Raw genomic sequence first — 144179 nt, 5'->3', positions numbered from 1 at the left:
CAATCACACCGTACAACTTGTGATACAAAACCCAGTTAACAGCATGATAACAGAGGAGCCTCTGAATAGATGGCTCACAACAAGAACCCGATTAGTTAACAATAACTATGTACAAGTATTGCAGACAATCCGCACTTGGGATGGGCGCCCAGCATCCACTACGGACTACGAGAAATAGAATTATCGGTAAGTAAATTCTTATTTTCTCTGACGTCCTAGTGGATGCTGGGAACTCCGTAAGGACCATGGGGATTATACCAAAGCTCCCAAACGGGCGGGAGAGTGCGGATGACTCTGCAGCACCGAATGAGAAAACTCAAGGTCCTCCTTAGCCAGAGTGTCAAATTTGTAAAATTTTACAAAGGTATTTGACCCTGACCAAGTAGCAGCTCGGCAAAGTTGTAAAGCCGAGACCCCTCGGGCAGCCGCCCAGGATGAGCCCACCTTCCTTGTGGAGTGGGCTTTTACAGATTTTGGCTGTGGCAGGCCTGCCACAGAATGCGCAAGCTGAATTGTATTACAAATCCAGCGAGCAATAGTCTGCTTAGAAGCAGGAGCACCCAGCTTGTTGGGTGCATACAGGATAAACAGCGAGTCAGATTTTCTGACTCCAGTCGTCCTGGAAATATATATTTTCAGGGCCCTGACAACGTCTAGCAACTTGGAGTCCTCCAAGTCCCTAGTAGCCGCAGGCACCACAATAGGCTGGTTCAGGTGAAACGCTGACACCACCTTAGGGAGAAACTGAGGACGAGTCCTCAATTCCGCCCTGTCCGAATGGAAAATCAGATAAGGGCTTTTACAGGATAAAGCCGCCAATTCCGACACGCGCCTGGCCGAAGCCAGGGCCAACAGCATGACCACTTTCCACGTGAGATATTTTAAATCCACAGATTTAAGTGGTTCAAACCAATGTGATTTTAGGAACCCCAAAACTACATTGAGATCCCAAGGTGCCACTGGAGGCACAAAAGGAGGCTGTATATGCAGCACCCCCTTGACAAACGTCTGAACTTCAGGAACTGAAGCCAGTTCTTTCTGGAAGAAAATCGACAGGGCCGAAATCTGAACCTTAATGGATCCCAATTTGAGGCCCATAGACACTCCTGTTTGCAGGAAATGCAGGAATCGACCCAGTTGAAATTCCTCCGTCGGGGCCTTCCTGGCCTCGCACCACGCAACATATTTTCGCCAAATGCGGTGATAATGCTTTGCGGTTACATCCTTTCTGGCTTTTATCAAAGTAGGGATGACTTCTTCTGGAATGCCTTTTTCCTTCAGGATCCGGCGTTCAACCGCCATGCCGTCAAACGCAGCCACGGTAAGTCTTGGAACAGACAGGGTCCCTGCTGGAGCAGGTCCCTTCTTAGAGGTAGAGGCCACGGGTCCTCTGTGAGCATCTCTTGAAGTTCCGGGTACCAAGTCCTTCTTGGCCAATCCGGAGCCACGAGTATAGTTCTTACTCCTCTCCGTCTTATAAATCTCAGTACCTTGGGTATGAGCGGCAGAGGAGGGAACACATAAACCGACTGGTACACCCACGGCGTTACCAGGGCGTCCACAGCTATCGCCTGAGGGTCCCTTGACCTGGCGCAATAACTTTTTAGTTTTTTTGTTGAGGCGGGACGCCACTGTCAAAGTCAGAAAAATATCTCTATGCACACTGCCATATTTGCACCTCACACAGTTCTGCGCTGCGCATGCGTGCGCTCTCCCGTGCGTGCGCATACTCGCTGTTGCGGGCACCCGCGGGCGCGCGGTATGTGCATTTACGGTAGAGTTCATGTGTTCGTAGCGTGCGACTCAATCGTTACATATTTTCACTATATAATGTATTTTGTAGACCATGGTCCCTTTGATAGATTCTGAAAGTTTGGTTAATGTAGAATGTTCATGAACAGAGAAATCCCCCTTTGTTTGATACGAAGGGTCAGACAGGAGTAATACAGTGGTGTTTAGTATCCATCGGAAGAGTATTTAATTAGCAATATTCCGGTGTTGGTTTGAAGCGGATTAATCGCTCGTGCGAATAGTTATGGACATAAGAAGTTTATGAACATTTACTGTATTTGCACTTACTTATCCATGCGGCGGGAAACCCAGTTTCCCTCCCACCTGAGCTGTTGGAAATAGTCACAGCCCACCTGTATGAATCAACCTATGACCTTTTGTTATAATGCGAGGAGGAATTCCTGTGTCCAATGAACAATGAGATTGTAGGGACCATTGAATTGTATTGTGTGTGGGGCATAAATAGACAAGCCGATCACATCCAGCTCTCACTCTTCAACGGTTATCATTGCTGAAAATCGGGAGCTGGATGTCCAGAGGCGCATGCGATCGTTTCCTTTGTGCGTAAGTTTTCTCCGCAATCATATTGTCTTTCCTTGTTGTTATGGGCCATATCTCTCTCTCTCTCTCTTCTCCTCTTTCCCTCGTAATCCCTTAAACGTAATAGTATTGTATTGTATTTCATGTGTAGTTATCTGGTTAGGTAGTCTATGTTATATTGTAGTGTATGACTTGTATTGTATTAATTCTTTTGCAAGTATAACATTCATAATATATATATATTAGGCGTTGGACCCTAAGCACGGTATCTGTGTATTTCTTATAGTGTTAAGTATTCTCAGAGCGTCGGTGACGCTCAAACAGCTTTTAAGTTAATAAGGTTACACTGTGTTGCATCTACACCCTATCTCTACACTAAGGTTTTACAGCATATTTCATTGTTTATGGTTTAGATATAAAGGTTTAACATTGTGAGCGTCTGCGCCGCTGGTGATCTCCTCGTGGTCCCGAGCGTCCGCTACGCTATAGCGAATCATTACGTTAGTCGGCAGCCAATAGCGTGCCTGCCTGTGATCTCTTGGCCGTGAGCGAACGTGACGCTTGAGCGTCTCGACCACGGCTAAGCGATCGTTACGCAACGAGCGTACCCTTACGGTACTCCATACGTAAATAGCGTACAGTGTTCTTAGACCTCACAAAGGGTTTTATATAAGATAAATATTTAGCTTTATCAATTGGCGGCTCGTCCTGTCCTTCCCATATCTCTGCTAGGTAATTTCAGCAGACATTATCCATCAGCAAAGGGCGGGAGATCATATTCTTCGCAGTGCTGACGGGATAAGCGTCTGCTTCGCTTAGTAAAGGGTGCTGAAGGAATCCGGAACCGGAGGTAAGAACAACACGCTAGTGTCTTTTAAAACTGTTTATTTCTGTCTTGCGTACACACGCACATATCTGCATTTCTTTTTTTCATTCGTGTATTTTCATATATCACTCTCCTGTTTGCCATTTTATAATTGATAAAACGTGCTAAGAGAGATTTGTCGCTATTTCATAGTTAAAGTGTAAAACCCACACGCAACTCTACCTAAGGTAAAAGGAGAGATTGGTGTGTTGCGCGGTAGACGATCGAGGATCATCTACATTGATAAAACGTGTTAGTTGTGTTACGGTGGACATTGGTTTTGTGTACACGTGTCTCTAACAAAGGGCTGAGACTCGCGTACGCAAAGGCCGACGCACGCAGCGTAAATTACGCAACGGAGCGTCTGGGTACGCCCACGTAACTCAAGTCACACGACAGTGTTGATTTTTAAGTAGCGCAACAGGCGATAAATAGTGCAACAGGCGATAAGTAGCGCATCAGGGATAAATAGCGCAAATCTATTTTAGTGTCCGAAATTTAGATTAACAGATCCTTCTCCAAATTCACAACACATCTGGTCTAAAGAAAAATTTCTGCGCAGAAATAGAAATAGAAGCAAAAGTGTACGTGTGGTGAGTGAGTGTTTTGTATATATAAGTTTATACAATTTTACAGGTTGAACCACAAGAAGTCGAGTTCTCGCAGAGGTACATACGTGTAAGTGACATACATGGTGGCTAGGGAGGCATCTCTGGTTAAACATAAAATTTGAGCAGTAGAGTATAGTAGACCAGGAGGTCATACTACAGACCGGGAGGTCCAGGTACAGCAGACTAAGAAGTCTGCCATAAAAGAGAAAAAGGGCACAACCCAGGGGGTTGGTGCAAAACCCATATAGGCCAATAAAGCTCTGGCTGAAGGAATTCGCAGCCGAAATTTTCGATTCCACTGGTCGCTCAGCACATAAGATTAGTTGCTTATGTGCTGAACGATTGTACCGCACGTAATTGTGTACATTAGTTAATCTGACCAGTACCATTTGTGTACAAACCCGGTCGTAAAACTATTTGTACACTCTGATGTGATTTGTGTAATTTTTTATTTTCTGAAGGGAAGTTCGCTGGTCACTCAGGAATTGTCCAACAACCAATAGTTACTGGAAAGAGTAAGTGTTCTGCGGATATCCCTCGCATGTTCCAGTAAATAGAGGTTCATAGGGGCCCTGGGTCGAGTACGCCAGCACTAAGGCAGTGTGTGGGTCGTATTGGTCGGCGTGGGCGAGTGAGTGGGGTACTCGGTAAACCGCCACCGTCAGCCTATCGTGAACATTTTGGTTTTTGTAAGGGTTCGCTGAAGACCCTGAAATAAGGTCAGAGGTGGTGAAAGCAACGCCTGCAAGTTATGGGGGCCAATTGTTCAGGAAGGGGGCGATCAACCTCGGTTCGGGTTGATTCAGTAAACCGACCAGTCGGGTCGGCAAGGTACGTAATGTGTGAAAAATATGGTTCACATACAGAGGTTTTATGTGATGAATGGGAGAGAATGACAGTGCATGACGGGGAGAAATTCCCAAGAGTAGGTAGCTTTAGCCCAGAAGTGTTGCAAAATTTAAGGAGGATGATATGTCTCATTAAATCAACAAAGAGACGAATCCAACATTATGATTATCTGCAGTTATGGCAACAGGAAGGTGAAATACAGAGAGGATTGGCTTTGGCGGCAGGATCTAATCCTATCAAGAAATTGATAGCGACGGCCCCGCCGCCACCATACATATCAGGAGAGAAATTGGTTGCGGAGAATGACGCATTAGGGTGTAACAAACAAACACTTAGCAACTGTGTAAATGTTAATAAGTTAACCAATGCAAGTATTAACCCGTGCAAGTTGTACCCTGTTTTGAACTTTCCCCAGGAGTGTGATCAAGAAGACGAATCGGCAACAATATCGGCACTCTCTCTAGCAGCCACCATAGCAGAGACAACAGTAGGCACGGCTCCACCCACGAGATTAGTAACAAAAGCCCCTAGCGGAGGGATAGGTGAGGTCGTATCTACAGGTAAGTACGGCACCATACACTATGCTGAAACCATTTCACCACAGGCTGTAGAACCTACACAGAGTGATGTTAGTAGACTTAATCCTGTTAGGGTAATAGCAGTGCCAAATGGGAAAACTGACACGACAGGAATCACTCCTGTTAGGAACATTGCCATGTACAGCCCATTTTCCCGAATGGAATTAAGAACCATAGTGTCTGAATTCCCTGACCCTAGGAAAGACTTAGTTGCCAGCCAGAAATACATCAGAGACCTAGGGAACACTTTAGAGCCCAATAACAAAGACTGGCAGGTATTGCTGAGGGCATGTTTACCCTCAAATGTCGACGCAGCTCAATTTTTGGCTGACTGTGGATTAGATCAGGATGTACCTCTTACAGATGTGTACAACAAAGATAACGTAAAAAGAATAAGTTTACAGTTAAAGGAGTATTTCCCAGGGGTAGTTAAGTGGAACAAGATTTTCTCCATTAGACAGAAAGAGTCAGAAACTGCTGCAGAATATTTTCACAGGGCATTACTAGAAATGGCAAAGTACACAGGTATAGAGGACATTAAAACAAACATAAACCATCGAGAAGTAGCAGTATCTGTACTAATGGATGGTTTAAAAGAGACGTTAAAGACAAGAGTACAGACCACGCAACCATGTTGGCGAGGTCTGTCGGTGGCTACTTTGAGAGAGGCTGCTATTGATCACGACCGGAATATCACCCGACACAGGGAGTCACAAGGTGATAAGTTAATGGCCGTAAGTATACAGGCCCTGACCACAAGGCAGCCTTTGTATAAATCACCAAACCCTGTGGGTAAGTCAAATGTGGTAACTTGTTTTTCTTGTCATAGACAGGGACACATGGCACGAGACTGTAGAGTGAAAAATTCACAAAACTCATATCAATCCCCTAGACAACGACACGACACACGACATTGGGAGCAGGGTCCGCAGAGACGGAGTTATGAGCCACATACAGGGGAAACAAAAAGATACCCCCCGAACAGAGACTGGCAAGCCACTGGTAGTTCCCATTTAACCCCTTCACAAGTAGTTACTGCCAGCGGGATTCAGGGAGGTCACCATACCCAATAGGGGTGTGGCCATACCTGTAATCTGCAGCCAGTAAAATTGATTGCAAGTCTTGGGAGTGAACCAGAAATTGCAATCAATGTAGCTGGTAAATCATTAAACTTTCTTGTAGACACAGGGGCGGCCAAATCAGTGATAAATTCGACAGTGGGCATGAGAACCACTGGTAAGACAATTCCAGCCATAGGAGTAACAGGAGTAGTCCAGCACTACCCTGTTAGCAAACCAGCCGAGATTACAGTAGGGCCGTTACATACCAAGCATTCCTTTTTGCTGGCTGCATCGGCACCGACTAATCTCCTGGGAAGAGACTTATTGTGCAAAATGGGGTGCGTCATTTATTGTACTCCTGAAGGTGTATTCTTGGACATACCTGAGAATCACGCTCAGGAAGTGCGAGACATGTTAGACTCCCCGTCAAAATTAATGTCACATACCATTATGACAAATAGGACTCCATCCCAAGTAGAGGAAATGACATCCCAGATACCAGAGTCACTTTGGACTAAAGATGGACAGGACACTGGATTAATGGCAAACGTAGCTCCGGTAATTGTACAAGTAAAAGATGGTAGGATAGCTCCAAAAATCCCACAGTACCCTCTGAAGCCAGAGGTGGAGTTAGGAGTGTATCCCGTAATAGAGCGCTTGCTACAACAGGGCATTCTGGTAAGAACGTCCAGCACTGCCAATAGTCCCATCTTCCCTGTTAAAAAGAGTGGGGGGAGCGGCTACAGGCTAGTGCAGGACCTAAGGGGGATTAACAAAATAGTTGAGAGTCAGTTCCCCGTAGTGCCAAATCCAGCTGTCATCCTTATGCAAATCCCTCCCACTGCGAAATTTTTCACTGTTATTGACCTCTGCTCCGCTTTCTTTTCGGTACCTCTGCACCCTGACAGTCAATATTTGTTTGCATTTACATACAGAGGAGTCCAATACACATGGACTCGATTACCACAAGGTTTCATAGACAGTCCAAGTATCTTTTCCCAGGCTTTGCATGATTGTTTACAGTCTTTCCAACCAGAGAGTGGATCAGTATTAATACAGTACGTGGATGATCTACTACTGTGTTCTGATTCATTGGAAGCATCCCTGAAGGATACGAAACAGCTCCTGTTTCATCTTTCAGACACAGGACACAAGGTTTCCAAAGACAAGTTGCAATTATGTCAAACTAAGGTAAAATATTTGGGACACTGTCTAACACAAGGACTGAGACATCTGACCGCTGATAGAATCCAAGCAATTAGAGACATGACTCTGCCACAAACCCAGCAACAGATCAGAACATTTTTAGGAATGTGTGGGTATTGCCGTAACTGGATCCCAGGGTTTTCCATTCTAGCGTTACCTTTGCAGGAGATGGTCTCCTCAAACAAACCTGATCGGATTTCGCATACAGACGAGTCCGAGATGGCATTTGAGAGACTTAAACAGTGCCTAACGCAGGCACCAGCATTAGGTATGCCAGACTATGGGAAACCCTTTGAGCTGTACGGAACAGAAAGTGCTGGTTGCGCGGCAGGCGTCTTAACCCAAAAGCACGGTGGTGCCAGCAGGCCAGTAGCATACTACAGCGCTCAGCTAGACACTGTAGCGCGATCCCTCCCCACATGCTTGCGAAGCTGCGATAGCATTGCTAGTAACGAAAAGCGAAGATGTAGTGCTAGGTCACAACCTCACAATTCATACACCACATGCAGTGTCAGCCTTGCTAAATTCTGCCCAAACCAGGCACGTCTCATCAGCGCGGTTTACAAGATGGAAATTGGCACTAATGGCCCCCGTAAACATCACCATAAGGAGATGCAGTGCATTAAATCCTGCAACATATCTCCCAGGTGTGCCTGGACAGGCACAAAGGGTGGAGGATGAGAGTGGTGGGGAAGGAGAATTTAACACAAAGGAAGACACACATGATTGTATGGAATATTTGACCCAAAATTTTACCGCAAGGCCTGACATCAGTGACAATCCACTGGAAGATGTAGATCTAACTTTCTACACGGACGGTAGTTGTCACAGACAGTCAGACTCGGGAGACTTGTGTACTGGATACGCAGTCGTAGATGACCAAGGCACCACAGAAGCGGAACCGCTAGGCCCACCTCACTCAGCCCAGGTTGCTGAACTGGTTGCCCTAACCAGAGCATGTGAATTGGCTAAGGGCAAATCAGCCAATATCTACACCGACTCTAGATACGCATTCGGGGTAGTCCATGATTTCGGAGCCCTATGGCGCCTCAGAAATTTCATGACGGCAGCTGGTACACTGATAGAAGCCTTTTGATGTGAGCTGCATGCGCTAACAGCGATACAGGAACCCGACAGAGTGGCTGTTATCAAGTGTAAAGCACACACATATAGCCAGGACCCAGTATCACTTGGTAACAGCCGAGCAGACGAAGCAGCTAAGTTAGCAGATGGTACCCCCAGACAGACAGACACCACACAACTGATGGTATTTAATACCATCAACACACAGAAGTTGTGTGAGATGCAAAATTTGTGTTCCACACAGGAAAAGGCAGTCTGGAAGGCAAAGGGATATGGCCAGGAGTCCTCAGGACTCTGGACGGATGGACAAGGTAAACCGGTGGCCCCCAGAGCATATCTTCCATGTTTAGCTGAGGCAGCTCACGGGCTGACTCATCTGGGCAAGGAGGGAATGTGCAAGTTGGTAAGAGCATATTGGTGCGCCCCAGGATTTTCATCTCATGCAGGTAAGAGAGCAATGTCATGCCTTACCTGTTGAAGAACATCGGAAAAGCAATACCAACAGAACCATCTCATATCCCACCTGCAGGCGGCCCTTTCCAGGTAATACAGATTGACTTCATTCAATTACCCCCTTGTCGAAATTTGAAATATGTACTTGTTTGTATAGATGTTTTTTCAAATTGGGTCGAAGCATTTCCTGCGGCCACAAATACCGCTATGTTTACTGCTAAGAAAATTGTGCAGGAATTTGTATGTAGATATGGTATCCCTAGAATAATTGAAAGTGATAGGGGTACCCATTTTACAGGTGATGTCTTTCAAGGAATGTGTAAGTTGATGGGAATTGATAGCAAGCTGCACACTCCATACCGTCCACAGGCGAGTGCAAAGGTGGAAAGAGTGAACAGCACTATTAAAAATAAACTGAGCAAAGTTATGGCAGAGACAGGATTGACATGGCCAGAAGCTTTACCCATTGTACTGTACAGCATCAGAACCACTCCCAGATCCCCTCTTAATCTGTCTCCCTTTGAAATCTTGTTTGGTCGACAACCGCATGTTATGATTAACCCTCAGGATGATTTGAAGTGTAACAATGAAGTGACTGTAAAATACTTGATTAACATGAGTAAACAGCTAAGGAATCAAAATGATAATTTGAAGTTAGTGATTCCTGATTTACCAGATAGTAATTGTCATGACATTGAACCTGGGGATTATGTAATGATACAGAATTTTCTACGCTCAGGTTGCCTTATTGACAGATGGGAAGGACCATACCAAGTCTTATTGACTAGCACTACAGCATTGAAGGTTGCCGAGAGAGAGACTTGGGTTCATTCGTCCCACTGTAAGAAGGTTGCTGATCCAGAGAGGTCCCGTGATAAGGAACAGACGGTAGAGGAAGTTGTATCACTAGAGTGTCTGTTCCAGGAGGACTGAGGCGGCACCTGAGCATCGAGAATCACAAGATCAAAAGCAGTTGTCGATCCCCCGTTTCCCTTTTATTGTTTTTCTCCACTTCCCATCCCCCTCAAATTATTTTTTCCCCCTTCTCATTCTTCTTCGTTTCCTCCTAAGATGGACTTGCCTCAAGAGACTGTGATCCGGATTTTCCTGTTGACCATGATGTTGACCAGAGCAGTCTGTTCCGGCGAGAGTACCATGGAGTTCGAGAGAGGTTCTGGAATGGGTTCTGATGACAGAGATGGAGGCGTAGTTTTCCGAGAACAACATAATCAACAAGCAAAGGCGAGTATCAGAAAACGATCCGATAGCATTGACCATAGAAGGAATTGTGAAGGATTGTTGGCTGAAGAAAACTGTATCTGTAGGCTCTGTGACAACGTAGTCGAGGATGGGTGCATCAAGAAATGCCAATACAGTTTTAATATCCACATGGACCGGCATCCCTTGAGTGACTATCACTCCTTAGTGGGTAGTGTGTTAAATCAAACAGATTGTTGGGTATGCTCTCAAGTACCTCAAGGGCATAGCAAATCAGGACTAGTACCATTTCCTTTAACAATAGGGGAGGTACTTGAGCTAAGTGGTGGGAGGCCGGTGGACAGGAGGTTTAATATCTCCAGTCCTCCTAGTTTGAAGCTCCACCAATATCATGTGGATAGATCCCTCATATGTTTTAACATTTCCAATCCCCGAAAGCCGGGAAATTGGGAAGTGTCATGGAGTAACCAAACCATGACCTTTTCATATAGAGCAGATAGAATGCCGACAGATACAGAACTTATACGCCACATAGCCAGTAGAGGAAAATCTTTCCGATATAGGTATACCCTAGGAAGTAAGATTACGAGAGTTGGAGAGGTATCACCAGGATACTGTGCACATATCGTACAAGCTGATACGTGTACTAGACAGATGGGAGAATTAGGGTTAGGAGATTTCACATGGAAGATGTGTAATATGGTTATGTCCTACTCCGTCCCATATGTTCTCCCCGATGATGCATATTTCATATGCGGGAGGAAGGCGTATAAGTGGCTTGCCCCAAACTCTGAAGGATTGTGTTATATTGGAAAAGTACTGCCTGAAGTAATGACTGTATCACATGCCAAAATGAAAGATATACACCGTGTTGCCCAAGCTCCTTATACTCACACCCATTACGAGCACGTAGTTAAACGGCACCTGATAGAAAGAACAGAGCATCCGGCCTCTGACATGATCCATGAATCCACCGGGATTCAGGTTCTAATCGCGTTAGATTTCACTCGCACCGCCAGAGGAGTGTTGAATTATAAATACATATCTGCGCTCGCAAATTTGTTAGACAATATCACAGAAATGTATGATGACACGTTTAGGTATACTGGAAGAGAACTTCAAGCTTACAAAACAGAACTAGTTCAGCATAGAATGATTCTTAATTATCTCACAGCAGTAACAGGTGGATATTGTGTCACACTGGCAACGCAGTACGGTGTGAAATGTTGCACATATATTACAAATAGTACCGAGGACCCGGTCGAGGTCATAGACCAAAAGATGGACGATATTCTCCAACTGAAGTGGGAATTTCGCAGGAGACACAATCTCACCCTTGCTGCTGTGAGTAATGAGCTGACTGGTTGGGTGTCATGGTTGAACCCGCGAAATTGGTTCTCCGGTTTAGGAGAATGGGCTCAAGGAGTCATAATGGATGTTGGGAAGTTTCTCCTATGTATCTTAGGTGTTATCATAACGATTGGCTTGATATTTAGATGCGGTCAGGCTTTAACGAAGTGCAAACGAAGTACCAGGGTGATGAGTTTAAGGAGTGAGGAAACTGTAATTCCAATGGATTTGATTTATGACCCAAATGTAGAAACAATGATGTGATGAAAATGCAATTTCTACGGTCCGTTTCTTTCACCTGTTTTTCCGTTTTCCTCCAAGGTAAAAAAAAAGACCCACTTGGACGAGGAATTTGATGAGCCGATATACAGACAACGGATGGATTAAAGAAGAAGTTTTGACAACCTGATACACAGATTCTTGATGAACTTTGCCATAGATCCCCAGTTTCCCTAGAAATTTTAAAATTACGCTAGCCCAACACTTTTGTAAATCTATGGACATTGACAAAGCTTTTGCTCGCACCTTATGGGCAAAAGCACAAAGAAGACTGCAACCAACAGACACCGAACAAGACTACAACCGACAAATGTTCATTTACCTGACATAGAATACCACTGCATTTACCGTAATTATGTCTTTTCATCATCTCTACAACCTTCAGGTAATTACACACATAAGTATAGGGAATACAGGCACAAATATCAGCAATCACATATTCCCCCATTCATGTATCATCAACTAAAATGTGCTCCCCATTTTGTTGCAACCAAAATCCGAAAAGAGCTCGGTAAAGTTTGACAGCCCATCCACAGACCCGTACCACGGGATAAGGAATTCAAATGTATACTTCGCAATACCTCGAAGCTTGATTTAAAACACGTACGGCACGATGATACATGACCCCCAAGCACGGATTCATACACACATGCTTCTGCTATCTCACTAGGTCATACCTTTTTCCTACCTTCTCCTCTCCTCCCCTACCCAACCATGTAAATGTATTAACCCCTGACATATATTTTTCTCTTTTTGAAATGTTTTAGGAAGTGGCAGTTATTGTTGACTGCCAAAGGGTGGACTGTCAAAGTCAGAAAAATATCTCTATGTACACTGCCATATTTGCACCTCACACAGTTCTGCGCTGCGCATGCGTGCGCTCTCCCGTGCGTGCGCATACTCGCTGTTGCGGGCACCCGCGGGCGCGCGGTATGTGCATTTACGGTAGAGTTCATGTGTTCGTAGCGTGCGACTCAATCGTTACATATTTTCACTATATAATGTATTTTGTAGACCATGGTCCCTTTGATAGATTCTGAAAGTTTGGTTAATGTAGAATGTTCATGAACAGAGAAATCCCCCTTTGTTTGATACGAAGGGTCAGACAGGAGTAATACAGTGGTGTTTAGTATCCATCGGAAGAGTATTTAATTAGCAATATTCCGGTGTTGGTTTGAAGCGGATTAATCGCTCGTGCGAATAGTTATGGACATAAGAAGTTTATGAACATTTACTGTATTTGCACTTACTTATCCATGCGGCGGGAAACCCAGTTTCCCTCCCACCTGAGCTGTTGGAAATAGTCACAGCCCACCTGTATGAATCAACCTATGACCTTTTGTTATAATGCGAGGAGGAATTCCTGTGTCCAATGAACAATGAGATTGTAGGGACCATTGAATTGTATTGTGTGTGGGGCATAAATAGACAAGCCGATCACATCCAGCTCTCACTCTTCAACGGTTATCATTGCTGAAAATCGGGAGCTGGATGTCCAGAGGCGCATGCGATCGTTTCCTTTGTGCGTAAGTTTTCTCCGCAATCATATTGTCTTTCCTTGTTGTTATGGGCCATATCTCTCTCTCTCTCTCTTCTCCTCTTTCTCTCGTAATCCCTTAAACGTAATAGTATTGTATTGTATTTCATGTGTAGTTATCTGGTTAGGTAGTCTATGTTATATTGTAGTGTATGACTTGTATTGTATTAATTCTTTTGCAAGTATAACATTCATAATATATATATATTAGGCGTTGGACCCTAAGCACGGTATCTGTGTATTTCTTATAGTGTTAAGTATTCTCAGAGCGTCGGTGACGCTCAAACAGCTTTTAAGTTAATAAGGTTACACTGTGTTGCATCTACACCCTATCTCTACACTAAGGTTTTACAGCATATTTCATTGTTTATGGTTTAGATATAAAGGTTTAACATTGTGAGCGTCTGCGCCGCTGGTGATCTCCTCGTGGTCCCGAGCATCCGCTACGCTATAGCGAATCATTACGTTAGTCGGCAGCCAATAGCGTGCCTGCCTGTGATCTCTTGGCCGTGAGCGAACGTAACGCTTGAGCGTCTCGACCACGGCTAAGCGATCGTTACGCAACGAGCGTACCCTTACGGTACTCCATACGTAAATAGCGTACAGTGTTCTTAGACCTCACAAAGGGTTTTATATAAGATAAATATTTAGCTTTATCACCATCATGTCCACCTTTGGTTTTTCCCAACGGCTTACAATCATGTGGAAAACCTCCGGGTGAAGTCCCCACTCTCCCGGGTGGAGGTCGTGTCTGCTGAGGAAGTCTGCTTCCCAGTTGTCCACTCCCGGAATAAACACTGCTGACAGTGCTATCACATGATTTTCCGCCCATCGGAGAATCCTTGCAGCTTCTGCCATTGCCCTCCTGCTTCTTGTGCCGCCCTGTCTGTTTACGTGGGCGACCGCCGTGATGTTGTCCGACTGGATCAACACCGGCTGGTCCTGAAGCAGAGGTCTCGCTTGGCTTAGGGCATTGTAAATGGCCCTTAGCTCCAGGATATTTATGTGAAGTGAGGTCTCCAGGTTTGACCACACTCCCTGGAAATTTCTTCCCTGTGTGACTGCTCCCCAGCCTCGAAGGCTGGCATCCGTGGTCACCAGGACCCAGTCCTGAATGCCGAATCTGCGGCCCTCTAAAAGATGGGTACTCTGCAACCACCACAGGAGAGACACCCTTGTCCTTGGTGACAGGGTTATCCTCTGATGCATCTGAAGATGCGATCCGGACCATTTGTCCAGCAGGTCCCACTGGAAAGTTCTTGCGTGGAATCTGCCGAATGGAATTGCTTCGTAAGAAGCCACCATTTTTCCCAGGACCCTTGTGCATTGATGCACCGATACTTGACCTGGTTTTAGGAGGTTTCTGACTAGATCGGATAACTCCCTGGCTTTCTCCTCCGGGAGAAATACCTTTTTCTGGACTGTGTCCAGAATCATCCCTAGGAACAGAAGACGTGTCGTCGGGATCAGCTGCGATTTTGGAATATTGAGAATCCAACCGTGCTGTCGTAACACTTCTTGAGATAGTGCTACCCCGACTACCAACTGTTCCCTGGATCTCGCCCTTATCAGGAGATCGTCCAAGTATGGGATAATTAAAACTCCCTTCCTTCGAAGGAGTATCATCATTTCGGCCATTACCTTGGTAAAGACCCGCGGTGCCGTGGACAATCCAAACGGCAGCGTTTGGAACTGATAGTGGCAGTTTTGTACCACAAACCTGAGGTACCCTTGGTGAGAAGGGTAAATTGGGACATGCAGGTAAGCATCCTTGATGTCCAGAGACACCATATAATCCCCTTCCTCCAGGCTCGAGATAACCGCTCTGAGTGACTCCATCTTGAATTTGAACTTCTTTATGTAAGTGTTCAATGACTTTAGATTTAAAATGGGTCTCACCGAGCCGTCCGGCTTCGGTACCACAAACATTGTGGAATAATACCCCTTTCCTTGTTGCAGGATGGGTACCTTGATTATCACCTGCTGGGAATACAGCTTGTGCTGCAGCCTTTTTCCTCTCCCTCTGCCACGGGGCAGAAAAGAGGAGCCTTTTGCCCGCTTGCCCTTATGGGGCCGAAAGGACTGCGCATGATAATACGATGTCTTCTTTTGCTGAGAGGCGACCTGGGGTAAAAACGTGGATTTCCCAGCAGTTGCCGTGGAAACCAGGTCCGACAGACCTACCCCAAATAACTCCTCCCCTTTATAAGGCAATACTTCCATATGCCTTTTAGAATCAGCATCACCTGACCACTGCCGAGTCCATAACCCCCTTCTGGCGGAAATGGACATAGCACTTACTCGTGATGCCAGTCGGCAAATATCCCTCTGTGCATCACGCATGTATAAAAATGCATCTTTTAAATGCTCTACAGTCAGTAATATACTGTCCCTATCCAGGGTATCAATATTGTCTGTCAGGGAGTCTGACCAAGCCACCCCAGCACTGCACATCCAGGCTGAGGCGATTGCTGGTCGCAGTATAACACCAGTGTGTGGTGTATATACACTTCAGGATAGTCTCCTGCTTTCTGTCAGCAGGATCCTTAAGGGCGGCCGTATCCGGAGACGGTAGTGCCACCTGTTTGGACAAGCGTGTGAGCGCTTTATCTACCCTAGGGGGAGTTTCCCAACGCGCCCTATCCTCTGGCGGGAAAGGGTACATTGCCAATAACTTCCTAGGAATTATTTGTTTTTTATCAGGAGAAACCCACGCTTCATCACACACTTCATTTAATTCCTCAGATGCAGGAAAAACTACAGGTAGTTTTTTCTCACCAAACATAATACCCTTTTTAGTGGTACCTGTGGTATTATCAGAAATGTGTAAAACATTTTTCATTGCCTCAATCATGTAACGTGTGGCCCTACTGGAAGTTACATTTGTCTCCTCGTCGTCGACACTGGAGTCAGTATCCGTGTCGACGTCTGTATCTGCCATCTGAGGTAGCGGGCGTTTTAGAGCCCCTGATGGCCTTTGAGACGCCTGGACAGGCACAAGCTGAGAAGCCGGCTGTCCCATGTCATCAAACTTCTTATGTAAAGAGTTGACACTTTCACGTAATTCCTTCCATAAGCCCATCCACTCAGGTGTCGACCCCCTAGGGGGTGACATCTCCACTACAGGCAATTGCTCCGCCTCCACATCATTTTCCTCTACATACATGTCGACACAGCCGTACCGACACACAGCACACACACCGGGAATGCTCTGATAGAGGACAGGACCCCACTAGCCCTTTGGGGAGACAGAGGGAGAGTATGCCAGCACACACCAGAGCGCTATATATACACAGGGATATCACTATATAGAGTGTTTTCCCTTATAGCTGCTGTTATCTGTAATACTGCGCCTAATTAGTGCCCCCCCTCTCTTTGTTACCCTTTTCTGTAGTGCAGGACTGCAGGGGAGAGTCAGGGAGACGTCCTTCCAGCGGAGCTGTGAGGGAAAATGGCGCCAGTGTGCTGAGAGAGATAGCTCCGCCCCCTTTTCGGCGGACTTTTCTCCCGCTTTTTTGTAAAATCTGGCAGGGGTTAATGTACATCCATATAGCCCTGGGGGCTATATGTGATGTATTTTTGCCAGCCAAGGTGTTAATATTGCTGCTCAGGGCGCCCCCCCCAGCGCCCTGCACCCATCAGTGACCGCAGTGTGAGGTGTGCATGAGGAGCAATGGCGCACAGCTGCAGTGCTGTGCTCTACCTTGATGAAGACTGATGTCTTCTGCCGCCGATTTTCCGGACCTCTTCTTGCTTCTTGCTCTGTAAGGGGGCCGGCGGCGCGGCTCTGGGACCGGACTCCGAGGCTGGGCCTGTGTTCGATCCCTCTGGAGCTAATGGTGTCCAGTAGCCTAAGAAGCCCAAGCTGGCTGCAAGCAGGCAGGTTCGCTTCTTCTCCCCTTAGTCCCTCGATGCAGTGAGCCTGTTGCCAGCAGGTCTCACTGAAAATAAAAAACCTAAAACTAACTTTTTTCTAAGAAGCTCAGGAGAGCCCCCTAGATTGCACCCTGCTCGGTCGGGCATAAAAATCTAACTGAGGCTTGGAGGAGGGTCATAGGGGGAGGAGCCAGTGCACACCAGGAAGTCCTAAAGCTTTCTTTTTGTGCCCAGTCTCCTGCGGAGCCGCTATTCCCCATGGTCCTTACGGAGTTCCCAGCATCCACTAGGACGTCAGAGAAATTATGTATGTTAGAACAGAAAAGATATTACAGTGATACAAGATATGGGTTAGGTGGTAAAAAATGAAGAAATATTGTTAAGGGCAACAACTTCCAGACCTTTTAAAGATCTGTCCGTTGTGCCGATGGTCCGCTTTACAGAGTCTTACCTGTTAATCCTGCTCTGTGGGGCGTGGCTTGGCTGGCAACTGGAGAAGACGTGTAGTGCCTCAGCTCTCCCCAAACGGCACCCACAAAGCCTCCTAATACCCTATTCCCACACCCCCAACCAACCAAAAGCAGCTTTAGAGATCGCTCTTACCCTGCTGCCGGCGTCTGGGGAACCCGCAGAGTCGGGGAGCGCTTTTAAGCGCCCCTGCGGATTGCAGCCTACCTCTCCAGACGGAAGCCGGGACTTGGAGTGAAGCGGACACCGGACGGCACCTACCCGCTGCATACGGGCCTCCCGTCGGGAACTGGCTGCTTCCCCTGCACCCATCGAGACCTGCCGGCGGGACGAGGAAGCGGATCCCATCTCAGCAGTGAGTTCGCTCCATAGCCGGAGCCCGGCCTGCGACCGCTACGCTGCCCGACCTTACTGAGCCGCTAAGACACACGCGGGCGGGCTGCCTCCCGCCCGCGGCTCCAGGACGCGGTGGCTTCCCCCCGCCCGGACCGCCTCAGAGAGGAGACACACTGACCTCCCACCTTGCGCGCCGCACAGTCCCCGGGACACGCTGCACCTCCGGACGCACGGCCTTGAAGGGTCCCGGCCGGAGATAGCTGACCCGCCTGACGCAGTGCCCCCCCGCATGGGAACACCACCCCCTCCCATCACCAGACCCTCACCTATTATATTAAAGAGGTTTAACTACCCCTCTGCTGACAACTACAGAGCCAGAGGAGACCCCTGCCGCCTTCCTGCGGGCCGAGGCCTAGCCCCCCTCCAGAATCCGGGGACTCTATTTTTACACGATTCCTGGCAGACATTGGGACTCACCAGGCCACAGGCTCCACAGTATAGCCCATGCCAACGGCTCCCCCTGGTGGTTACTCTGGGGTAATTTACAGAAGAAACATAACTCTGCTTACACAAGAAAGATTAAACGACCACATCTCAATCACCCAGAGCCCGTAATGCTATAAGTAATGCTCCTACACCGGCTGCTGCGACCATTGATGCCGTAATGTGCTGCTGAAGCCAACCCATGGGGAGCCACGCAGCTGAAGGCACTCACATGCTGAATATGTAATCATATCCCACCTCGTCAACCTGATTCAGGGGAATTAAGCTTAACGCCGCTGACCGAGCGATGTCCAGGAACAAGAGATCTTCTCAGAAGACAGGCAAACCGACTCCACGAGGGAACATGTCACAATCTGCAATGAGGCCCTTCCTACAACCTACCTCACCCGCTCCAACTGACAACCCCCCCGCAGCAACTTCCCCCACTCTCCCGCCAGCCCCTCGCCCATCTCCCCCGAGCACAGATATATCGCATGCTCTCTCCTCGGGTGGCAAAGATCTGCAAGACATATTAGCATATATGAAGACCCTACCCACTAAACAAGATCTACAAGACACAGTGAGACGTGAGCTGACTGCCATGAGACAGGATATTTCACACATCTCTGACCGGGTATCGAGTCTAGAAGACCACCAAACTTCCTCCGATACAATTCTAAAATCTTTAACGACCGTCATCGAAACTCAATCATCGGAGATCCGCTCCCTACAACTGCGGCTGACAGATTTGGACAACAGAGGGAGAAGAAACAATATTCGCGTGCGAGGCCTACCGGAAGCAGTTCCTCCGACAGGCCTGATCGATGCCCTTACGAAGATCTTCAACGAGATTCTGGGTAACGACCCCAATGATACCATCACCTTCGATAGGGCACATCGCGCCTTGAAGCCAAGAGGCCTCTCCGCGGATAGACCACGTGACGTCATATGTAGACTGCATTACTTCTCCCAAAAGGAAGACATCATGCGCAAAGTCCGCCAACTTGATGGAATAGATTTCAATGGTTCCGTGATACAAATTTAGCAAGATTTGTCCTGGCACACACTACAACAACGAAAAGCCCTCAAGCCCCTAACGGAAGAACTCCGCAAACGTCAGTTGAAGTACCGGTGGGGCTTCCCTTTCAGCCTCCAGGTCTCTTCATCTGGAAAAACCCACACCCTCAATTCCTACTCGGACCTTCCAGAGTTCTGCACGGGTCTTGGCATACCAAAACCTAATCTACATGACTGGGACTTCTCTACTCCAGAGATACCGTCTTTCCAGCCCCTGAACATAGGACCACCCTGGCAGGTGGTGCGGAAAGGTGGAGGAAGAGGCACTAATGGTTCTCTCCCCAATAAGAATCCACCTGTTACCTGACTGATTTCTAAGACCCATTGATTGTCCAAGTTCTACTTTAGATATTTCCACAGGTCACAATGTGATACTGTTCTCAGAACACTGCGTGACACTGCTTCATGCCAATGAAGAACCGCCATGTGGACTCTCGTTGTTATAGAGGCTCCGGCCTCACCTTCCCCATACGTTTTGGGCCGTTGATTGTTATTGCTATTTCTTTTTCTAATACCACGTGATTTCCTACATTTTTCACTATTCGAAGATTTCCCCCTGTTGATGAGGTTTAAGATTTACAGATTATTGTTTATACTCAGCTCAGCTTCTACGTACATATTGTTTAGTGTATTGTTAACTCTCATTACCACTATGCCTTTGGCGGTGGCTCCCTTATCCGCCCCACACCCGCCCCTGGCTGTTTGGCCTCTTGGGTGCCCGATCCCTAGACGGATTGGCTACCCCAATGCGGGTTTTTTTGAATGTTTCTTAAATGTTATTATAGTTTTTTTTTCTCCATGCTCTGTCCCTCTCTTTTTCCTCCCTGCTCCCCTTACTCCGCTTTCACTGACCATTCTGAACTCAACGCATTTCATCATAACACATAACCCCTATGATGTCCACCGGCAAAAGTAAAGTTGCTTCAATTAACGCGAAGGGTCTCAATGTTCCGGAGAAAAGATCATCCCTTTTGAGGTCCCTTTGGGCTGACAGAGTAGATGTTGCAATGGTCCAGGAGACGCATTTCAAAATCTCAGCTAAGAATCCTCCCCTGACCAACCATCGCTACCCCCAGGCCTTTTACAATAACAACCCAGACTCTAAATCGAAGGGCGTAGCGATAGTGTTCTCCAAGACCCTCCAGCTGTCTGACATATCAGTCCATAAATTGATTCCGGGCCGTCTTCTGATGGTGCGTTGCAAAATATGCACTTGCCCATACACATTTATCGCACTTTACGCCCCAAATAAAGATCAGGTCCCATTCTTCCGTACTGCACTCTCCCAAATAGAACCACTCCTTTCAGGAGTGATTGTCCTTGGTGGTGACCTGAACTGGATAATGAATCCAATATTGGATTCATCCTCTAACGCTCCCCGGACCTCTCAATGTCAGTACCGACGGGTCAAACGACTGTTCCACGACCTCCAATTAGCTGACTCCTGGCGGGTTCTTCACCCCTCAACTAGAGACTATTCCTTCTACTCCCCTCCACACAATGCATACTCCCGCCTAGATTACTTATTCCTAAGGCACAGACATCTCCCCTTACTAATAGACTCCTCCATCGGCCCGATAACCTGGTCTGACCATGCTCCTGTACACATGACACTCTCGACCCCGCAGAATACCCCAGGTCAATGGATCTGGCGTCTCAACGAGTCACTGTTGCAAGACCAGTACTGCAGAGGTGAAATAGAAAAAGCTCTGGCTGAGTTCTTCTCCATAAATGACACCAAAGACGTCTCAAAGATTACCCTGTGGGAAGCACACAAATGCACTGTATGGGGTAGACTCATACAGTTGGGGACATTCGTGAAGAAGCAGAAGTCAGCACTAATCACTAAATTATTAGACCAACTACATCACCTCGAGTCCCGGCACAAATCAACCCTATCGGAGACTGATTACTTGGCTCTACTAGATACACGAGCCCAATTAAAGAAAACCCTTACTGATAGTATCCAACTCTCTGTTCGGAAATGTAACTCTAAATATTACCAGTGGGGTAATAAACCTGGTCGCCTCCTGGCCCAGGCCCTCAAAGCCCAACGCTCCTCGTATATAAACCAAGTAAACGACCTCGGGAATACCCTTCGGTTCAAAACCCCAGAAATTGCGGCAAGCTTCAAACAGTACTACTCCCTTTTATATAATCTAGAAAATAGACCGGACGACACCGTCCCCCCATACGATTTTTTGCAGGCGAAGGCGTACCTAGAAAAAGTGTCCTATCCTGTCCTATCACCTTTAGATAGGGAAGCACTGGAACTACCCTTTACCCAACAAGAACTGGAGAATGCCCTGGCTAAGACCCCGTCTGGCAAGAGCCCAGGACCAGATGGCTTCACCCTCACCTACTACAAGCAATTCAAGGACCTTATATCTCCTTATCTTCTCCAGGCCTTTAATTCAATATCTGCAAACACTCATTTTTCTAGCCAATCCTTAGAGGCTCATATCACCGTTCTGCCCAAGCCCGGCAAGGACCCCTCGGTGTGCTCCAGCTATAGACCCATATCTCTCCTAAACGCCAATGTCAAGCTCTTCGCTAAATTAATGGCAAACAGATTGAACGCATTCCTGCCTTCTTTAATCCACAGCGACCAGGTGGGGTTTGTCCTGGGCCGCGAGGCCAAGGATAATACCACTAAGGTGCTGAGCCTGATCCATATTGCGTCCCGGGACGGTCCTCCCACAGTGTTGTTATCCACTGATGCTGAAAAGGCTTTCGATAGGGTCAGTTGGGGCTTTATGAGGTCCGTGCTGGAGCATATTGGACTGGGTCCCCAGATGCTTGATAGGATAATGAGCCTTTATAGATCCCCCACAGCTCGGGTCCGAGTGAACGGATCATTGTCCGACTCCTTCCCTATAGGTAATGGGACACGACAAGGTTGCCCACTATCTCCTCTACTCTTTGTCCTCTGTATTGAAGCCCTCGCCAGAGCTATTAGGGCTAATGACGGCATCACAGGCTTGACGATTGGTGATACGGAGCACAAACTCTCCCTGTTTGCGGACGACCTACTAGCCACAATAACACACCCGATCTCCTCCCTCCCCCACTTTATGAGAGAGCTGTCCCACTTCGGTTCACTCTCCAACTTTAAAATCAATATGTCCAAATCATGCGCCTTAAACATCTCCTCCTCTCCCGACACCGTAGCTAAACTTAAGCGAGCCTTCCCCTTTAATTGGAATGCCTCTTATCTGACCTACCTAGGAATACAGTTGCCAAACGACCTATCCCACTTATACACTCTAAACTTTACCCCCCTTCTTCGAACACTCAGGGCTGACTATAGCAGATGGTACCTCAAGCCACTCTCCTGGCTGGGGAGGGTGAATGTTGTGAAGATGAATACTCTCCCCAAACTGCTCTACAAACTACAGACCCTCCCCATACAGATCCCAGACTCCTGGTTCAGATCCATCCAACTGTTAATACAACAGTTCATCTGGTCTCGGAGACGGCCAAGAATTAGCCGATCCATTATGATCCGCTCTACCCGAAGTGGTGGTTTTCAATTGCCGGACATCAGAGGCTACTATTGGGCAATAATGCTTAATAGGGTTCTGGACTGGACGAGGAGTCGAGAAACAAAGCAATGGGTGGCCATAGAGGGATTATACATGCAGCAATTCCCAGAGATCTTTCCCTGGCTCCCCTCCTTGCCCAAACCCCCCTCACCCCACCCAACTATTACAGCGACCCTATCCTTTTGGAAAAAGGCGCGTCGCTGGCCCTTCCTCTCTTCCGATTTTGGCCCACTGACCTCTTTTCTAGCAAACCCCGACTTTCAGCCCGGTTTGACTCCAGCCCACTTTCGTGACTGGGCCCTCGAAGGCCTCTTTAGAGTAGGCCAGGTGACAGTCTTCTCAGGAGTCAAACAATTTTCAGAAATAAGGTCAAAATGGGAAGTCCCACAACGTGACTTTTGGAAGTACCTACAGCTTAGACATTTCTTGCACTCTGAGCGTAGATATCTCCGGGCCTCACGTGAGTTAACACAGTTCGAGAGGATGTGCGTCGCCACGTGCCCCCCTCAGCACACCATCTCCTCACTTTATAGGCTACTACAGTCCCCAGACGCCCATGCCCTTTAAGCGGGCCTGGGAGAGAGATCTTGGGATCCTCCTGACAGATAAAGACTGGCAGATGATATTCCTCAAATCCCACAAAAGCTCAGTCTGCATACAAGTTAGGGAAACTCAATATAAGCTTCTAATGAGATGGTACAGGCACCCCTCTCTCCTCCACTTCATGTACCCTGGAGTGACGGATAGATGTTGGAGATGTCTCGGCGCCACAGGATCCCTGATGCATATCTGGTGGAACTGTCCCCTACTAAAACCGTTCTGGAAGGCTGTTATATACACCTCTCAAGACATACTTCACACTCCCGTTCCCACAGACCCAGCCTTCTGGCTACTTTCTCACTCCTCTATCTCACTAACCCAGCATAACACGTCGTTACTTCGACACCTGTCCAATGCAGCGAGAGCTGTCGTCCCCACATTATGGAGATCTCAGCTCCCACCCACTAGGAAACTATGGTTTAACAGAATCAATCACTATATGAATATGGAAAACATCCTCCTGGTTTCCAGAGATAAACTCTCGGAGTTTATGATTATGTGGATGCCCTGGATAGAGTATACGTCCTCCAAAGACTATAAGGATTATGTTTATACCGTTAAATGATTTCAACGCATAGTCTAACGAACAGATAGACTACATTACACTTCCCCCCCTATTCGACAACTTTCCCCCCAGTTTGGTCACACCATGTTTTCTCTCTACTATCCCTCTCATTTCTTTCCTCCCTCTTTTCTACAGCTTCTCTACAATGTCATCTAAGATTGCGAATACATTATAGTATAGATACATGGCGAAAAGATATCAGATGGGTGTCACAGAAACACCTACTAACACTAGTGCCTTTACCAACCCCCAGCGACGGGGATGATACGCTACCCTACTTTTTAAGGCTATGATGTATTAGACCTCCATTTGTGTCTTGATCATTTTCTTCTTCTTTTGTTAAAATGTGAAGCAATCCTTATTCTGTTATACCGTCCTAAATAAAAACAGATTATACAAAAAAAATCCTGTTCTGTGTGCCAGCGTCCGCTCCCGTCTGTCTTCACCGCACTCGTCCAGCGGCTGTGGTCCGTATACGCTGTCCCCCTCTGCTTCCTGCTTTCGATCTAGTTGGTCACGTGATTGGGTTGCTTCACCTGTCCAGACTGGCTGCTCTTCTTCATCTTACAGACACTACTAAGGGGGCGATGTTCCAAACCTTTGAGAGAGATAAAGGGGTAGATATCAATTCTATCTAACTGTATAACTGAATGGCAACAATCAAACTAAAATATGACAGCAATAAAGATACATTTTGTATACATTGTGAGAATGCCAAATTGTTTCCTCACAAATATTTAAAATGCCCGCTCTAATATACATTGTAAACGCCAGGCGCATCTTAATACCATATACGATAAAATAAGAATTTACTTACCGATAATTCTATTTCTCATAGTCCGTAGTGGATGCTGGGGACTCCGTAAGGACCATGGGGGATAGCGGCTCCGCAGGAGACTGGGCACATCTAAAGAAAGCTTTAGGACTATCTGGTGTGCACTGGCTCCTCCCCCTATGACCCTCCTCCAAGCCTCAGTTAGGATACTGTGCCCGGACGAGCGTACACAATAAGGAAGGATTTTGAATCCCGGGTAAGACTCATACCAGCCACACCAATCACACCGTATAACCTGTGATCTGAACCCAGTTAACAGCATGATAACAGAGGAGCCTCTGAAAGATGGCTCACAACAATAATAACCCGATTTTTGTAACAATAACTATGTACAAGTATTGCAGACAATCCGCACTTGGGATGGGCGCCCAGCATCCACTACGGACTATGAGAAATAGAATTATCGGTAAGTAAATTCTTATTTTCTCTAACGTCCTAAGTGGATGCTGGGGACTCCGTAAGGACCATGGGGATTATACCAAAGCTCCCAAACGGGCGGGAGAGTGCGGATGACTCTGCAGCACCAAATGAGAGAACTCCAGGTCCTCCTCAGCCAGGATATCAATTTTGTAGAATTTTACAAACGTATTTGCTCCTGACCAAGTAGCTGCTCGGCAAAGTTGTAAAGCCGAGACCCCTCGGGCAGCCGCCCAAGATGAGCCCACCTTCCTTGTGGAGTGGGCATTTACAGATTTTTGGCTGTGGCAGGCCTGCCACAGAATGTGCAAGCTGAATTGTACTACAAATCCAACGAGCAATAGTCTGCTTAGAAGCAGGAGCACCCAGCTTGTTGGGTGCATACAGGATAAACAGCGAGTCAGATTTCCTGACTCCAGCCGTCCTGGAAACATATATTTTCAGGGCACTGACAACGTCTAGCAACTTGGAGGCCTCCAAGTCCCTAGTAGCCGCAGGCACCACCAATAGGTTGGTTCAGGTGAAACGCTGAAACCACCTTGGGGAGAAACTGAGGACGAGTCCTCAATTCCGCCCTGTCCGAATGGAAAATCAGATAAGGGCTTTTTCAGGATAAAGCCGCCCATTCTGACACGCGCCTGGTCCAGGCCAGGGCCAACAGCATGACCACTTTTCATGTGAGATATTTTAACTCCACAGATTTAAGTGGTTCAAACCAATGTGACTTTTGGAACCCAAAACTACATTGAGATCTCAAAGTGCCACTGGAGGCACAAAAGGAGGCTGTATATGCAGTACCCCTTTTACAAACGTCTAAACTTCAGGGACTGAAGCTAGTTCTTTTTTGGAAGAAAATTGACAGGGCCAAAATTTGAACCTTAATGGACCCCAATTTCAGGCCCATAGACACTCCTGTTTGCAGGAAATGTAGGAATCGACCCAGTTGAATTTCCTCCGTCGGGCCTTACTGGCCTCGCACCACGCAACATATTTTCGCCAATTGCGGTGATAATGTTTTTGCTGTTACATCCTTCCTGGCTTTGATCAGGATAGGGATGACTTCATCTGGAATGCCTTTTTTCCTTCAGGATCCGGCGTTCAACCGCCATGCCGTCAAACGCAGCCGCGGTAAGTCTTGGAACAGACAGGGTCCTTGCTGGAGCAGGTCCCTTCTTAGAGGTAGAGGCCACGGATCTTCCGTGAGCATCTCTTGAAGTTCCGGTTACCAAGTTCTTCTTGGCCAATCCGGAACCACGAATATAGAGCTTACTCCTCTCCATCTTATCAATCTCAGTGAGAAAAGGGTTGTATAGTTGGCTGCGCTGTGATATGAAGCTGCTCAGGTTATTTAGAGGTGAGTTATTTGGATTTTTTCTTGGACCGAGCGCTGTCTGTTCTAATGTTCTATGTGATGTGTAGCAACTAAAAAGTTTCAATGTGTATCAATTAACAAATAATGGTGAAAAATAAAAAATAATAAAAAACAATAATGAAAAAATAATAATAAAGGAAAAAAATGAAAATAAAAATAACAATAAAAATAAAATAAGAGGTTCCGGTTCCGGCAGCGGGATGAACGGCTGCTGATCACCTCAGCTCCGCTGACCGGGTCTCCTCACACCAGATTTCACGGCGCTAGTCGCCTCCAAACCACTACCAGCCACCACCGATTAAAGGGGAAAGTGTCCATTACATGGACAAATATCTCACTGCCATGCCGTCATATAAAAGCCGCGGTAATAAAGAAAAAGAGAAACGCCGGGCAGATCCCAAGATGGCGCCGGACGCCAACAGAGTCACTACAGGCTCCCCCCCTGCTATCTTGCCTCAGCATGTCAACTCTCCAGGGAGCAGAGCACAGAACACATCAGAGGGTGAGTCTCCCCCCTGCTCCCCCACACTAATTGACACAGCAGACAGGGTTATCCCACATATGGATAGCCCTGTTACATATGGAGATATGGTGCAGGCAGTTAGAATGGCCATGGATCCCCTCCTGAAGACCCAGACTGCTCAGATTAACCAACAACTGGCATCACTTTCACAGAGGGTTCTGAATACAGAGCACAGGCTGGGGGAAACATTTGCAGACGTCAGTACTTTAAAACAACAAGTTTCTGCTCAGGCTAATGAAATACACCAGCTACACAACAAGGTGCAGGATTTGGAGAACCGTTCACGTAGGCAGAATTTAAGAATTGTAGGTCTACCTGAAGAGGTCAAAGGTCAAGCGCTCTTTGATTTTATCCGAAACACCCTGCCGTCCTTGCTCAAAATATCCGACAGGTGCCAAGATTTAATAATAGAACGAGCACACAGACTTGGGCCGCAGCGACAACATGAGGGAGCACGCCCACGCGCTGTTATATTTAAAAGCCTCAACTATTTACACAAGGAATTGCTTTGGGCAGCATCACGCAGATGCAGAAACCTGACATGGAATGGAAACAAGATCCTCATTTTCCAGGACTACTCCGCGGAGTTATCCAGGGCAAGAAAGGACTTTGCTCCTATTTGTTCACAATTAGTGCAAGACGGATGTAAATTCGCTCTCCTATACCCGGCACGCCTGCGTATATATGATGGAACTTCCTTCCTAGATTTCCTGAATCCCGCTGACGCAAAAGCTTATCTCCAAGAATATGCTGACAATGCTCGCTCAGGATCACACATGTCTGATTGTGAATGATTTATGCAACACCAAGCTGCTTTTCGGTTAATGCTATATACAGGAATGTTTGATATTTAGGCATTTATCAGATCTTACTATGCTGTGATGTAATGTCAGATATACATCCCTAAACCCCTCCCACCCCCCCCACCCCCCTGACCTATGAATATGGAGCTGTTTACATTAGGCTGGTAGCTCTCACATGGCTCACATGGCTTTCACGTGAGGAGCCCCGGCTTAGGAGTACACACTTTACATTGCGTTGTGTACACGATCACGGACTTCATCTTCTAACAGTTAAGAATGATTAAATGTCAGTTTGTTAGTAAATTTTCTCTTTCCCAGTTAACCCTTCCTCCCCTCTCCCACGCCCCTCCTTACTTCCTATATTACCTGAGTATTCTTCTAGCATACTACCTGATGGGTTGCTTTACGCCATTTCTTATTCTAGATGGCACAGCTACTTAAAGTGGGCTGTTGGAATGTAGGGGGCATAAACTCACCCCAAAAACGTAAACGCCTTCTAATATATCTACGTAAATTGCATATAGACCTAGTATATTTACAAGAAACCCACCTGACACCCCCTGAAACTCTGAAACTTAATATGCTAGGCTGGGTGGTGCTTGCTTCGGCATCTTACAACTCTAAAGCAAGAGGGGTGGCTATACTGACGAGACGCCAATTCCCAGCGGAAGTGTCTGACGTAATTTCAGACCCCCATGGTAGATATGTCGCATGTACTCTAAAGATCGAGCAACAAATATTTTACTGCATGAATGTTTATGCACCTAATATTTATGAAAGAGAATTCTTTGTTAAGATCATAACCATTCTCACACCACGAATTCACATGTATGTTCTACTAGGAGGTGATTTTAACTTGATTTCAGACACACACCTGGATAGACAACGAACGCAACCAGGCAGGAGAAAATTACCAACATTAGGAATCCCAGAATTAGCAAAACAATTGCAGCTGTTAGATTTATGGCGCATACTACACCCTACAGATAGAAATTTCTCCTGCTTATCTGCTGCCAAACACACAATGTCCCGCATTGATTATCTCTTAGTATCCACCAAATTGTTACCAAAAACGCTCCTGGCAGACATGGAGCCAATTCATTTATCAGATCACGCGTTGATTTGGGTACAAATTCAACTGTCCCGAGATAGAGGCAGCTATATTAACTGGAGATGCCCAGCTACTTTGGCTACCTCATCCAAACTGAAGCAGGCAGTCTTAGATGCATGGGTCATATATGATACAAACAACGAAGACACTAAACAAACACACCCCATCCTTTTCTGGCAGGCTTCCAAAGCCACTATAAGGGGCGAGATTATCTCGCACTCCTCTACTCTCAAAAAGCAGCTAACCAAGCAATATTTGGAAGCACATGATCTAGTCTCTAAGACATTCCGGTCCTTTGCCGCCAATCCCACGCCACAACATAGGTCTGCTTATCAAAAGGCCAAATTGACTCATGAGCAAATATTTATTAAAATGGAGATGTCTTACTCCTTTTCCAGAGATGCCAGATTCCACAAATTTGGGAATAAGTCAAGCAAGCTCCTGTCAAATATGCTCCAGGGCACCCGTCCCCCCTCTACGATCCACCCTCTAAAAACAGCAAATGGGAAGCTTACCACTGATAATGCACAGATAGCACAAGTGCTGCTAGATTATTACCAAAACCTATACTCGGCCCCGCACTCTGATAAGGACCAGGAGACTGAGTTCTGGGAAAACCTCTCATTACCCCAGTTACCCATAGACAAGGGCCTAACTTTAATATCTGAGATATCCCAACAAGAAGTGAGGGATGGTATAGCGCATCTTAAAAAGGGAAAAGCGCCGGGCCCAGATGGTCTCACGGCAGATTATTACAAAATACTAGCAGACTATATTGTACCAATCCTAACTAAAGTATACAACAAAATCCTTTTTACTAATGCACTTCCTAGTTATTTTAACAGAGCACTTTTAAGACTCCTGCCGAAACCGGGAAGGGACCTCTCTGATCCAGGCTCCTACCGCCCCATCTCTCTGCTCAACCTAGACTACAAAATCATGACCAAGATCTTAGCAGATAGATTGAAACTCCTTCTGCCGACCTTAATACACACTGACCAGACGGGCTTTATCCAAGGTAGGAACCCAGTTACAAATATTCGGAAGGTTCTGGCGGCGGTGAGTGACTCCCAGTGTGCCATGTCAAACTCAGGGAGAGCAATACTATCTCTTGATGCAGAAAAAGCCTTTGACATGGTACACTGGGATCACCTATTTTGTTCCCTATCCAAATTTGGCTTCCCAACACAATTCACACATTTTCTTCAAACACTATACACAGACTCTGCATCCAATATTTTATGTAACGGCACGTTGTCTGACCCTTTCCCTATTCTGAGAGGCACTAGACAGGGATGCCCTTTATCCCATTACTCTTTGCAATCGCACTAGAACCCTTGGCAATAGCCCTAAGACAATCCCCCCTATACCAGGGCATTCCAATAGGCGCAAATGACCTTAGACTTTCATTATTTGCTGACGATATGCTGCTTTTCTTGTCCCACCCTGAACATTCAATCCCAACGGCCATCTCGATTATATCAAAATTTAGCTCCTTTTCTGGATACAAAATAAACATTAGCAAATCGGAATTACTAATACTTAAAGGCCCTCCACCTATTTTATCCCAAACAGATGATGTGGCGGCGATCAAACTAGCTGTCCCTCATATAAAATACCTAGGCGTCCAGATCCCCCATACCCTTGCAGATCTGTATAAACTAAATTTCCGGCCGATTTTATCATCACTGGAAAAATATCTTAAACAATGGCATGATCTACCCCTATCCCTACTGGGCAGGGTGGAAGTCATAAAATCCATCCTTCTTCCTAAATTAACCTACATTATGCAACTTTTACCTATTAAAATAAATAAAGCAGACGTTAAGTCCCTCAATAGTGCCTGCACGAAATTCATCTGGCAATCTAAAAAAACAAGAATAGCTCTCAAAAAATTATATTTACCAAAAAAAGATGGCGGTTTAGGTTTCCCTGATCTATTACTATACACACAAGCCATACACTTACGATATGCCATGGACTGGCTGCTGGAACGCAGCCAGTACACCAATTATGAAGTGGAATGTGCTCTATTCTCTCCATTTTCTCCAGGGGCCCTACTACATACTCCCAAATCGGCCATAGACAAACGGATATATAATAATATCTTTCTCAGAGATACTCATATGGCCTGGCGTTATCTACACATTTCGCTGGATAGAGACCCCCGCTACTCCCAATGGTTACCAATATGGGGCAATCCCATGTTTAGCCCAGGCATTGAAAATGCGGCACTCCATCGCTTTAGACAAAAGGGCCTAAAAGCTATGTCCCAGGTTTTCGACCCAGGGGGCCACATTATCCCATTTAATCGATTACAGACCACATACGGCCTCCCAGACTCGGGTTATTATGCCTATGCCCAACTGGTACATTATGCTCTCACACTTCCTAACTTACCAAACCAATGCATACCTCTAGACCCAATAGAACACATTTTTCATAAATATACACAAAACAAATACAAACCAAGGATCACTTATGAAATCTTATTACAACCCAATAGGGAACCTACGTGGAATCAAATCATGAGACCATGGACATCAGACATCCCCATACTTATACAGAATGACACCATATTTAAATACTACCACTCAGTGCTAAAGATAGTACGTTCCTCGGTACTTCAAGAGGTGCACGTGAAAACCACACACAGAGCATACATTTCTCAGGGACAACGGAGCCACTATGTACAAGAGGAAGATGGTAGTTGCCCCAAATGTAGGATGTCATCTGCGACATTCATACACAACATCTGGTCCTGTGGTCACGTGAAAAATTTTTGGAATAAAGTGTTATATCATCTTACCACCACTTTTAACATTCAATTGATATTACACCCTCTTCCATTTTTATTTGCAAATTTTGATGTTTGGGACCTCGGAGAAAAAAGACGACACCTCACCCCGATATTAACTATGATAGTCACGGTAGGCAAAAAAGTCATCTTAAACTCCTGGATCAAACATAGATCCCCCACATTAAGAGAAGTGATCACTCTTCTAGAAAAATATATGGCTTTTGATAAATATGATGTAATGTCTGAATATTGTAATGGGTCTGTAAGATTTTATAAAAAATGGGGCGCATACATAGAATCTAACCAGAAATGACTCCTGGGAATGGTAAGGGAGAGCTAGAAAGCTGAATCCCAAACACATCTCTCCAAGGTGAATTAACCTTATTGATACGGTATCAAGGCTCAGTTTTGTCCTATACATTACAGAAAGTCACTCAAATCCCTGCGTTCCAGACATAACGCATGTTTAAGAATGGTATTTAGGAGCTACAACCATTAGGCATATAGGAATCCTCCCAGTTAATCCCCCCCCCCCCCTCTCTTTCCTGTCCTCCTCTTCCCACTTTTTAGTTTATATATGTTCAAATTGATTTTAAGTTAGATCATACTGCTTGAAAGTATATCATATAACATCAGCTCCAGGGATCCGGATATATTTTACCTCCGAAAGAGGTTTTCAAAAGGTTACCTAACTAAATATCGCCCTGGTGGACTACACACCTTCTTTTAAGACAAGACGAATGTATGATCAAAATTGTATTATTACTCTAAGCATACCACAAGCAATGTCGTTAAAAGTATGTCTTTTGTTTAAATGTATGTTATTTGAAAATTTAATGAAAACTGAATAAATACATTTGAAAAAATAAAATAAAAAATAAAATTAAAATTAAAAAAATAATAAGAAGGGGTTAGGGAAGGAGAACAGTGCAATGTTTACAGCTCCTTTGGAGCTTTTTGGAGTTTTTTGACACTAATTCAGGAAAGGAAAAAACAGTCTCTTAATAGAAGACTATCCCTATCTTACCCTGTTGTTTTCTTCTTTTTTTGCGGAGGTCGTAACCGGGAGTGGCTTCCGGTAAAGTTGGTGGTGTTTGTTCCTCACAGCTTGGTAAGTCAGTCTTGCCTTGTTGCTGGGCTTTGGCTGCTTTTCACTTACTGTGCTTTAGCCGCTGTTTGAAGCCGATCTGCCGCGACCGGAAGTTCGGATCTACACTTCCGGTAGTTCGGATGTTAGCGGCGGAGGTGGCGAGATGCAGTGTCCTTTGTGTCTACTCCTTATCGTTCCAACGCGTTTCGAATCCAAAGGTGGATTCTTTCTCAAGGAAGTGATAGAGTTCTTGTGATTGTGCTCCTTTTTATATGTGATAACTTTATTTAAAAAACGGGAAGTGGCCGGAACCGGAAGTGAGGTTCCCGGCGGCAACCTCATGGTAAAAAGGGAATATCTAATCAGATATTCCCTAGGCTTAAAAATAATTGCACTTCTTGGGAGAGAGATAAAGTGGGGAATAAAAGGGGAGAGAGGTAATAAAACATCAAAATAAGAATAAAAAATAAATAATGAAATAAAATAAAAATAAAAATAAAAATAAAATAAAATAGAATAAAAATGAAAGAAAATAAAAGATAATAAAGATAAAAGTAAAAATAAAAAAGTTAAAATATGAATGTATAGGTATGTGTATGTGATGGAAATTGTGGATAGACCATATATTTCTGCTATCTTTGTTTTTATTTTTGTTATGGACCCATTTGGTTGAGGAATAAGGATTGGTTATAGGAAGACGTTCAGCTCTATATCGATATTTAGACCGTATGGTTCTAGGGTCTTCATTTTGTATATCCATTCGGTTTCTTTCTTTTTTAATGTTTTTACAATGTCTTCTCCTCTCCAATGGGCTGTAATGTTCTGAATCCCAATGAATTTTAACCCAGCAGGGTCTTGGTTGTGTTTTTCAAGGAAATGAGCTGACACACTGTGTGTTTTTAAGCCCCTTTTTATATTATAGACATGCTCTGCTATCCTTATTTTTAGTTTTCGTTTGGTTTGTCCTACGTACTGTTTTCCGCATGTACATTCCAGGATATAGATGACCCCTTCTGTTTGGCAGGTCACTTGATCTCTAATTTTGAATTCTTCTTTTGTAATATTTGATTTGAATGTGATTCTTGGTTTGGTGGAAGTTTGTTGATTCCTACAGCCGGCACAAGTTGTGCAGTGATGAAATCCTTTACTTTTTTCAGAGTTCTTTTGTTCTTGTGTGGTTGTTAAAAAGCTGTGAGTGAGCTGTTGTTTTAGATTATTAGCTTTTTTATAGATTACTTTAGGTTTGTTTGGGATGGATTCTTTCAGTTCTTCGTCAAGGGAGAGGATATGCCAGTGTTTTTCTAAAATTCGTTCCATGTCTTTGTGATTACTGTTGAACTGTGTTATAAATGTTACAGGTAGTACTTTTTTGTCTTTTTGTTTGAAAGTGAGCAGTTCTTTTCTTTCTAGATTTTTTATTTCTTCTAATTGCTGTGTCAGGTGGTTATCTTTATATCCTTTTTGAAGGAATTTATTCTTCATTTCGTGTGCTTGCTGTTCAAATATCTTCACATCTGTGCAGTTCCTCTTTAGTCGACGGAATTGGCCTCCTGGGATGTTTTCTATCCATTGTCTATGGTGGTTACTATTGTGTGAAAGCATATTGTTCCCGTTCACTTTTTTGAAGTGCGTTTTTGTCAGAATTTTGTTGTCTTCAATGTAGATTTCTAAGTCGAGGAAAACTGCTGTTTTGACACTGTGTGTGGTAGTGAATTTCAGGTTCATATTGTTGTTATTTATGTGTTCTTTGAATTTTGATAGGGTGTCTTGAGTTCCATTCCAGATAAAGAATACGTCATCTATATACCGATGCCAGCTTACGATGTTATGTGAAAAGGGGTTGTTGTCCCAGATGTTCAGGTCCTCCCAGTATGAGACAAAAAGGTTCGCATAGCTGGGTGCGAAAGACGTGCCCATGGCTGTGCCACACTGCTGTAGAAAGAAGTCGCCTTTGTACCAGAAATAATTGTTGTGAAGAATGTATTCGATGCTGTCCATGATGAAATTTATTTGTGTATTTGAGATGGTTGTTTGAGTGCATAGGAAGTGGCGGGTTGCTTCACATCCTGTTTGATGGTTAATTACAGTGTACAAGGATTTTATGTCACTTGTACATAGTATGTACCCCTCCTGCCATTTGGTGCTGTGTAGAACTTGTAATATGCTTGTGGTGTCTTTGAGAAAACTTTTCTGTTTTCCTACGATGTCCTGAAGGAAGAAGTCGATGTATTTTGACAGATTTGAAGAGATTGAACAGATACCAGATATTATTGGCCTCCCTGGTGGATTTTCCAGATTTTTATGAATTTTGGGGAGATAATAAAAAGTTGGAATTCTTGGATCTTTAGTACAGATATAGTCATATTCTTTTTTGTTGATGACTCCGAGTTCTAGACCTTCCTCCATCTGCGCTTTTAATTTTGCTGTAAATTCATGTGTAGGATCTTTTTTAAGTTTCTTGTATGTTACTGTATCTGAAAGTAATCTTTCTGCTTCTTGTTCATATGTATTCAAATCAAGGATGACCACTCCTCCCCCTTTATCTGCCGGTTTTATGACTATAGTCTTGTCTTCCTTTAGGTTTTTTAAGGCATTCCTTTCTTCTTTTGTGAAGTTGAATCCCTGCTTTGGTCTTGTTGATAAATTTTCTATTTCCTTCTCCACTAAATGCTGGAATGTGGTGATGTGGGGGCCCTTTATATGGTTAGGGAAGAAAGTTGATGGGGGTTTGAAATCTGTATGTAAAAACTCGGTGTCTGTTGTGTTTTCTTTTGGACGTTCTTGAGTTTTTGCGAAAAATTTCTTTATACACAGTTTCCTTATAAACTTTTGTGTGTCTATGAAAAGGTTGAATTTGTTGGTACCTGAATGTGGCGCGAATTTGAGGCCTTTTCGTAAGACATTCTTCTCGTTAGGTGATAGTACTCTTTTACTAAGGTTGAATATTGTCTCTGTAGTCGGGGTTGTGTCCATTGTTACTTTCATTGTAGTCTTCTTCCTATTTCTCTGTCCTCCTCTTGTCCCTCTGTTTCTTGGGTAATATTTCTTCTCTTTTTCGTTGCAGATAGGACATAATCGGGCGGTTTCTCGGTGCCCCAAACTGTGTCTAAAAAATCTTGGTCATCGTCTTCTTCTTCACTCGATTGATCATGTTCAAGATATCTTTTCTTCTGGTTGTTTCTTCCTTTTAGATCTTCTTTTCTCTCGATTTTCTTTATTAAGTCGTCGAGGTCTTTGGCTTCTTCTTTTTTTGCTTGGTCTGCTCCATTTCTGTAAGATTGTTTTATCAGTTGATAAGGGTTATTGGGCCGATGACTAACAGTTTGTTCTTGCTCCCATGTTGGTCTTGTCCATGGTTTTTTGAATGGTGCTCTTCTTGGGGTGTATTGTCTCTGTGGTTTTGGTCTGGATATTTGTTGATCCTTGTAGTAAGGTTTCTTCTGTTCCCAGTTCTTTTCGGGCTGTTTGTAGACTTGTCTTTTAATATTGAGTTGATGTTGGTAATGTTTCTTTTCTTCCTGATCTCTCTAATACTTTTTTTGTTTTTGTATTATAATGGTGTCTTCCAGTTTCTCCATTTTCTTATTCGTTAGATTCATTAAAGTGACGTAATCTTCCATTGTAGTAAGTGGTTCAAACTTCTTTTCAATTTCGGTAATTGAATCTGTGATATTTTTCAGAGATATTTTGCGTTCTTCTATAATGACGTTTATTAGTTGTTTTGAACAGTTATCAAGGATATTGTTCCATTTACTGTAAAAGTTTGAATCCGCTGGGTCAAATGTACATTGTTTTTGTATCCGTAATCCTTTAGGGATCATTTCCTGTTCCATATATTTTGTTAGGGTGGTTAATTCCCACCACTGTTTGATCTCTTTTGTATAGAGTTTTTCCAATTTCAGAAATAGGCTGCAGAAGCGTTCATCTTCTATACTTGTGTCAACTATTGGTAAAGTGTTAGTTGTAGAGAAAATGTCGTCCAGGTTCTGACGCCTCTGGTTATATGTTTTGTATGCCATGTTCGTAGCTGCAGCTGCTATAAATAGAGTTTGTGAGAAAAGGGTTGTATAGTTGGCTGCGCTGTGATATGAAGCTGCTCAGGTTATTTAGAGGTGAGTTATTTGGATTTTTTCTTGGACCGAGCGCTGTCTGTTCTAATGTTCTATGTGATGTGTAGCAACTAAAAAGTTTCAATGTGTATCAATTAACGAATAATGGTGAAAAATAAAAAATAATAAAAAACAATAATGAAAAAATAATAATAAATGAAAAAAATGAAAATAAAAATAACAATAAAAATAAAATAAAAATAAAAATTAAAAAAATAATAAGAAGGGGTTAGGGAAGGAGAACAGTGCAATGTTTACAGCTCCTTTGGAGCTTTTTGGAGTTTTTTGACACTAATTCAGGAAAGGAAAAAACAGTCTCTTAATAGAAGACTATCCCTATCTTACCCTGTTGTTTTCTTCTTTTTTTGCGGAGGTCGTAACCGGGAGTGGCTTCCGGTAAAGTTGGTGGTGTTTGTTCCTCACAGCTTGGTAAGTCAGTCTTGCCTTGTTGCTGGGCTTTGGCTGCTTTTCACTTACTGTGCTTTAGCCGCTGTTTGAAGCCGATCTGCCGCGACCGGAAGTTCGGATCTACACTTCCGGTAGTTCGGATGTTAGCGGCGGAGGTGGCGAGATGCAGTGTCCTTTGTGTCTACTCCTTATCGTTCCAACGCGTTTCGAATCCAAAGGTGGATTCTTTCTCAAGGAAGTGATACAGTTCTTGTGATTGTGCTCCTTTTTATATGTGATAACTTTATTTAAAAAACGGGAAGTGGCCGGAACCGGAAGTGAGGTTCCCGGCGGCAACCTCATGGTAAAAAGGGAATATCTAATCAGATATTCCCTAGGCTTAAAAATAATTGCACTTCTTGGGAGAGAGATAAAGTGGGGAATAAAAGGGGAGAGAGGTAATAAAACATCAAAATAAGAATAAAAAATAAATAATGAAATAAAATAAAATAAAATAGAATAAAAATGAAAGAAAATAAGATAATAAAGATAAAAGTAAAAATAAAAAAGTTAAAATATGAATGTATAGGTATGTGTATGTGATGGAAATTGTGGATAGACCATATATTTCTGCTATCTTTGTTTTTATTTTTGTTATGGACCCATTTGGTTGAGGAATAAGGATTGGTTATAGGAAGACGTTCAGCTCTATATCGATATTTAGACCGTATGGTTCTAGGGTCTTCATTTTGTATATCCATTCGGTTTCTTTCTTTTTTAATGTTTTTACAATGTCTTCTCCTCTCCAATGGGCTGTAATGTTCTGAATCCCAATGAATTTTAACCCAGCAGGGTCTTGGTTGTGTTTTTCAAGGAAATGAGCTGACACACTGTGTGTTTTTAAGCCCCTTTTTATATTATAGACATGCTCTGCTATCCTTATTTTTAGTTTTCGTTTGGTTTGTCCTACGTACTGTTTTCCGCATGTACATTCCAGGATATAGATGACCCCTTCTGTTTGGCAGGTCACTTGATCTCTAATTTTGAATTCTTCTTTTGTAATATTTGATTTGAATGTGATTCTTGGTTTGGTGGAAGTTTGTTGATTCCTACAGCCGGCACAAGTTGTGCAGTGATGAAATCCTTTACTTTTTTCAGAGTTCTTTTGTTCTTGTGTGGTTGTTAAAAAGCTGTGAGTGAGCTGTTGTTTTAGATTATTAGCTTTTTTATAGATTACTTTAGGTTTGTTTGGGATGGATTCTTTCAGTTCTTCGTCAAGGGAGAGGATATGCCAGTGTTTTTCTAAAATTCGTTCCATGTCTTTGTGATTACTGTTGAACTGTGTTATAAATGTTACAGGTAGTACTTTTTTGTCTTTTTGTTTGAAAGTGAGCAGTTCTTTTCTTTCTCCCTTGACGAAGAACTGAAAGAATCCATCCCAAACAAACCTAAAGTAATCTATAAAAAAGCTAATAATCTAAAACAACAGCTCACTCACAGCTTTTTAACAACCACACAAGAACAAAAGAACTCTGAAAAAAGTAAAGGATTTCATCACTGCACAACTTGTGCCGGCTGTAGGAATCAACAAACTTCCACCAAACCAAGAATCACATTCAAATCAAATATTACAAAAGAAGAATTCAAAATTAGAGATCAAGTGACCTGCCAAACAGAAGGGGTCATCTATATCCTGGAATGTACATGCGGAAAACAGTACGTAGGACAAACCAAACGAAAACTAAAAATAAGGATAGCAGAGCATGTCTATAATATAAAAAGGGGCTTAAAAACACACAGTGTGTCAGCTCATTTCCTTGAAAAACACAACCAAGACCCTGCTGGGTTAAAATTCATTGGGATTCAGAACATTACAGCCCATTGGAGAGGAGAAGACATTGTAAAAACATTAAAAAAGAAAGAAACCGAATGGATATACAAAATGAAGACCCTAGAACCATACGGTCTAAATATCGATATAGAGCTGAACGTCTTCCTATAACCAATCCTTATTCCTCAACCAAATGGGTCCATAACAAAAATAAAAACAAAGATAGCAGAAATATATGGTCTATCCACAATTTCCATCACATACACATACCTATACATTCATATTTTAACTTTTTTATTTTTACTTTTATCTTTATTATCTTTTATTTTCTTTCATTTTTATTCTATTTTATTTTATTTTATTTCATTATTTATTTTTTATTCTTATTTTGATGTTTTATTACCTCTCTCCCCTTTTATTCCCCACTTTATCTCTCTCCCAAGAAGTGCAATTATTTTTAAGCCTAGGGAATATCTGATTAGATATTCCCTTTTTACCATGAGGTTGCCGCCGGGAACCTCACTTCCGGTTCCGGCCACTTCCCGTTTTTTAAATAAAGTTATCACATATAAAAAGGAGCACAATCACAAGAACTCTATCACTTCCTTGAGAAAGAATCCACCTTTGGATTCGAAACGCGTTGGAACGATAAGGAGTAGACACAAAGGACACTGCATCTCGCCACCTCCGCCGCTAACATCCGAACTACCGGAAGTGTAGATCCGAACTTCCGGTCGCGGCAGATCGGCTTCAAACAGCGGCTAAAGCACAGTAAGTGAAAAGCAGCCAAAGCCCAGCAACAAGGCAAGACTGACTTACCAAGCTGTGAGGAACAAACACCACCAACTTTACCGGAAGCCACTCCCGGTTACGACCTCCGCAAAAAAAGAAGAAAACAACAGGGTAAGATAGGGATAGTCTTCTATTAAGAGACTGTTTTTTCCTTTCCTGAATTAGTGTCAAAAAACTCCAAAAAGCTCCAAAGGAGCTGTAAACATTGCACTGTTCTCCTTCCCTAACCCCTTCTTATTATTTTTTTAATTTTTATTTTTATTTTATTTTTATTGTTATTTTTATTTTCATTTTTTTCATTTATTATTATTTTTTCATTATTGTTTTTTATTATTTTTTATTTTTCACCATTATTCGTTAATTGATACACATTGAAACTTTTTAGTTGCTACACATCACATAGAACATTAGAACAGACAGCGCTCGGTCCAAGAAAAAATCCAAATAACTCACCTCTAAATAACCTGAGCAGCTTCATATCACAGCGCAGCCAACTATACAACCCTTTTCTCGCAAACTCTATTTATAGCAGCTGCAGCTACGAACATGGCATACAAAACATATAACCAGAGGCGTCAGAACCTGGACGACATTTTCTCTACAACTAACACTTTACCAATAGTTGACACAAGTATAGAAGATGAACGCTTCTGCAGCCTATTTCTGAAATTGGAAAAACTCTATACAAAAGAGATCAAACAGTGGTGGGAATTAACCACCCTAACAAAATATATGGAACAGGAAATGATCCCTAAAGGATTACGGATACAAAAACAATGTACATTTGACCCAGCGGATTCAAACTTTTACAGTAAATGGAACAATATCCTTGATAACTGTTCAAAACAACTAATAAACGTCATTATAGAAGAACGCAAAATATCTCTGAAAAATATCACAGATTCAATTACCGAAATTGAAAAGAAGTTTGAACCACTTACTACAATGGAAGATTACGTCACTTTAATGAATCTAACGAATAAGAAAATGGAGAAACTGGAAGACACCATTATAATACAAAAACAAAAAAAGTATAAGAGAGATCAGGAAGAAAAGAAACATTACCAACATCAACTCAATATTAAAAGACAAGTCTACAAACAGCCCGAAAAGAACTGGGAACAGAAGAAACCTTACTACAAGGATCAACAAATATCCAGACCAAAACCACAGAGACAATACACCCCAAGAAGAGCACCATTCAAAAAACCATGGACAAGACCAACATGGGAGCAAGAACAAACTGTTAGTCATCGGCCCAATAACCCTTATCAACTGATAAAACAATCTTACAGAAATGGAGCAGACCAAGCAAAAAAAGAAGAAGCCAAAGACCTCGACGACTTAATAAAGAAAATCGAGAGAAAAGAAGATCTAAAAGGAAGAAACAACCAGAAGAAAAGATATCTTGAACATGATCAATCGAGTGAAGAAGAAGACGATGACCAAGATTTTTTAGACACAGTTTGGGGCACCGAGAAACCGCCCGATTATGTCCTATCTGCAACGAAAAAGAGAAGAAATATTACCCAAGAAAAAGAGGGACAAGAGGAGGACAGAGAAATAGGAAGAAGACTACAACGAAAGTAACAATGGACACAACCCCGACTACAGAGACAATATTCAACCTTAGTAAAAGAGTACTATCACCTAACGAGAAGAATGTCTTACGAAAAGGCCTCAAATTCGCGCCACATTCAGGTACCAACAAATTCAACCTTTTCATAGACACACAAAAGTTTATAAGGAAACTGTGTATAAAGAAATTTTTCGCAAAAACTCAAGAACGTCCAAAAGAAAACACAACAGACACCGAGTTTTTACATACAGATTTCAAACCCCCATCAACTTTCTTCCCTAACCATATAAAGGGCCCCCACATCACCACATTCCAGCATTTAGTGGAGAAGGAAATAGAAAATTTATCAACAAGACCAAAGCAGGGATTCAACTTCACAAAAGAAGAAAGGAATGCCTTAAAAAACCTAAAGGAAGACAAGACTATAGTCATAAAACCGGCAGATAAAGGGGGAGGAGTGGTCATCCTTGATTTGAATACATATGAACAAGAAGCAGAAAGATTACTTTCAGATACAGTAACATACAAGAAACTTAAAAAAGATCCTACACATGAATTTACAGCAAAATTAAAAGCGCAGATGGAGGAAGGTCTAGAACTCGGAGTCATCAACAAAAAAGAATATGACTATATCTGTACTAAAGATCCAAGAATTCCAACTTTTTATTATCTCCCCAAAATTCATAAAAATCTGGAAAATCCACCAGGGAGGCCAATAATATCTGGTATCTGTTCAATCTCTTCAAATCTGTCAAAATACATCGACTTCTTCCTTCAGGACATCGTAGGAAAACAGAAAAGTTTTCTCAAAGACACCACAAGCATATTACAAGTTCTACACAGCACCAAATGGCAGGAGGGGTACATACTATGTACAAGTGACATAAAATCCTTGTACACTGTAATTAACCATCAAACAGGATGTGAAGCAACCCGCCACTTCCTATGCACTCAAACAACCATCTCAAATACACAAATAAATTTCATCATGGACAGCATCGAATACATTCTTCACAACAATTATTTCTGGTACAAAGGCGACTTCTTTCTACAGCAATGTGGCACAGCCATGGGCACGTCTTTCGCACCCAGCTATGCGAACCTTTTTGTCTCATACTGGGAGGACCTGAACATCTGGGACAACAACCCCTTTTCACATAACATCGTAAGCTGGCATCGGTATATAGATGACGTATTCTTTATCTGGAATGGAACTCAAGACACCCTATCAAAATTCAAAGAACACATAAATAACAACAATATGAACCTGGAATTCACTACCACACACAGTGTCAAAACAGCAGTTTTCCTCGACTTAGAAATCTACATTGAAGACAACAAAATTCTGACAAAAACGCACTTCAAAAAAGTGAACGGGAACAATATGCTTTCACACAATAGTAACCACCATAGACAATGGATAGAAAACATCCCAGGAGGCCAATTCCGTCGACTAAAGAGGAACTGCACAGATGTGAAGATATTTGAACAGCAAGCACACGAAATGAAGAATAAATTCCTTCAAAAAGGATATAAAGATAACCACCTGACACAGCAATTAGAAGAAATAAAAAATCTAGAAAGAAAAGAACTGCTCACTTTCAAACAAAAAGACAAAAAAGTACTACCTGTAACATTTATAACACAGTTCAACAGTAATCACAAAGACATGGAACGAATTTTAGAAAAACACTGGCATATCCTCTCCCTTGACGAAGAACTGAAAGAATCCATCCCAAACAAACCTAAAGTAATCTATAAAAAAGCTAATAATCTAAAACAACAGCTCACTCACAGCTTTTTAACAACCACACAAGAACAAAAGAACTCTGAAAAAAGTAAAGGATTTCATCACTGCACAACTTGTGCCGGCTGTAGGAATCAACAAACTTCCACCAAACCAAGAATCACATTCAAATCAAATATTACAAAAGAAGAATTCAAAATTAGAGATCAAGTGACCTGCCAAACAGAAGGGGTCATCTATATCCTGGAATGTACATGCGGAAAACAGTACGTAGGACAAACCAAACGAAAACTAAAAATAAGGATAGCAGAGCATGTCTATAATATAAAAAGGGGCTTAAAAACACACAGTGTGTCAGCTCATTTCCTTGAAAAACACAACCAAGACCCTGCTGGGTTAAAATTCATTGGGATTCAGAACATTACAGCCCATTGGAGAGGAGAAGACATTGTAAAAACATTAAAAAAGAAAGAAACCGAATGGATATACAAAATGAAGACCCTAGAACCATACGGTCTAAATATCGATATAGAGCTGAACGTCTTCCTATAACCAATCCTTATTCCTCAACCAAATGGGTCCATAACAAAAATAAAAACAAAGATAGCAGAAATATATGGTCTATCCACAATTTCCATCACATACACATACCTATACATTCATATTTTAACTTTTTTATTTTTACTTTTATCTTTATTATCTTTTATTTTCTTTCATTTTTATTCTATTTTATTTTATTTTTATTTTATTTCATTATTTATTTTTTATTCTTATTTTGATGTTTTATTACCTCTCTCCCCTTTTATTCCCCACTTTATCTCTCTCCCAAGAAGTGCAATTATTTTTAAGCCTAGGGAATATCTGATTAGATATTCCCTTTTTACCATGAGGTTGCCGCCGGGAACCTCACTTCCGGTTCCGGCCACTTCCCGTTTTTTAAATAAAGTTATCACATATAAAAAGGAGCACAATCACAAGAACTCTATCACTTCCTTGAGAAAGAATCCACCTTTGGATTCGAAACGCGTTGGAACGATAAGGAGTAGACACAAAGGACACTGCATCTCGCCACCTCCGCCGCTAACATCCGAACTACCGGAAGTGTAGATCCGAACTTCCGGTCGCGGCAGATCGGCTTCAAACAGCGGCTAAAGCACAGCAAGTGAAAAGCAGCCAAAGCCCAGCAACAAGGCAAGACTGACTTACCAAGCTGTGAGGAACAAACACCACCAACTTTACCGGAAGCCACTCCCGGTTACGACCTCCGCAAAAAAAGAAGAAAACAACAGGGTAAGATAGGGATAGTCTTCTATTAAGAGACTGTTTTTTCCTTTCCTGAATTAGTGTCAAAAAACTCCAAAAAGCTCCAAAGGAGCTGTAAACATTGCACTGTTCTCCTTCCCTAACCCCTTCTTATTATTTTTTTAATTTTTATTTTTATTTTATTTTTATTGTTATTTTTATTTTCATTTTTTTCATTTATTATTATTTTTTCATTATTGTTTTTTATTATTTTTTATTTTTCACCATTATTCGTTAATTGATACACATTGAAACTTTTTAGTTGCTACACATCACATAGAACATTAGAACAGCCAGCGCTCGGTCCAAGAAAAAATCCAAATTATCAATCTCAGTACCTTGGGTATGAGAGGCAGAGGAGGGAACACATACCCTGACTGGTACACCCACGGTGTTACCAGAGCGTCTACAGCTTATTGCCTGAGGGTCCCTGGACCTGGCGCAATACCTGTCGAGTTTTTAATCATGTGGAAGACTTCTGGGTGAAGTCCCCACTCTCCCGGGTGGAGGTCGTGCTGAGGAAGTCTGCTTCCCAGTTGTCCACTCCCGGAATGAATACTGCTGACAGTGCTATCACATGATTTTCCGCCCAGCGAAGAATCCTTGCAGCTTCTGCCATTGCCCTCCTGCTTCTTGTGCCACCCTGTCTGTTTACGTGGGTGACTGCCGTGATGTTGTCCGACTGGATCAACACCGGCTGACCTTGAAGCAGAGGTCTTGCTAAGCTTAGAGCATTGTAAATGTCCCTTAGCTTCAGGATATTTATGTGAAGTGATGTCTCCAGGCTTGACCATAAGCCCTGGATATTCCTTCCCTGTGTGACTGCTCCCCAGCCTCGCAGGCTGGCATCCGTGGTCACCAGCACCCAGTCCTGAATGCCTAATCTGCGGCCCTCTAGAAGATGAGCACTCTGCAACCACCACAGGAGGGACACCCTTGTCCTTGGTGACAGGGTTATCCGCTGATGCATCTGAAGATGCGACCGGACCATTTGTCCAGCAGGTCCCACTGGTGCGTGGAATCTGTCGAATGGGATTGCTTCGTAGGAAGCCACCATTTTACCCAGAACCCTTGTGCATTGATGCACTGAGACTTGGCTCGGTTTTAGGAGGTTCCTGACTAGCTCGGATAACTCCCTGGCTTTCTCCTCCGGGAGAAACACCTTTTTCTGGACTGTGTCCAGGATCATCCCTAGGAACAGAAGACACGTCGTCGGAACCAGGTGCGATTTTGGAATATTGAGAATCCAATCGTGCTGCCGCAACACTACCTGAGATAGTGCTACACTGACCTCCAACTGTTCCCTGGATCTTACCCTTATCAGGGAATTGTCCAAGTAAGGGATAACTAAAATTCACTTCCTTCGAAGGAATATCATCATTTTGGCCATTACCTTGGTAAAGACCCGGGGTGCCGTGGACCATCCATACGGCAGCGTCTGAACTGATAGTGACAGTTCTGTACCATAAACCTGAGGTACCCTTGGTGAGAAGGGTAAATTTTGACATGAAGGTAAGCATCCTTGATGTCCCGAGACATCATGTAGTCCCCTTCTTCCAGGTTCGCAATCACTGCTCTGAGTGACTCAATCTTGAATTTGAACCTCTGTATGTAAGTGTTCAAAGATTTTAGATTTAGAATCGGTCTCACCGAGCCGTCCGGCTTCGGTACCACAACAGTGTGGAATAATACCCCGTTCCCTGTTGCAGGAGGGGTATCTTGATTATCACCTGCTGGGAATACAGCTTGTGAATGGCTTCCAAAACTGTCTCCCTGTCAGAAGGAGACATCGGTAAAGCCGACTTTAGGAAACGGCGAGGGGGTGACGTCTCGAATTCTAATTTGTACCCCTGAGATATCACCTGAAGGATCCAGGGGTCTACTTGCGAGTGAGCCCACTGCGCGCTGAAATTCATTGAGACGGGCCCCCCACCGTGCCTGATTCTGCTTGTAAAGCCCCAGCGTATACTGAGGGCTTGGCAGAGGCGGGAGAGGGTTTCTGTTCCTGGGAACTGGCTGATTTCTGCAGCCTTTTTCCTCTCCCTCTGTCACGGGGCAGAAATGAGGAACCTTTTGCCCGCTTGTCCACGAAAAGACTGCGCCTGATAATACGGCGTCTTCTCATGTTGAGAGGCGACCTGGGGTACAAACGTGGAATTCCCAGCTGTTGCCGTGGCCACCAGGTCTGAAAGACCGACCCCAAATAACTCCTCCCTTAATAAAGCAATACTTCCAAATGCCGTTTGGAATACGCATCACCTGACCACTGACGTGTCCATAACCCTCTACTGGTAGAAATGGACAACGCGCTTAGACTTGATGCCAGTCGGCAAATATTCCGCTGTGCATCACGCATATATAAAAATGCATCTTTTAAATGCTCTATAGGCAAAAATATACTGTCCCTATCTAGGGTATCAATATTTTCAGTCAGGGAATCCGACCACGCCAACCCAGCACTGCACATCCAGGCTGAGGCGATTGCTGGTCGCAGTATAACACCAGTATGTTGTGTAAATACCTTTTAGGATACCCTCCTGCTTTCTATCAGCAGGATCCTTAAGGGCGGCCATCTCAGGCGAAGGTAGAGCCCTTACAAGCGTGTGAGCGCTTTATCCCCCCTAGGGGGTGTTTCCCAACGCACCCTAACCTCTGGCGGGAAAGGATATAATGCCAATAACATTTTAGAAATTATCCGTTGTTATCGGGGGAAACCCACGCATCATCACACACCTCATTTAATTTCTCAGATTCAGGAAAACTACAGGTAGTTTTTCCTCACCGAACATAATACCCCTTTTTTTGGTGGTACTCGTATTATCAGAAATGTGTAAAACATTTTTCATTGCCTCAATCATGTAACGTGTGGCCCTACTGGAAGTCACATTCGTCTCTTCACCGTCGACACTGGAGTCAGTATCCGTGTCGGCGTCTATATCTGCCATCTGAGGTAACGGGCGCTTTAGAGCCCCTGACGGCCTATGAGACGTCTGGACAGGCACAAGCTGAGTAGCCGGCTGTCTCATGTCAACCACTGTCTTTTATACAGAGCTGACACTGTCACGTAATTCCTTCCAACAGTTCATCCACTCAGGTGTCGACCCCCTAGGGGGTGACATCACTATTACAGGCAATCTGCTCCGTCTCCACATCATTTTTCTCCTCATACATGTCGACACAAAAGCACCGACATACAGCACACACACAGGGAATGCTCTGATAGAGGACAGGACCCCACTAGCCCTTTGGGGAGACAGAGGGAGAGTTTGCCAGCACACACCAGAGCGCTATATATATACAGGGATAACCTTATATAAGTGTTTTTCCCCTTATAGCTGCTGTATAGTTAATACTGCGCCTAATTAGTGCCCCCCTCTCTTTTTTTAACCCTTTCTGTAGTGTAGTGACTGCAGGGGAGAGACAGGGAGCTTCCCTCCAACGGAGCTGTGAGGGAAAATGGCGCCAGCGTGCTGAGGAGATAGGCTCCGCCCCTTTTTCGCGGACTTTTCGCCTGCTTTTTTATGGATTCTGGCAGGGGTTAAATGCATCCATATAGCCCAGGAGCTATATGTGATGCATTTTTTTTTGCCATCCAAGGTGTTTTTATTGCGTCTCAGGGCGCCCCCCCCCAGCGCCCTGCACCCTCAGTGACCGAAGTGTGCTGAGAGCAATGGCGCACAGCTGCAGTGCTGTGCGCTACCTTGTTGAAGACAGGACGTCTTCTGCCGCCGATTTTCCGGACCTCTTCTGCCTTCTGGCTCTGTAAGGGGGCCGGCGGCGCGGCTCTGGGACCCATCCAAGCTGGGCCTGTGATCGTCCCTCTGGAGCTAATGTCCAGTAGCCTAAGAAGCCCAATCCACTCTGCACGCAGGTGAGTTCGCTTCTTCTCCCCTTAGTCCCTCGATGCAGTGAGCCTGTTGCCAGCAGGTCTCACTGAAAATAAAAAACCTAATCTAAAACTTTCACTAAGAAGCTCAGGAGAGCCCCTAGTGTGCACCCTTCTCGTTCGGGCACAGAGATCTAACTGAGGCATGGAGGAGGGTCATAGGGGGAGGAGCCAGTGCACACCAGATAGTCCTAAAGCTTTCTTTAGATGTGCCCAGTCTCCTGCGGAGCCGCTATCCCCCATGGTCCTTACGGAGTCCCCAGCATCCACTTAGGACGTTAGAGAAAAGTGCACTGTACATCGCAAAACACTGCATCCCATAAGAGAAAACAATACACCCACTCCTTATCTGAGTTCCAAAGCTCATTGATGTATATATTTGTTATTAAAAGGATATGGATTCAATATATTACAAAGTACAGTATAGCTATAGTTACATGGTTACACTCACACAGTAAGCAGTTAAAACATACAGTTACATACAGTTACAGGCCAGCTACAGCAAATGCATCACAATATCTTTCTTGTATAAAAGTCTCTCCATATCACTCTCTCTCTCTGTAAAATCATGCTGGCACTCCATCATCGTCTGAGACCAAACAGCAACTGACCTCCTGTGTGATCAGCAATGTGTTATCTAGTTTTTGGGGGAGGGGACTCTCATTCATGATGAGTCACTGGTTTGTTTGCGTGCTGATCAGGTTCAGCCGTGGGGACGTCTGAGGGGGCTGGCCTGAGATTCCTGTCCACTACCTGTTTGGAATATCTATTGTTCTAATAAAAGTGATTTTAGCTTTTATACATTTAATCATAATTATTTGTTGCAATGTCCTACAACTTTATAACAAGTATCAAATGAATCTACACATTAATCTGGTTGCTTAAATACCAAATATGACAGGTGTATCTGGTTTCGTTCAAATAATACACATACATGACATTACTTCATTATATAATTTTAAATCATCATGATGTCTGGCGCTTGATATTATTATATTTATGTACTGTATGAAATAAGTGTCGAATCCATCTCTGTGGCATGTCTGTGTAAATGCGTGTGTTACCATATATTGCTGTGCTCGCTGCGTGTATTTGCAAGTATAGCACTCATAATGTGTGTAGTTTGTATGTTCTTTTTATGTAATATTTTTGACTTCGACAATTGATACCACCCTAAATATCCTTTATAGCTAAGGAAAGGTTGAACAAATCCTATGTCTCTCCTTATTGGTATCAATGTATACAAAGTGTATCTTCATTGCTGTCATATTTTAGTTTGATTGTTGCCATTCAGTTACACATGTTGATTTTATGCTTAATAGATGTATAGTTCTTATGTATATTGGTAAATGTTTGGTGCCTAATCAGGCACACAAATGCTGATCGTCATTACCCATTATACTCACCTGTGAACAAGTAATTGGATTGCTGCACGGAATGGTCATCCTTGCTTTAAAAACCATGTCTCAGCACATTGCTGCACCATCTGATGAAACCGTTGCTGTGGTTAACAGAGAAACGCGTTAAGGACCCACTACACTGCTGTCTCAAGCTCCTGCACGTTACCTATTCACCGCCACAGTGTGAGCCTCTTCACCAGCGCCACCCGCTACAGCCAATAAGCCGTCCGGCAGACAGTTGCGCCCTCCCTCCCCTCCGACATCTAACCGGCACGGCCGCTCCCACATCTAAATCATGGATCCTGTGTGCTGATCGTTGGTCTCGCTGAGATCACACTGGAACCAGTGGTGAGCAAACAAAACTTCATGCGGATGAGGAGGTGGTAGCAAAGCGCAATATCTTTGGCCACAGTTCAGCTTTACAGCTATTATAAAAGCATTTGAAACACATCTTTTAATGAGACTTTCTTCAGTTTATCAACGTGTGCTGTGAGGGGTGGTCTTCAGTTTGCCGGCTGTCGGGATCCCGGCGCACAGAATACAGGCGCCGGAATCCCGACAGCCGGCATACCGACACTTTATCTCCCTTTTGGGGGTCCACGCCTGCCCTGGAGGGAGAATAAATAGAGCGCCACCGTGCCCACAGCGTGGCGAGCGCAGCAAACCCGCAAGGGGCTCATTTGCGCTCGCCACGCTGTCGGTATGCCGGCGGTCGGGACTCCGGCATGCTGGTCGCCGGGAGCCCAGCCACCGGCATACAATACTACACCCGCTGTGAGCACCTAGTGGACTACCACTTGAACCTCATTATATATGGACTGACTGCTGGTATATTAGGTGATTCCAAAAAAGTGCTATATTGTGCTTTAATATGAGCAGTGTTATTTATTGTTCTTAAATACATGTTTTAAAATACTTTTAAAATTCTACAATATTAATAAATTGTCTGAGACAAAAAGATTACATTTTTTATAAGCGCTCTCTTGTGATATTTTATTGTCATAGTTTTTTAGGTCAATTGCGAGTAATACAGAATATTCGAATGGGAGCTGCTATTTTCTAAAAAAAAAGACCGTTAAGATCAGTATAATTTGTTTTGCTTTATTTGCTATATTTTACAGAGCACCTGATTTTACAGCTATAAACTGTATGATTGTTATTTTGCTATACATCTTGGGAACAGTCAAAGCTTTAGCCTGTTGGTGCCTCAGATCAAGATCCAACTCTACACCCCAATGTTATTCCCTGTGGAATCCCAGTGTACCCCGCTGCAGAATTATTATTTTTTTACCTAAAATCATTTTGGATAAGGTTAAATATATGTTCTTCACCTAATTCACCAATAAAAACCCCGACAATTTCTGAGCGGTTTTTGGAAAATAAAATCGTCAGTTAAGTGGTTAAACAGCAGAAGAAAAAAATAAAACATTGTGTCCATCGATGGTGGGAAAGCATCAGTTTCACAACCATTGATGATATAGGTATATGACAATGACCATAGACCATTGATGGTTTAGAACCACCGATGGTAGATGGTCATCTCTAATAAAAGCTAAAATGGTCTTGATTTTAAATAAGGGTTGCGCATCGTCTCTTTGATCCCATCGCTGTTTTTGGAACACTGCTTGTAGAATTTGAAACCATGCAAAACACTAGAGGACATAACATAAATGTCAGCAGGTATGTACCCAAAAGTGGATGAGAACCTCTCTAACCCCCACCTAAACACAAGCACACTTTCTCTGGTCACACATTCCCATATGTCAGGGACCTATTTTGGGTACACACCTTTAGGATAAGCATCTCATTAACTGGACCCTAGGCCAGTAAAGCCAGTTTCATCACTGAGGGTTGCTCACATCCATGCTAGCTGTTTGGCACTGACCAGGGTGAAGGACACTTACCAATGTCCCTGTCAGTAATCTACGCAGAAGATAAAAACATAAAAACTTGTCATAACTTTTTCTGCAAGACAAGAAAAACAAGAATAACATTACTACTATAATCCAGCACTAACCAGAGTACCCAGCATCTCACACCTCATCCAAGTTATATCACTCCCCTGCCCACCACTATATTCCATACTCCAAGGGCACATAGCACCCTTGCGTTAGTACCATTATACAGCTCTATGTCTGGCATCATAAACCCCCACCTTACATTCACCTACTTATCACCATGTACACCCTCCACACAGCCCCCTGTCTTGCACCCCGCCACACAGTCTCATGCCTGCCCCTCTCCCATGCTGACCCCAATCCTTACAGGTCCCCGCCCGACCCCCCCCCCCCCCACCCCCATACAGTTGGAATGTGGTGGCAGTAGCGGCAGTGAAGGGAGCAGGCTAGCAGCAGCATGAAACAACCCCTGACAACGAGCAGGATCAGGTACAGTGCATATTTTAAGGGGCATAGTGAATATTACTAAGTGAGGCATGGTGCAATGGGCAATACTGTGTGGGGCATAGCAAGGGGCATCAGTGTGTGGGGCATAACAAGGGGCATCACTGTGTGGGAAATAACAAGGACCATTACTGTGTGGGGCATAACAAGGGGAATCACTGTGTGGGGCATATCAATGGGGCATTACTGTGTGGGGAATAACAAGGGGCATTACTGTGTGGGGCATTCTTTGGTGCAAGGGACCTTACTGTGTAGGTCATACTTTGGTACAAGGGGCATTCATTGGTGCAAGGGGCATTACTGTGTGGGGCATACTTTGGTGCAAGCGGAACATCTTTTTTGTGCTCACACTGGGAGGCAAATTGGTTAGAAATAACCCTGGATAGAATCGCCCCATATTGTCACCACAAATGATGGTGACTGGGACAGGAGAAAATAGGATTTTAAACCTACCGGTAAATCTGTTTCTCCTAGTCCGTAGAGGATGCTGGGGACTCCGTAAGGACCATGGGGTATAGACGGGCTCCGCAGGAGACATGGGCACTATAAAGAACTTTAGAATGGGTGTGCACTGGCTCCTCCCTCTATGCCCCTCCTCCAGACCTCAGTTAGAGAAACTGTGCCCAGAGGAGACGGACAGTACGAGGAAAGGATTTTGTAAATCCAAGGGCAAGATTCATACCAGCCCACACCATCCACACCGTATAACCTGGAATATACGAACCAGTCAACAGTATGAAACAAACAGCATCAGTCAAAGACCGATCAAAACTGTAACATAACCAATATGCAAGCAATAACTATATACAAGTCTTGCAGAAAGTTGTCCGCACTGGGACGGGCACCCAGCATCCTCTACGGACTAGGAGAAAAAGATTTACCGGTAGGTTTAAAATCTTATTTTCTCTTACGTCCTAGAGGATGCTGGGGACTCCGTAAGGACCATGGGGATTATACCAAAGCTCCAGACCGGGCGGGAGAGTGCGGATGACTCATTGAGCACTGATTGAGCAAACATGAGGTCCTCCTCAGCCAAGGTATCAAACTTGTAGAATTTAGCAAAAGTGTTTGACCCCGACCAAGTCGCTGCTCGGCAAAGCTGCAATGCCGAGATGCCTCGGGCAGCCGCCCAAGAAGAGCCCACCTTCCTAGTGGAATGGGCCTTTACCGAATTTGGTAACGGCAATCCAGCCGTAGAATGAGCCTGCTGTATCGTGTTACAGATCCAGCGAGCAATAGTCTGCTTAGAAACAGGAGCGCCAACCTTGTTGGCTGCATACAGGACAAACAGTGCCTCTGTTTTCCTAACCCGAGCCGTTCTGGCTACATAAATTTTCAATGCCCTGACCACATCAAGGGACTCGGAGTCCTCCAAGTCCTGCGCAGCCACAGGCACCACAATAGGTTGGTTCATATGAAAAGAGGAAACCACCTTAGGCAAAAATTGAGGACGAGTCCTCAACTCACCTCTATCCACATGGAAAATCAGATAGGGGCTTTTGTGAGACAAAGCCGCCAACTCAGACACTCGCCTTGCCGATGCCAAGGCCAACAACATGACCACCTTCCAAGTGAGATACTTTAATTCCACGGATTGAAGAGGCTCAAACCAGGGAGACTTAAGGAATTGTAACACCACGTTAAGGTCCTATGGTGCCACTGGAGGCACAAAAGGAGGCTGGATATGCAGCACTCCCTTCACAAAAGTCTGGACTTATTGATTTATGGAATCATATTTATGAATATTAATATTTAATATAACATATATGGTTATTAATATATGGATATATTTAAATTAATATGCGTTATCATATATATCTGCAAATATATTATGTCAGGCTTACAAATTAATTGGCTGATAAATATATGCAGTCCTTATATATATATGACTTATGAAATTATGAAGTTAAGATTCCTTAAAGAGAGTTCAAGCTTGAATATTACCGCTCTTTTTATATGATTCTTTATTTACAGGCAGATCAAATCGTACAGAATAAGATATACACAGTAGTGATATATATACTAATTATTATATTAAGCTTCCTTCGTTACATAACATAAAACAACATGACATAAGTTTCACAAACAGTTTCAATTGCTAACATAAAATGTATACTTGCAAGTTAAAGATTGCCATCCCAAGAATCATTCCTTCTGCATGTTCTCCATGACTTCTCCTCCTGACTGACTTCCTTCCTTCTCCTTCTCCTTCCTCCTTTCTTCCTCTTCCTTCTAACTCCTAACTACAAGTCTGGTCCTTTTATCTCATATTTTACCAATTCAAACTATCATATTCTCATAGTTTCCAATGGAATAATAAAACAAACATTGAACTGGGCTGTCGTGTCCTGTTCACGGAGGCATGGTGTCATAAAAGTGTGGTGTCCACACTGCCTTAAGCAAGTATAGTATTGTAAAATCTGGAATGTCTTTTCATCCAAAGTTCTGTTGTATTGACAAGTTTTCCTGGGGTCGGTTACACAATGTTTTATCAATGGATGTGATCTCTTTTCATAGTAGTTAATTTATACTCCCTAGCTTTTAACCTTCACTGGACAATAGACAAACCAGTAGATTCTGATCTACTGTAAGCACACCTGTGAATTCCAATGACCAACAGAGCTCTGTCACATACCTATTATCATTTATGGCCTAATACCTTTTCTCTACAATGACTCTTGATCTTACTGTAACCTCTCTGGCCTTATTTATGACTAGAGCAGAATAAACCTGTTCCCTACACTATTTTTTACCATCTTGCAGTAAAACACAAATATACAGTATATCTATATAAACACATACACAAACCTAATTTCTTAAATCAGCTAAACATTACCTCATACATTCAAACTTATTTCATATCTATTCCTTACTATATATATCCACTATACTGTCCACTATGGTAACATCGCCTATTTATAATGAATTATATTTTGATTCAGACAACATCTATTGCCCTAATATTAGACGAAGTGCAGACAATTACCTATAAGGCAACAGACTTCTGGTAGAGAAGCCAATTCCTTCTGAAAGAAAATGGATAGGGCCGAAATCTGAACCTTAATGGAGCCTAATTTTAGGCCCATATTAACTCCAGTCTGTAGGAAGTGGAGAAAACGGCCCAGATGGAAATCTTCCGGAGGAGCATTCTTGGTTTCACACCAAGAGACATACTTCCTCCAGATACGGTGATAATGTTTCGCTGTCACCTCCTTCCTAGCCTTTATCAGAGTAGGGATGACCTCGTCCGGAATGCCCTTCCCAGCTAGGATCTGGCGTTCAACCACCATGCCATCAAACGCAGCCGCGGTAAGTCTTGGAACACGCAGGGCCCCTGTTGCAACAGGTCCTCTCTGAGAGGAAGAGGCCACGGATCTTCTATGAGCAGTTCCTGCAGATCCGGATACCAGGCCCTTCGCGGACAATCTGGAACAATGAGTATTGTCTGTACTCCTTTTCGTCTTATGATTCTCAATATTATTGAGATGAGAGGAAGAGGAGGAAACACATAGACCGACTGAAACACCCACGGTGTCACCAGGGCGTCTACTGCTACTGCCTGAGGGTCCCTTGACCTGGCACAATACCTCGGAAGTTTCTTGTTGAGGCGTGACGCTATCTTGCCTATTTGAGGACGTCCCCAAAGACCTGTTATTTCTGCCAAAACTTCTTGATGAAGACCCCACTCTCCTGGATGGAGATCGTGTCTGCTGAGGAAGTCTGCTTCCCAGTTGTCCACTCCCGGAATGAATACCGCTGACAGAGCGCTTACGTGATTTTCCGCCCAGCGCAGAATCCTGGTGGCTTCCGCCATTGCCACTCTGCTCCTTGTCCCGCCTTGGCGGTTTACATGAGCCACGGCCGTGACGTTGTCTGATTGAATCAGAACTGGTAGGTCGCGAAGAAGATTCTCCGCTTGTCGAAGGCCATTGTATATGGCCCTTAATTCCAGTATGTTGATGTGTAGACAAGCCTCCTGGCTTGACCACAGTCCCTGAAAATTCCTGCCTTGTGTGACTGCTCCCCATCCTCGGAGGCTCGCGACCATGGTCACCAGAACCCAGTCCTGAATGCCGAACCTGCGACCCTCTAGAAGGTGAGCACTCTGCAACCACCACAGGAGAGACACCCTGGCCCTGGGGGACAGGGTTATTTTCTGATGTATTTGAAGGTGGGACCCGGACCACTTGTCCAGAAGGTCCCACTGAAAAGTCATCGCATGAAACCTGCCGAACGGGATGGCCTCGTAGGTCGCCACCATTTTCCCCAGTACTCGAGTGCATTGATGAACTGACACTCTTTTTGGTTTTAAAAGGTCTCTGACCATGTTCTGGAGTTCCTGGGCTTTTTCCATTGGGAGAAAAACCTTCTTTTGTTCTGTGTCCAGAATCATGCCTAAGAAAGACAGCCGAGTTGTTGGAACCAACTGTGACTTTGGTAGATTTAGGATCCAGCCATGTTGCTGCAGCACTCTCATGGATAGCGACACGCTTTTCTGCAACTGTTCCTTTGATCTCGCTTTTATCAGGAGATCGTCCAAGTACGGGAGAATTGTGACTCCTTGCCTGCGCAGGAGTACCATCATTTCCGCCATTACCTTGGTGAAAACCCTCGGGACCCTGGGCCCCAGGCACCACGATAGGTTGGTTCATATGAAAGGATGAAACCACCTTGGCAAAAATTGAGGACGAGTCCTCAATTCTGCTCTATCCACATGGAAAATCAGATAGGGGCTCTTGTGAGACAAAGCCGCCAATTCGGATGCCAAGGCCAACAACATGACCACCTTCCAAGTGAGAAATTGTAATTCAACTGTTTGAAGAGGCTCAAACCAGTGAGATTTTAGGAACTGTACACCACGTTAAGGTCCCATGGTGCCACTGGGGGCACAAAAGGAGGCTGGATATGCAGCACTCCCTTTACAAAAGTCTGGACTTCTGGGAGAGAAGCCAATTCCTTCTGAAAGAAAATTGATAGGGCCGAAATCTGTACCTTAATGGAGCATAACTTTAGGCCCATATCCACTCCTGTCTGTAGAAAGTGGAGAAAACGGCCCAGATGGAAATCCTCAGTAGGAACATTCTTGGCTTCACACCAAGATACATACTTCCTCCAGATGCGGTGATAATGTTTCGCCGTCACCTCCTTCCTAGGCTTAATCAGAGTAGGGATGACTTCCTCCGGAATACCCTTCCCCGCTAGGATTTGGTGTTAAACCGCCATGCCGTCAAACGTAACCGCGGCAAGTCTTGGAACACGCAGGGCCCCTTCTGCAACAGGTCTTCCCTGAGAGGAAGAGGCCACAGATCTTCTGTGAGCATTTCCTGAAGATCTGAATACCAGGCCCTTCGAGGCCAATCTGGAACAATGAGTATTGTCTGCACTCTTTTTCGTCTTATGATTCTCAGTATTTTTGAGATAAGTGGAAGAGGAGGGAACACATAGACCGACTGAAACACCCATGGTGTCACCAGGGCGTCCACCGCTACTGCCTAAGGGTCCCTTGACCTGGCACAATACCTCCGAAGCTTCTTGTTGAGGTGTGACGCCATCATGTCTATTTGTGGAAGTCCCCACTGACTTGTTATCTCTGCAAAAACTTCCTGATGAAGTCCCCACTCTCCTGGATGGAGATCGTGCCTGCTGAGGAAGTCTGCTTCCCAGTTGTCCACTCCCGGAATGAAGACCGCTGACAGAGCGCTTACGTGATTTTCCGCACAGCGAAGAATCCTGGTGGCTTCCGCCATTGCCACTCTGCTCCTTGTCCCGCCTTGGCGGTTTACATAAGCCACAGCTGTGACGTTGTCTGATTGAATCAGAACCGGTAGGTCGCGAAGAATATTCTCCGCTTGTCGTAGGCCGTTGTATATGGCCCTCAATTCCAGTACGTTGATGTGTAGACAAGCCTCCTGGCTTGACCATAGTCCCTGAAAATTTCTTCCTTGTGTGACTGCTCCCCATCCTCGGAGGCTCGCGTCCGTGGTCACCAGAACCCAGTCTTGAATGCCGAACCTGCGACCCTCGAGAAGGTGAGCACTCTGTAGCCACCACAGGAGAGACACCCTGGCCCTGGGGGACAGGCTTATTTTCCGATGTATTTGTAGATGGGACCCCGACCACTTGTCCAGAAGGTCCCACTGAAACGTCCTCGCATGGAACCTGCCGAAGGGGATGGCCTCGTAGGTCGCCACCATTTTTCCCAGTACTCGAGTGCATTGATGGACTGACACTCTTTTCGGTTTTAACAGGAATCTGACCATGTTCTGGAGTTCCTGGGCTTTTTCCATTGGGAGAAAAACCCTCTTTAGTTCCGGGTCCAGAATCATGCCTAAGAAAGATAGCCGAGTCGTTGGAATCAACTGTGACTTTGGTAGATTTAGAATCCAGCCATGCTGCTGCAGCACTCTCAGGGAGAGCGACACGCTTTTCTGCAATTGATCTCTCGAACTCGCTTTTATCAGGAAATCGTCCAAGTACGGGATAATTGTGACTCCCAGTCTGCGCAGGAGCACCATAATTTCCGCCATTACTTTGGTAAAAATCCTCGGGGCCGTGGAAAGCCCAAATGGCAATGTCTGAAACTGGTACAGTCCTGTACAGCGAATCTCAGGTATGCCTGATGAGGGTGATATATGGGGACATGAAGGTATGCATCCTTTATGTCTAGTGACACCATAAAATTTCCCCCTTCCAGGCTGGAGATAACTGCCCGGAGCGATTCCATCTTGAATTTGAGCTTTTTGAAGTACAGGTTTAGGGATTTTAAATTTAGAATGGGTCTGACCGAGCCATCCGGTTTCGGGACCACAAATAGGGTTGAATAGTACCCCTTCCCCTGCTGAACTAGGGGAACCTCGACAACCACTTGTTGTTGACACAGTTTTTAAATTGCAGCTAAAACTATCTCCCTTTCTGGGGAAGAAGCTGGTAAAGCCGATTTGAAAAATCGGCGAGGAGGCACGTCTTCGAATTCCAGCTTGTAGCCTTGGGATACAATTTCCATTGCCCAAGGATCCACGTCTGACTGAACCCAGACGTGGCTGAAGAGTCGAAGACGTGCCCCCACCGGTGCGGACTCCCTCAGTGGAGCCCCAGCGTCATGCAGTGGATTTAGTAGAAACCGGGGAGGACTTCTGCTACTGGGAACTAGCCGTAGCAGGCATTCTTTTCCCTCTACCCTTACCTCTGGTGAGGAAGGAAGAGCCCCGACCTCTTCTAGACTTATGCGACCGAAAGGACTGCATCTGATATTGTGGTGTTTTCTTTTGCTGTGGGGGAACATAAGGTAAAAAAATAAGATTTTAAACCTACCGGTAAATCTTTTTCTCCTAGTCCGTAGATGATGCTGGGGACTCCGTAAGGACCATGGGGTATAGACGGGCTCCGCAGGAGACATGGGCACCTAAATGAACTTTCTAGTATGGTGTGTACTGGCTCCTCCCTCTATGCCCCTCCTCCAGTTAGAGAACTGTGCCCAGAGGAGATGGACAATACGAGGAAAGGATTTTGTTAATCTAAGGGCAAGATTCATACCAGCCCACACCAATCATACCATATAACCTGGAATACACCTAACCAGTTAACAGTATGAACAAACAACAGTATCGGTCCAAGACCGATTCTAACTGTAACATAACCCTTATGTAAGCAATAACTATATACAAGTCTTGCAGATTTTCCGCACTGGGACGGGCGCCCAGCATCCTCTACGGACTAGGAGAAAAAGATTTACCGGTAGGTTTAAAATCTTATTTTCTCTTACGTCCTAGAGGATGCTGGGGACTCCGTAAGGACCATGGGGTTTATACCAAAGCTCCCAATCGGGCGGGAGAGTGCGGATGACTCTGCAGTACCGACTGAGCAAATGCTAGGTCCTCATCAGCCAGGGTATCAAACTTGTAGAATTTAGCAAAAGTGTTTGACCCCGACCAAGTTGCTGCTCGGCATAGCTGTAATGCCGAGACGCCCCGGGCAGCCGCCCAAGAAGAGCCCACCTTCCTAGTGGAATGGGCCTTTACTGAATGCGGTAACGGCAATCCAGCCGTAACATAAGCCTGCTGAATCGTGTTACAGATCCAGAGAGCAATAGTCTGCTTCGAAGCAGGCGCGCCAATCTTGTTGGCAGCATACAGGACAAACAATGCATCTGTTTTCCTAATTCTAGCCGTCCTGGCTACATACATTTTTAGGCCCTGACTACATCTAGGACATGGAATCCTCCAAGTCACTCATAGCCACAGGCACCACTATAGGTTGGTTCATATGAAATGAAGACACCACTTTGAGTAAAAATTGAGGATGAGTCCTCAATTCCGCTCTATCCACATGAAAAATCAAGTAAGGGCTCTTGTAAGACAAGGCCGCCAATTCTGACACACGCCTCGCAGATGCCAAGGCTAACAACATGACCACCTTCCAGGTGAGAAATTTTAACTCCACCATTTTAAGGGGTTCAAACCAGTGTGATTTAAGAAACTGCAACACCACGTTCAGGTCCCATGGTGCCACTGGGGGCACAAAAGGAGGCTGGATGTGCAGTACTCCTTTTACAAAAGTCTGGACTTCTGGAAGAAAAGCCAATTCCTTCTGAAAGAATATTGACAAAGCCGAAATCTGTACTTTAACAGAGCCTAACTTTAGGCCCATATCCACTCCTGTCTGTAGGAAGTGGAGAAAACGACCCAGATGGAAATCTTCCGTAGGAGCATTCTTGGTTTCACACCAAGAGACATATTTCCGCCAGATACAGTGATAATGTTTTGACGTCACCTCCTTCCTAGCCTTTATTAGAGTAGGTATGACCTCCTCCGGAATACCCTTCTGCGCTAGGATCCGGCGTTCAACCGCCATGCCATCAAACGTAACCGCGGTAAGTCTTGGTACAGACAGGGCCCCTGCTGTAACAGGTCCTCTCTTAGAGGAAGAGGCCAAGGATCTTCTGTGAGCATCTACTGAAGATCTGAGTACCAGGCCCTTCGAGGCCAGTCTGGAACAATGAGTATTGTCTGTACTCTTTTTCGTCTTATGATCCTCAACACTTTTGTGGTGAGAGGAAGCGGAGGAAACACATAGACCGACTGGAACACCCATGGCGTTACCAGAGCGTCTACTGCTATTGCCTGAGGGTCCCGGGACCTGGAACAATACCTCCAAAGCTTCTTGTTGAGGCGTGACGCCATCATGTCTATTTGAGGAACTCCCCAGAGACCCGTTATCTCTGACAGAGCGCTTACGTGATTTTCCGCCCAGCGAAGAATCCTGGTGGCTTCCGCCATCGCGACTCTGCTTCTTGTCCCGCCTTGACGGTTCACATGAGCTACTGCTGTGACATTGTCTGATTGAATCAGAACCGGTAGGTTGCGAAGAAGATTCTCCGCTTGTCGAAGGCCGTTGTATATGGCCCTTAGCTCCAACACGTTGATGTGTAGACAGGACTCCTGGTCTGACCATAGTCCCTGAAAATTTCTTCCTTGGGTGACTGCTCCCCATCCTCGGAGGCTCGCGTCCGTGGTTACCAGGATCCAGTCCTGAATGCCGAGGGTGGTATTCATGTGACCGCCGGTCAGCTGACCGACAGTCACATGACCTCCTCCACCAGTCCGACGGGTCACTGTCCCGATGGTCGGCATGCCAACCAACAGGGACTATTTCCACTCGTGGGTGTCCACGACACCCATAGAGTGGGAATAGAACCCATGGCGACCGCAGGTCACCACCGAGCCCGCAGCGCGGCGAGCCCGCAAGGGGCTTGCTGCACTCGCCCCTCCCTGCCGGGATCCCGGCGTCGGTATGCTGCCGGGATCCCAGCGTCGGTAAGCTGATCGGCGGTCAGGAGACCGCCGGTCAGCCGTACTACACCCAATGCCGAACCTGCGACCCTCTAGAAGGTGAGCACTTTGTAGCCACCATAGAAGTGACACCCTGGCCCTGGGGGACAGTGTTATTTTTTGATGTAATTGTAGATGGGACCCGGACCATTTGTCCAGAAGATCCCATTGAAACGTCCTTGCATGGAACCTGCCGAAGGGAATGGCCTCGTAAGTTGCCACCATTTTCCCCAGAACCCGAGTGCATTGATGAGCTGACACTCTTTTCGGCTTTAGTAGTTCTCGGACCATGTTCTGGAGGTCCTGGACTTTTTCCAACGGGAGGAAAACTTTCCTTTGTTCCGTGTCCAGTATCATGCCTAGGAACGGTAGTCGAGTTGTCGGAACCAACTGTGACTTTGGTAGATTGAGAATCCACCCATGTTGTTGAAGCACTCTCTGAGAGAGTGACACGTTCTCCAGTAATTGCTCTCTTGATCTCGCTTTTATCAGGAGATCGTCCAAGTATGGGATAATTGTGACTCCTCGCTTGCGCAGGATCACCATCATTTCCGCCATTATCTTGGTAAAAATCCTCGGGGCCGTGGACAGCCCAAACGGCAACGTCTGAAACTGTTAATGACAATCCTGTACCGCGAATCGCAGGTACTCCTGATGAGAGGGATATATGGGGACATGAAGGTAAGCATCCTTTATGTCCAGTGACACAATAAAATCCCCCCTTCCAGGCAGGCTATCACCGCTCGGAGCGATTCCATCTTGAATTTGAATCTTTTCAGGTACAGGTTCAGGGATTTTAGGTTTGAAATGGGCCTTACCGAACCATCCGGCTTCGGAACTACAAATAGGGTTGAATAATGTCCTTTCCCTGTTGGCTCAGGGGAACCCTGATAATCACTCGCTGTTGACATAGCATTTGAATTGCAGCTAGCACTACTTCCCGCTCTGGGGTAGAAGCTGGTAAGGCCGACTTGAAAAATCGGCGTGGGGGCACCTCTTCGAATTCCAGCTTGTAGCCCTGGGAGACTATTTCTATCACCCAAGGGTCCACGTCTGACTGAACCCAGACTTGGCTGAAGAGTCGAAGGCGTGCCCCCACCTGTGCGGACTCCCGCAGGGGAGCCCCAGCGTCATGCGGTAGACTTAGCGGAAGCCGGGGAGGACTTCTGCTCTTGGGAACCAGCCGCAGCAGGTGTCCTCTTGCCTCTACCCTTACCTCTGGCGAGGAAAGAGGAGCCCCGACCTCTTCTGGATCTATGCGACCGAAAGGACTGCATCTGATATTGTGGGGGTTTCTTTTGCTGTTGGGGAACAAAAGGTAAAAAGGTCGACTTACCCGCGGTAGCTGTAGAGATCAGGTCCGCGAGGCCGTCCCCAAACAATACATCACCTTTGTAAGGTAAAACCTCCATATGCCTTTTTGAGTCTGCATCCCCCGTCCATTGGCGGATCCATAAGGCTCTTCTTGCCGAAATAGCCATAGCATTGGCTCTTGAACCCAGTAAACCAATGTCTCTTTGAGCGTCCCTCATATATAAGACTGCGTCCTTAATATGAGCTAATGTTAACAAAATTGTATCCCTATCTAGGGTATCAAGGTCAGCTGACAGTGTATCCGTCCAAGCTGCTACTGCACTACATACCCATGCCGACGCAATTGCCGGTCTAAGCAAAGTACCAGTATGAGTGTAGATAGACTTTAGTGTAGTCTCTTGCCTGCGGTCCGCAGGTTCCTTGAGGGCCGCTGTGTCAGGGGACGGTAGCGCCACCTTCTTGGAAAGGCGTGTTAAGGCTTTGTCCACTGTGGGAGAGGATTCCCAACGTACCCTGTCCTGTGTAGGGAAAGGGTACGCCATAAGAACCCTTTTGGGAATCTGCAGTTTCTTATCTGGAGTTTCCCATGCTTTTTCACATAACTCATTAATTTCATGGGAAGGAGGAAAGTTTATAACTTGTTTCTTTCCCTTAAACATGTGTATCCTCGTGTCGGGCACCGAGGGCTCATCAGTGATATGTAACACATCTTTTATTGCAATAATCATGCACTGAATACTTTTTGTCACCCTGGGGTGCAATCTTGCTTCATCATAGTCGACACTGGAATCAGAGTCCGTGTTGGTATCTGTGTCCCTTATTTGTGAGAAGGGACGTTTCTGAGACCCCGACGGGTCCTGTGAGTCGGTATAATCCGTAGATTGATTACCTGCCGACGCACTGGACTCTGCTTTGTCCAGTCTTTTATGCAGTGAAGCTACACCAGCATTTACCATATGCCACATATCCATCCAATCCTGAGTCGGCACCGCCGACTGAGACACACCACTCATCTGTTCCACCTCCTCTTTGGATAAGCCTTCCGTTTCAGACATGCTGACACACATACCGACACCCCACACACACTGGGATATATCTATAAGGGGACAATTCCCTAAAGAAGGCCCTTTGGAGAGACAGAGAGTATGCCAGCACACACCAGCGCCAAATGACCCAGGGGAAAAAAAAAACCCAGATAGCGCTTTTATATATATATATAAATGTATATAGATTTCCCCACTCACTGCGCCTTAATTATGTGCCCCCCTCTCTTTTTTTCAGCCGTCTGATGCTCAGCAGGGGAGAGTCCGGGGAGCCAGCGTTCTCTGCAGCCTCTGTGGAGAAAATGGCGCTGGTTAATGCTGAGGGATCAAGCTCCGCCCCCTCGCACGGCGGGCTTCGGTCCCGCTCGTGAATTTGAAAAAAATGGCGGGGATCCGTAGTTTACTGCCTCCGCAGCCTAACTACATACTTTTTTTGCCTAAAACGAGGTTTATTGCTGCCCAGGGCGCCCCCTGCACCCATCAGTGCCATGTGTGTGTAAGTGTGGGAGCAATATCGCGCAGCTTCCTGCTGCGCGCTTACCTCATGAAGATCTGAAGTCTTCTGCCGCCTGATGTCTTCTTATGTCTGACATACTAACCCGGCTTCTTTTTTCCGGCATCTGTGAGGACGGCGGCGCGGCTCCGGGACGAACCCCAGGGTGAGACCTGTGTTCCGACTCCCTCTGGAGCTAATGGTGTCCAGTAGCCTAAGAAGCAGAGCCCTTAACTCTTAAGAAGTGGGTCTGCTTCTCTTCCCTCAGTCCCACGATGCAGGGAGTCTGTTGCCAGCAGAGCTCCCTGAAAATAAAAAAACCTAACAAAATTCTTTTTACAGAAAACTCAGGAGAGCTCCTGTAATGCACCATATCTCCTCTGGGCACAAGATCTATCTGAGGTCTGGAGGAGGGGCATAGAGGGAGGAGCCAGTGCACACCATACTAAAAAGTTCTTTTAGGTGCCCATGTCTCCTGCGGAGCCCGTCTATACCCCATGGTCCTTACGGAGTCCCCAGCATCCTCTAGGACGTAAGAGAAAGTAGATTTACCCGCGGTAGCTGTGGAAACCAGGTCCGCGAGACCTTCCCCAAATAAAACCTCACCCTTGTAAGGCAAAACTTCCATATGCCTCTTTGAGTCGGCATCACCCGTACATTGGCGGGTCCACAGGGCTCACCTAGCAGAAATCGCCATGGCGTTGGCTCTCGAACCTAGCAGCCCAACGTCTCTCTGAGCGTGTCTCATATATAAGACTGCGTCTTTAATGTGACCTAAGGTCAATAAAATGGTATCCCTATCTAGGATATCAATGTCAGCTGACAAGGTATCTGCCCAAGCTGCTACAGCGCTACAAACCCAAGCCGACGTTATTGCCGGTCTGAGCAAGGCACCCGTATGTGTATAAATTGATTTTAAGGTAGTCTCCTGTCTGCAATCAGCAGGATCCTTGAGGGCTGCCGTGTCTGGAGACGGTAGCGCCACCTTTTTGGACAAGCGCGTTAAAGCCTTGTCCACCCTGGGTGAGGATTCCCACCGTAACCTGTCCTGTGCAGGGAAAGGATACGCCATAAGAATTCTCTTGGGAATCTGCAGTTTCTTGTCTGGAGTTTCCCAAGCTTTTTCAAATAACTCATTCAGCTCATGAGATGGGGGAAAGGTTACCTCAGGTTTCTTTTCCTTAAACATGCATACCCCCGTGTCAGGGACAGAGGGGTCATCTGTGATATGCAAAACATCTTTTATTGCAATAATCATATAATGAATACTTTTGGTCACCCTTGGGTGTAACCTCGCATCATCGTAGTCGACACTGGAGTCAGAATCCGTGTCGGTATCAGTGTCTGCTACTTGGGACAGTGGACGTTTCTGAGACCCTGAAGGGCCCTGTGACATTCAAAGCCATGGATTGACTCCCTGTGTTATCCCTGGACTCTGCTTTGTCCAATCTCTTATGTAATAAAGACACATTTGCATTTAAAACATTCCACATATCCAACCAATCAGGTGTCGGCGTTGCCGACGGAGACACCACAATCATCTGCTCCACCTCCTCCTTAGACGAGCCTTCCGCTTCAGACATGCCAACACACACGTACCGACACCCCCACACACTCAGGGATATATCTATATGGAGACAGTCCCCCAATAAGGCCCTTTGGAGAGACAGAGAGAGAGAGTATGCCAGCACACACCCAGCGCCACCGGACACTGGAATAAAATCCCAGTTAGTACTGCGATAATACAAGATCCCTATGTGTAAGTATGGGGGGCAGGGGGGGGGGTTAGATGTGTCAGCATGGAGACAGGAGAGGCGACTGTGACCTATAGCAACAAGAAGCATCCATGGTCTACCTCACATTATCAATTCTGTGGTCTAATTACGCATAAAACATTAAACAGGATCCCTTTAGAATTTATGTATGAGTACAGAATGGATCAGTCAGTGCTCGGGCCCAGCAGCCGGATCACAAGAGGCATGTTAACGTGGGTGGCACTCATTGTCTATCAATAGGATTTGGCCAAATATGATCCAGTCTGCACCAAACAGAACCTTGGGAATTGCACAATTTCATTTCCACATGAGACAGTACTGGCCATTGTGCTACTATTACTGTATGTGTGGCCAGCATAAATCAGCCCAGCCGTACACACAGTCTTGCTCAATTTCCCAGGTTCATATCACCCCGCCATCTTATTTATGGCTGCAAGGCATCTGTCAGTCAGTGACAGAGGGCGGGGCTGTGCTATAAGTGAGAGTTTATCAGTAACAAGATCCCACATGTAGTACGCACTCCATCAGCCCTGCACTCGGCAAAATAAATCGCCTTCTGTAGCACACAATAATTGGAGCTCTCAGCCCGGGCAGCGCCTCTCAGAGCAGTCACTCGGCTCACGCTGCTGCTGCGGATTCCCCGGTCAAATGCAACTGCAAGCATACCCTCCAACATGACCCGCCCCACTAGGTACAAAATGCTCTGTTTCTGGACTTCCCTCTTAATTTATTATTGCCATCACCTGTGAAGAAACAGCTTTCTTACCATTTAACTAGTTCAACACAGGTGATGGAAATCATAAATTAAGAGGGAAGTCCAGAAACAGAGCATTTTGTACCTAGTGGGGCGGGTCATGTTGGAGGGTCTGCTGCAAGATGCCGCAGAGCTCAATCCGAACCCCGGCGGCCCAGCCTCTTGGAACACAGAACGCCACACGCGCGCATGGTAGCACCAGCACGTGACCCGCGGAGGCCAATCATGACGCACGCCAATCAACAGCCGCTCTTTGCTTTTTACCAACAAGTAGAAGGCTCAGTCATTCCCCGCTGTCCCGCCTCCTTCCCGTCAGTCCCGCCTCCTTTCCGTCAGTCCCGCCTCCACGGTCAGTAGTTATATTGTACTCAGTACTGTGCATAATACCATATGGTTAGTAAATATGTAAGAGATATGTAATAGATATGTAATAGATATGACACGTTGGCGTGGTTGCTAGTACAGGAAATGACATAGTTGATTGGCTGCTTCAGTGCTTCTGTATAGTGTATTCCTGAGTCTCCTCTGACAGTTCAGTGTTCTTGGGTTAGCTGTATCCATCAGTTTATCATCTGCTTATATCTCTATTATTATCAGTGCCATAGTGATGTTCTGAGATGCACCTAGCGGTCTCCTATTTGCCATTGTTTCCCCAGGGCTGCCAGATGTGCATACAGTACCTGTTATTGTACGGTGTATATTAGTATGGGATCCGGTCTCTAGGTCGACAAGACTTAGGTCGGCACTGTCTAGGTCGACCACTATTGGTCGACAGTAAGTAGGTCGACTTGGTTTCTAGGTCGACAGGGACTCGAGTTTTTCACATTTTTTTCTGAATTTTTTGAACTATATCATACTTTCCGATCCATGTGGACTACAATTGAGAAGGGTAACCTGTGCCGAGCGCAGCGGTAGGGGAGCGAGGCATCTTGCCCGATGCGAGGGGACACGGTGTACTAATTGGGGTTCCCGGTCACTCTACGAAAAAAGCAACACCAACATTTTTCTCATAACTCTTGTCGGCCTAGTACATGTCGACGTAGAGTCCCTGTCAACCTAGAAACCATGTCGACCTACTTACTGTCGACCAAGTGGTCGACCTAGACACTGTCAACCTAAGTCTATTCTATCTAGCATACCATACCACACCCATTAGTATATATGTGTTATGAAGACTATGAGCTGTATGTTTAACACTATCCATGAATCATTTTATTTGCATGTGTTGTTTCCCTGGGACATCCTTTGCCTCCTGCCAGGGTATCATTCATTTCTCAGGTTTAATTTCCGAAAATGGAGAATATTGATAAATCTAGATGAACAGTGTTGTTCGAAATTGACACATAGCTATTGTGCTGCTCCAGACATCCAAACAGATGCATCGGACACAGGAGAAATATACATTGGTCGTAGGTGTGCTGGGTTTAAATAGACCCTACCTCTTCTTGTGCATCCGTGTAACCTTCATAGTGCTCACTAATCACGTTAGGGCTAATCGGTCTTTGTTATAGCAGATATGACTGCCTATTTCTATTCTCCTACTAATAAGATGGTGAGTCAACACACTGAGGGGCAAATGTATTCATGAAGTTAACCCTGAACATTCCTTCTTTTGCACAATGACTTTTATGTTCATGCTCTGTCAGCATCTTTGCTCTACTGTATCTGTGTTAGGGATGGCCATCGATCATCGATGATTCAAAATCATCGATGGTCTATGACTGATGTCAAATACTTTTACCATCGATGGGGAGAACCAGATGGCTTCCCACCATCGATGGTTCAGTGCTACAAAATATTTGTTTTTTCTTTATTCCTCAAAATGTCTGTGCATAGAGCTTAGCCCTGCCCCCCGACACCTGCAAAGCCATGCCCCTGGGCTCTGATTGGCCCACATTTCATTGTACTGTAATGCAGCGGTTACCATCGTTGGGTAAAACCATCAAGGTTATCCATCAATGGTACCATCTATGGTGACCATCGATGGATATCCCATCGATGTCCATCCCTAATCTGTGTTTATTATTGGATGACTCTGTATCCAGTGATAGAGGGAATAAACAATTCTTTTAGATTTGTTGTTTGTAGACAGGGCCGGTTCTAGAACTTGTGGCGCCCAGGGCGAAAGTTTCCTTTGGCCCCCCGAGACAGCAAAATAGGGATAGCAAAAAAATGGGGGGGGTGGCTTCATAGGAAAGGGGCGTGGTCAGTTTTGCTCCCTGTAGTTTTGCCCCCTGTAGCATTGTGCACCCTGTAGAGCTGTGCCCACAGTAGCTGTTGTGCCCCCTGCAGCTGTGCCCCCAGTAGCTGTTATGCCCCCTGCAGCTGTTGTGCCCCCTGCAGCTGTGCCCCCAGTAGCTGTTATGCCCCCTGCAGCTGTGCTCCCAGTAGCTGTTATGCACCCCTGCAGCTGTGCCCCCATTAGTTGTGGTCCCAGTAGTTGTGCCCCCATTAGTTGTGGCCCCAGTAGTTGTGCCCCCTGCAGCTGTGCCCCCATTAGTTGTGGCCCCAGTAGTTGTGCCCCCCTTAGTGTGCCCCCTGCAGCTGTGCCCCCATTAGTTGTGGCCCCAGTAGTTGTGCCCCCCTTAGTGTGCCCCCTGCAGCTGTGCCCCCATTAGTTGTGCCCCCATTAGTTGTGGCCCCTGCAGCTGTGCCTCCATTAGTAGTGCCCAAAAGTAGCTGTGCACCTAGTAAAAAAATACTTACCAGCCCCGTTCCTGTTCCCGACCACTGCACTATGTCTCCGGCGCCGCTTCTCTGAGCTATGGGAGAGACGTCATGACGTCTCACCCATAGCGCTGCACAGAAAGGTCCTCTCCGCGAAGGGAAACTAGACGCTACCTTACTGCGCGTCTAGATTCCCTTCGCGGAGAGGACCTTTTCAAACCCACTGCCACCACCATCCTAGTTAGTAGCGGCTCTTGCCACGACAGCGGCGCCCCGGGCAAAAGTACTGCTTGCCCGTGGCAAGAGCCGCTACTGTTTGTAGAGTAACTAGTTACCAGCCAGAACAACATAACAGTAATGTCAGTATTTGCGGCTGTGCGCACCCTAACGGCAGGGACAGATTTAGGGGTGAGGGTGGAAAACAATTGAATGTAGCCCTATGTGTTGTTTGAACAAACCAGGCAACAGTTGATACGTCTGGACTTGATTCATAGTTGTATGCTAATGCATTCACAGCTGGGATCCTGTACTCAGATAAGGGGGGTAATTCAGGTCTGATCACTGCTGTGCGTTTTCGCACAGTGGGCGATCAGATCCTAACTGTGCATGCGTATGCACCGCAATGCACACGCGCGTCGGACAACAACAACAGGTATCTCCGGTCAGCGACGGGACGGTGTGAAAATTCCGATCGCACGGGCGTTTGCAAGGTGATTGACAAGAAGAGGCCATTTGTGGGTGGCAACTGAGCGTTTACAGGGAGTTTCCGGAAAAACACAGGTGTTCCCAAGCGTTTTCAGGGAAGGTGTCTGACGTCAGCGTCGGCCCCGATCAGCCTCTTCTTATCGCACTGTAGGAGTAAATCCTGGGCTGCGCACAAATCGCACAAAGTAGATTTTTGCAGCTTGGCATAAACATACGATCGCACACTTGCATGGTGAATTTACACTCCCCCTGGAGGCGGTGACTATCTGAACTCAGGACAGCAAAACTAGCAGCCCAGCGATCAGATCTGATTTACCCCCGAGGTTCCAAAGTGTGCAAATGACAGAGACACCTAGATTTCTATTGAGACGCCGAGCAGTGGTTTTGGAGATCCAAGCAGCTGCACACAGATACAGTATGCAGCAGCGGTTGCAGATCTTTCAGTAATGGAGTACCTCAGTAACCCTAAGGTCGTGCAGAATGGCTGTGGGAATTGAGGTGCTGAAGCCATGTTTTGTGCATACAGGATCACAGTTGTAGGCGGAGACATGCCACAAATGGTCATGACACGTATCCAGTTTTTTTTAACTGCCACTCCCCAATACCTGCGCCAAATGCTCCCTGACTGTGAATCACTTTACAAATAATTCCTCCTTGCGAGCGTCAACGCTAAAGGATACAGGTTATTCTTCCTCATTCCTGTATACCCCTGAGACTATTCTATCACAAAGGATTAGCTGCAGCACGAGCACGGCCACGGCGGCTGTTCATTATTCAGCTCACAGCCAGACACCGGCTATTGGAGTCATTTCATCATGGCAGCTGTGCTTCTCAGCAAAGCCCACCCGGAGCTCTGTGTGGTAATTCAGTTACCACACCATCACTACCAGTGTGTTTGACTGCAGTTTACAAACACTGCAGACACCCTGTGACTCCATCATCATCTCACCTTCGCATAGGTGAACAACAGAGAGGCTCCTTCTGAGCTGCCCGTGGGAGTCCCGTCGTGCCGCTATTGGTGAAAGCCCGCGGGCCGCACAGATAACAGATAAGCCGCCCGGGAAGTACCAGCATCAGCCGCCAGCGTGCAGGGCTGCATTCCATCTTGGCCCGGCGGCTCAGTGCGGACCCTGCTCTCCCGTCCCCATGCAGGGGCATAGCGGCTGACCGAGATGACATCACTCCGGGCTCTCTCTGCTGCCATCATCACAGTGGGTAATTGTGTATCTGCACAGTTTATTTCAATATCACTCGGACATTGTTTATTCATTTAAGATTCCACATAATTTAAAGATCATTGAAACTGTCACGTGCTGCTAAGACTTTTCTTGGGACTTTGTTTCCACGGATTAAGTGAGTTTCATTTTTCTGTATACAGATCTGCAGTTTATTTTTTAGTTCACCATCAATGTTACAAATTCTTTTTTAACCATTTGTAGTTCACATCAAACAGCATTAGGCATTCTTTGCATAGAAAGTACCTTTTAATTAATTAATTATCAAAGCTCAGGGATATTCTATTTGAGCAGATTATTATGTCCTATTGAATTGTTTTTATTATACTCCCGGGAGAATTGTTGTAAATACTTTTATTACAATAAATTTTCATATTTTTTTTGATTGTCAAGCGCAACCTGGTTTTTGTTGTTCACATTGTATTTTCTAGGGATTGGCTTTTCCCTTTTCCAGCTGCTGCTGACAATCGTTTACACCACCATTCACCGAGCGCTCAGCCTATTTGTTCTGTCAACGCTAAAGTACCTCGATACCTGTGCAGCGCCGCTCAACTGCGAAAACATTGCTATAGTGTCCAACTCTGAATCTGGTCCTCTATGTCCTTTGCATATCTCCACACATCTGTTGCATGTGGTATTGCTTCTGCGAATGGATTAGTGTATGAATCAGGGGTCCATATACTAAGCCTTGGCAAGGGATAGGGTTGACGGAGGTGGGGTGCCAGCCAATCAGCTCCTGTCAATTTTCAAACACAGCCTGTGACATGGCAGTTGGGAGCTGATTGGCTGGCGCTTTGTCTCCATCTGTCTCTTTCTGGGACTTTGTACCTAGACCTCTCACGGCCTTAGTTCATCTGGAGCAAAGGATTTAAAAGAAAATAAGACAAATTTTGTCTGCCATCTTCTGATGTAGTGAAAGGTGTAAACACAGTTGATACATGCATACCTCCCAACTTTCTGTAACTGTGGAGCGGGACACTCGCGCGGCGAAGCCGCGCGCGCTCCCGAAAAAGGGGCGTGACCTATGAAATGGGGGCGTGGCTTCGCGGAGGACCCGCGACCGCGAGCCACGCCCCCGTTTTCGTCACTGAGGGGGCATGCCCAGCGCTCTGTGAGCCGCTGGCATGCTCCCTCTCCCTCTGACTCCACTGAATAGACGCTGTGCGCATGCGCACAGCGTCTATTCACCGCTGCTCTGCAGCGATTGACAGAGCCTCCCAACTGACCCCCCCACCGCGGGACACTGTGGCCCGCGGGTGGGACAGCGGGACAGTCCCCAAAAAACGGGACTGTCCCGCGAAAATCGGGACAGTTGGGAGGTATGTACATGTCACATTAAGGCTGACTACCTACGTTTAATCCGTGTCTGATGTGAGATTTTAAACTCCATTTCATTCTATGTGGCAATACCCATTTGTGATTTTTGTGAGACCACCTTGACTACAAACTTCTCCTCATGGCAACAGTCAAAAACGAACCCAGGACAGCAGTAGGAGACCCAGGACAGGTAATTAATAATTATTAATTAATGTTAATTCTCAAGCTAGACTCTAGTTCTAGACATGTAGAGGCGTGATAATATCTTCCTGGTTTACACTGATAATTAAAAAGTGTGTTTATTCTATGAACACTTCTTTTTTTTTCAAAACAATTTTTATTGAAACATCATGGATTGTTCATACAAAAATAATTTGATCATATTGACATTTGCAAGTGAAGAGACTGTTTTTGAACAATGGGGGTAATTCCAAGTTGATCGCAGCAGGATTTTTGATAGCAATTGGGCAAAACCATGTGCACTGCAGGGGAGGCAGATATAACATGTGCAGAGAGAGTTAGATTTGGGTGGGGTGTGTTCAATCTGCAATCTAATTTGCAGTGTAAAAATAAAGCAGCCAGTATTTATCCTGCACAGAAATAAAATAACCCACCCAAATCTATCTCTGTCTGCACATGTTATATCTGCCTCCCCTGCAGTGCACATGGGTTTGCCCAATTGCTATCAAAAATTCTGCTGCGATCGACTTGGAATTACCCCCATTGTACGGTAAGTTCTCACAGTATCATAATAAAAATACAATAAGTAATACACAGTGTATAACAATTTATTACATTCATCCGCATATTTTTGATTATTACAAAAGCCTTGAAGGGAGCCGCCAACAATCTCCAGCCCTCAAACCAAAGATATAGGCGGATCTTGTGCAGCCAACCTAGTTAAGTACCACGTGGTGTTCCTCAGACTATGATAAATTTGTAGTCGTGAGGTAAGGGGGAGACTGGAAATATATGAATCCCATAAAGTGAAAAAACGACCCACTTGTGTACCCTTATCCACAATTGCCTCCACCCAGTCCATCCGGAATAGGTGATGTAATTTAGTCAGGAATAGAGGCATCTGTGGAGGCGTGTTCAGTGGCAAACGCAGGATTTGCTTGGGGTTTCCAGAACTGGGTGGTGCCAATCACGGGAGTGGGGACTGAGGTGACCCAGTATATGCTGAGTCCGTAAAACTAGTGTGTCTGTGTGTGTGTATGTATATATATATATATATATATATATATATACATATCTACACATATATATACCGTATATACACCTATATATATATATATATATATATATATATATACATACATACCTATACAAATATAAATAGCATTTTAAACATGCATATATATATCGTTTGTTCACCATATATATTATGGTGAATTAAGTTTAGGTGAGCCTGATCATGTGATTCATTGGATGGTGATACCACAGGTGGAGGTGGTGATTATGATAATGGTATGCGCGACCACATTCACTATGATGGTGGCGGGTGGTGATGTGGATACGGACATCTTATGAGTTACTATAATAGTTACTGCATTGCATTTGGATATTTGGATGTCATATGGCTTGGGAGGCGGAGTCTCATAATATGCATGTTTGTCTTTTCTGTTTTCCCTATTATAGACATATTATAAATATTTGGTGATTGAAGCTGATGTAATTATTACACTATGCCTGTCTTGAGGAAGGTTCATTGGTGAACCGAAACGTCGACAACAAAGGCCTCTTCTGTGATTATCACAATAAAGCTATTTATTTTAACATATGGACTGATTTGTTTATGTGAGAGTGCACCCTCCACACAGTGGAAACATCGCTATTTGAATGGACCGACATGGTCCATTGGGAGCACCCGCCACGTTGGAACCCATGAGATGAGAGTGCAGGACCTCTTTGGATATTGAGTCGGGCCTACCCTCTGTAGACCGGATATCCTGACACCCATCCTACCTTCATAAGGACATTTATGCATGTTTAAAGACTTTACTGTTCATTCGGATTTGTCACACACTGGGCATTGTCCTCCGCTCTGTCTTTTTATCTTGTTTTTTCTTTTTATGTTTGTCTAGGTGTGTATACACGCAGCGTGTCATATTGCAGTAGTTTCATTGTTGTGTTGTTGGCGAACCTTCTAGAACATGTCATTGAATGGGGCATATTTATTAGACGATGGATTATTGTCACAGGCTGAAGGCGGCACTGTATCATTTACAGATGAGGAGGTTGAAAAACTTCTATTTGATAAATTGGATTTCGATACTCTTCCCTCTGATGCCCCCATTGACATTTTCTATAGGGTTCTTAAACAACGACAAAGGGAGGTGGACTTGACTCTTCATGGTCAATACCTCTCCGAATACTATAGACGTTAGCAATTACCCAGGGGACTTAGAATAGCCAATATCCCCACATTGGGAAGGAATAATCCTACGTTTTGCAGTAGATGGTGTGGGGTACTCAATAAATGCTCCTTAGACCTTATGGCCCTTGTTATTGAGGAAGTAGGCCAGGAGCTTAAAAAGGTTAAAATAGAAATTGAGACCACGAACAGTACAGCACTTCCTACCCTACAGGATGATAAGTCCCAGAACTGGACTGATCGGTTACAAACCCAAGTCGAAAGTTGTAAAAGAGAATTAATCTCTTTTAAATGTAAAAAACTGCAGACAGTGACCAACGACTACCTGAATCATACGGTGTACCGATGGTTACTAGGTAACAATACGGATGATAGAAGCAACCACCCTCCCCGGAGACGTAGGGCTCAGCCATTCCCTAAAGAATTTGGCTCATCAGTTTCTAATTCAGATGCAGAATATACCGAAGGGCCTTCAGAATCTGTCAATTTTTTAGACCCTGGGGTCGACAACCTCAGTGGACCCGGCCAATACCTCAGAAGCGGCACCGACCGCACACGAGGAGGGGTGGGCACAAGACAAAGAGGCCGTCCGAGACGCAATTGAATACTGTCTTTAACCTCTCAAGTGTACAATTAAACGAGGCAGAGATTAAACTTCTGTCACGTCGTTTGACATTCATTCCTGTATGCAAATCACCATCCTTTCATAAATCAGTAGATCAATATAAATTTGGAAGATCTATGCGACTCTACTACTGAGGTCACTTCTAGATTTCGTGGTAAATCCACCTTTGACCCCCCCATCTTCTAACCCCAGTATTAAGACCTTTTTGAGATTGGTACAGGCCGATGTAGAAAAAGAACCATCATCTAGATTATATGACAATTTGACACCCCCTGAACGATCAGCCCTTAAGAAACTTAGAGAGAACACCCAAGTGGTAGTTCGTCCTGCGGACAAGGGAGGTGCGGTCGTAGTCCAGGATTGGGAGGACTACGACCGGGAGATTCTTCGTCAACTAGCAGACACCGAGACATATACACGACTCGATTCCAATCCCATCGGCATTATAAAGAATAAGATAGATTCGAGTATCCGGTTTGGTTTTGAACAAGGATGGATTAGTAATGATATAAAAAAAAATTTGAGTGTCGAACACCCTAAATGCCCTATATTATACACATTACCTAAAATACATAAAACCTTGGTACATTCACCTGGCAGGCCCATCATTGCTGCCGAAGGCTCTTTGTTGCAACCTTTGGCAATTCTAGTTGATAGTATTCTCCAGCCACTTGTACTGAAGACTGATAGTTATTTAAGGGACACTGGTGATTTTTTGGTTCATCTACATAACATGCAAATCAAGGATACCAGCATGTTGATGGCTACCCTTGATGTGTGTTCCTTATATACAGTGATTTCGCACCAGGCCGGACTTGACACAATTAAGAAATATCTTTTGGGAGAGCAGAATTTGGAGTACCCTATCAATTTCATTTTGACTGAGCTGATATTGAAACAAAATAATTTCCTATATAAAGATATGTTTTTCCTTCAAACCTCTGGCACAGCGATGGGGTCCAATTTGGCCCCATCATACGCCAATTTATTCATGGCAGAATATGAGAACACCCATATTTTCCAAGCCTATAGTCAGAAGATCGGCTTTTACCACAGATTTATAGACGACATTTTCCTGCTTTGGTATGGTACTGAAATTGAATTTAACGATATGGTGGCGAATCTAAATACCTTAGATATCATCTACATTTCAGGTTAGATTACGTTATATACATTCTGAAATGCCCCTGTGGACTTTGTTATGTGGGATTAACCACTAGGCCATTCCGAGATCGGATGGCCAATCACAGGTCCTCAATACACACTGCATTAATTACAGGCAAAACCAATAAACCTGTGGCGAGACATTTCCTGGCGGCCAAACACCAAGTCGCCAGTTTGAAATGTAAATTGATTGACTGGATACCTCCATGTCCTACAGGTGGGGATCGGAATCTATTGTTAAAAAGACAAGAAAGCTATTGGATACACCAGTTGGATACGGTGGCCCCTAGAGACCTTAATGAATCGAATCCATTTAATGTCTTTCTTTAATATTCCTGGTGGGCAATTTGGATTATCTCCGTGGTCTGATTAATATACAATACTACTACCTCTATGTTAGTATAAACATTGTTAATATATGTTTTCATGTATGTATACACTATTCAGAGTAGTGGCCCAGTGGCACTGGAATGTCAGCCCGGATGGATCTGGCATTAAGTGCATGGTCATCTGTGAATTAATCCTTGTGGGTGAACTTTCTCCTAGGCCTAGGCATCCTATTTTTTGGATCTTATTATTAGTTACACCGAGACATTATGAAAGATGTCTACAGCTTTGTGATTATATATATTTTTTCTATATTTTTTATATTTTGTATATATTATTTAGTCACATTAGATGGTGTCATTCTGAGTATCCACCTCTGCGGCCACCTTTGTTATGGACATTGAGCGTACATTGCTGTTTATTATGTTTTCATAACAGTTATGGTGAACTATTTCCTGGTTTGGAACGCATACCACGCCCCCTTCCATCTATGTATGGAACACATTTCCCCACCTCCCTAGTAGCCAGGTTGATTATTATTTATTCCAATTTGTTAACCAGACTTATTTTTCTAACCAATTGTATATTGTTTTCCACCTGATGTATGGATATAATCAGGTGTGATGGCTAGCACCATTAGTGTGTATTCCCTTCAGGAAGCCGCGGACGCACCCGCTACTTCCGATCGGTGGAACGCACACGTCCGGCCGGTTGGAACGCAAGGCGTTCTGACTCGGTGGGGACGGTGCGGACGGCTTTTGTGGGCTCACACTTGAGTCTTTGTGTGTTTTTGTTGGTTGATGTAGGGAGACGTGGGGAAGAGGGCCGACCCTACTAGTTAGACGCGGTTAGTACTGTTTGGCTGATGTTATCTTTGGAGTGGGATGAAGTTCCGTGTGACACCCCTCACGTCCGGCTACTTCCGGTCAGGGTAGTATAAAGAGACGTCCAGTGCTGATGTATGGTAGGCAGCACAGGGACAAGTCTCTACATTGGAAATCTATGTAAGTGAATTTTTGAGGTCAGACACCGTTTTTTCTGCTTATTGTATCTATTCAGATGTTGATGTTTTCTTTTTTGTTTTTGTATTATGGGTGATATAGGCCCTCATTCCGAGTTGTTCGCAGCAGATCATCGCATCGCAAACGGCAAAAAAACTCAAACTGCGCAAGCGCAAAAGCGGAAATACGCATGCGCAAAGCTAGCGATACGACACTTGTGCATAATTCCTATAAGAAAATCTGCTCGTAATACACAAACGAAAACAGGGAGTGACGGAGGCGTGGTAGAGGCACGGCTTCGCAATCCTACGAAATGGGCGTGAAAGTGGGCGGCTAGTGTGGGAGTATGCATCCAGCAGTAGGCGTGTTTTGGGTAAAAATGCGTATCCTATGTTAAAAGTACATATCAAATGTTCGCTATCTTGACGCAGCCGAAGAGTAAGTCTGCAGCTACTCAGCACTTGCGAAGTACTGTTACAAGTGTGTGTCTGCTCTAATTAGCAATTAATTAGCAACTGAATTCACCTGTTGAGCATTTACTCGCCAAACACTGCTCTTACAAAATAATACAAACAGCAATTATATGGCCACTTAATATTTGTATTGTTACCACAAATAAATATGACACACTCACAAAAAATGCACTGTTTTTTTTGGACAAATAAAAATTAACTGATGTTAAATGCATGTTTTAATTATTTGTTTAATAATCTCAAATGTGACTAAACAAACTTATAAACTACATCAGCTAAATCTTCTCGACATAGACATATTCCTTTGTACATACCAAATAACATGAGCACCATAATGCAGCCTACATTTAATGTGACTTAATATGTTTGTGTTAGTTTTTTTGTGGGAATATGTGTCCATATCTAATACTATGGCATGTTGCCCCTAGTAACCCATTTTTATTTTTGGGGTTTTTTTTTTTTATATGGCCAATTAAGTGTTGTGCAAGGCATATAGATTTAAAATTACACTATGCAATGTTTGTCTTAATATTCTGATTGGTCCCTTGTTCCACAAATGTCAATATGCCATGTTCAAGTTTACAGGGCACAGTTTTCCTGAGTGCATAACCTTTAATAAAACACACAAACAATTGTAAAGTAATTTTTTTTTACTTCAAAAATAGAACAAAATCACCAACACAACATGGCTACAAATGAGCATCCCATACAGAGATGGACATAGCAGCAAGCAGATGGCATTGGCCAAATGCACATAGCAGAACCCAGTACTATGGTAACCCCATCTTCTGACAAAATATGATGTTTTCAATTAAGTAAGTGAACCCCCAGCCAGACTAAACTTTTAGGGGAACTGAGGTAGATTCCGGAACAAACACAAACATACACAGCACGCTAGGAAGAGGAAGATGGCTCAGGTGTAAGCACAAATAACTCACAGGCTACAATTTAAAGAAAACCTTTCACTTTGAGGGAGTTCTACATTCTGGCCACACAAGCCAAAATAAAAAAAATACATTGAGGCAACATGTAAAACATGGGTGCTGCCCATCTGGAGAGACATCACTTTCTCTTTTTTATCCCCCGCTTGATGATGTTCTTCTTGGCTTGGTCTGCGGAGCGACCTTCGAGGGCCCTGCCCAGTGGGATGTTCTTCCTGGGCAGGGGGAGGGGAGGGAGCCGATGTAGCTGGCTCTCTGCCACTGTGGGCAAGGGAGACAGCGATGTCCTGGAGCCGTTGCCGAATCGAATTGGCAAGTTCTTGGAAGGAGGAGGCGAGTTGATCTTGGCCCTGCCTGATCTCTGCCAGACCTTGGCAGAGTTGAGCTACACCTTGCTCCACACTGGTTCTGTGCTCAGTGAGCAGGACAGGTATCTGGCTTACCTCCCGGAGCATCCTGTCCTGAAAAGCATTCAGGCTCTCACCATACCTGGCTATTTCAGTCAGGATTTCCGGGATAGCAGAGGGTTGGGTGGGGGGGGGGGGCAGTTGGAATCTGGATGGGTGGGATTTGTGGTCCCACAGTGCCAGACACACTAGGTCCCTCCACCTCAGCCTCAGCCACATAACCCTCCTGTGACTCTACCTGCTCACCCCCCTGTGCTGTGTTATGTGCAAAACAAATAGAAGAATGAGTGGAAAAAGAGTAGAAAAAAACAATGAGACTTTTGTATCCAAAAAAATTTAACAATACAAATATGTGTGTAAACTTACCAGGCAAGTCATGTGCATGGAGTATTTCAGGCAGGTCCGTGTCCATATAAGACACCCCAACCCCCTCCTCGTAGCTCACACAGTCCATCGCTATCTCCTCAAGATCTGTGTATTCCACAGTGGCAGCAGGACCTCCCCCTGTTGCCCTCGAGGCATTCCACTCCGCAGACCTCTTGCCCTTCAGGCGGGATTTGAAGTCGGCCCAACTACATATGTGGTGAAAAATAGGGGCAAGGTAGTGTTAAATGATGAAAACCTGCTTTAATATATAGTACACATGTTATGCATTTGGTTGCTATAGGCAACATCACATCTAAGTAACTTTTTAAGAATACTTGGCACAGAAAATGGACTGGCAATATACACTTACCGTCTTCGAACTTCCTGCGAGGTGCGGACTATTGAGCCGACTTCATTAACAGAATCAGTGATGTCCCTCCAAATTCTGTCTTTGGTTGCAGCACCCATGTTTTTGGGTCCTCGATGTATTTTTTGCATGGCCTGTGTGACCAAAATCCGTAACTCCCTCTTAGTGAAGGCGGGCTGTCTTTTCTTTTTTTTGGAAGTAGCCTGTGAGCTATCGTCCTGACCTTCCTCACCATCTTCCTCTTCACTAGCTGCTTGTGTAGTTTGTGTTTGAGCTGCTAGTCCGGAATCACCCTCAGTTTCCCCACTAGCTATGTCTAGCAGGGGATTCACTCCTAACTCCTGGGTATCAGAAGAAGGAGTTTGTATATTACTGGGTCCTGCTATTTCTAAGTCAGCATTGGCAAAGTCAAGCATCTGCCTCCGCAGTGCTAAGCTTCTATGTGCTAAAGCTGCCATCTGCTTCTGCACCTCGTCCATCTCTGCTGCCGTCTGCTCACGAGTAGCCATGTTGCTGGTGGCATGTGTGTATGCACGAGTGTTTAGCTATTTATAGCTGCGTGTGTTTTCCGGTGCGGAATTCCGCGCAGGTGTATATTATGCAAATTGGTCCACTAATTGTTGCACTGGCTATATAAACGCCCTACATGCAGCCTGTGTGTGTGGGTGTATGCGGAAAATTACTGACGCAAGGTGGACATTTCTGAGTGAGCACATTTCTGAGTGAGTTTTGAGAGTAATTTATATTGTTTCAGTAGTTTTTTTATGTAATGTTCTCCTTTTCATGTATGTTGTGTAAGATTGTTGTATATAATGGTTTTTAATTTAAAAAAATGTTTTTTTAGTTATATATATGTGAAAACTAATACGTTTATGATTTGAAGCCATATCTGAATGATGTGTGTGTGTGTGTGTGTGTGTGTGTGTGTGTGTGTGTGTGTGTGTCCGCGGGTGCGAATCTCCGCCCATGAGAACTGTACAAACTGTCCTGCACATCAATGTACACATATCAATAAAGTTTATTACAGATGACACCATACATTTCAAACCAATCACATGCCACCACACACTATAAATATAAGCCCATATATGGAAAACGCCATTGCCATGATGCGCGCAGCAGCTTTCACGCACCGCGAGCTGCGCGTACTGGTAGCGGTGATGGACCGCCGCGTAGGCCGCGCAGGGCCCTTTGTCCCAAATAGGGTAAAGCGCGAGGCCTACGCGGAGGTCTGCCGCTTATTGAGATCCCGCGTCCGCAGCAGGAGGACCATCATACAACTTGAGAGGCGCTGGAGCGACCTCCGCAGGCGCACGCCGGACCTGTTGGCGGAACTCCGCCAACAAATCCGGGATATACGTAGGCGCAGTAAGTTTATTACATTAAATAACACTGAGATTATTAGCATAAAATTTGCATATTTTCACTAAGTGATAGTGTGAAAATTTGCACACTGACAATGAACTATTGTAGAATAAACATGACACAGTGTGTGTGGTTAGGGCAGGCAGTACTGACTGTGTAGCAAGGTGCTTCTGAAAAAGTGCATGTTGTTGTACAGAGTTGCTACACAGGCTGTCAACTGAACCCAATAACTTGCTCAGTGGGGTAATTTTAATAAGGTGGGAGGTTTTTAGAACTGGTGATGTTGCCTATAGCAACCAATCAGATTCAATCTATTAGATTCTAGAAGCAGCTTAATAAATGTTACGTATAATCTGATTGGTTGCTATGGCCAACATCACCAGTTTTAAAATTAGAAAAACCTATTAATGTTACCCCTGTGTCTTTAACATGGGACAGAACAGTGTAATAGAAAAATGCTGTTGTTAAAATTTTTCATGCTACAACCTAAATATTACATATGTCATTCTAGGACCACCACAACGGCAAGCTGCTGCTGGGAGCCCCGACCAAGCCCCTTCTGAGCCCCCCTCCCCTTCTGTTGACCAATCCCCCTCTCCTTCCCAGTCCCCTTCTCAGCCCCCCTCCCCTTCTGTCGCCCAATCCCCTTCTCCTTCCCAGTCCCCTTCTCAGCCCCCCTCCCCTTCTGTCGCCCAATCCCCTTCTCCTTCCCAGTCCCCTTCTCAGCCCCCCTCCCCTTCTGTCGCCCAATCCCCTTCTCCTTCCCAGTCCCCTTCTCAGCCCCCCTCTCCTTCTGTCGCCCAATCCCCTTCTCCTTCCCAGTCCCCTTCTCAGCCCCCCTCCCCTTCTGTCGCCCAATCCCCTTCTCCTTCCCAGTCCCCTTCTCAGCCCCCCCCCCTCCCCCTCTGAAGGCGGCCAAACAACCACTCCGGCCACCCCCCCCTCTCTTTCCCAGACCCCCTCTCTGGCCCCCTCCCCCTCTGTTGCCCAAACACCCTCTCCGCCCCCCTCCCCCTCTCAATCAGACCCACCCTCTGAAAGCAGGTCCCCAATCCCTCCTCCTTCCCCAATCCCTCCTCCTTCCCCAATCCCGCCGCCTTCCCCCATCCAGCCGCCTTCCCCCATCCAGCCGCCTTCCCCCATCCAGCCGCCTTCCCCCATCCAGCCGCCTTCCCCCATCCAGCCGCCTTCCCCCATCCAGTGAATGGGCAGAAGAAGCCCCTGCGGAGATTCCGGGGAGTCCGCATGTGGCAGATGAGAGTAAGTTTTTAAACATTTAAAATGTATTGGTTACCTACTTACACTTACAATTACAAAACATGCAGTGTTGTACTGTGGCCAATCTTGGCCCAAGGAAAAATGTTTGTGTTCTTCTTCATGGTCTAGATGTTGCTTTTACATTTATGTGAGTATCATTAGATGTACAGTGTCTATGTGTGCAATGTTTTGTCTGTCCACTCTAGGTCGACACTCATTAGGTCGACAGGGTTGCCAGGACAACAGGGTTTATATGTGCTAGGTTGTCAGTGAAACAGTTAGACCTGAGTGGAGTTTAGTATGTTGTTGGTCTTTTACACTTGTGCCTGGGTATTCCTAATATTTGCACTTTCAACTCGCATGCTTCACTTTGTTAGCCAGCCTAACGACACAATGATTTGTGTTGTGAAAGTTACACTCACAAAATGCTTATTTGATTTTTCAAAACCTGTTTGACCTTATTTAGTAAGGCAGGCTTTCAGGGAGTGTGGCCATGCTAGGGTATGTTGTCCTTCTGAAGATGTTGATATGCAGTGTGATGATGCAGGGCCAACCCCAAAAAAGATAAGTTGGCTTCACTCCAGATGTGAATGAATGCCAACATGGTGTTACATTTACTAAGATGGTAGTTCTCTTTAAGATGGGATGTTGCCCATAGCAACCAATAAGATTATACTTGTAATTTTTTTGACCCCTTCTACAAGATAATATGTAGAATTTGGTTGCTATGGTCAACGTCCCATCTTAAATAGAACTCCCATAGTAGTAAATGTACCCCATGGTGTGGTACACTTTCTTAAAAAAAAAAAAAACATTGCTGAGCAGGCTTGTGTGTTGTTCTGCTACTGATTTATCCTTAAAACAGCCATGATGTAGTCACTTTGCCATTAAAGCAGGCCTGTCCAAACTGCGGCCCTCCAGCTGTTGAGAAACTACACATCCCAGCATGCCCTGACACAGCTTTTGCATTCTCTGACCCCAAAACTGTGTCAAGGCATGCTGGTATATGTAGTTTCACAACAGCTGGAGGGCTGCAGTTTGGACATGCCTGCATTAAAGTGTGCTTTGTGCCTTGCTTGTATAATAGGTAATGTGAGTAAGTTAGTAATGTTTATGTTGCCTCTTAATTTCAGATGTTGCAGTTGGAGAACCCACAACTTTTGTGGGCATTCTGGACACCATGCGCCAACACCTGCATGGCTTACTGAGGAGCATTGACCAGCTCCAAAAATTTGCCTGATTTTTTTTTGTAAACATTTTATTTTTCTATTTAAAAAAAAAAAAATATTGACAAACAATAAAACCAAGATATTTCAAGTTAAGCGGGTGTTGTGTTTATTAATGCAATAAAGAATCAGCAGATTGGCTAGCAGAAATTGATTACCTTAAACATTTCACACATCTAACGTAAGATTTAAAAAGAAAACAAAAATACAGTTAGGAGGTTATTGTCTAAATAAACATGTAAACACCTTCATTCACAAACAACACCTCTACACCAAAAAACAAAAAAATAAATAAACCAGGCACATTTAAAACATCTATATTTATAATTTAAACATTTAAATGTTGATGGCCAATTTTGCCAACAAAGTGTTCTTCAGGTATTTTTTGAAGACTTACCGTATATACTCGAGTATAAGCCGACTTTTTCAGCACTTTTTTTTGTGCTGAAAAAGCCACCTCGGCTTATACTCGAGTCAGTGACAGGCAGAGGCAGAGCAGTGTGAAGGAGGGACACGGAGCGCACAGCGCGCGGCTCTCCTGTGTCCCTCCTGCATCTCCGGCGGCAGCAGCGGCGGTTCTATTACAGGAAGTACCCGTTCGTGACCTCTGATCACGAACCGGCACTTCCTTTAATAGACCTGCCGCGGCCGCCGAAGATGCAGGAGGGACACAGGAGAGGCGCGTGCTGTGCGCTTCGTGTCCCTCCAGAAGACAGCGCGGGATCGACGGAGGGGTAAGTAACAACACTGTGGGGCATACCTGGCACTTGGGGAGGGAACGTATCTGGCATCATGAGGGGGCGTATCTGGCAGCACTGTGGGGGCGTATCTGGCAGCACTGTGGGGGCATATCTGGCAGCACTGTGGGGGCATATCTGGCAGCACTGTGGGGGCATATCTGGCAGCACTGTGGGGGCATATCTGGCAGCACTGTGGGGGCATATCTGGCAGCACTGTGGGGGCATAACTGGCAGCACTGTGGGGGCATAACTGGCAGCACTGTGGGGGCATATCTGGCAGCACTGTGGGGGCATATCTGGCAGCACTGTGGGGGCATATCTGGCAGCACTGTGGGGGCATATCTGGCAGCACTGTGGGGGCATATCTGGCAGCACTGTGGGGGCATAACTGGCAGCACTGTGGGGGCATAACTGGCAGCACTGTGGGGGCATAACTGGCAGCACTGTGGGGGCATAACTGGCAGCACTGTGGGGGCATATCTGGCAGCACTGTGGGGGCATATCTGGCAGCACTGTGGGGGCATATCTGGCAGCACTGTGGGGGCATATCTGGCAGCACTGTGGGGGCATATCTGGCAGCACTGTGGGGGCATATCTGGCAGCACTGTGGGGGCATATCTGGCAGCACTGTGGGGGCATATCTGGCAGCACTGTGGGGGCATATCTGGCAGCACTGTGGGGGCATATCTGGCACTATGAGGGCATATCTGGCACTGAGGGCTGTGTACGGCTAGAGCTGCATTTCCCACCCTAGGCTTATACTCGAGTCAATAAGTTTTCCCAGGTTTTTGTGGTAGAATTAGGTGCCTCGGCTTATATTCGGGTCGACTTATACTCGAGTATATACGGTAATTGGTCATGAACATTATCATTCATTACACTAATTGGATTCATAATTGAGGAGGGCTTGTGGACTTTAAACTGAAAGGTGTAATTTCACTTAATAGAAAAAAAAACATTGTTGTGCATTTTTCCGCAAAATTGTGCACTTTTAAGAAGAATGTGTAAATCTACGAAAACTTAGTATTTTTACGATGAGGTTTGTGTTAATGCGATAGTTTCGCATTGCTGCGATGTCATTTGGCATATGCCCACTTTGTGTAATACTGCGGACGAATTAGCAAAAAAACGTTGGAGGCGGATATTCGCTATTTTGCAACATGTTCGCAATTTTGCGCATACCTTGTGCGAACGAAAGAAATAGCGAACAACTCGGAATGACCACCATAGTGCTTTCCACAGTGTTTTATCCTTGTTGCTGCAGAATAGTAGCAGTTTGCATTTATGAACAGGTATGCTCTATGTTTAAATCTTGGGACCTGCTATCCTGCTTACTTACCCCATGTGTTGTGGTGATATTCACTACAATGTCATTTTTGTTATTGGGGTTATCTATCCAACATTGAAGTATCGTCTTTTTCCCTGCTGCACTAATGGCTATCAACAGTTTTTACACTCTGATGGCATCCAAAGATTAGGATCGATGATGCCTAAAATTGCCCATTCGGGGGTATATGGCACAAAATTTATTAGTTTGGCTTCGGCATATCTTCTAATGAGATCTATGAACACTTCTACATATACAACACTGTATTTAGTTAGTGTCAGATACAGTAGCGTGCAGAATACCTTCGTTTTTCACTCTTATGGTGGGATGTACTAAAGGAAAAATGCGGTAAAACCCCTGTTTTCAGGAGTTTTGCCACATTTTCAAATGTACTAACACCCAGCCGCCCGCATATTGTTGTGGAGGTTATCGACATTTCTCTGACGTCCTAGTGGATGCTGGGGACTCCGTCAGGACCATGGGGAATAGCGGCTCCGCAGGAGACAGGGCACAAAATTTAAAAGTTTGACTACTAGGTGGTGTGTACTGGCTCCTCCCCCTATGACCCTCCTCCAAGCCTCAGTTAGGTTTTTGTGCCCGTCCGAGCAGGGTGCAATCTAGGTGGCTCTCATAAAGAGCTGCTTAGAGTAAAAGTTTTGATAGTTTTATTATTTTCAGTGAGTCCTGCTGGCAACAGGCTCACTGCAACGAGGGACCTAGGGGAGAAGAAGTGAACTCACCTGCGTGCAGGATGGATTTGCTTCTTAGGCTACTTGACACTAGCTCCAGAGGGACGATCACAGGTACAGCCTGGATGGGTCACCGGAGCCGCGCCGCCGACCCCCTTGCAGATGCCGAAGTAAGAAGAGGTCCAGAAACCGGCGGCTGAAGGCTTTTCAGTCTTCATGAGGTAGCGCACAGCACTGCAGCTGTGCGCCATTGCGCTCAGGCACACTTCACACCGGCGGTCACTGAGGGTGCAGGGCGCTGGGGGGGCGCCCTGGGCAGCAATGTTAATACCTTTCTGGCTAAAAAGAATACATCACATATAGTCCATGAGGCTATATGGATGTATTTCACCCCTGCCAGGTCTCAGAAAAACCGGGAGAAGAGCCCGCCGGAATAGGGGGCGGGGCCTATCTCCTCAGCACACAGCGCCATTTTCCTACACAGCTCCGCTGCTAGGAAGGCTCCCAGGCTCTCCCCTGCACTGCACTACAGAAACAGGGTAAAAAACAGAGAGGGGGGGCATTTTTTGGCGATATTATATATATTTAAGCAGCTATAAGGAAACAACACTTATATAAGGTTGTTCCTATATAATTATAGCGCTTTGGTGTGTGCTGGAAAACTCTCCCTCTGTCTCCCCAAAGGGCTAGTGGGGTCCTGTCTTCTATCAGAGCATTCCCTGTGTGTCTGCTGTGTCGGTACGTGTGTGTCGACATGTATGAGGACGATGTTGGTGTGGAGGCGGAGCAATTGCCGGTAATGGTGATGTCACCCCCTAGGGAGTCGACAACGGAATGGATGGCTTTGTTTATGGAATTACGTGATAATGTCAGCACGCTGCAAAAGTCGGTTGACGACATGAGACGACCGGCAAACCAGTTAGTACCTGTACAGGCGTCTCAAACACCGTCAGGGGCTGTAAAACGCCCTTTGCCTCAGTCAGTCGACACAGACCCAGACACGGACACCGAATCTAGTGTCGACGGTGAAGAAACGAACGTATTTTCCAGTAGGGCCACACGTTATATGATCACGGCAATGAAGGAGGCTTTGCATATCTCTGATACTGCAAGTACCACAAAAAGGGGTAGTATGTGGGGTGTGAAAAAACTACCTGTAGTTTTTCCTGAATCAGAGGAATTGAATGACGTGTGTGATGAAGCGTGGGTTACCCCTGATAAAAAACTGCTAATTTCAAAGAAGTTATTGGCGTTATACCCTTTCCCGACAGAGGTTAGGGCGCGCTGGGAAACACCCCCTAGGGTGGACAAGGCGCTCACACGTTTATCCAAACAAGTGGCGTTACCGTCTCCTGATACGGCCGCCCTCAAGGATCCAGCTGATAGGAGGCTGGAAAATACTCTAAAAAGTATATACACATACTGGTGTTATACTGCGACCAGCAATCGCCTCAGCCTGGATGTGCAGTGCTGGGGTGGCTTGGTCGGATTCCCTGACTGAAAATATTGATACCCTGGATAGGGACAGTATTTTATTGACTATAGAGCAATTAAAGGATGCATTCCTTTATATGCAAGATGCACAGAGGGATATCTGCACTCTGGCATCAAGAGTAAGTGCGATGTCCATATCTGCCAGAAGAAGTCTATGGACACGACAGTGGTCAGGCGATGCGGATTCCAAACGGCATATGGAAGTATTGCCGTATAAAGGGGAGGAATTATTTGGGGTCGGTCTATCGGATTTGGTAGCCACGGCAACAGCCGGGAAGTCCACCTTTTTACCTCAAGTCCCCTCCCAGCAGAAAAAGACGCAGTCTTTTCAGCCGCAGTCCTTTCGTTCCTATAAGAACAAGCGAGCAAAAGGACATTCATATTTGCCCCGAGGCAAAGGAAAGGGTAAGAGACTGCAGCAAGCAGCCCCTTCCCAGGAGCAGAAGTCCTCCCCGGCTTCTGCAAAGGCCTCAGCATGACGCTGGGACCTTACAAGCGGACTCAGGGGCGGTGGGGGGTCGCCTCAAGAATTTCAGCGCACAGTGGGCTCACTCGCAGGTGGACCCCTGGATCCTGCAGGTAGTATCTCAGGGTTACAGGTTGGAATTCGAGAAGTCTCCCCCTCGCCGGTTCCTAAAATCTGCTTTGCCAACGTCTCCCTCAGACAGGGCGACGGTATTGGAAGCCATTCACAAGCTGTATTCTCAGCAGGTGATAATCAAGGTACCCCTTCTACAACAGGGAAAGGGGTATTACTCCACGCTATTTGTGGTACCGAAGCCGGACGGCTCGGTAAGACCTATCCTAAATCTGAAATCTCTGAACCTGTACATACAAAAATTCAAGTTCAAGATGGAGTCACTCAGAGCAGTGATAGCGAATCTGGAAGAAGGGGATTTTATGGTGTCCTTGGACATCAAGGATGCTTACCTTCATGTCCCAATTTGCCCTTCACACCAAGGGTACCTCAGGTTCGTGGTACAAAACTGTCATCAGTTTCAGACGCTGCCGTTTGGATTGTCCACGGCACCCAGGGTCTTTACCAAGGTAATGGCCGAAATGATGATCCTTCTTCGAAGAGAAGGCGTATTAATTATCCCTTACTTGGACGATCTCCTGATAAGGGCAAGATCCAGAGAACAGCTGGAGGTCGGAGTAGCACTAACTCAAGTAGTGCTCCAACAGCACGGGTGGATTCTGAATTTTCCAAAATCCCAACTGATCCCGACGACACGTCTGCTGTTCCTAGGGATGATTCTGGACACTGTTCAGAAAAAGGTATTTCTTCCGGAGGAGAAAGCCAGGGAGTTATCCGAACTCGTCAGGAACCTCCTAAAACCAGGGACAGTGTCTGTGCATCAATGCACAAGAGTCCTGGGAAAAATGGGGGTCTCTCTGCTATGGTGGTTGCAGAGTGCTCATCTGTTAGAGGGCCGCAGATTCGGCATACAGAACTGGGTCCTAGTGACCACGGATGCCAGCCTGAGAGGCTGGGGAGCGGTCACACAAGGAAGAAACTTCCAGGGCGTGTGGTCAAGCCTGGAAACGTCTCTTCACATAAATATACTGGAACTAAGAGCAATCTACAATGCTCTAAGCCTGGCAAAACCTCTGCTTCAGGGTCAGCCGGTGTTGATCCAGTCGGACAACATCACGGCAGTCGCCCACGTAAACAGACAGGGCGGCACAAGAAGCAGGAGGGCAATGGCAGAAGCTGCAAGGATTCTTCGCTGGGCGGAAAATCATGTGATAGCACTGTCAGCAGTGTTCATCCCGGGAGTGGACAACTGGGAAGCAGACTTCCTCAGCAGACACGATCTTCACCCAGGAGAGTGGGGACTTCATCCAGAAGTCTTCCACATGATTGTAGTCCATTGGGAAAGACCAATGGTGGACATGATGGCGTCCCGCCTCAACAAAAAACTGGACAGGTATTGCGCCAGGTCAAGAGACCCTCAGGCAATAGCTGTGGACGCTCTGGTAACACCATGGGTGTACCAGTCAGTGTATGTGTTCCCTCCTCTGCCTCTCATACCCAAGGTACTGAGAATTATACGGCAAAGGGGAGTAAGAACGATACTAGTGGCTCCGGACTGGCCAAGAAGGACTTGGTACCCGGAACTTCAGGAGATGCTCACGGAAGATCCGTGGCCTCTACCTCTAAGAAGGGATCTGCTTCAGCAGGGACCGTGTCTATACCAAGACTTACCGCGGCTGCGTTTGACGGCATGGCGGTTGAACGCCGGATCCTAAGGGAAAAAGGCATTCCGGAGAGGTCATCCCTACCCTGGTCAAAGCCAGGAAGGAGGTGACTGCACAACATTATCACCGCATTTGGAGAAAATATGTTGCATGGTGTGAGGCCAGGAAGGCCCCGACAGAGGAATTTCAACTGGGTCGATTCCTACATTTCCTGCAAACAGGATTATCTATGGGCCTCAAATTAGGGTCCATTAAGGTTCAAATTTCGGCCCTGTCGATTTTCTTCCAGAAAGAATTGGCTTCAGTTCCTGAAGTCCAGACTTTTGTAAAAGGAGTACTACATATACAACCCCCGGTTGTGCCCCCAGTGGCACCGTGGGATCTCAATGTAGTTTTGGATTTTCTCAAATCCCATTGGTTTGAGCCACTCAAATCGGTAGATTTGAAATATCTTACATGGAAAGTAACCATGCTACTGGCCCTGGCTTCAGCCAGGAGAGTGTCGGAATTGGCGGCTTTATCGTATAAAAGCCCATATCTGATTTTCCATTCGGACAGGGCAGAATTGAGGACGCGTCCTCATTTTCTGCCTAAGGTGGTATCAGCGTTTCACCTGAACCAGCCTATTGTGGTGCCTGCGGTTACTAGCGATTTGGAGGATTCCAAGTTGCTGGACGTTGTCAGAGCATTGAAAATATATATTTCAAGGACGGCTGGAGTCAGAAAATCTGACTCGCTGTTTATACTGTATGCACCCAACAAGCTGGGTGCTCCTGCTTCTAAGCAGACGATTGCTCGTTGGATTTGTAGCACAATTCAACTGGCACATTCTGTGGCAGGCCTGCCACAGCCTAAATCTGTCAATGCCCACTCCACAAGGAAGGTGGGCTCATCTTGGGCGGCTGCCCGAGGGGTCTCGGCATTACAACTCTGCCGAGCAGCTACGTGGTCAGGGGAGAACACGTTTGTAAAATTCTACAAATTTGATACCCTGGCTAAGGAGGACCTGGAGTTCTCTCATTCGGTGCTGCAGAGTCATCCGCACTCTCCCGCCCGTTTGGGAGCTTTGGTATAATCCCCATGGTCCTGACGGAGTCCCCAGCATCCACTAGGACGTCAGAGAAAATAAGAATTTACTCACCGGTAATTCTATTTCTTGTAGTCCGTAGTGGATGCTGGGCGCCCATCCCAAGTGCGGATTGTCTGCAATACTTGTACATAGTTATTGTTACAAAAAAATCGGGTTGTTTATTGTTGTGAGCCATCTTTTCAGAGGCTCCTACGTTATCATACTGTTAACTGGGTTCAGATCACAAGTTGTACGGTGTGATTGGTGTGGCTGGTATGAGTCTTACCCGGGATTCAAAATCCTTCCTTATTGTGTACGCTCGTCCGGGCACAGTATCCTAACTGAGGCTTGGAGGAGGGTCATAGGGGGAGGAGCCAGTACACACCACCTAGTAGTCAAACTTTTAAATTTTGTGCCCTGTCTCCTGCGGAGCCGCTATTCCCCATGGTCCTGACGGAGTCCCCAGCATCCACTACGGACTACGAGAAATAGAATTACCGGTGAGTAATTTCTTATTTTTTTATGGTGATACCCTATAGAAGGCTGTGGGCTTCTTTTCGCATCCCGTCGTCCTGCACCACTCACGCCGACCCCCCTTTTACTTGTGTCCTGTTAGTCACCAGTGCAGCTCCACGATCCCCCACCTCCTCCTCCTCTGCAACACAGTTATTTCTCCTGCCTGTAGGAAGGAGGAAGAGGACCCCAGGGATTCCCTGCACACGTCACCTCCCGGGGCTGGGGGGCCTCTGTTAGCGCATTGCGATGCTAATCGCATATGTTAGGACATATGTGATTAGCATCACTACAGTGGGCGGCGATGTATTTTAATACATCCCGCCATTACTTTGTTTGCCCAGAAATCCTACTTTCTAGGTACAGAGATTTCAGACAGGGGTAAACATGACACAGATGAGACACGGGGTGGTGGTTGTAACAGAGAGGAGAGACAAGGGGGTAAGGAGGACAGATAGGAGAAACAGGGTTAAAGGGAATATAGATGAGAGCCAGGGTAATGATGGGGGCAGAGATGAGAGCCAGGGAGGAGGACAAACATAAGAGAAAGTAAGAAATGATAACGTTGAATGGGTCAGAGATGTGCGAAAACTCTTATTTCTAATATTTCCTTTTACTGTTTATTTAAGAGACTGTTAAAAACTTTGGTGATCACCTTATGAATGATTGGATTTGGGTCAGCCTTTACGGGTCTGTTTGGTTCGGTTAACGCTTGAGGAAGAGGTCTGTGTGCAGTGGGTCAGCCTTCACGGGGCCAGAGTCTGGTCAAATTCCAAACTCTAGTATTACTTCGGTTAATGCTGGAAGGAGGAATAGATAGTTCAAATCCTATTAGTTTAAAATAAAAACACATATGAAAGAGAAACACTGGCCCTAGATAGCAGAGCATGAAACACGAGTGATAGAATAAGGTGGTTGACAGAGTTGTCCAAAATATCCAGTAAAAGGCAGCTTAATTTAAATGTTTTAAATATAATAAAGGAAATCGTTCTCATCTAAACAGAGATCTTATCTATAGTTGGCTAGATAGACGAATGTTATATGTATTTTAAAAGTATTAATGTATACCAGGAACATATTATCACACATCTATCTTTTTCCAGGTGGACACGCCTGCGTTTTTCAGCACACTCCCGGAAAACGGTCAGTTACCTCCCAGAAACGCCCTATTCCTGTCAATCACTCACCGATCAGCAGTGCGACTGAAAAGCGTTGTTAGACCTTGTGTGAAACAGCAACGGCTTATGTGAAAGTACTTAGCGCGTGCGCAGTGCGCACCATACGCATGCGCAGAAGTGCCGATTTTTTGCCTGATCGCCGCGCTGCGAACAACGGCAGCTAGCGATCAACTCGGAATGACCCCCACTGTGTACACCTACTGTTTATGCACTGTCTCTGTTATTAGTTTTTCTGCGGTATCTGTCCTGTTTGCACATACTATATACTCAGCTTGGACATGTCATTGCTGTTACCGTTAAGAGTAGTTCACATATCTTTGTATTTGTTTATAAATGTTAATTGCACAACCTTGTATCCATACCTCCCAACATGACCCTCTCCAGGAGGGACAGAATGCTCTGCTACTGGACTTCCCTCTTAATTGATGATTGCCATCACCTGTTCTGAAACACCTTTCTTATCCATTAACCTGTTAAACATAGGTGCCGGCAATCATACATTAAGCGAAAAGTCCAGGAGCAGAGCATTTTGTCCCTCCTGGAGAGGAGTCATGTTGAGAGGTATGTTATTTCAGCATTGTTGAACTTCACTCATTGGTAGGCTTACCATACTATCACTTTAAACCGGAACACTCATGAATTACACATTCTCTAGCTGCTTAAAATATTGTGAATTGCAGATTTTAAGTCAGCCAGCCACAGAACCTGAGTAATTCATAAGTGTCCCAGTTTAAAGGGATAGTATGGTAAGTAGGGATGAGTGGGTTTGGTTCCCTGAGAATCGAACCCCCCTGAACATTACGTCCCGAGCCCGGATCTGAACCTGGCTCAGGACTTCCCGCCAGGCTCGGAAACCAGAACGAGGCAAAGCGTCATCATCCCGCTGTTGGATTCTCGTGGGTTTTGGATACCATATAAGGAGTCGCACTTCGCCACCATTTTCACTCCGGAATTGGAGAATGTAGCGAGAGGACGTGTCTCCTCAGTGTCTGTGGCACGTGGGGTGGCGACCTGATCTTATGTGTCATTCCAGTGCTGTCTTGTGCTGCCTTGTGCTGCATCAGTTTAGTGCAGTGGTGCTGTGTTTTGCTGCATCAGTCCTGTGGTGGTGTCCTGTGCTGCCAAAAGTCCAGTGGTGGTGTCCTGTGCTGCCATAGGTCCAGTGGTGCTGCTGTATACGTCCAGTGCAGTGGTGCTGTGTTGTGCTGCATCAGTCCAGTGGTGGTGTTCTGTGCTGCCATAAGTCCAGTGGTGGTGTCCTGTGCTGCCATAAGTCCAGGGGTACTGCCATATACGTCCAGGGGCACTGCCATATAAGTCCAATCCAGTGGTGCAGCTGTATAAGTTCAGGGGTACTGCCGTACAAGTCCAGTGGTGCTGCAGTATAAGTCCAGGGGTACTGCTGTATAAGTCCAGTCCAGTGGTGCAGCCGTATAAGTACAGGGGCACTGCTGTATAAGTCAAGGGGTACTGCCATATACGTCCAGTCCAGGGGTACTGCTGTATAATGATAATGTCAAATATTACCTTTAAACATGAAGCTATATACTAATACCGTGGAGCCATTATGGCCGCTAGACCACGTGCACGTGCTACGCACTTTGTACGCTATTTGCGTACAGAGTCCTGCACGTGGTACGCACTTGGCGTACGCATGCTGCGCTGTGTGTACGGATTACACACAGCGGGCGCACACACAGTGATTAACCTTTTAAACCTTGCTAATAAGACACCGTGAGAATATACTTATACTCTAAACCTTAATAACCAAGTACCGAAAAGATGTAACGATTAGAACCTTTTAAACAATGTGTATGGTGTTTGAGCAATTGAGTCACTAAGAAAAGCCCTTTGCAATAAACAGTGAAAACACAAGACCTGGTTTGGATTTAAAACAGCAGCAGTTCTAACACTGCCGTGGATTGTTTAGAGAAAAAGGGGAAACACAATACAAATTATACACTACAAACTAACAGGGAAATCTAAACAGAATAACAGAATATACATGAACAATAGCGAACAATCGCAAACAAGAGCGAACAGAATGAGAACACAATGAGAACAAATGGCGAACAAAATGGATAACAAAATGGCTACAGAGAATAATACATACGTGGGGATGATTCGCAAGCGCGTCCTGGATCCAGCCCTCAGCATTCAGAGAGAAAGCCTTCAGAGAGAGTGAGTGACTGGACAGGCAGTGGTGGTCTTTATATACACAACATACATTCACAACACAATGGTCCCTACAATCTCATTGTTCATTGGACACAGGAATGTGTCTCCACATTATAGCAAAGGTCATAGGTGGATTTGAACAGGTGGGCTGTGTCTTTCTTCAACTGCTCTGGTGGGAGGTATCCTCAGGATTCCCGCCGCATGAGTAATTTACAACAAATACAATCAATGTTCATAAACTACTTTTGTACATAACTATACGCAGGAGCGAGCGATCCTTTCCTAACTAGCATCGGAATGTTACTCATAAAATACCCTACAGCTGGATACTAAACACCACCTTTCAACCTTTGTCTGACCCTTCCTATCATGCAAAGAGGAATCTCTCTATCCAGGAACAGTTTAAACTAAACATACTTACTGACATTGTCTAGGGGAATATTTACTACAATATACGCTATATGGGTTAAATATGTTATGATCGAGTCGCACGCTAGACGCTTACAAACTCTACCGTAAATGCGCATACACCGCGCGTGATCGCCAGAGCGATCTTACGCAAATTGCGGATATGTGCACGCACGGCAGAGCGTATGCACGTGCAGCGGGCATGTGCATGAGGGGTTAGTACAAGGCATATGTATCAGGATATTTTTCGACTTTGACAGTCCACCCTTTGGCAGTCAACAATAACTGCCACTATCTAAACAATTAAGCAGAAAAATATATAATACCGTGAAATACCTATTTATGATTGGGTGTGGGGAGGAGAGGAGAAGGTGGGAAATGTATGACCTAGTGGGATAGTAAAAGCATGTATGTATGAGATTTATGTCTGAAGGGTATCATCGTGCCGTACATGTTCTGAAATAAGCTTTGAGGTATTGCGAAGTATACATTGAATCCTTCTTATCCCGTATTAAGGGTCTGTAAGTGGGCTAACAAACTCTACCGAGCTCTTTTCTGCTTTTAGTTCCAACAAATGGGGTGCACACACATTAGTTGATGATACATGATGGGGGAAAATATGTGAGTGCTAATATATGTGCCTATATTACCTGTCGACTATGTGTGTTACTACCTGAAGATCGTAGAGATGAAGATAAGAAACATGCGTTATAAATGCATTCATATGGTATTGTATGTGATTGTCCTTGGATGTCTTGTTGATGTCTTGTCCGGGTTGCTGTATCTTTGCTGTAAATGGCAAGCAAAGTTTTTCAAGTGTCCATAAAGTTAGTTAAAGTCTCTAAAAGTTCATCAAATGTCTGTATAAAAGTTCATCAGTGGTCTGTATAAAGGGTCATCAAAATCTTCTTCCAAGTCGGTGTCTTTTTACGATAATTGTCCTCTAGTCTTGTTGTTCTTCTTGCTCAGATGCCGTCTCAACAGTGCTGCCTCTCAGTCTTCCCAAAACGAACACTTCAGTGATACAATATTCTTTCTGAATCAGCGATCTTTCTGTAAGGAGCATAAATCTTGCATTACCATTTGTTTAACTGTTGTGTGACATACCATCCGTAGAACATGAAAAAACAAAAAGAGAGAGAATAATAGAAAAAGAGAAAAATTGTCAGATTTCCGTTCACCATCAGGCTGTCACACCAACATGTCCATCGGTATCTCTGCACAGTCTCCCCCACCAGTATTTCCACTCTCCACCCTCTGTGTGTGGCCAGGCACAATGATGCTGGTAAGATATACTGGGGTTGGGTAGACCTCTGAAAAGACCAAGTAGACATGTGACGTTTGAGCTGTAGTTCTGCTGGTGAACGTCAGAGATGAAGAGGAAACATTTAAAGATAAATCACAGAGTTTACCTGACCGCCCCTGGATCTACAAGATATGATCTACCAACTATACTTCACTGGCTGCAGACTACAGGTGCGGCCCAAAATTTTCCCTATATGATCCCTGATTCCAATTACGTGTGTCATACAGTGTGTCATAACTTTGCTCGTGTTCTTGTCTAGGAGGTCTAACTTTATGTGTGCTGTTACAGTTGTTGGCATAATGCCCTTCCCTTTTACACAGATAACAAACCCTTGGCTTCCTCCATGTGCCAGGGGCTGGGGGTTTTGGTCGATTTGATGCCTCTTCTAGTGCTTGGATGCTCATCACTATCAACCGCTCTCCCTGTGCTTCCCTGGTTCTTTGGATATTGCGGTCATGCTCGATAGCGGACTCTCTTAATGCAGCCACCGAGATACCTCTCCAGTTAGGTTGAGTGGTCTGTACCCTTGTTCTCAACACTTCTTTTAAACCTTCCATTAATACGGACACAGCTACCTCTCTATGATGACTCTACAATGTGAGGTGCAATTGTCTGTGCATAATGTACAATACCGTACTTACCTGTGGACACGACCTCACCTGACCCTCCGTTAGGGGGCTCTACTACTGCCTTTACCGATTGGGCCGTGCCCACCTGGGTGTCTTGTATGGTGGCTGCTGGAGAAAGTGCCGACATCGTGCTGGGCTCACTTTCTTGCTTGTAATCCTGAGGGAAGTTTAACATGGGGTGCAACTTGCACTGGTTAGAATTTGTACATTTATCAGTTTTACTCCTATCGTCATTAACACATTTATTACGTTTACTCTTATTGTCATTAATACATTTATTAAGTGCACTATTATCATCATATCCCTGTATGCCATTCTCTGTAGCCATTTTCTCTCCTGTTATGTATGGTGGTGGTGGTGGTGCTGTGGCTATCAGTTTTCTGATAGGGTTGGAACCAGCTGCTTGAGCTAATCCCCTTTGTATCTCACCTTCCTGTTGCCATAACTGTAAATAATCATAATGTCTAATCCGTTGCTTTCCGGATTTAATCAGACATATCCTTCTCCTTAAATTTTGCAAAACCTCAGGATTAAAACTGCCTACCCTAGGGAACTGTTCCCCATCGTTCACAGTCATACGTTCCCACTCATTGCACAAGACCTCTGCATGTGATCCATATTTCTCACACATTATGTACCTCGCCGACCCTTTGGGCCGACAAATATCAACGTGAACCCTTGTTGATCGTCCCCTACTTGAGCAAGTGGCCCCCATTCTTTGCAGGTATTGCCTTTTCAGCGAACCCTTACAAAAACCAACTTACTCAGTGGTAAGGCGACAGTGAAAGTTCTCCGAGCGATTTCACCCACTCACGCCCCTATTGGCCTATACACCAGCCCTGTGTCCGTAACCAGTTACCAGTGCCAATAGTACCCAACCTCGGGATCTTTTATAACCTCTATTTACTGAGAGCGTGTGGGAGTATGCTACCCCTCCCAGTAAATATCAGTTGTTGGAAATTTCCTGAGTGAACAGCGAAACTCCCTTAAAATAAAAAAACCTACACAAATCACGCTTACCTGTACAATTAGCGTCTATAATCCCGCAGCAAATTTAGTGGGTATCAAGGTGAACTAACTAATGTACACAGTAGCGTGCGGTCCAGTCGCACTGCGTATAAGTAACTATTACTTATCCACTGCACGACCAACGGAATCGGTTGTTTAGGCTGCGAAACCTCAGCCGGAGCGTATTCTCAAAACGGGCCTATATGGGTACTACGCAAACCCCCGGGGCTGCGCTCACTACCTCTGACCTTTCTCAAGTCAGGGTTTTCAGAACTTCATTACTTACCTTAAACGGATTTCTGACTTTCGCCGACCTTTTGGTCTGCTGTAATACTACCTTGCTCCTTTATACCTTATACAATGTTAATGTGAGAAAGCCACTCCCACGCCACCAAGTGTCCACTCACCTGATGTGGTCTCCGACGGGATCCCGAATTATGGGTTCACAAAAAAACTTTATTTTTCACACTCACTCCTGCTCACTCATATGCACTTTGATTTTTCTGTACAGAAAATTACTTTCATTCAGGTAAAACAGGCTAATCCCAGAGGTGATGCAACAAGAGGAGGATCTTTTAAACTAAAATTTTGGAAACTGAACAAATTTGTGCTATTATCGTGTGGCTTCTGTATCACTTAAACTAAAACAATGTTATCGTGTGATTTGTATTTAGTGGGCGTATCCGTACGCACGTTGCGTAAACACGCCACGTGTGTAGGCCTCTGCGTTGCGTACGCAATCTCGCACGTGGTCCGAGACACGTATACAAAGGCCGGATACGTCCGCAGTAACACAAATAACACGTTTCTATAAATGCAAACGATATGTAACTATAATCGCTTACCAAGCACCACACAGTATCTCCTGAATAAACCTTTATAACTGGGTCAGGCTGCGTGTGTGCCTTACAATTACTTCCTTAAATATTACTTTTTACTTTTAACGAAATAGCAACAAATTTCTCAGCACGTGATCAATGCTTATGGTAAACAGAAAGGTAGATATGCGAAAATACACAGATAAAATACCAATGCGTGCGTGTGTTGCGTGCGCAGTTGAAACCAAACAGAAATTTAAACAGATTTAAAAGACGATAAGAATAGCTTTGCGTTCTTACCTTTCGGTTCCGGATCCCACCAGCATCCCTATAAACCAAGCAGAGCAGACGCTTATCTAATCAGCACTACTGTATCCCCGACCACCAAACGGCTAACAGGGATACTACCTTCCCGCCCTTTGCTGATAGATAAAAAGTCTGCCTTGTCCAGCTAGGCTGCGGATTTGAGGAGGACCGTACGAGCCCTCAATTGATAATGTCAAATATTACCTTTAAACATGAAGCTATATACTAATACCATGGAGCCGTTATGGCCGCTAGACCACGTGCACGTGCTACGCACTTTGTACGCTATTTTCGTAGAGTCCTGCACGTGGTACGCACTTGGCGTACGCACGCTGCGCTGTGTGTACGGATTACACACAGCGGGCGCACACACAGTGGTTAACCTTTTAAACCTTGCTAATAAGACACCGTGAGAATATGCTTATACTCTAAACCTTAATAACCAAGTACCGAAAAGATGTAACGATTAGAACCTTTTAAACAATGTGTATGGTGTTTGAGCAATTGAGTCACTAAGAAAAGCCCTTTGCAATAAACAGTGAAAACACAAGACCTGGTTTGGATTTAAAACCGCAGCAGTTCTAACACTGCCGTGGATTGTTTAGAGAAAAAGGGGAAACACAATACAAATTATACACTACAAACTAGCAGGGAAATCTAAACAGAATAACAGAATATACATGAACAATAGCGAACAATCGCAAACAAGAGCGAACAGAATGAGAACACAATGAGAACAAATGGCGAACAAAATGGATAACAAAATGGCTACAGAGAATAATACATACGTGGGGATGATTCGCAAGCGCGTCCTGGATCCAGCCCTCAGCATTCAGAGAGAAAGCCTTCAGAGAGAGTGAGTGACTGGACAGGCAGTGGTGGTCTTTATATAACAACATACATTCACAACACAATGGTCCCTACAATCTCATTGTTCATTGGACACAGGAATGTGTCTCCACATTATAGCAAAGGTCATAGGTGGATTTGAACAGGTGGGCTGTGTCTTTCTCCAACTGCTCTGGTGGGAGGTATTCTCAGGATTCCCGCCGCATGAGTAATTTACAACAAATACAATCAATGTTCATAAACTACTTTTGTACATAACTATACGCAGGAGCGAGCGATCCTTTCCTAACTAGCATCGGAATGTTACTCATAAAATACCCTACAGCTGGATACTAAACACCACCTTTCAACCTTTGTCTGACCCTTCCTATCATGCAAAGAGGAATCTCTCTGTCCAGGAACAGTTTCAACTAAACATACTTACTGACATTGTCTAGGGGAATATTTACTACAATATACGCTATATGGGTTAAATATGTTATGATCGAGTCGCACGCTAGACGCTTACAAACTCTACCGTAAATGCGCATACACCGCGTGTGATCGCCGGAGCAATCTTACACAAATTGCGGATATGTGCACGCACGGCAGAGCGTGTGCACGTGCAGCGGGCATGTGCATGAGGGGTTAGTACAAGGCATATGTATCAGGATATTTTTCGACTTTGACAATAAGTCCTGGGGTACTGCCGTATAAGTCCAGTCTAGTGGTGCAGCCATATAAGTCCAGGAGCACTGCTGTACAAGTCCAGGGGTACTGCCGTATAAGTCCAGTCCAGTGGTGCAGCCGTATAAGTTTAGGGGTACTGCCGTATAAATCCAGTGGTACTGCCATATATGTCCAGGGGTACTGCCGTATAAGTCCAGTCCAGTGGTGCAGCTGTATAAGTTCAGGGGTATTGCCGTATAAGTCCAGTGGTACTGCCGTATAAGTCCAGGGGTACTGCCATATAAGTTCATGAGTACTGCCCTATAAGTCCAGTGGTACTGCCGTATAAGTCCAGTTTCAAAGGTCCTTTGAAAAAGCTGCCTGGAGCAGTGAAACGCGTAAGGCTATCACAGACCTCATTGGGGAATACACTCAGCACCCTCCGGACCAACCTCCTGCAATTGGATGCTTATCCTTTGGATTACAATTACTGGTTCCCTGGATTGGATTGAACTTTGTCACAGCTCTTGTGAGGACTCTGGGCTAAATTAATCCAGTGCAAGGACTACTACAGTGACTCAGGTACTTACATCCTCGGACACACACAATAAACCGGGACTGTTTACCAAGGCGGACAAGGAGGTATTAAATCAGGAACGGAGACTCTGCATATGTGCTGTTTTAAATTCCCTATATGTGAGGTTTGTATATGTTCTGTGAGATTTTTATAAGTTCAGTTTCTACCCAATTAAATTTGATATTATCTGAATATGAATATTGTGTATATGAACATTCATCAACTAGCGCTGCTATTTCTGTATATATATATTTTCTGTTATCAAGGGACTAACTACCCCTTTATTAGCAGCTACTTCAGTTCTCAAAGCAGGTTATGACCTACGCGCCGGTTTATATACTACGGTATATATCAATATATATTTTATGTCAGACAGTCCGTATACTGTATATATATATTGGCAGGAAAAAGAGGCAATTTGGATGCTCTTGCACAAACTGGCTTTATTTTACCTAAGTTGCCCCCCCCTCCAGTGTGTACTTCGAAAGAGTGTTTAGTGCATCCGGTAACTTTGTCAGCGATCGGCATAGGAGGTTACTTCCACAAAATGTGGAGAAGATGATGCTCATCAAAATGAATTATAAATTCCTCCAGGAAGACCTTGACCAGCAATTGTCTCCGAAAAGTACACAGGGACCTGTGATGGTGGATTCCAGTGGGGACGAATTAATAATCTGTGAGGAGGGGGATGTACACAGTGAAAGGGGTGAGGAATCGGGGGATGAGGATGAGGTCGACATCTTGCTTCTGTAGAGCCAGTTTGTGCGAGGAGAGATTGATTGCTTCTTTTTTGGTGGGGGCCCAAACAAACCAGTCATTTCAGCCACAGTCGTGTGGCAGACCCTGTGGCTGAAATGATTGGTTTGTTAAAGTGTGCATGTCCTGTTTAAACAACACAAGGGTGGGTTGGAGGGCCCAAGGACAATTCCATCTTGCACCTCTTTTTCTTTGCATCATGTGCTGTTTGGGGACTATTTTTTTTAAAGTGAAATCCTGACTAACACTTCCGTATATGTCCAGTAGTACTGCCATATAGTTCCAGTGATACTGCTGTATTTGTCCAGTGGTACTGCCATATAATTCTAGTGATATTGCTGTATAATTCCAGTGATATTGCTGTATAATTCCAGTGGGAATTGTTTGTGTCGCTTGGCTTAGTCAGACAGCTACCTCATTACACCTCTACTACATCTTTGCATGAGGTGCTGTTTGGGGACTTTTTTTATATCTGCCCTCCTGTCTGCCACTGCAGTGTCACTCCTAGATGGGCTATTGTTTGTATCGCTTGGCTTAGTCATACAGCTACCTCATTGCACCTCTTCTACATCTTTGCATGAGGTGCTGTTTGGGGCCTAGTTTTTTAAAAGTGCCATCCTGTCTGTCACTGCAATGCCACTCCTAGATGGGCCAATTGTTTGTGTTGCTTGGCTTAGTCATACAGCTACCTCATTACACCTCTTCTACATCTTTGCATGAGGTGCTGTTTGGGGCCTTTTTTTTATATCTGCCCTCCTGTCTGCCACTGCAGTGCCACCCCTAGGTGGGCCAATTGTTTGTGTTGCTTGGCTTAGTCATACAGCTACCTCATTGCACCTCTTCTACATCTTTGCATGAGGTGCTGTTTGGGGACTTTTTTTTTAATATCTGCCCTCCTGTCTGGCACTGCAGTGCCACTCCTAGATGGGCCAGGTGTTTGTGTTGTCCACTTGTGTCACTTAGCTTAGTCATCCAGCAACCTCAGTGCAACCTTTTGGCCTAAAAATAATATTGTGAGGTGTGAGATGTTCAGAAATAAGTGGAAATGAATGCTATTGAGGTTAATAATACCGTAGGATCAAAATGTCCCCCAAATTCTGTGATTTTATCAGTTTTTATGTTTTTTTTCAAAAATCATCCAGATCCAAAACCAAAACACGAATGGATGGTTTTGGCAAAACCAAGCCAAAACACGAAAGTGGAATTAGAACCAAAACCAAAACACAAAACACGAAAAGTGCCAGCCGCACATCTCTAACATCCACCAAAGTCACATTCTCAGCAAAATTAAACGTCACATTGTGGCCAGTCTTAGTAGTGGTGCGTGGCTGCGGAGCAGCATCACTGTCACTGTCAGTAGAGGCTCCAGCAGCAACCTCACCCACCACCTCCACCTCACTAACCTACGCCCTCTCACTCATCTCCTCCCCCTCACTCACCTCTTCCCTCTCACCCATCTCCTCTGACATGATTTATACAAACAACACTGACCAAATAATATTATTTTATGACAAGAACACATATTATGCATAAATACTACCATGACAACTTTGAGATTTTGAACACATCCCATATTATTTTCCAGTGGCCAAAAAGACCGCAACAGTGCGGCCTGCCCCCACTTAGCCAGAAGATGAGGATGATGGGGAATCAGGTAATTATTTCTTGTTTGTTTTTTTAAAGTAAGCAAATGTCTTGCATGATATTAATTGGTTGTTTTTGTTTAGGACCATCCACACAACGTTCTCCTCCCAGAAAGCGGTGTCCAGATGTTTTGACAAGGCCAAGACACATGTACCACAAGAAACACAGCCAGGATGTGCACACCAGGCCACACGTTTCACCACCACAACGACGCATTTCCGATGTGTCATCAAGGCCACCACTCCAACTATTGGATAGCCCTCCGTCAAAATCACCACATTCCCCACAGCTGCCTGGTGAGTAAAAGAAAACAAATCTGTAGGACACATACTTACACAGGGCACATATGGATTATGCAGGCTGTAAAGATACCAGTAAGTAGCATACTGTATGTACGCCAGAACAGCAACAACAAACAATGTTACAAAAACTATTATAGACTCCCAGGTGTCTCAAAAATGTGTGGGTGGGAACTACAGCCATAGGGGTATATGCAATTGCGGTCGAATTACCGAAATTGTCGAATTTCGGGTCATTTTCGACCAAAAAAAAAAATTTGCCTATGCAATTCAGTGCTTTCCGACAAAAAAACGGACTTTCAAAATTCGACTTTTTGAAATTCGAATTTTTGCAAATTCGACTTTTCTGCAATGATATAAGTGCTGCAATTCGACCAAAGCATATTCAATTCAAGTTTGGAAATTCGACAGCAGTGCTTTTAGACAGCAAATTCGTCATTTTCAATCCGCCACACTTTGGAGGGTGAAAACAAATAAAAAAAAATGTAAACATGTTTTTTTTTGTGTTTTTTTTTTTGGGAATAGCAGATCTATTTATATTAGAAGGGATTAGGTACTTTTTTTTTTTTTTGGAGGCACAAATATTATTTATATATTTTTTAAAATATTATTTTTTTTAATTTTTTTTTTTAATTGCTGGAACGGTAAAATCCTAAAAAAATGGCGTGGGGTCCCCCCTCCAAAGCATAACCAGCCTCGGGCTCTTCGAGCTGGTCCTGATTCAAAAAATGCGGGGAAAAAATTGACAGGGGATCCCCCGTATTTTTAAAACCAGCACCGGGCTCTGCGCCTGGTGCTGGTGCCAAAAATACGGGGGACAAAAAGCGTAGGGGTCCCCCGTATTTTTAACACCAGCATCGGGCTCCACTAGCTGGACAGATAATGCCACAGCCGGGGGTCACTTTTATGCCGTGCCCTGCGGCCGTGGCATTAAATATCCAACTAGTCACCCCTGGCCGGGGTACCCTGGGGGAGTGGGGACCCCTTCAATCAAGGGGTCCCCCCCCCCAGCCACCCAAGGGCCAGGGGTGAAGCCCGAGGCTTTCCCCCCCATCCAATGGGCTGCGGATGGGTGGGCTGATAGCCTTTTGTGATCATGAAAAGAATATTGTTTTTTCCAGCAGTACTACAAGTCCCAGCAAGCCTCCCCCGCAAGCTGGTACTTGGAGAACCACAAGTACCAGCATGCGGGAGAAAAGCGGGCCCGCTGGTACCTGTAGTACTACTGGAAAAAAAATACCCAAATAAAAACAGGACACACACACCGTCGAAAAGTAAAACTTTATTACACACTGCCGACACACACATACTTACCTATGTTCACACGCCGACATCGGTCCTCTTCTCCATGTAGAATCCACGGATACCTGAAAATAAAAGATCAATATACTCACCTCAACCAGGGTCCAGAGATAAATCCACGTACTTGTAGAAAATAACAAACCGGACACCCGACCAAACGAACTGAAAGGGGTCCCATGCTGACACATGGGACCCCTATCCCCGAATGCAGAGAGACCTCTCAGTGACAGCTGTCACTGAAAGGTCTCTAAAGCCAATCAGGAAGCGCAACTTCGTTGCGCTCACCTGATTGGCTGTGCGCTGTCTGAACTCAGACAGCGCATCGCACAGCCCCGTCCATTATATTCAATGGTGGGAACTTAGCGGCTAGTGGTGAGGTCACCCGCCGGTCAGCGGCTGACCGCGGGTTAACCCCACCGCTACCCGCAAAGTTCCCACCATTGAAAGTAATGGAGCGGCTTTGCGATGCGCTGTCTGACAGCACAGACAGCGCACAGCCAATCAGGTGAGCGCCACGGAAGTAGCGCTTCCTGATTGGCTGAAGGGACTTCAGTGAAAGGAGTCACGTGATGTCCCGGCATTCGGGAGAAAGGGGGGAGAAAGGGGTCTCATGTGTCAGCATGGGACCCCTTTCAGTCCGGTATGGAGCGGGTATTTGCGATTTATCTCTCTGGACCTGGATGTACCTCTGGACGCTGGAAGGTGAGTATAATTTTTTCACAGGTACCTCGGATCGTCGGAGACCGTGGCAGTCGGCGTGTCAACATAGGTAAGTATGTGTGTGTCGGTAGTGTGTAATAAAGTTGTACTATCAAGGTGTGTGTGTACTGTTTTTATTTGGGTATTTTTTTCCCAGTAGTACTACAGGTACCAGCGGGCCCGCTTTTCTCCCGCATGCTGGTACTTGTGGTTCTCCAAGTACCAGCTTGCGGGGGATGCTTGCTGGGACTTGTAGTACTACTGGAAAAAACAATATCTTTTTATTAACACAAAAGGCTATCAGCCCCCCCATCCGCAGCCCATTGGATGGGGGGGGGACAGCCTCGGGCTTCACCCCTGGCCCTTGGGTGGCTGGGGGGGGGGGACCCCTTGATTGTAGGGGTCCCCACTCCCCCAGGGTACCCCGGCCAGGGGTGACTAGTTGGATATTTAATGCCACGGCCGCAGGGCACGGCATAAAAGTGACCCCCGGCTGTGGCATTATCTGTCCAGCTAGTGGAGCCCGATGCTGGTGTTAAAAATACGGGGGACCCCTACTCTTTTTGTCCCCCGTATTTTTGGCACCAGCACCAGGCGCAGAGCCCGGTGCTGGTTTTAAAAATACGGGGGATCCCTGCCCAATTTTTCCCCTTCATTTTTAGAACCAGGACCAGCTCGAAGAGCCCGAGGCTGGTTATGCTTTGGAGGGGGGACCCCACGCCATTTTTTTTTCCGGGTTTTTCCCGTTTTTTCCCGTTTTTTAAAATCGCGGCAAAATCCGCCAAATCGGCCGATTTTCGCCCGCGATTCTGGCGAATCCGTTTTTCATTGAATATGGTGAATTCCGGAAGCCACCTTCCGGAATTCACCTGTCGAATTAAGTCGAATTAAAAAACGGCGAAAAATTGCCGCGATTCGCCGTGAATTGCATATACCCCATAGAATAACATATTAACCTGTATGGGCTGCACCCAAAACACAAGGCCTATCTTTACAAAGAGAACACTTCCAAAATTCTAGATGTGGTGATGGTATTTTTTTTATAATGTTGGAACATTATCACAAAAAAATATGTACAACTGGTTATCAACACACCCATGTAAAGGTACCTTAAACACTGGTGTTAGGTTTTGTATATGTGTAATGTTTTATGCTTCTTAAAACATTATAAAGTATGACATCTAATATACTACAGAGGAATACCCATCATGTAAATGTCATTTTTTTATGATTGTCTGTCCTTGCCACCAACACCATTTATAATCATCGTTAAAATGTATTGTGTCTTTAATTGGTGAAACATACATTATAACATTTAATGCAAAAATAAACAAAAAATATTTTTCATTACAGACAAATCAGGATAACAATCAGCAAGACCCCTAGCATGACCCACAAATGGGGGATACGTTTGTTCTGAATTTAGAGGCTATCAATCCACCCATAACAACACCACCACCACATGTGAGTACGCCTCCAAGACAAACCACACCTGCACCCCAAATCAGTCCACCATCACAAGTCCAGACACAGGATCAGTTTTTTTGGAGCACTTGGACAACACAGCAGGCCAATAACTTGCATTGTCTGCGTAGACAAACTCAATTTATAGGAAGTCTGGCACATCATCTACCCAGAATTAGTCTCAATATAAGCAGAGAAAATGTTCAAGTCACTAGAATTGCGAACACACTTCAATCAATGCGATCAGACAATACACATATGATGAACACATTCCAGAGAATCATGAATGAACAACAGAGACAGCACCAAAACTGGTGAGACAATTACAGCTGCAGAGGTTTGCCAAAACCTATCTCTTTAATAGGACCATGGTGGTCATTCCAAGTTGTTCGATCGCTGCCGTTTTTCGCAGTGCAGCGATTAAGTGAAAAAATTGCAGAAATGCGCATGGTACGCAGCACGCATGCGCTAAGTACTTTCACACAAAACTTTGTAGATTTACACAAGCTCGAGCGACGTTTTTTATTGCTCGAGTGATCGTAGAGTGATTGACAGGAAGTGGGTGTTTCTGGGCAGAAACTGGCCATTTTCAGGGAGTGTGCTAAAAAACGCAGGCGTGCCAGGTAAAAACGCAGGAGTGTCTGGAGAAACGGGGGAGTGGCTGGCCGAACGCAGGGCGTGTTTGTGACGTCAAACCAGGAACTAAACGGACTGAGGTGATCACTATCTGTGAGTAGGTCTGGAGCTACTCAGAAACTGCAGGGAATTATTTAGTAGCAGTTCTGCTAATCTTTCGTTCGCTATTCTGCTAAACTAAGATACACTCCCAGAGGGCGGCGGCCTAGCTTTTGCAATGCTGCTAAAAGCAGCTAGCGAGCGAACAACTCGGAATGAGGGCCCATGTTTGATGCAAGTCTATCTACATGTCTGCTTGTATCTTGTTTTTTACACCTTGGAATGCTGCTGTGTAAATCATGTTTTTTTAAATAAATTATTTTATTAAATTATTGGACTTATCCTGAAGGCTTCTGTACTTGGAGGGAGTGAAAGAAACCTTGATGTGCACTCGATACAGAAACTTGATGTAAGTTCACTTCCTTTTATTGCTTGCAGTAGAAAATTACAAGCAACCATTACGTGCATGCGGGGGTGAACTAATATGTAAGTTTATCTCCATAAGATTGATTGGAAATCTAAAATTACACTACATGCTGATCAGTGTGTGGAATTGATCCAATATACCTGGGAGCGCGAGAGGCTGGTTACCAATTTTTGTTTAGCACCAAAACTACCTCCACATTTTGGATAGCAACCAAATATTACTCCAGAGCATCAGCCGCATTATGGAGAGTCACACTGCAGCAACAAGAGACCTCAATGCTACACTGAGTAACCTGAGCCAGCACCTCACAACACAACAAGCTGAACAACCAAGCAACAGCTTAGGAACAACAATTCCAATAATTTCCCCAGTTACCTCCCCACCAAGGCGCTCCACCTTTACACGGACAGACGTCACTGGGAAAGGCACAGCTTCCTCAAAAGGAGGCAAAAAAATAACCTGTGGTGTGGGAGATCTTTCTGTTGGGAAAACAAAAACATGTTAAGTTTTATAGGCCCTACACACTGGTCGATATTCTGAAAGATATGAACGATCTCGTTCATAAATGAACGAGAACTCGTTCATATCTTTCAGTGTGGAGACTCCAGCAATGAACGATGCGCGGCCCTGTGCTCGTTCATCGCTGGTCTCCCGTCGGCTGTGCATGCAGGCCAATATGGACGATCTCGTCCATATTTGCCTGCACTTCAATGCAGCCGCGTGACCGGGGGAGTGAAGAAACTTCACTCCCCCCGTCACTGCCCCCCCCCCGCCGTGTCGCTTGTCGGCCGTATCGGCCGTCGGGCACCTCGGCGGCACATCGGGAAATGAGTAGGGCCCATTACTCTATCAAGGATAGAGAAATTGGCATCTGCCAGAGGCGGAACTACCGCCAGTGCAACCAGTGCGTTGCACTGGGGCCCGCCTCTGTCCAGGGGCCCAAAGCATGTAATGAGTCAAACTGACTCATTACATGCCGCTGTGTGCTGCGGGCAACCGCTGCCCGCAGCGCACAGCCGCCCGGAGAGGAGAGGAGCAGCGGTACGGGGGAAGGAGGAGGAGGGAGGTGGAGGAGGGAGCCGCAGCAGCGCTTTGTTACTGGTGGAGGCGCTGCTGCTGCTGCCCCTCTGCTTCACTATAGGCTGTCTTCCGAGAACAGCCTATAGTGAAGCAGAGGGGCAGCAGCAGCGCCTCCACCAATAACAGCGCTGCTGCGGCTCCCTCCTCCACCTCCCTCCTCCTCCTTCTCTACTGCCCGGGAATTGTCAAACTGCACCGAGGAGCCTGAGCCAGCGGAGAGGGTAAGTATAATTCTTCTTTCTTTCTGTCTTTCTTTCTGTCTTTGTTGGGACTGTCTGCCGCAATGTGTAAAAATGGGGAATCTGCCTGCCGCTATGTGTAAAAATGGGGAATCTGCCTGCCGCAATGTGTAAAAATGGGGAATCTGCCTGCCGCAATGTGTAAAAAAGGGGGAATCTGCCTGCCGCAGTGTGTAAAAATGGGGAATCTGCCTGCCGCAGTGTGTAAAAATGGGGAATCTGCCTGCCGCAGTGTGTAAAAATGGGGAATCTGCCTGCCGCAGTGTGTAAAAATGGGGAATCTGCCTGCCGCAATGTGTAAAAAGGGGGAATCTGCCTGCCTCTATGTGTAAAAATGGGGAATCTGCCTGCCGCAATGTGTAAAAATGGGGAATCTGCCTGCCGCAATGTGTAAAAAAGGGGGAATCTGCCTGCCGCAATGTGTAAAAAAGGGGAATCTGCCTGCCGCTATGTGTAAAAAATGGGAATCTGCCTGCCGCTATGTGTAAAAATGGGGAATCTGCCTGCCGCAATGTGTAAAAATGGGGAATCTGCCTGCCGCAATGTGTAAAAAGGGGGAATCTGCCTGCCGTAATGTGTAAAAAGGGGACGCTGTCTGCCGTAATGTGTAAAAAGAGGACGCTGTCTGCCGTAATGTGTAAAAAGGGGGACGCTGTCTGCCGTAATGTGTAAAAAGGGGGACGCTGTCTGCCGTAATGTGTAAAAAGGGGGACGCTGTCTGCCGTAATGTGTAAAAAGGGGACGCTGTCTGCCGTAATGTGTAAAAAGGGGACGCTGTCTGCCGTAATGTGTAAAAAGGGGACGCTGTCTGCCGTAATGTGTAAAAAGAGGAATCTGTCCGCTGTAAGGTGTAAAAGGGTCTCTACCTGGTGTAGTGGTGCTACTGTGCGGCGTAATTTGAATAATGGAGACTGTGCACCGTTTTATGAACTGGTATTATTCTGTGGCCACACCCCTTCCCCACGAAGCCACGCCACTATGTATTTTTGCGCGCGCCCACTGCCCCTGTTTTGTATGCAGGGGTGGTGCTCCGATACCGTTTCTTGCACACAGTGCTAAAATGTCTAGTTACGGCACTGTTGCTAGGTATCCATTTCTCTGGCACTGAGCAGGTCCCCCTCACCAGATCCTCTCCAGGGGTGAGGGGGTGAACTTGGATGGGATGGGGGCCAAAGCATTTTGTCGCACCTGGGCCCACCGCTCGCTAGTTCCGCCACTGGCATCTGCACTCATTATTCCAATGCAATATATACTCTTCTTTACAGTATGACCAAGTAACATTATTCCAATGCAATATTTACTCTTCTTTACAGTATGACCAAGTAACATTGGGCCTAATTCTGAGTTGATCGCAGCATCAAATTTGCTAGCAGTTGGGAAAAACCATGTGTACTGCAGGGGGGTCAGATATAACATGTGCAGAGAGAGTTAGATTTGGGTGTGGTGTGTTCAAATTGAAATCTAAATTGCAGTGTAAAAATAAAGCAGCCAGTATTTACCCTGCACAGAAACAAAATAACCCACCCAAATCTAACTCTGTCTGCAAATGTTATATCTGCCCCCCCCTGCAGTGCACATGGTTTTGCCCAATTGCTAACAAACTTGCTGCTGCGATCAACTCAGAATTACCCTCATTATTCCAATACAATATTTACTCTTTATTACAGTATGACCAAGTAACAACATTATTCCAATGCAATATTTACTCTTCTTTACAGTATGACCAGAACTCATTATTACAAGGCCATAATTACTCTTTATTACAATAACAACAATTCTCATTAAGTCAAGGTCATGTTTTTTCTCTACAACAATGCCATATTTATACTTTAATACAATGTCAAGTTGAATCATTAAGACAAGGCCATGTTTTCCATTATTACAATGCCATGTATTTACATTACTGTATGTCAATGTAATGTTTTCTCATTATGTGGATTTGCTGCATCATTATGTTGTTTCTTACCAAGCATAAATACAAAGAACAGAGTAAATGGCATGTTCTCTTATTATGTGGTTTGCCACAAAAAACATGCTGGGTTTACAAAACCAAACACAATGATAAATGTTTCTTTGAGTATTTGTTGTTTCTCTACATTATTCATCCATTCCCAACACACATAATTGTAAATGTTGCCAAAAACACATATATTACACATGCAGCAATTGTATTTACCAAATGCAGTGTTAGTCAATATATATGTGTTTAAAAAAAAAAAAAACTCAGAAAATACATAGTGACACAAGTATACTTACTGAAGCCATTTCTGAGTTTGGGTTGTGAATAATATGCTTAGGCCCCTTTAAAAGGCAACGAAATTCTGGTGTGATGAACGGGTAAGTTGAAACACATGTAAACACGCCAGCCCAAAGCAGTTCTATTTGAAAGCACCATTTCTCTGACGTCCTAGTGGATGCTGGGAACTCCGTAAGGACCATGGGGAATAGCGGCTCCGCAGGAGACTGGGCACAAAAGTAAAAGCTTTAGGACTACCTGGTGTGCACTGGCTCCTCCCCCTATGACCCTCCTCCAAGCCTCAGTTAGATTTTTGTGCCCGGCCGAGAAGGGTGCACACTAGGGGCTCTCCTGAGCTTCTTAGTGAAAAGTTTAGTTTTAGTTTTTTTATTTTCAGTGAGACCTGCTGGCAACAGGCTCACTGCATCGAGGGACTAAGGGGAGAAGAAGCGAACTCACCTGCGTGCAGAGTGGATTGGGCTTCTTAGGCTACTGGACACCATTAGCTCCAGAGGGACCGAACACAGGCCCAGCCTCGGAGCTCGGTCCCGGAGCCGCGCCGCCGGCTCCCTTACAGAGCCAGAAGCAAGAAAAGGTCCGGAAAAATCGGCGGCAGAAGACATCAGTCTTCAACAAGGTAGCGCACAGCACTGCAGCTGTGCGCCATTGTTACTCAGGCACACTTCACACTCCGGTCACTGAGGGTGCAGGGCGCTAGGGGGGGGCGCCCTGAGCAGCAATGTAAAACACCTTGGCTGGCATAAATACACCACATATAACCCCCAGGGCTATATGGGTGTATTTTAACCCCTGCCAGAATTACCAAAAAAGCGGGAGAAAAGGCCGCTGAGAAGGGGGCGGAGCCTATCTCCTCAGCACACGGGCGCCATTTTCCATCACAGCTCCGCTGGAAGGACGTCTCCCTGACTCTCCCCTGCAGTCCTGCACTACAGAAAAGGGTAAAAAAGAGAGGGGGGGCACTAATTTGGCGCAGTTTTATATTAACAGCAGCTATAAAGGAAAAGCACACTTGATAGTGGTATTCCTGTATATATATAGCGCTCTGGTGTGTGCTGGCATACTCTCCCTCTGTCTCCCCAAAGGGCTAGTGTGGTCCTGTCCTCTATCAGAGCATTCCCTGTGTGTGCGGTGTGTCGGTACGATTGTGTCGACATGTTTGAGGAGGAAAATGAGATGGAAGCGGAGCAATTGCCTATTATACAGTTGTCACCCCCTAGGGAGTCGACACCTGAGTGGATGAGCTTGTGGAAGGAACTGCGTGACAGTGTCAGCTCCTTACGACAGACAGTTGACGACATGAGACAGCCAGCTAATCAGCTTGTGCCTGTCCAGGGGTCTCAAACGCCATCAGGGGCTTTAAAACGCCCGTTACCTCAAATGGCAGACACAGACACGGATACTGACTCCAGTGTCGATGATGAGGAGACAAACGTGACTTCCACTAGGGCCACATGTTACATGATTGAAGCAATGAAAAATGTATTGCATATATCTGATAATACAAGTACCACTAAGAAGGGTATTATGTTTGGTGAGAAAAAACTGCCTGTAGTTTTTCCTGTATCCGAGGAATTAAATGAAGTGTGTGATGAGGCGTGGGTTTCCCCCGATAAAAAACTGATAATTCCTAAAAGGTTATTGGCATCGTACCCTTTCCCGCCAGAGGATAGGGCACGTTGGGAAACACCCCCTAGGGTGGATAAAGCGCTCACACGCTTGTCTAAACAGGTAGCACTACCCTCTCCTGATACGGCCGCCCTAAAGGAACCTGCCGATAGAAAGCTGGAGAATATCCTAAAATGTATATACTCTCACACGGGTGTTATACTGCGACCAGCAATAGCCTCAGCCTGGATGTGCAGTGCGGGCCTGGCGTGGTCGGATTCCCTGACTGAAAATATTGATACCCTTGATAGGGACAGTATATTATTGACTATAGAGCATTTGAAGGATGCATTTCTATATATGCGTGATGCACAGAGGGATATTTGCCGACTGGCATCAAGAGTTAGCGCGCTGTCCATTTCTGCAAGAAGAGGTTTATGGACGCGGCAGTGGTCAGGTGATGCGGATTCTAAAAGGCACATGGAAGTATTGCCTTATAAGGGGGAGGAGTTATTTGGGGTAGGTCTATCAGACCTGGTAGCCACGGCAACTGCTGGAAAATCCACATTTTTACCCCAGGTAGCTTCTCAACCTAAGAAGACGCCATACTATCAGGCGCAGTCCTTTCGGCCCCATAAGGGCAAGCGGGCAAAAGGCGCCTCATTTCTGCCCCGTGGCAGAGGGAGAGGAAAAAGGCTGCAACAAACAGCCAGTTCCCAGGAACAGAAGCCCTCTCCCGCCTCCGCAAAGTCCTCAGCATGACGCTGGGGCTTTACAAGCGGTCTCAGGCACGGTGGGGGCCCGTCTCAAGAAGTTCAGTGTGCAGTGGGCCCACTCGCAAGTGGACCCCTGGATCCTTCAGGTGGTATCTCAGGGGTACAAATTGGACTTCGAGACGTCTCCCCCTCGCCGTTTTCTAAAGTCTGCTTTACCGACGTCTCCCTCAGACAGGGAGGCAGTATTGGAAGCCATTCACAAGCTGTATTCCCAGCAGGTGATAATCAAGGTACCCCTCCTACAACAGGGAAAGGGGTACTATTCCACACTATTTGTGGTACCGAAGCCGGACGGCTCGGTGAGACTAATTTTAAACCTGAAATCCTTGAACACTTACATACAAAGGTTCAAATTCAAGATGGAGTCACTCAGAGCAGTGATTGCAAACCTGGAAGAAGGGGACTATATGGTGTCTCTGGACATCAAAGATGCTTACCTACACGTCCCAATTTACCCTTCTCACCAAGGGTACCTCAGGTTTGTGGTACAGAACTGTCACTATCAGTTTCAGACGCTGCCGTTTTGTCAGGTCCGGGTGTTTTTGTGAATCCGTTAACCTGGAACCAACCACAGGTGTAGGTGCTGGGGTATGAAGAAAACAGGGAGGACGAAGGAAGTTCCGTTTCATATATTTATTAAAGTAACAATTCAGTAAGGAGTTAAATGACTAGTTAATCATCATTATACTGAAGTATTGCAGGAATGACAGAAATAATATGCAAGAGAAAACTCAGAAATAAATAAAAGAAATGTTCATGGAAACATATGCAAAAACAAGCTGAAGAATAAATGTTGAATTGTCCAAATATAAACAGGCTTTGATGCTGAACTGCAGATTGTGTTTAACTGGTTAATGCAGACATGGAGAATTAACTGTAAGAATTTGCAATGGAGTTTTAAGAGTTAACTGAGAGACTGAAGAATTATCCTTGTAATGACAACATAGAAAAAGTACTGAATTGGGTTACTTGCGGGTTCCGGAGATCACTGTGAAACTGTAGTAGATGGTGAGGTGATGAATGGGTTAAATGCAGAGTTGAACAAACGAACAGCTGAGGGAATTGGAATCCTCCAGACTTTGTATGATAGGCAGACAGACAAGGTAACCTCATGCAGGACACTGGGAATCCAAGTATTTCCAATAGGTGTGCAATTGACTGATAGCACAATGGAGAGCCGGTAGATCTTTGGCAGTGAAGGCTGCAAAACGGACCTCTGGGAACGGAGGCGATATCTGGACCACGGGAATCACACAGGAATGCACGGAGAGAGTTCAGAGCTAGAGCACAGCTTTGATACAACAAAGCACTGGCCCAGAGTGACATAATCCCAGCCTACTTAAAGGCAGCACAAGCACGGGATTGGCTTACACCTGCCCACAGGTGTTTTCACAAGTGCTCAGTATTAGCTATTTGGTCTCCAACATGGCCACCTCCTATACAGCAGACACACCGCAGTGCCTTAGGCCATTTGGTCCCCGCACTCACAGTTCCCAGACTCTGCATTACCTGTGCCATTGATCACGCCGTGTCCCCACACGGGCGCACAGCACCGCGAGCAACCGCACTGGCAACGGATGAACCCCAGAACCCGCAAAGGTGAGAGACCGGTTTGTGACACGTTTGGATTGTCCACGGCACCCCGGGTCTTTACCAAGGTAATGGCCGAAATGATGATACTCCTTCGAAGGAAGGGAGTTTTAGTTATCCCTTACTTGGACGATCTCCTGATAAGGGCAAGATCCAGGGAACAGTTGGAAGTCGGGGTAGCACTATCTCAGATAGTGCTGCGCCAGCACGGTTGGATTCTCAATATTCCAAAATCGCAGCTGATCCCGACGACACGACTTCTATTCCTAGGGATGATCCTGGACACAGTCCAGAAAAAGGTGTTTCTCCCGGAGGAGAAAGCCAGGGAGTTATCCGAACTAGTCAGAAAGCTGCTTAAACCAGGCCAAGTCTCAGTGCATCAATGCACAAGGGTTCTGGGAAAAAATAAGAATTTACTTACCGATAATTCTGTTTCTCATAGTCCGTAGTGGATGCTGGGGACTCCGTAAGGACCATGGGGAATAGCGGCTCCGCAGGAGACTGGGCACAAAAGTAAAAGCTTTAGGACTACCTGGTGTGCACTGGCTCCTCCCCCTATGACCCTCCTCCAAGCCTCAGTTAGGATACTGTGCCCGGACGAGCGTACACAATAAGGAAGGATTTTGAATCCCGGGTAAGACTCATACCAGCCACACCAATCACACCGTACAACCTGTGATCTGAACCCAGTTAACAGCATGATAACAGAGGAGCCTCTGAAAAGATGGCTCACAACAATAATAACCCGATTTTTGTAACAATAACTATGTACAAGTATTGCAGACAATCCGCACTTGGGATGGGCGCCCAGCATCCACTACGGACTATGAGAAATAGAATTATCGGTAAGTAAATTCTTATTTTCTCTAACGTCCTAAGTGGATGCTGGGGACTCCGTAAGGACCATGGGGATTATACCAAAGCTCCCAAACGGGCGGGAGAGTGCGGATGACTCTGCAGCACCGAATGAGAGAACTCCAGGTCCTCCTCAGCCAGGGTATCAAATTTGTAGAATTTAGCAAACGTGTTTGCCCCTGACCAAGTAGCTGCTCGGCAAAGTTGTAAAGCCGAGACCCCTCGGGCAGCCGCCCAAGATGAGCCCACTTTCCTTGTGGAATGGGCTTTTACAGATTTTGGCTGTGGCAGGCCTGCCACAGAATGTGCAAGCTGAATTGTACTACAAATCAAACGAGCAATAGTCTGCTTAGAAGCAGGAGCACCCAGCTTGTTGGGTGCATACAGGATAAACAGCGAGTCAGATTTTCTGACTCCAGCCGTCCTGGAAACATATATTTTCAGGGCCCTGACTACGTCCAGCAACTTGGAGTCCTCCAAGTCCCTAGTAGCCGCAGGTACCACAATAGGCTGGTTCAAGTGAAACGCTGAAACCACCTTAGGGAGAAATTGAGGACGAGTCCTCAATTCTGCCCTGTCCGTATGAAAAATTAGGTAAGGGCTTTTATAGGATAAAGCCGCCAATTCTGAGACACGCCTGGCTGACGCCAGGGCTAACAGCATTACCACTTTCCATGTGAGATATTTTAAGTCCACAGTGGTGAGTGGTTCAAACCAATGTGATTTTAGGAACCCCAAAACTACATTGAGATCCCAAGGTGCCACTGGAGGCACAAAAGGAGGCTGTATATGCAGTACCCCCTTGACAAACGTCTGAACTTCAGGAACTGAAGCCAGTTCTTTCTGGAAGAAAATCGACAGGGCCGAAATTTGAACCTTAATGGACCCTAATTTTAGGCCCATAGACAGTCCTGTTTGCAGGAAATGCAGGAAACGACCCAGTTGAAATTCCTCTGTAGGGGCCTTCCTGGCCTCACACCACGCAACATATTTACGCCAAATACGGTGATAATGTTGCACGGTTACATCCTTCCTGGCTTTTATCAGGGTAGGGATGACTTCATCCGGAATGCCTTTTTCCTTCAGGATCCGGCGTTCAACCTCCATGCCGTCAAACGCAGCCGCGGTAAGTCTTGGAACAGACAGGGTCCCTGCTGGAGCAGGTCCCTTCTTAGAGGTAGAGGCCACGGGTCCTCCGTGAGCATCTCTTTAAGTTCCGGGTACCAAGTCCTTCTTGGCCAATCCGGAGCCACGAGTACAGTCCTTACTCCTCTCCTTCTTATGATTCTCAGTACCTTGGCTATGAGAGGCAGAGGAGGGAACACATACACTGACTGGTACACCCACGGTGTAACCAGAGCGTCCACAGCTATTGCCTGAGGGTCCCTTGACCTGGCGCAATATCTGTCTAGTTTTTTGTTGAGGCGGGACGCCATCATGTCCACCTTTGGTTTTTCCCAACGGTTCACAATCATGTGGAAGACTTCTGGGTGAAGTCCCCACTCCCCCGGGTGGAGGTCGTGTCTGCTGAGGAAGTCTGCTTCCCAGTTGTCCACTCCCGGAATGAACACTGCTGACAGTGCTATCACATGATTTTCCGCCCAGCGAAGAATCCTTGCAACTTCTGCCATTGCCCTCCTGCTTCTTGTGCCGCCCTGTCTGTTTACGTGGGCGACTGCCGTGATGTTGTCCGACTGGATCAACACCGGCTGACCCTGAAGCAGAGGCCTTGCTTGACTTAGGGCATTGTAAATGGCCCTTAGTTCCAGGATATTTATGTGAAATGACGTTTCCATGCTTGACCACAAGCCCTGGAAATTTCTTCCCTGTGTGACTGCTCCCCAGCCTCTCAGGCTGGCATCCGTGGTCACCAGGACCCAGTCCTGAATGCCGAATCTGCGGCCCTCTAGAAGATGAGCACTCTGCAACCACCACAGGAGAGACACCCTTGTCCTTGGAGACAGGGTTATCCGCTGATGCATCTGAAGATGCGATCCGGACCATTTGTCCAGCAGATCCCACTGAAAAGTTCTTGCGTGGAATCTGCCGAATGGAATCGCTTCGTAAGAAGCCACCATTTTTCCCAGGACCCTTGTGCATTGATGCACTGACACTTGGCCTGGTTTTAGGAGGTTCCTGACTAGCTCGGATAACTCCCTGGCTTTCTCCTCCGGGAGAAACACCTTTTTCTGGACTGTGTCCAGAATCATCCCTAGGAACAGCAGACGTGTCGTCGGAATCAGCTGCGATTTTGGAATATTTAGAATCCACCCGTGCTGTCGTAGTACTTCTTGAGATAGTGCTACTCCGACCTCTAACTGTTCCCTGGACCTTGCCCTTATCAGGAGATCGTCCAAGTAAGGGATAATTAAGACGCCTTTTCTTCGAAGAAGAATCATAATTTCGGCCATTACCTTGGTAAAGACCCGGGGTGCCGTGGACAATCCAAACGGCAGCGTCTGAAACTGATAGTGACAGTTCTGTACCACAAACCTGAGGTACCCTTGGTGAGAAGGGCAAATTGGGACATGGAGGTAAGCATCCTTGATGTCCAGAGACACCATATAGTCCCCTTCTTCCAGGTTCGCTATCACTGCTCTGAGTGACTCCATCTTGAATTTGAACCTTTGTATGTAAGTGTTCAATGATTTCAGATTTAAAATAGGTCTCACCGAGCCGTCCGGCTTCGGTACCACAAACAGCGTGGAATAATACCCCTTTCCCTGTTGTAGGAGGGGTACCTTGATTATCACCTGCTGGGAATACAGCTTGTGAATGGCTTCCAATACCGCCTCCCTGTTGGAGGGAGACGTTGGTAAAGCAGACTTCAGGAACTGGCGAGGGGGAGACGTCTCGAATTCCAATTTGTACCCCTGAGATACTACCTGCAAGATCCAGGGGTCCACTTGCGAGTGAGCCCACTGCGCGCTGAAATTCTTGAGACGACCCCCCACGGTACCTGAGTCCGCTTGTAAGGCCCCAGCGTCATGCTGAGGACTTGGCAGAAGCGGGGGAGGGCTTCTGTTCCTGGGAAGAGGCTGCCTGCTGCAGTCTTTTTCCCCTTCCTCTGCCCCGGGGCAGATATGAGTGGCCTTTTGCCCGCTTGCCCTTATGGGGACGAAAGGACTGAGCCTGAAAAGACGGTGTCTTTTTCTGCTGAGAGGTGACCTGGGGTAAAAAGGTGGATTTCCCAGCCGTTGCCGTGGCCACCAGGTCCGATAGACCGACCCCAAATAACTCCTCCCCTTTATACGGCAATACTTCCATATGCCGTTTGGAATCCGCATCACCTGACCACTGTCGCGTCCATAACCCTCTTCTGGCAGAAATGGACAGCGCACTTACTCTTGATGCCAGAGTGCAAATATCCCTCTGTGCATCTCGCATATATAGAAATGCATCCTTTAAATGCTCTATAGTCAATAATATACTGTCCCTGTCCAGGGTATCAATATTTTCAGTCAGGGAATCCGACCAAGCCAGCCCCGCACTGCACATCCAGGCTGAGGCGATTGCTGGTCGCAGTATAACACCAGTATGTGTGTATATACTTTTTAGGATATTTTCCAGCTTCCTATCAGCTGGCTCTTTGAGGGCGGCCGTATCAGGAGACGGTAACGCCACTTGTTTTGATAAGCGTGCGAGCGCCTTATCTACCCTAGGGGGTGTTTCCCAACGCGCCCTAACCTCTGGCGGGAAAGGGTATAATGCCAATAATTTTTTAGAAATTAGCAGTTTTTTATCGGGGGAAACCCACGCTTCATCACACACCTCATTTAATTCATCTGATTCAGGAAAAACTACGGGTAGTTTTTTCACACCCCACATAATACCCTTTTTTGTGGTACTTGTAGTATCAGAAATGTTCAAAACCTCCTTCATTGCCGTGATCATGTAACGTGTGGCCCTACTGGAAAATACGTTTGTTTCCTCACCGTCGACACTGGAGTCAGTGTCCGTGTCTGGGTCTGTGTCGACCATCTGAGGTAACGGGCGCTTTAGAGCCCCTGACGGTGTTTGAGACGCCTGGACAGGTATTAACTGTTTTTCCGGCTGTCTCATGTCGTCAACAGTCTTTTGTAAAGTGCTGACGCTATCACGTAATTCCTTCCATAAGACCATCCAGTCAGGTGTCGACTCCCTAGGGGGTGACATCACTATTACAGGCAATTGCTCCGCCTCCATACCATTTTCCTCCTCATACATGTCGACACAACGTACCGACACACAGCACACACACAGGGAATGCTCTGATAGAGGACAGGACCCCACTAGCCCTTTGGGGAGACAGAGGGAGAGTTTGCCAGCACACACCAGAGCGCTATATATATACATGGATAACCTTATATAAGTGTTTTTCCCTTATATAGCTGCTGTATTTATTAATCTGCCAAATTAGTGCCCCCCCTCTCTTGTTTTACCCTGTTTCTGTAGTGCAGGACTGCAGGGGAGAGCCAGGGAGCTTCCCTCCAACGGAGCTGTGAGGGAAAATGGCGCTTGTGTGCTGAGGAGATAGGCTCCGCCCCCTTCTCGGCGGCCTTTCTCCCGCTTTTTTAAGGAAAAACTGGCAGGGGTTAAATGCATCCATATAGCCCAGGAGCTATATGTGATGTATTTTTAGCCATCTAAGGTGTTTTTATTGCGTCTCAGGGCGCCCCCCCCCCAGCGCCCTGCACCCTCAGTGACCGGAGTGTGAAGTGTGCTGAGAGCAATGGCGCACAGCTGCGGTGCTGTGCGCTACCTTATTGATGACAGGACGTCTTCTGCCGCCGATTTTCCGGACCTCTTCTGTCTTCTGGCTCTGTAAGGGGGCCGGCGGCGCGGCTCTGGGACCCATCCATGGCTGGGCCTGTGATCGTCCCTCTGGAGCTAATGTCCAGTAGCCTAAGAAGCCCAATCCACTCTGCACGCAGGTGAGTTCGCTTCTTCTCCCCTTAGTCCCTCGGTGCAGTGAGCCTGTTGCCAGCAGGACTCACTGAAAATAAAAAACCTAATTTAAACTTTTACTCTAAGCAGCTCAGGAGAGCCACCTAGTATGCACCCTTCTCGTTCGGGCACAAAAATCTAACTGAGGCTTCGAGGAGGGTCATAGGGGGAGGAGCCAGTGCACACCAGGTAGTCCTAAAGCTTTTACTTTTGTGCCCAGTCTCCTGCGGAGCCGCTATTCCCCATGGTCCTTACGGAGTCCCCAGCATCCACTTAGGACGTTAGAGAAATGGTGGCTTCTTACGAAGCAATCCCATTCGGCAGATTCCACGCAAGAACCTTCTAGTGGGATCTGCTAGACAAATGGTCCGGGTCGCATCTTCAGATGCATCAGCGGATAATCTTGTCTCCAAGGACAAGAGTGTCTCTCCTGTGGTGGTTGCAGAGTGCTCATCTTCTAGAGGGCCGCAGATTCGGCATTCAGGACTGGGTCCTGGTGACCACGGATGCCAGCCTGAGAGGCTGGGGAGCAGTCACACAGGGAAGAAATTTCCAGGGCTTGTGGTCAAGCCTGGAGACATCACTTCACATAAATATCCTGGAGCTAAGAGCCATCTACAATGCTCTGAGCCTAGCAAGACCTCTGCTTCAAGGTCAGCCGGTGCTGATCCAGTCGGACAACATCACGGCAGTCGCCCACGTAAACAGACAGGGCGGCACAAGAAGCAGGAGGGCAATGACAGAAGTTGCAAGGATTCTTCGCTGGGCAGAAAATCATGTGATAGCACTGTCAGCAGTGTTCATTCCGGGAGTGGACAACTGGGAAGCAGACTTCCTCAGCAGACACGACCTCCACCCGGGGGAGTGGGGACTTCACCCAGAAGTCTTCCACATGATTGTGAACCGTTGGGAAAAACCAAAGGTGGACATGATGGCGTCCCGCCTCAACAAAAAACTAGACAGGTATTGCGCCAGGTCGAGGGACCCTCAGGCAATAGCTGTGGACGCTCTGGTAACACCATGGGTGTACCAGTCAGTGTATGTGTTACCTCCTCTGCCTCTCATACCCAAGGTACTGAAGATCATAAGAAGGAGAGGAGTAAGGACTATACTCGTGGCTCCGGATTGGCCAAGAAGGACTTGGTACCCGGAAATTCAAGAGATGCTCACAGAGGACCCGTGGCCTCTACCTCTAAGAAAGGACCTGCTCCAGCAGGGACCCTGTCTGTTCCAAGACTTACCGCGGCTGCGTTTGACGGCATGGCGGTTGAACGCCGGATCCTGAAGGAAAAAGGCATTCCGGATGAAGTCATCCCTACCCTTATCAAAGCCAGGAAGGATGTAACCGTACAACATTATCACCGTATTTGGCGTAAATATGTTGCGTGGTGCGAGGCCAGGAAGGCCCCTACAGAGGAATTTCAACTGGGTCGTTTCCTGCATTTCCTGCAAACAGGACTGTCTATGGGCCTAAAATTAGGGTCCATTAAGGTTCAAATTTCGGCCCTGTCGATTTTCTTCCAAAAAGAACTGGCTTCAGTTCCTGAAGTACAGACGTTTGTCAAGGGGGTACTGCATATACAACCTCCTTTTGTGCCTCCAGTGGCACCTTGGGATCTCAATGTAGTTTTGGGATTCCTAAAATCACATTGGTTTGAACCACTTTCCACTGTGGACTTAAAATATCTCACATGGAAGGTGGTAATGCTGTTAGCCCTGGCTTCAGCCAGGCGTGTCTCAGAATTGGCGGCTTTATCCTATAAAAGCCCTTACCTAATTTTTCATACGGACAGGGCAGAATTGAGGACTCGTCCTCAATTTCTCCCTAAGGTGGTTTCAGCATTTCACTTGAACCAGCCTATTGTGGTGCCTGCGGCTACTAGGGACTTGGACGACTCCAAGTTGCTGGACGTAGTCAGGGCCCTGAAAATATATGTTTCCAGGACGGCTGGAGTCAGAAAATCTGACTCGCTATTTATCCTGTATGCACCCAACAAGCTGGGTGCTCCTGCTTCTAAGCAGACTATTGCTCGTTGGATTTGTAGTACAATTCAGCTTGCACATTCTGTGGCAGGCCTGCCACAGCCAAAATCTGTAAAAGCCCATTCCACAAGGAAAGTGGGCTCATCTTGGGCGGCTGCCCGAGGGGTCTCGGCTTTACAACTTTGCCGAGCAGCTACTTGGTCAGGGGCAAACACGTTTGCTAAATTCTACAAATTTGATACCCTGGCTGAGGAGGACCTGGAGTTCTCTCATTCGGTGCTGCAGAGTCATCCGCACTCTCCCGCCCGTTTGGGAGCTTTGGTATAATCCCCATGGTCCTTACGGAGTTCCCAGCATCCACTAGGACGTCAGAGAAAATAAGAATTTACTTACCGATAATTCTATTTCTCGTAGTCCGTAGTGGATGGGCTCCCATCCCAAGTGCGGATTGTCTGCAATACTTGTACATAGTTATTGTTACAAAAATCGGGTTATTATTGTTGTGAGCCATCTTTTCAGAGGCTCCTCTGTTATCATGCTGTTAACTGGGTTCAGATCACAGGTTGTACGGTGTGATTGGTGTGGCTGGTATGAGTCTTACCCGGGATTCAATATCCTTCCTTATTGTGTACGCTCGTCCGGGCACAGTATCCTAACTGAGGCTTGGAGGAAGGTCATAGGGGGAGGAGCCAGTGCACACCAGGTAGTCCTAAAGCTTTTACTTTTGTGCCCAGTCTCCTGCGGAGCCGCTATTCCCCATGGTCCTTACGGAGTTCCCAGCATCCACTACGGACTACGAGAAATAGAATTATCGGTAAGTAAATTCTTATTTTTTTTATGATTCAAGATATTTTTGCTGCCGCAATTAAGGTTTCCCGTTTGAGTTTACAAATATGGATCCTTAGTAAATTACCGTGTTGTATTAAAGTACAGCCTTGTTTGACCGATGGTCTATTCAATCATATTTGTGTAGTCAACCGGGGGGAAAAATATGAATGGACCAAACACTGCCGAAATTCCAGTTTAGTCAATTCCCGAGATGACAGAAAAAAAAAAAAATTAGAATGAAATTGGAGCTTAGTAAATATCCACCATGGACTAAATGTGAGGTGGGTAATAGAGTGCAGAGTTGAGGATTGCTGCATGATAATTCATCTGAATTAGATGAAGTTATTTTCAAGTCTTATCTGTAGTGATTTTCGGGGTATTTCAGACCTGATCGTAGCAGCAAATTTGTTAGCAGTTGGGCAAAACCATGGGGGTCATTCCGAGTTGATCGCACGTAGCAAGTTTTTGCTGCTCTTGCGATCAACTAGACGCCGCCTATGGGGGAGTGTATTTTAGCATAGCAGGGCTGCATTCGCTTGTGCAGCCCTGCTATGCTAAAAAAGTTTCCCGCAAAACAAGACCAGGGTCAGACTTACCCTGTGCGACGGATCCAGCGACGAAGGTCACGGATTTGACGTCAGACATCCGCCCTCCAAACGCCTGGACACGCCTGTGTTCTCCTCACCATGCCCAGAAAACTGTGAGTTGATGCCCCGGAACGCCCCCCGCTGCTGCAATCACTTTTTCCGCTGGCGGCGCCACTGCCCGGCGCGTGTGCAATGCGTCCACCACGCATGCGCATTTCCGACCCGTTCACACTGCAGCGATGAACCGCTGCGTGTGAACGGTTCAGAATGACCCCATATGTGCACTGCAGGGGGACCAGATATAACATATGCAGAGAGAGTAATAGATTTGGGTGGGGTGTGTTCAAACTGAAATCTAAATTGCAGTGTAAAAATAAAGCAAACCGTATTTACCCTGCACAGAAACAAAATAACCCACCCAAATCTAACTCTCTCTGCAAATGTTATATCTGCCTCCGCCTGCAGTGCACATGGTTTTGCCCAACTGCTAACAAAATTCCTGTTGCGATCAACTTGGAATTACCCCCATGGGCCCTCATTCCGAGTTGTTCGCTCGCTAGCCGCTTTTCGCAGCAGTACACACGCTAAGCCGCCGCCCTCTGGGAGTGTATCTTAGCTTAGCAGAATTGCGAACGAAGTATTCGCAATATTGCGAAAAGATTTTTCTGTGCAGTTTCTGAGTAGCTCGAGACTTACTCTTCCAGTGCGATCAGTTCAGTGCTTGTCTTTCCTGGTTTGACGTCACAAACACACCCAGCGTTCGCCCAGACACTCCTCCGTTTCTTCAGCCACTCCCGCGTTTTTCCCAGAAACGGCAGCGTTTTTCACACACTCCCATAAAACGTCCAGTTTCCGCCCAGAAACACCCACTTCCTGTCAATCACACTCCGAACACCAGAACGAAGAAAAAACCTCGTAATGCCGTGAGTAAAATACCAAACTTCTTAGCAAATTTACTTGGCGCAGTCGCAGTGCGAACATTGTGTATGCGCAATTAGCGGAAAATCGCTGCGATTCAAAGAAAATTACCGAGCGAACAACTCGGAATGAGGGCCATGGTTTTTCCCAACTGCTAACAAATTTGCTGCTACGATCAGGTCTTAATTACCTCCTTTGTTTCTTCTTCCTAACTCAAAAGCACAAAGGCTTTTTCTCATTCTCATTCATCCTTCCCTCTGCAAGACGTTTCTATTTGCTAAAACAAAGAAGCATTCCGGGATTATTAAAGCCTTTTTTGTTTTTGTAAGAAATAATTAGCCTGCCGCTGACAATGAGATCGTTTTATCGTGAGCAGCTAGATAAAAGGGGTAGTTAATCCCAGTAGAACAATATGGAAAAGTGTAAACAGTGCTAAAAGAGCTGAATAAGGTAAAAATATGACATTTATTTTAACACAATGGGGGTCATTCCGAGTTGATCGCTAGCTGAAAATGTTCGCTATGGTGCGATTATGGAAAAAAACTGCACTTCTGCGCATGCATATGCAGCGCAGTGCGCACGTGCGACGTACTTTCACAATGACCGATGTATTTTTACACAAGGTCTAGCAAAGCTTTTCAGTTGCACTGCTGACCGCAGAGTGATTGACATGAAGCGGTCGTTTCTGGGTGGGAACTGACCGTTTTCAGGGAGTGTTCAAAAAAACGCAGGCGTGCCAGGAAAAACGCAGGCGTGGCTGGCCGAACGCAGGGCGTGTTTGTGACGTCAAATCCGGAACTGAATGGGCTGAAATGATCGCAAGCGCTGAGTAGGTCTGAAGCTACTCAGAAACTGCACAATATTTTTTTGTAGCCGCTCTGCGATCCTTTCGTTCGCACTTCTGCTAAGCTAAATTACACTCCCAGAGGGCGTCGGCTTAGCGTTTGCACGGCTGCTAAAAACTGCTAGCGAGCGGGCAACTCGGAATGACCCACAATATGATTAGAATTATAGTTGTAACATATTTTAAAAGTACATCAAAATTGTACATAGAAACAAAGACAAAGGGCATATATTAGCAATGCATTAAAAAAGATATTCTAGAACATGGGCTGGGATTTACAGTATGTGCAGATTATGTCCATGGAGATTTATTATTATTTATTTATTACCAGTTATTTATATAGCGCACACATATTCCGCAGCGCTTTACAGATAATATTTGGCCATTCACATCAGTACCTGCCCCAGTGGAGCTTACAATCTATATTCCCTACCACAAGTACACACACACACATATTCACGCAGGCCCGGCGCTATCCGCTCAGTGAAAGGATGCAAAGCAGGGAGGCGCCTGGCTGGGAGAGGCGCTCTCCCTGCTCTGCATCCCCGCTGCAGCGCCACCTGTCTCCGCTGCTGCTGCCAGCTGCTGTACCTGTCACACTGTGTGACAGGCACCGACAGCTTCAGTGCTCCAGTCCTCCTCCCTCACTTAACAGAAGCAGGGAATAGACACTGTGCACATGCGCAGCGTCTATTCACAGAGACTGGAGGGACTGGGGGCATGCCAGCAGCTCACTGAGCGCTGGATATGCCCCCATAGTGATGAAATATGAGGTTTGCCTCACGATCGCGATACTCCAGTGAAGCCACAACCCATTTTCTATAAGCCATGCCCATTTTCATCCAGGTGCGGCTTCACCGTACAAGGGTGTCCCAAGTTCCCCTCTATAGAAGTTGGGAGGTATGCTGTATTTAGCCTCCTCCATATTTGATACCATCCTGCTATAGACAATGCAGACTACATACTTATTATCGGCGAACAGGATGCCAGCTGCCAAGATTCCGACAGCGGCATCCCGGCTGCCAGAATGCCAACAACTGGGAGAGCATTTCGATTCCCCTTGTGGGCTCAGTGACTCGCGACGCTCGCCACAGGTTCTATTCTCACTCTATGGGTGTCGTGGACACCCGCGAGTGGAAATAGCCCCTGTGCGCCGGTATTCCAGTTGTCGCCATTGTCAGCTGTCGGGATTCCGGCAAATTGATTGCATCCCAACAATGCATGTGCCCATTTACTGGGGTCAATGGGGCTGTGAGAGGCCCTAGTAGGTCTTGAGATCTAAACACCCCTTACTCTCCCCTGTCGGACTTCTCCTCATCGGGATTCTGGCGTTGGTATTATGAATGCCGGGATCCCGTCAGCCCATAGGATGTGGCTCATTCTCCTTACACTCATTATTTGGGAGAGGGGATAGGGGGTTCAGTGATGTGCGGTGAGGTAAATGGCTGGGGAGGCACTTGTTTGTATCAGACAGATTTTCACACACACACATATATTATGAACCCAAGGGTTCATGTGGGCATTATACACAGGTGCAGCAGTATATACATGTGGGCATTATACACAGGTGCAGCAGTATATACATGTGGGCATTACATGTGGGCATTATACACAGGTGCAGCAGTATATACATGTGGGCATTATACACAGGTGCAGCGGTATATACATGTGGGCATTATACACTGGCGCAGCAGTATATACATGTAGGCATTATACACAGGTGTAGCGGTATATACATGTGGGCATTATACACAGGTGCAGTGGTATATACATGTGGGCATTATACACAGGTGCAATGGTATATACATGTGGGCATTATACACAGGTGCAGCTGTATATACATGTGGGCATTATACAAGGGTGCAGCGGTATATACATGTCGGCATTATACACAGGTGCAGCGGTATATACATGTGGTCATTATACATAGGTTTCAGCGGTATATACATGTGGGCATTATACACAGGTGCAGCGGTATATACATGTGGGAATTACATGTGGGCATTATACACAGGTGCAACAGTATATACATGTGGGCAGTATACACAGGTGCAGCAGTATATATATGTGGGCATTATAACAGGTGCAGTGGTATATACATGTGGGCATTATACACTGGTGCAGCAGTATATACATGTAGGCATTATACACAGGGGCATCGGTATATACATGTGGGCATTATACACAGGTGCAGCAGTATATACATGTGGGCATTATACACAGGTGCAGCAGTATATATATGTGGGCATTATACACAGGTGCAGCGGTATATACATGTGGGCATTATACATTGGTGCAGCAGTATATACATGTAGGCATTATACACAGGGGCATTGGTATATATATATGTGGGAATTATACACAGGTGCAGTGGTATATACATGTGTGCATTATACACAGTTGCAGTGGTATATACATGTGGGCATTATACATAGGTGCAGCGGTATATACATGTGGGCATTATACACAGGTGCAGCGGTATATACATGTGGGCATTATACACATGTGCAGCAGTATATACATGTGGGCATTATACACAGGTGCAGTGGTATATACATATGGGCATTATACACAGGTGCAGCGGTATATACATGTGGGCACTATACACAAGTGCAGCGGTATATACATATGGGCATTATACACAGGTGCGGCGGTATGTACATGTGGGCATTATACACAGGTTCAGTGGTATATATTTCTGGAAATTTGGTGAGTTTTGATCAGTGATGTGTAGACAAGAAATGGGGATACTATTGTGTGCTCACACCCTTATTTGTGAAACCACACTCCCTTTTTTCAATGTTTACTGTCCCTTTGTAAAATATGGTATGGCGCAAATTTATAGTTTGCAGGGGGGGGGGGGGGGGGCGCCAAACACCCTAGCACCGGCCCTGCATTCACGCTAGGGTTAATTTTGTTGGGAGCCAATTAACCTACCAGTATATTTTTGGATTGTGGGAGGAAACCGGAATACCCGGAGGAAACCCACGCAAGTACAGGGAGAATACAGAATCTCCACACGGTTAGGGCCATGGTAGGAATCGAACCCATGACCACAGTGCTGTGAGGCAGTAATGTTAACCATTACACCAGCCGTACTAGCCACAGCTGATATCCTGGGAGTTTCACGCACAACAGTCTCTAGAGTTTACAGAGAATGGTGGACAGAGAAATAAATATCCAGTGAGCAGCAGTTCTGTGGGCAAAAGTGCAAATGCACAGGAGCGTACCTCCCAACTTTCAATTTAATTGAGTCGGAACCTGCCGCACCTCCGGCGCCACCATGACCAAAAAGTAGGTGGGGCCTCAGGAGGTGGGAGCAGGACCTCTGGTGAAGGGGCAGAGCATAGCACAATGGCCCCCGTTTCGTCAATTTGGGGGCATGCCCAGTGCTCCCTGATCAGCTGGGCAACCCCCCCGGCTAATCCTCCATGCACTGATAGATGCCGTGCGCATGCAAACGGCATCCATCCAGTGGTCACCATCTGCTTTGCAGAACAGAGCAGCGGTGATCACTAGCTCTCCCATCTTTGGCCCGTGGGTGGGACAGCGGGACAGTATTCAATTAGCGGGACTGTCCTGTTGTATTCGGGACAGTTGGGGGGTATGCATGAGAGAGGACAGAGGAGAATGCCCTGACTGGTTTAAGCTGACAGGAAGGCGATACAAAAACTAAAATATTCATGTTTTACAACAGTGGTATGCAGAAGAGAGTCTCTGAATAAACAGCACGTGGAACTTGAAGTGGATAGACCGCAGCAGCAGCAGACTTCACCGAGTTCCACTCCTGCTGGCATACTTGCTGACTTTTGGCTGCCTAGGTCTACCCTCGGGGGGCATGGTGCGGTGGAAATAGTCGTGTCTGGGGGCATGACAGTGCAGTTGCATCATCATATCCTCACCCCTGGGGATCAGCATGATTTCCCGTCTGATGGGATCACGGTGGTCGAAATACCGATACCGGAATCCAGACAGCTGGAATCCCGTCTTCAAGCGCAGCGTGTCCCATCGCTGCACTCGACACGCTTTGGGCCCGGTGGTTTTATTCCCCCTCAGGTGTGGCGTGGACCACCACCCAAGTGGGGTTTCTGACCCGGAATTCCGACCGTCGGCATTTCAATGGCTGTCGGGATTTCGGTGTCAGGATTTTGACTGCCAGGATCCCGACAGTCGGGAATATAACTGCATACCCACCCCTGCTACACAGTGCCGAGATTACTGGCATTGTAAAGTGGGGGCGGAGCCATGATGACACAATTCAACACAATTTGCATTATCAGGAAAGTGGACAGCCCTCGGCTAGCGAATCAGTTCTCAGGGTTTTGTGACTGACAGCCACAGCTCTAATAAAAACCGAGCAGCTCCCTGAGCCCTTGCACACTGCACTCAGAGATGGCACCCGGTATCTGCCTCCTCTGGCTGTTTCCCTGCAGCAACAGAGAGGAGAATGTTAGCCAAGAGTCAGGAGCTTCAGTCAGCCAATCAGCTCTATGGTTGAAATGAGCGACAGGGATAGGCCACCAATTAGAGTGGTGTTGGAGGCCAGGGTGTTTGTCAGCACTTCCTGTTTCCTCTCAGTGGCTTGAAGTAAGGAAGCTGCCAGCTGTGTAATAACAAGAGTGTACCAAAGACTGCAGCAGCAGGCAACCGAGTGGCTCCAGTGTAATAACATTGTTACCATAAATAACATTACCATAGATCAGTGGTTCTCAAACTTTTTTGAATCACGGCACCCTAGAGTATCAGAATTGTTTTCACAGCACCCCTTGGCCAAGAGTTCCTCATTGAGTCAGTTAGAAAGAAATATAAAATTAAGTAAATTGTGTGTATACATCATGCTTAGGTTTTATTGTGAGTTGAGGGACAAGTTTTGCTTCTGTTTGTCCACATAGTTTATGATTGGCAGCCACCAGCACTGGTTTTACCTATTACATTGACCATAAATAATTTGAATTGGTCATGGACAACCAACCCAGGGCACCCCTGCAAGTGCACTGAGTCACACCAGGGTGCCACGGCACACAGTTTGAGAACCACTGCCATAGATCCATCTTGCCTTGTCCCATTATGGTGGTGAGGCCATGTTGTGAAGATATTTTCATGGCACATTTATGGTACATTAAAGATGGAGCTTAAGGCAGAAGGTGGTATTGGGGGTAATTCCAAGTTGATCGCAGCACGATTTTTGTTAGCAATTGGGCAAAACCATGTGCACTGCAGGGGAGGCAGATATAACATGTGCAGAGAGAGTTAGATTTGGGTGGGGTGTGTTCAATCTGCAATCTAATTTGCAGTGTAAAAATAAAGCAGCCAGTATTTACCCTGCACAGAAACAAAATAACTCACCCAAATCTAACTCTTTCTGCACATGTTATGTCTGCCTCCCCTGCAGTGCACATGGTTTTGCCCAATTGCTAAAAAAAATCCTGCTGCGATCAACTTGGAATTACCCCCATTGTGTCTACACAGGGTTCAGGTCCTGCAGAGGAGGAGAGACACATAAACTACACAGAAGAAAGCTTACACATACTTTGACAGGCATCCAAGCACAAGTTACTATAAAATAAGCATGGTGTAGATGAAGACATGTGTCTTCTGGGAAATAAAGAGACAATTGTAGAAGTCAGTAGAGAGTAATAAAATGCAGCTTCGTGCTAACACATCCACATAAAAATGACAGTATGGAAGGATAGGGATGGGTGAGGGCAGAGGCGGATTGGCCATAGGGTCTACAGCAGTGTTTCCCAACCGCGGTCCTCAAGGCACACTAACAGTGCAGGTTTTAGTGATATCCAGGCTTCAGCACAGGTGACTTAATTAGTAGCTCAGTTAGTTTGATGTAACCATATGTGCTGAAGCCTGGATATCACTAAAACCTGCACTGTTAGTGTGCCTTGAGGACCGCGGTTGGGAATGCCTGGTCTACAGGGAAGATTCCCAGTGGGCCGACGCACCCGCGGGCCTGTTTTGTTTGAGGACATGTGGTCCTATTTATAGACATAATGAATAAGATGCAAAATAATTTGCATATATGAAAATGACTTTGCCACTTAGCCTGTGATTGCAGATGATCTAGTGCACAGGTTCTCAAACTCGGTCCTCAGGACCCCACACAGTGCATGTTTTGCAGGTCTCCTCACAAATCGCAAGTGAAATAATTAGCTCCACCTGCGGACCTTTTGAAATGTGTCAGTGAGTAATTAATACACCTGTGCACCTGCTGGGTTACCTGCAAAACATGCACTGTGTGGGGTCCTGAGGACCGAGTTTGAGAACCTGTGATCTAGTGTATGCTCTGTCTGCCTGCTTGGCTGACATATAAGATTGAGTGAATAGTGATTGGGATACAGTTGGTGTAATAAGCAAGAAAATATATCTTTCTAAAGAATGATGTAGTTTCCTAAATTCTAAAGGTGTATCATATAATGTGCTCATAATATTTAATTTTATATCCTTTTAACTTCCCCTTGATGCTGGACATGCCGACTATCTGGAAAGTCTTGGGGGGAGGGTGTTGCTGCCATGGCCCATGGCTAGACCTTACACCTCTGGTGTTGCCCAAGTGGGGCCACTAGTACAAATTTTTCCAGGGCCGCTTTTTGTTCCCAATCCGCCCCTGGGTGAGGGTGTAACAGAGACACTGGGGGCAGGGCTGCTTTTGTATGTGAGAAAACAGCCTTTCTCCTATGAGAGGCAGAGGGTCTAATTTAGATGGGATCAGAAAGCGGCTATTGTACGCAAACCGAACAATGTTTCCTCACTGCGCAAGCATCTGAGCCGCAGTACGCATGAGCAGCGAGTGAAATGCGATTGCGGCTGCACCGAGGAATTAGTAACAGAGTGCGTGACAGGAAGACCGCATTTGGAATGGTAACGGGGAGTGGTCGGAAAAACGCAGTCGTGTCATGGCCGTTCAGACTGCATTTTCTTGGTGTGCATAAATTAGCAGTTGCGATCTTACTTGCTACTGGAGATCCCTCTGCGTCCCAGGAGAGCAGCTAAGCCTGCGCGTCTACAGAGGTACTCAGATTCTGCGACATGACCTGGTTTGCGACGATGGTACTGAAGTAATGACATGTGCACTGTCAGAAGCAATCCCTCGCACAGCAGGGTATTACATACAACTCCGGTGACATTTTCACTGGTGAAAGTATATAATGCTGGTGACTTAGCATGTGTGCTTACATACTGATATACCCCGAGATCTATTTGCGGCAATAAGCATGATTTTTACACAACCACAACTGACTTTTTTCATAGATATTTCTTGTGAATCCTTTTCATTTAATGGAGCTCATAGGTAAATGGTTATAATATGTAATAATCTGGAAAAAAGAAATGAAAACACTGATCTGTAAAGAAAGAGCGCTCCCCTGAGGAATTATTATTAAAGTATTAATACTGGAGCAATGTGTCCTCTCCAGGTTGTGTCTATGGGGCTGATATAGGGTCGCAAATTGTCATTGCGACTCATTTTGAATAAATGAAAATAGTAAAAATTTTATTTTTACCAAATTTTCTGTGAGGTCAGTTGTTACCGACACTCATTCAGGTCTGTATCACGGAGTTAGTGTACCCAGAAATACATTATAATACTGGACCTCTATAACAATTGCAAAATGTGAAAGGTAACTTCAAGCTGCATCCAGAACATTTTCACCACTGTGGAGCACCCTGTAACAATATAATCTTATTGAATGAGATTCAAATGATTTATTGCATCCATTTACTGTAATTGAATTGCTGATGGCAGGCACTGTAAAGGGGAGTACTCACGGAGCGATAATCTAACTAGATTGCTTAGATTTTAAGCATGATCGCTCTGTGTGTACCCCCCACAGCGATAGCGATGCGCAGCCCCACGCATCACTATCGCTGGTGCTAGATTGGCCTGCAGGCTCAATCTAGCAGGTTGCTCATTTCACCCGCTGGGTGAAATGAGTGCCCCCCCCCCCCCCCCCCCGTCTCCCCCCCGCACGCTCAGCACACATCGCGCTGTGCTGAACAGGGGGAGAGATGTGTGCTGAGCGGTTTGCTCAGCACACATCTCTCCCCAGATCTGCCCGTGAAATACAGGCCTTTTCAGGATCCAGGGCAGGAAAGTTCCCAAATGAAGTGACTTCAATACTAGGAATAGTAAACACAGGAGGGATTTTTGTGACAATCACATCAGTCAATCATACAGTATTTATTAGAGATGAGCGCCTGAAATTTTTCGGGTTTTGTGTTTTGGTTTTGGGTTCGGTTCCGCGGCCGTGTTTTGGGTTCGAACGCGTTTTGGCAAAACCTCACCGAATTATTTTTGTCGGATTCGGGTGTGTTTTGGATTCGGGTGTTTTTTTCCAAAAACACTAAAAAACAGCTTAAATCATAGAATTTGGGGGTCATTTTGATCCCAAAGTATTATTAACCTCAAAAACCATAATTTACACTCATTTTCAGTCTATTCTGAATACCTCACACCTCACAATATTATTTTTAGTCCTAAAATTTGCACCGAGGTCGCTGTGTGAGTAAGATAAGCGACCCTAGTGGCCGACACAAACACCGGGCCCATCTAGGAGTGGCACTGCAGTGTCACGCAGGATGTCCCTTCCAAAAAACCCTCCCCAAACAGCACATGACGCAAAGAAAAAAAGAGGCTTTTTACTGATATTTGGTGTTTTGGATTTGACATGCTCTGTACTATGACATTGGGCATCGGCCTTGGCAGACGACGTTGCTGGCATTTCATCGTCTCGGCCATGACTAGTGGCAGCAGCTTCAGCACGAGGTGGAAGTGGATCTTGATCTTTCCCTAATTTTGGAACCTCAACATTTTTGTTCTCCATATTTTAATAGGCACAACTAAAAGGCACCTCAGGTAAACAATGCAGATGGATGGATTGGATACTAGTATACAATTATGGACGGGCTGCCGAGTGCCGACACAGAGGTAGCCACAGCCGTGAACTACCGCACTGTACTGTGTCTGCTGCTAATATATAGACTGGTTGATAAAGAGATAGTATACTCGTAACTAGTATGTATGTATAAAGAAAGAAAAAAAAACCACGGTTAGGTCACTGGTATATACAATTATGGACGGGCTGCCGAGTGCCGACACAGAGGTAGCCACAGCCGTGAACTACCGCACTGTACTGTGTCTGCTGCTAATATATAGACTGGTTGATAAAGAGATAGTATACTCGTAACTAGTATGTATGTATAAAGAAAGAAAAAAAAACCACGGTTAGGTCACTGGTATATACAATTATGGACGGGCTGCCGAGTGCCGACACAGAGGTAGCCACAGCCGTGAACTACCGCACTGTACTGTGTCTGCTGCTAATATATAGACTGGTTGATAAAGAGATAGTATACTCGTAACTAGTATGTATGTATAAAGAAAGAAAAAAAAACCACGGTTAGGTCACTGGTATATACAATTATGGACGGGCTGCGGAGTGCCGACACAGAGGTAGCCACAGCCGTGAACTACCGCACTGTACTGTGTCTGCTGCTAATATATAGACTGGTTGATAAAGAGATAGTATACTCGTAACTAGTATGTATGTATAAAGAAAGAAAAAAAAACCACGGTTAGGTGGTATATACAATTATGGACGGGCTGCCGAGTGCCGACACAGAGGTAGCCACAGCCGTGAACTACCGCACTGTACTGTGTCTGCTGCTAATATATAGACTGGTTGATAAAGAGATAGTATACTCGTAACTAGTATGTATGTATAAAGAAAGAAAAAAATACCACGGTTAGGTCACTGGTATATACAATTATGGACGGGCTGCCGAGTGCCGACACAGAGGTAGCCACAGCCGTGAACTACCGCACTGTACACTGGTTGATAAAGAGATAGTAGTATACTCGTAACAACTAGTATGACGACGGTATAAAGAATGAAAAAAAAACCACGGTTAGGTGGTATATAATACAATTATGGTTGGACGGACTGCCTGCCGAGTGCCGACACAGAGGTAGCCACAGCCGTGAACTACCGCACTGTACACTGGTTGATAAAGAGATAGTAGTATACTCGTAACAACTAGTATGACGACGGTATAAAGAATGAAAAAAAAACCACGGTTAGGTGGTATATAATACAATTATGGTTGGACGGACTGCCTGCCGAGTGCCGACACAGAGGTAGCCACAGCCGTGAACTACCGCACTGTACACTGGTTGATAAAGAGATAGTAGTATACTCGTAACAACTAGTATGACGACGGTATAAAGAACGAAAAAAAAACCACGGTTAGGTGGTATATATTATAATACAATTATGGATGGACGGACTGCCTGCCGAGTTCCGACACAGAGGTAGCCACAGCCGTGAACTACCGCACTGTACACTGGTTGATAAAGAGATAGTAGTATACTCGTAACAACTAGTATGACGACGGTATAAAGAACGAAAAAAAAACCACGGTTAGGTGGTATATATTATAATACAATTATGGATGGACGGACTGCCTGCCGAGTTCCGACACAGAGGTAGCCACAGCCGTGAACTACCGCACTGTACACTGGTTGATAAAGAGATAGTAGTATACTCGTAACAACTAGTATGACTATGACGACGGTATAAAGAAAGAAAAAAAAAACCACGGTTAGGTGGTATATAATACAATTATGGATGGACGGACTGCCTGCCGAGTGCCGACACAGAGGTAGCCACAGCCGTGAACTACCGCACTGTACTGTGTCTGCTGCTAATATAGACTGGTTGATAAAGAGATAGTATACAATACTACTAATATACTGGTGGTCAGGCACTGGTCACCACTAGTCACACTGGCAGTGGCACTCCTGCAGCAAAAGTGTGCACTGTTTAATTTTAATATAATATTATTTATCATGTACTCCTGCCTCCTGCTATAACAACCTGCAGTGCTCCCCAGTCTCCCCCACAATTATAAGCTTTATATACAATACATTGATGTGCAGCACACTGGGCTGAGCAGTGCACACAGACTGAGTCACTGTGTGACTGTGTATCGTTTTTTTCAGGCAGAGAACGGATATATTAAATAAAACAAACAACTGCACTGTCTCTGGTGGTCACTGGTCACTGTGGTCGTCAGTCACTAAACTCTGTCTGCACTCTGCACTCTCTTCTAATCTACAGTATCACAGCAATCTCTCTCTCTCTCTCTCTTCTAAATCTAATCTAAATGGAGAGGACGCCAGCCACGTCCTCTCCCTATCAATCTCAATGCACGTGTGAAAATGGCGGCGACGCGCGGCTCCTTATATAGAATCCGAGTCTCGCGATAGAATCCGAGCCTCGCGAGAATCCGACAGCGTCATGATGACGTTCGGGCGCGCTCGGGTTAACCGAGCAAGGCGGGAAGATCCGAGTCGCTCGGACCCGTGAAAAAAAAAGTGAAGTTCGTGCGGGTTCGGATTCAAAGAAACCGAACCCGCTCATCTCTAGTATTTATGCCATAAGGCAGTAAATTTAACTGAGCAACTGAAAATCACTTGACCTTAGTATATTGTTAGGGTTATGTATTGGCTTGGAATAAGACCATACCTCCCAACTTTGTGTCGGACCAGAGAGGTACAAAAATTAGGGGCGTGGCTTGACTGAAAGGGGGCGTGGTTTCACAGCAAGTGCCGCGATCACAAGCCACGTCCCCATTTTCATCATTATGGGGGCATGAACAGTCCCTCTCTGCCAGGAATAGACGCTGTGCGCAAGCCCACGGCATCTATTCACCGCTGCTTTGCTCAGAGCAGTGAGTGACGGGGGGGATCTCCCAACTGCCCCACCACCCGCGGGACACTGTGACCTGCAGGTGGGACAGCGGGACAGACTGTGAAAAACGGGACTGTCCCGCCAAAATCAGGACAGTTGGGAGGTATGTAAGACTATTGGACTTAAGTTACCATTATCTACTTCAAAAGGATCTCACCGCTCTTTTAAAAAGGAGGTGTCAATACCCATGGGAACTAAAAAAAGAACAGGGAATGGCAGGTGGGTCAGTATGGTGGGGGGGGGAACATAGACATGAGCAGTTTTGTTGCTGGAGTTGTCAATAAAACCCTTCTAAGTAGGAAGGAGGACACCAAGGAGCAGGCCTACTGTAGAAACGCTTGTAGGACTTTTCTAGTACAATTACTAAGCAGTTTAATGGTGGGCTTCGTGTTCTAGCGGGTCTGAGGTAAATGCTCATTTTGCGCCCCTATTAAAGTAACTTGAAAAAAACACTGATGGTAAGGACCATTTGCCATAAGTGCTATATGCTAACCCCAAGCGGTACTTTTGCCCGGGGCGCCGCCTTCCGGAGGGCGCCGGCGCCATCCGGAGGGCGCCGGCGCCATCCGGAGGGCGCCGGCGCCATCCGGAGGGCGCCGCACCAGGGCAAGATCCGCCACTGTGCCCCCCACAGTGCCCTGCTGTGCCCCCCCCGCTTTGAAGGGAACCAGACGCGTAGCGTCTAGTTTCTCTTCATTGAGAGGACCTTAGTTGTGCGGTGCGCGATGACGTCATCGCGCACCGCACAGCAAAGGTCCTCTCCATGAAGGGAAACTAGACGCTACGGTCTAGTTTCCCTTCGTGTAGAGGACCTTTGCTGTGCGATGCGCGATGACGTCATCGCGCACCGCACAGCATAGTGGCACAGACACTAGGGGTCATAATTGACCTCTAGTGTCTATGCTGTTCTATGGGAGAGACGTAATAACGTCTCTCCCATAGATCGAGGAGAGGAGAAGAGAGGCGCCGCCAGCGGAGGGGGTCTGCAGCTGTCTGGATCAGGAACGGGGATGGTAAGTATACTTTTTATTTATTTATTTATTTTCATTCAGCGTCGTGACCACGCCCCCAATTGAAGCCACGCCCCCATATTTTGCCCGGGGCGCCACAAGTCTTAGAACCGGCCCTGGCTAACCCCTACAAGCTCAACTGTAGTAAAGGGCCTAACAAAGTAAAGAGTCCTGCCATCTTGCTTGCACCGTTATGCATATTTATGAATGTTCTATAACTATAAAGGCCTGATTTTGAGACGGACGCAACGGTGATGTTGGATGTAGTGGAGTGATGTTTTTCATCTGCACATGCAACTGAGTCACACCAACATATATCCCGATGGTGTTTGTACAGAGACGTACAGATTCAGATGCACAATAGCAGAGGTGTATAAGCAGTGTTTTCGGGTCTTCCTAGGCAGTAGCAGGGGGGTGGCTAAAAAGATGCACACAGAGGTAGTGTCTGGGAGTGGTGCAGGCATTTGTTGGAGAAGCTGCACCTGCCATAAGGCTAATGCAAGTTTTGATGGTGCAACCGATGTTGGCATTTAAAGACGCACCAATCGGTATTTCAGCATCTATGGTGGCTGACAGTGGGCATTTTGGTCCATGCACCTCGGATGTATGCCAGGGAAGAAGATGCGACTGCGGGTAAAGATGCAAGGAGGTCCACGGCTGCTGCTTCCAAGTCAGAATGAGCCCCTAAGCCTGCCCATTTATTTAAGCAACATACTCCATTGCAATTCTGTAACTTCTTCTCTGATTTTTTTAGCTAGTTTCCTTTAGCTGTAGGGAGGCCAGAACTAAAGTGGGACTAAACATCAGACCTGGCAGGTAAACCACTCTGGGCCCGGGCTAGGTTTCTGGGAAATTGTTCTATTGGCACATTAAAAAGAAATAAAATTGTGCAAATCACATTCCAACTGTTTGGTCACTTTGTAGAGTTTGAGTTCCCATAAATAGTGTGAGTTGCATTGTATACTGTACATTATCTCTGGTGATGGCAACAGCAGTGATTGTATATTGTACATTATCTGTGGTGGTGGGGCAACAGGGACTGTATACTGTGAATTATATCTGGTGATGGGAGGCAGCAGCGAGTGTATACTCAGAGCCGGCCCTAACCAATATGATGCCCTAGGCAAGATTTTGGCTGGTGCCCCCTAGCACCGCCGCTAGCCTGGCAGCTCTGCTAACATCAGGCGCCTTTTGTTTATGAAAATGCATCTTATTTGTATTACTATGTGGCCAGGATGCACAAACAGCTTCTGCTGATTAAAATGATATGCAGCATGCCTATATTCTGTGTGCGACTGAGGCTGTATCTGCATACGAAATGCTACATTGCAGCGATTTCCAGGAATACACTGCAACGTAGCATTTCGTATGCAGATACAGCCGCAGTCACACACAGAATATAGGCATGCTGCATATCATTTTAATCGGCAGAAGCTGCTGGTGCCCCTAAGCATACCAAATGACCTAGGCATTTGCCTAGTTTGCCTATGCCTAAGGCCGGCTCCGTGTATACTGTACAATCTCTGTGGAGGGTTTGGGGCCGGGAGACCGGCACTGGGGATCCCAGCGGTCAGCATACCGACCCCGGGATTCCTGCAGCAGAATGCTGGTAGGGGGGGCACACGTAACAAAGCCCCTTGGACACCCACAAGTAGGAATAGTCCCTGTCAGTCGGCATGCTGACTGTCGGGCTGGTAAGGGACTGGCATCCCGGCGTTGGCATGGTGACCGTCGGTATCCCGAGCGCTGGTCACATGACCGGATCACCTGTGGTGATGGGAGGCAGCAGGGACTGTATACTTTACAATATCTCTGGTGATGGGACAGCAGAGATGCGCCGCACCAGGGCAAGATCCACTGCTGCTGTGCCCCCCGCTGCCGCTGGCGGCTGTGAAGGGAAACTAGACGCGTACGCGTCTAGTTTCCCTTCGTGG

Source organism: Pseudophryne corroboree, chromosome 8 (genome assembly GCF_028390025.1).
Source record: "Pseudophryne corroboree isolate aPseCor3 chromosome 8, aPseCor3.hap2, whole genome shotgun sequence".
In the NCBI taxonomy this organism is placed as follows: domain Eukaryota; kingdom Metazoa; phylum Chordata; class Amphibia; order Anura; family Myobatrachidae; genus Pseudophryne; species Pseudophryne corroboree.
Note: the sequence above shows the minus strand (reverse complement) of the source record.